The sequence below is a fragment of the Colletotrichum jinshuiense genome, chromosome 2 (genome assembly GCF_051148585.1).
Source record: "Colletotrichum jinshuiense chromosome 2, complete sequence".
Taxonomy (NCBI): domain Eukaryota; kingdom Fungi; phylum Ascomycota; class Sordariomycetes; order Glomerellales; family Glomerellaceae; genus Colletotrichum; species Colletotrichum jinshuiense.
In genome coordinates this window covers 3,201,070-3,330,803 of record NC_139309.1, presented here as the reverse complement: position 1 = coordinate 3,330,803, position 129,734 = coordinate 3,201,070, and the positions used below count along the sequence as shown (strand labels likewise).

General features: G+C 55.0%; 33 protein-coding genes across 33 annotated transcripts; 13 read left to right on the top strand and 20 right to left on the bottom strand.

Annotated features, from left to right (window-relative positions):
• Nucleotides 1-296: 296 nt before the first annotated feature.
• On the top strand, nucleotides 297-4,219 carry EsH8_II_000902 (uncharacterized protein; the record flags this gene model as incomplete). Its single annotated transcript, XM_083264200.1, has 4 exons — nucleotides 297-321; nucleotides 406-557; nucleotides 620-4,132; nucleotides 4,190-4,219. The coding sequence occupies 4 exons, from the start codon at nucleotides 297-299 to the stop codon at nucleotides 4,217-4,219; spliced, it is 3,720 nt and encodes a 1,239-aa protein (XP_083121522.1).
• Nucleotides 4,220-5,300: 1,081 nt separating this feature from the next.
• Nucleotides 5,301-7,556, bottom strand: EsH8_II_000901 (SNARE-binding exocyst subunit SEC6; the record flags this gene model as incomplete). The annotated part of the gene is made up of 1 exon (XM_083264199.1): nucleotides 5,301-7,556. One exon carries the CDS (start codon nucleotides 7,554-7,556, stop codon nucleotides 5,301-5,303), a length of 2,256 nt encoding a protein of 751 aa, XP_083121521.1.
• A 607-nt stretch (nucleotides 7,557-8,163) lies between these two features.
• EsH8_II_000900 (RmlC-like cupin domain-containing protein) lies at nucleotides 8,164-9,302 on the bottom strand (the record flags this gene model as incomplete). The annotated part of the gene is made up of 2 exons (XM_083264198.1): nucleotides 8,164-8,945; nucleotides 9,005-9,302. 2 exons carry the CDS (start codon nucleotides 9,300-9,302, stop codon nucleotides 8,164-8,166), a joined length of 1,080 nt encoding a protein of 359 aa, XP_083121520.1.
• Nucleotides 9,303-10,689: 1,387 nt separating this feature from the next.
• Nucleotides 10,690-11,302, bottom strand: EsH8_II_000899 (uncharacterized protein; the record flags this gene model as incomplete). The annotated part of the gene is made up of 2 exons (XM_083264197.1): nucleotides 10,690-11,181; nucleotides 11,243-11,302. The coding sequence occupies 2 exons, from the start codon at nucleotides 11,300-11,302 to the stop codon at nucleotides 10,690-10,692; spliced, it is 552 nt and encodes a 183-aa protein (XP_083121519.1).
• A 10,264-nt stretch (nucleotides 11,303-21,566) lies between these two features.
• Nucleotides 21,567-24,403, top strand: EsH8_II_000898 (AEX-3 domain-containing protein; the record flags this gene model as incomplete). The annotated part of the gene is made up of 3 exons (XM_083264196.1): nucleotides 21,567-21,956; nucleotides 22,019-23,275; nucleotides 23,333-24,403. The coding sequence occupies 3 exons, from the start codon at nucleotides 21,567-21,569 to the stop codon at nucleotides 24,401-24,403; spliced, it is 2,718 nt and encodes a 905-aa protein (XP_083121518.1).
• Nucleotides 24,404-25,716: 1,313 nt separating this feature from the next.
• Nucleotides 25,717-27,225, top strand: EsH8_II_000897 (zinc finger HIT domain-containing protein; the record flags this gene model as incomplete). The annotated part of the gene is made up of 1 exon (XM_083264195.1): nucleotides 25,717-27,225. The coding sequence occupies one exon, from the start codon at nucleotides 25,717-25,719 to the stop codon at nucleotides 27,223-27,225; it is 1,509 nt and encodes a 502-aa protein (XP_083121517.1).
• A 681-nt stretch (nucleotides 27,226-27,906) lies between these two features.
• On the bottom strand, nucleotides 27,907-29,021 carry EsH8_II_000896 (CFEM domain-containing protein; the record flags this gene model as incomplete). Its single annotated transcript, XM_083264194.1, has 4 exons — nucleotides 27,907-27,978; nucleotides 28,037-28,599; nucleotides 28,655-28,835; nucleotides 28,941-29,021. 4 exons carry the CDS (start codon nucleotides 29,019-29,021, stop codon nucleotides 27,907-27,909), a joined length of 897 nt encoding a protein of 298 aa, XP_083121516.1.
• Nucleotides 29,022-34,586: 5,565 nt separating this feature from the next.
• On the bottom strand, nucleotides 34,587-37,448 carry EsH8_II_000895 (ribonucleotide-diphosphate reductase subunit RNR1; the record flags this gene model as incomplete). Its single annotated transcript, XM_083264193.1, has 4 exons — nucleotides 34,587-34,630; nucleotides 34,684-37,159; nucleotides 37,218-37,375; nucleotides 37,430-37,448. 4 exons carry the CDS (start codon nucleotides 37,446-37,448, stop codon nucleotides 34,587-34,589), a joined length of 2,697 nt encoding a protein of 898 aa, XP_083121515.1.
• Nucleotides 37,449-38,391: 943 nt separating this feature from the next.
• EsH8_II_000894 (3'-5'-exodeoxyribonuclease) lies at nucleotides 38,392-39,660 on the top strand (the record flags this gene model as incomplete). Its single annotated transcript, XM_083264192.1, has 3 exons — nucleotides 38,392-38,445; nucleotides 38,509-38,686; nucleotides 38,741-39,660. The coding sequence occupies 3 exons, from the start codon at nucleotides 38,392-38,394 to the stop codon at nucleotides 39,658-39,660; spliced, it is 1,152 nt and encodes a 383-aa protein (XP_083121514.1).
• Nucleotides 39,661-39,783: 123 nt separating this feature from the next.
• Nucleotides 39,784-41,316, bottom strand: EsH8_II_000893 (centromere protein Chl4/mis15/CENP-N; the record flags this gene model as incomplete). Its single annotated transcript, XM_083264191.1, has 1 exon — nucleotides 39,784-41,316. One exon carries the CDS (start codon nucleotides 41,314-41,316, stop codon nucleotides 39,784-39,786), a length of 1,533 nt encoding a protein of 510 aa, XP_083121513.1.
• Nucleotides 41,317-43,728: 2,412 nt separating this feature from the next.
• EsH8_II_000892 (bZIP transcription factor) lies at nucleotides 43,729-45,377 on the top strand (the record flags this gene model as incomplete). The annotated part of the gene is made up of 2 exons (XM_083264190.1): nucleotides 43,729-44,029; nucleotides 44,824-45,377. 2 exons carry the CDS (start codon nucleotides 43,729-43,731, stop codon nucleotides 45,375-45,377), a joined length of 855 nt encoding a protein of 284 aa, XP_083121512.1.
• A 934-nt stretch (nucleotides 45,378-46,311) lies between these two features.
• Nucleotides 46,312-46,995, bottom strand: EsH8_II_000891 (uncharacterized protein; the record flags this gene model as incomplete). The annotated part of the gene is made up of 1 exon (XM_083264189.1): nucleotides 46,312-46,995. One exon carries the CDS (start codon nucleotides 46,993-46,995, stop codon nucleotides 46,312-46,314), a length of 684 nt encoding a protein of 227 aa, XP_083121511.1.
• Nucleotides 46,996-47,582: 587 nt separating this feature from the next.
• On the bottom strand, nucleotides 47,583-48,674 carry EsH8_II_000890 (uncharacterized protein; the record flags this gene model as incomplete). The annotated part of the gene is made up of 2 exons (XM_083264188.1): nucleotides 47,583-48,454; nucleotides 48,515-48,674. The coding sequence occupies 2 exons, from the start codon at nucleotides 48,672-48,674 to the stop codon at nucleotides 47,583-47,585; spliced, it is 1,032 nt and encodes a 343-aa protein (XP_083121510.1).
• A 2,212-nt stretch (nucleotides 48,675-50,886) lies between these two features.
• EsH8_II_000889 (pyridoxal phosphate-dependent transferase) lies at nucleotides 50,887-52,860 on the top strand (the record flags this gene model as incomplete). Its single annotated transcript, XM_083264187.1, has 7 exons — nucleotides 50,887-50,974; nucleotides 51,279-51,754; nucleotides 51,814-52,177; nucleotides 52,232-52,244; nucleotides 52,298-52,421; nucleotides 52,475-52,554; nucleotides 52,608-52,860. The coding sequence occupies 7 exons, from the start codon at nucleotides 50,887-50,889 to the stop codon at nucleotides 52,858-52,860; spliced, it is 1,398 nt and encodes a 465-aa protein (XP_083121509.1).
• A 1,116-nt stretch (nucleotides 52,861-53,976) lies between these two features.
• Nucleotides 53,977-57,255, bottom strand: EsH8_II_000888 (uncharacterized protein; the record flags this gene model as incomplete). Its single annotated transcript, XM_083264186.1, has 5 exons — nucleotides 53,977-54,443; nucleotides 54,512-54,743; nucleotides 54,822-55,916; nucleotides 55,979-56,416; nucleotides 56,560-57,255. 5 exons carry the CDS (start codon nucleotides 57,253-57,255, stop codon nucleotides 53,977-53,979), a joined length of 2,928 nt encoding a protein of 975 aa, XP_083121508.1.
• A 3,249-nt stretch (nucleotides 57,256-60,504) lies between these two features.
• Nucleotides 60,505-62,379, bottom strand: EsH8_II_000887 (uncharacterized protein; the record flags this gene model as incomplete). Its single annotated transcript, XM_083264185.1, has 4 exons — nucleotides 60,505-60,763; nucleotides 60,824-61,288; nucleotides 61,339-61,647; nucleotides 61,706-62,379. The coding sequence occupies 4 exons, from the start codon at nucleotides 62,377-62,379 to the stop codon at nucleotides 60,505-60,507; spliced, it is 1,707 nt and encodes a 568-aa protein (XP_083121507.1).
• A 1,050-nt stretch (nucleotides 62,380-63,429) lies between these two features.
• On the bottom strand, nucleotides 63,430-64,688 carry EsH8_II_000886 (fatty acid alpha-hydroxylase; the record flags this gene model as incomplete). The annotated part of the gene is made up of 2 exons (XM_083264184.1): nucleotides 63,430-63,820; nucleotides 63,877-64,688. 2 exons carry the CDS (start codon nucleotides 64,686-64,688, stop codon nucleotides 63,430-63,432), a joined length of 1,203 nt encoding a protein of 400 aa, XP_083121506.1.
• A 3,300-nt stretch (nucleotides 64,689-67,988) lies between these two features.
• EsH8_II_000885 (heterokaryon incompatibility Het-C) lies at nucleotides 67,989-70,508 on the top strand (the record flags this gene model as incomplete). Its single annotated transcript, XM_083264183.1, has 5 exons — nucleotides 67,989-68,105; nucleotides 68,175-68,202; nucleotides 68,266-68,426; nucleotides 68,488-69,734; nucleotides 69,788-70,508. The coding sequence occupies 5 exons, from the start codon at nucleotides 67,989-67,991 to the stop codon at nucleotides 70,506-70,508; spliced, it is 2,274 nt and encodes a 757-aa protein (XP_083121505.1).
• A 474-nt stretch (nucleotides 70,509-70,982) lies between these two features.
• EsH8_II_000884 (type 2C protein phosphatase PTC6) lies at nucleotides 70,983-72,602 on the bottom strand (the record flags this gene model as incomplete). The annotated part of the gene is made up of 1 exon (XM_083264182.1): nucleotides 70,983-72,602. One exon carries the CDS (start codon nucleotides 72,600-72,602, stop codon nucleotides 70,983-70,985), a length of 1,620 nt encoding a protein of 539 aa, XP_083121504.1.
• A 1,312-nt stretch (nucleotides 72,603-73,914) lies between these two features.
• EsH8_II_000883 (uncharacterized protein) lies at nucleotides 73,915-75,469 on the top strand (the record flags this gene model as incomplete). Its single annotated transcript, XM_083264181.1, has 2 exons — nucleotides 73,915-74,737; nucleotides 74,880-75,469. The coding sequence occupies 2 exons, from the start codon at nucleotides 73,915-73,917 to the stop codon at nucleotides 75,467-75,469; spliced, it is 1,413 nt and encodes a 470-aa protein (XP_083121503.1).
• Nucleotides 75,470-75,745: 276 nt separating this feature from the next.
• EsH8_II_000882 (iron permease FTR1/Fip1/EfeU) lies at nucleotides 75,746-77,010 on the bottom strand (the record flags this gene model as incomplete). The annotated part of the gene is made up of 4 exons (XM_083264180.1): nucleotides 75,746-76,057; nucleotides 76,111-76,309; nucleotides 76,361-76,803; nucleotides 76,855-77,010. The coding sequence occupies 4 exons, from the start codon at nucleotides 77,008-77,010 to the stop codon at nucleotides 75,746-75,748; spliced, it is 1,110 nt and encodes a 369-aa protein (XP_083121502.1).
• A 1,882-nt stretch (nucleotides 77,011-78,892) lies between these two features.
• EsH8_II_000881 (Cupredoxin) lies at nucleotides 78,893-81,064 on the top strand (the record flags this gene model as incomplete). The annotated part of the gene is made up of 5 exons (XM_083264179.1): nucleotides 78,893-79,249; nucleotides 79,309-79,803; nucleotides 79,875-80,451; nucleotides 80,527-80,752; nucleotides 80,839-81,064. 5 exons carry the CDS (start codon nucleotides 78,893-78,895, stop codon nucleotides 81,062-81,064), a joined length of 1,881 nt encoding a protein of 626 aa, XP_083121501.1.
• Nucleotides 81,065-81,774: 710 nt separating this feature from the next.
• On the bottom strand, nucleotides 81,775-82,847 carry EsH8_II_000880 (CDP-diacylglycerol--inositol 3-phosphatidyltransferase; the record flags this gene model as incomplete). Its single annotated transcript, XM_083264178.1, has 3 exons — nucleotides 81,775-82,167; nucleotides 82,226-82,602; nucleotides 82,664-82,847. 3 exons carry the CDS (start codon nucleotides 82,845-82,847, stop codon nucleotides 81,775-81,777), a joined length of 954 nt encoding a protein of 317 aa, XP_083121500.1.
• A 3,863-nt stretch (nucleotides 82,848-86,710) lies between these two features.
• On the top strand, nucleotides 86,711-87,823 carry EsH8_II_000879 (humps family-domain-containing protein; the record flags this gene model as incomplete). The annotated part of the gene is made up of 1 exon (XM_083264177.1): nucleotides 86,711-87,823. The coding sequence occupies one exon, from the start codon at nucleotides 86,711-86,713 to the stop codon at nucleotides 87,821-87,823; it is 1,113 nt and encodes a 370-aa protein (XP_083121499.1).
• Nucleotides 87,824-89,874: 2,051 nt separating this feature from the next.
• EsH8_II_000878 (Zn(II)2Cys6 transcription factor) lies at nucleotides 89,875-92,345 on the top strand (the record flags this gene model as incomplete). The annotated part of the gene is made up of 5 exons (XM_083264176.1): nucleotides 89,875-90,036; nucleotides 90,104-90,838; nucleotides 90,892-91,049; nucleotides 91,107-91,637; nucleotides 91,688-92,345. 5 exons carry the CDS (start codon nucleotides 89,875-89,877, stop codon nucleotides 92,343-92,345), a joined length of 2,244 nt encoding a protein of 747 aa, XP_083121498.1.
• A 2,016-nt stretch (nucleotides 92,346-94,361) lies between these two features.
• Nucleotides 94,362-96,657, top strand: EsH8_II_000877 (uncharacterized protein; the record flags this gene model as incomplete). The annotated part of the gene is made up of 6 exons (XM_083264175.1): nucleotides 94,362-94,634; nucleotides 95,019-95,186; nucleotides 95,255-95,302; nucleotides 95,369-95,654; nucleotides 95,769-96,490; nucleotides 96,550-96,657. The coding sequence occupies 6 exons, from the start codon at nucleotides 94,362-94,364 to the stop codon at nucleotides 96,655-96,657; spliced, it is 1,605 nt and encodes a 534-aa protein (XP_083121497.1).
• Nucleotides 96,658-97,301: 644 nt separating this feature from the next.
• Nucleotides 97,302-98,183, top strand: EsH8_II_000876 (RNA-binding signal recognition particle subunit SEC65; the record flags this gene model as incomplete). The annotated part of the gene is made up of 1 exon (XM_083264174.1): nucleotides 97,302-98,183. The coding sequence occupies one exon, from the start codon at nucleotides 97,302-97,304 to the stop codon at nucleotides 98,181-98,183; it is 882 nt and encodes a 293-aa protein (XP_083121496.1).
• A 390-nt stretch (nucleotides 98,184-98,573) lies between these two features.
• On the bottom strand, nucleotides 98,574-102,589 carry EsH8_II_000875 (dynein associated protein-domain-containing protein; the record flags this gene model as incomplete). Its single annotated transcript, XM_083264173.1, has 2 exons — nucleotides 98,574-102,134; nucleotides 102,197-102,589. The coding sequence occupies 2 exons, from the start codon at nucleotides 102,587-102,589 to the stop codon at nucleotides 98,574-98,576; spliced, it is 3,954 nt and encodes a 1,317-aa protein (XP_083121495.1).
• A 795-nt stretch (nucleotides 102,590-103,384) lies between these two features.
• EsH8_II_000874 (HMG-box domain-containing protein) lies at nucleotides 103,385-105,690 on the bottom strand (the record flags this gene model as incomplete). The annotated part of the gene is made up of 3 exons (XM_083264172.1): nucleotides 103,385-105,123; nucleotides 105,292-105,452; nucleotides 105,686-105,690. 3 exons carry the CDS (start codon nucleotides 105,688-105,690, stop codon nucleotides 103,385-103,387), a joined length of 1,905 nt encoding a protein of 634 aa, XP_083121494.1.
• A 2,167-nt stretch (nucleotides 105,691-107,857) lies between these two features.
• On the bottom strand, nucleotides 107,858-109,482 carry EsH8_II_000873 (RuvB family ATP-dependent DNA helicase pontin; the record flags this gene model as incomplete). The annotated part of the gene is made up of 4 exons (XM_083264171.1): nucleotides 107,858-107,990; nucleotides 108,116-108,447; nucleotides 108,509-109,276; nucleotides 109,339-109,482. The coding sequence occupies 4 exons, from the start codon at nucleotides 109,480-109,482 to the stop codon at nucleotides 107,858-107,860; spliced, it is 1,377 nt and encodes a 458-aa protein (XP_083121493.1).
• A 2,446-nt stretch (nucleotides 109,483-111,928) lies between these two features.
• EsH8_II_000872 (DMT family transporter) lies at nucleotides 111,929-113,365 on the bottom strand (the record flags this gene model as incomplete). Its single annotated transcript, XM_083264170.1, has 1 exon — nucleotides 111,929-113,365. The coding sequence occupies one exon, from the start codon at nucleotides 113,363-113,365 to the stop codon at nucleotides 111,929-111,931; it is 1,437 nt and encodes a 478-aa protein (XP_083121492.1).
• Nucleotides 113,366-114,887: 1,522 nt separating this feature from the next.
• Nucleotides 114,888-115,502, bottom strand: EsH8_II_000871 (transcription initiation factor TFIID subunit 13; the record flags this gene model as incomplete). Its single annotated transcript, XM_083264169.1, has 2 exons — nucleotides 114,888-115,357; nucleotides 115,442-115,502. 2 exons carry the CDS (start codon nucleotides 115,500-115,502, stop codon nucleotides 114,888-114,890), a joined length of 531 nt encoding a protein of 176 aa, XP_083121491.1.
• A 4,095-nt stretch (nucleotides 115,503-119,597) lies between these two features.
• EsH8_II_000870 (T-complex protein 11-domain-containing protein) lies at nucleotides 119,598-121,610 on the bottom strand (the record flags this gene model as incomplete). The annotated part of the gene is made up of 1 exon (XM_083264168.1): nucleotides 119,598-121,610. One exon carries the CDS (start codon nucleotides 121,608-121,610, stop codon nucleotides 119,598-119,600), a length of 2,013 nt encoding a protein of 670 aa, XP_083121490.1.
• Between the last annotated feature and the right edge of the window lie 8,124 nt (nucleotides 121,611-129,734).

Genomic DNA, 129,734 nt, shown 5'->3' with positions numbered 1-129,734 from the left:
CGTCTAAACACAAGTCACCTTCGTTACCTCTCTCTGGGATCACAGGGCCGGGCACAACATCTGTGCACAAGGTAAGTTTCCATCTGCGTTCTTTCTCACGACTTTGCTCGAACTGTCGCTGATACTAATCTGTCATTTCCCGGTCGCTAGGCTAGACGACTCACAGCCGATTACCCCCAGCCCCCCGGAGGCCGGATCGAAATCGACGACCGACCTTCCCTCCAACAACTCAACCCGAGACCAATCCAAGCTGCGCAACACAGTTTCTTTACTGCTCGGAGCTCTACGCCGCCATCATGTCTGCCGACGGCGTCGATGCGGGTGAGTTGATCATGCAGATTTGTCTACAGCACTTGCGCGCAGATGTACAAGAGCTGGTTTGCTGACGATAATTGTGTCTCACAGCTGCGCCGAACCTCAACCTAACCCCCGAAGAGAAACGTCTGTATGGCCAACTGTTTCGCCAAGCCGACTCCGACAGTGTAGGCGTTGTTACTGGCGAGACTGCTGTCAAGTTCTTTGACAAGACTCGCCTCGATTCAAGAGTACTGGGAGAGGTAAGGATGAATCGCGCCATCAACATAGAACGAGCGAAAGTAACTGATGCCGAAAACAACAGATATGGCAGATCGCAGATAAAGAGAACCGGGGCTTTTTGACTCCTGCGGGCTTCGGGCTTGTGTTGAGGCTCATCGGCCACGCGCAAGCTGGACGCGAGCCAACGACCGAGATAGCACTCCAACCAGGACCATTGCCGCGCTTCGATGGCATGCCTCCCCCCGCTGGTCTTGCATCCCCAACGCTTCCGCCCGCTGCCGCCCTTCAGGCTCAAGGCACCGGCGGAGGCCCCATCAGAATCCCTCCTCTTACACCCGAGAAGGTCAACCAATATTCTGGATTATTCGAGCGCCAGCCGCTCCAAGCTGGCAGCCTCCTGCCCGGTGACCAGGCCAAGTCCATTTTCGAGAAGTCAGGCCTGCCGACCGAAGTGCTGGGAAGAATCTGGCAATTGGCCGATACCGAGCAGCGTGGAGCTTTAGTATTGACCGAGTTCGTCATTGCCATGCATCTACTCACATCTATGAAGACGGGAGCCCTCAGGGGCCTGCCCAATATTCTTCCAGCGGCCCTGTACGAAGCTGCAACTCGGCGGGGGCCTGCTGCCCCGAGACAGTCACCAACCGGCACCGGCCCTATTTCTGCCATTCCAAGGCAACTCAGCGGCTCGGCTCAGTTTCGTGCAGGCAGTCCCCTCGGACGGCCACCCATCACGGCGCAGACAACTGGCAATCCTGCAAGTGACTGGCTCGTTACTCCCGCTGACAAGCAACGGTTCGATGTGCTTTACGACGATCTGGACAAGTCTCGTAAGGGATTCATAACCGGTGAAGAGGCTGTCCCCTTTCTTAGCCAGTCGAACCTCCCAGAGGACGCTTTGGCCCAAATCTGGGATCTTGCCGACATCAACTCCGAAGGGCGCCTCAACAAGGACACTTTTGCCGTTGCCATGTTCCTCATTCGACAGCAACGGAGCAGGCGAGACGGCTCCACTACCCTCCCGTCAACGCTCCCCCCCAACCTGATCCCGCCCAGCTTGCGCACCCAGGCGCGACCTCTGACCTCAGGCTCACCATTTGACGCACCTCCCCAACCCGAACCTCCTGCTCCAGTCCCCGCCCCCGCCCCCAAGTCGGCTCTTGATGACTTGTTTGGTCTTGACACACCACCTGCCCCTGCCCCTGCCCAAGTTGCTTTGTCTACTGGCGGTTCCAACGCAAACGACCCGTTCGGTTCGGGCTCGGCTGTCTTGGCGCCTTCTTCCCCTATCCGACCTTCGCATACTGGAAACCAGTTCAAGCCATTTGTGCCTTCCTCGACCTTTGGCCGTGGTCTTGCGGTCCATTCCACGGGAGACTCCAACTCTGGCAAGGCCCCCGCTACCGTAGCATCCGAAGACCTTCTCGGAGATGGTGATCCCGAGGTCAGCAAGAAGCTGACCAACGAGACTGCCGAGCTTGCAAACCTGTCTAACCAGGTTGGCTCCCTGTCCAAGCAAATGCAGGAGGTCCAAGGCCAGCGCACCACTACGCAGAACGAACTAAACCAAGCCAACTCACAGAAGAGGAACTTTGAGCAGCGCTTGGCACAACTCCGTACCATGTACGAGAAGGAGGCCAAAGACGTCGAGGCCTTGCAGGTACAGCTGAACACGTCGAGAAACGAAACAAAGAAACTCCAGGCCGAGTGCATGACGTTGGACGGAACTTACAGGGACCTTCAGACCCAGCACCAGCAAGTCTTCGCCGGACTGCAGGCCGACCAACAGGAGAACGCAAACCTGAAGGAGAAGATCCGTACCCTCAACGCCGAGATCGCCCAGCTCAAACCTCAGATCGAGAAGCTCAAGTCCGAGGCGCGGCAACACAAGGGACTTGTTGCCATCAACAAGAAGCAGCTGTCCACTAACGAGGGAGAGCGTGACAAGCTTCAGTCCGAAGTGACCGATCTCTCGCGGAGCAATGAAGAGCTATCCCGCCAGGCGAACGCCAGCTCTCCTGTCACGTCGTCGGCTCAAGTGGCAAGCCCTACGCCCTCGACGGCCAGTGGTAACAATCCTTTTTTCCGAAGAACCGGAAGCACTGACATCATGGGCACCTTCACATCGCCGCCTGCCAAACCATCCAGTGGCGACAAGTCCTTTGATGATGTCTTCGGCCCAGCATTCCCTCCCGTAGGGTCCACCAGCACTCCACCACCCGCTACATCATTCAAGCCGCAACACACAGGTGCGTCGACCGCCAGCTTGGGTTCGTTTTCGACCCCTCCGGTGTCCACGCCACCCAACGTCAGCCGTCAAGCTACCCTTACGGCCGAGCCTCCCGCCCTTCCAGAGTCGAGGCAGATCAGCTCAAGCTTCCTGCCGTTTGCCGACGCAAGTGAATCTCTTAGTTCTTCCAGAGCTGTCTCGCCACCTGCCTCTCGAGGTGAGGGCGGGGGTGACGCTTCCCAAGTGAGCTCGTTGCCTGGAGCTTTCCCCATTGAGCCTACTGCAACGGGCCAGAGCACCGCATCGGCCTCGACTGTGAGCAACCAAGAGCCCGCGATCCGAGGCGATGCAAACTTCTCTGGCAATGGGGCTGCGGTTTCACCAGACAATGGTACGGCGGGCCCAACTGATGCAGCGGCCTCTGATCCGTTTGCGGCAATGGATCAGAACAAGGCCAAGGCCGATTTTGATGATGCTTTTGCAAGCTTTACCAACTCGCACAAGACATCAGAAACCTCTGGTCCTGACACCAACAAATCTTTCTCTGCTTTCGATTCTGAATTCCCACCCATCTCCGAGCTTGACCGCGATGACGACGATGATGATGACTCGGACACGACGAGCGAGCGCGGCGGTTTCGACGATGACTTCGCCCCGGCGTCTCCGCAAGCAAAAAAGACCGAAGCGCCCAAGGAGGCTACTTCTCCTCCGCCTGCGGCTGCAGCAGTGGCGCCTGCCCCCGTCGCTGAAAACCAGCCCTCGTCTGCGCCTGCGCCTGAGCTCTCTGCCACCACGACTGCCGCCCATGAGCCATTGGAGGCCCCTGCTGCCCTGGCTACTTCGTCGGCACAGCCTGCGGCACCTAAGCCCCAATCCTCTTTCGAAGATCTTGAAGATGACTTCGAGGGCCTCGAAGATGCCAAGGAGGGCTCCGCCGACGACGACTTCCAAACGATCTCTCGGTCAGGGCTTGATGATTTCAACCCTGTCTTCGACAGCAGCCCGCCGCCGAGCCAGGCCAAGACCGAGTCCACGGCGTTCGGACAAGAGAGCAGCTACGACTTCGGAACGGTGTCACCAAATCCCCCCGCCGCCGGCGATACCGGCGCATCTGCGAAGGGCGCATCGGCGCCTGAGGCGCAGGACTGGGACGCCATCTTTGCCAGTCTCGACTCACCCAGCGATGCTAATGCAAACACGACCGCGGCTGCTCCCACCACCGAAGAGTCTCGACCTACACCTGGCAGAGCTCTCACTCAGGGCGGTGAGCACGATGATCCCATTCTAAAGAACCTCACGAGCATGGGTTACTCCAGAGAGGATTCCATCCTCGCCCTTGAGAAGTATGACTACAACTTGGAGAGGGTAAGTTGATACCGTCAGGGTCCGTCCACCATGGCCACAAAACTGACTGCTCATCAGGCCGCCAACTACCTTGCTAGCCAGTCGTAAGGTCGGTAGCAACTTGATGGAGAAGAGAACAGAAACGCAACTGGATTTCTTTGTGGGAGGCAGAGTGGCGTAAAGCCCATGATAGCAAGCGTCTTATTTTCCCGCTTGGCCTAGACGAGATACCTTGATGTTTGGAAGTTGTTCATGGCTTCCCTTACGCCAGGCCACTCGATTCTTGCTTGGACTACGGTGGACCTCGGTAATTAATGTGTATGTAGTAGGATGTACATGCTTGATTAAACGCTAGCATAGCAATGTCGCAAACCTTTCTTTGGCCCCTCGAAGAGAAAAGTCCCTCGATGAATACTTAAGAAGCCTCGGGTAGCACTGCCCTGTTCCCTTTTGCAACAATTTGTAAATCCCTTTGCACCTGCTTCGGCTTGGTGGATCGGGCCAAGGTTACCATACAGCGGAAAGACCAACGGCCAGTGACGGATGGTGGCAAGATGTAGATATTATTGTGGCTGTTGGTTGGAGGGCATCCTTTCACGGTCAGGCCAATGCCAATCAATGAATCGGCCAGGTTGTGGTTGGATATGGTCTTGATTTCCCATCTATCTGAACACCCCTTTGAGCACTGTACGCCGACGCGATCGATACCCAACGACCCAGCTCGAGCGCTGTCGAACAGCGGACTCCAGCCTTGATTGCGCCCACGCCCAAAACAAGGTTAAGCAAGGTCAGCGGGTCGAGCCTCAAAGGCCCCTTGCTGCTCCTGAGCCGTCTCTTTCTTTCTCCTATCTCTCTGCCCCCTTTCTCTCTCGCATGCGTCTGGAACAGTTCCCGGAAACGCTGACTATACACGGGTATCAGAATCGTCCATATGCGTCCCAATTCGTGACAAGGAATCGTACGGCGGGCACGGCTCTCCGGGGGGGGGGGGGGGATAAAAGCAAGGGCATTGTCATCTATCGCCAGGTCCCCTGTGAAGCTTCATCCCTTCCACCAATATCACCACCACCACCCCTTTTCCAGGGCGAGTGCGAATTCATCGTCATCTCATGCGGCAGCCCACCCATGCATGACGCAATGGAGGCGAGCGCCCCCCCGCCCCCCCTAAAAGCCTTTGGTGACCTCGTCATCACTTGACCTTGCCCATGATCGTCTCCGGACCCCTGACAATGTCCATCTGCGCCGCCCTCGCCTTGACGGCGTTGAGCATGCTCCGCTCAAAATCGTCGCGCGACCGCAGTACCGCCTCGACCCAGCTGATCTGCAGGTCCCAGTACGCGCTCTTGAAGCCCTCAAACGTGTCCGGGATGGCGTCCTTGTCGACGGTGATGAGCTGCAAGAAGTACTCGGTGACGCGCCACGTCTGCTTGACTGAGTTGCCGACGTCCTGGTTGGGCAGGGCGCTAAAGTACTCAAAGGCTGTGGCGATGTCGTTGAAGAGCTTGTCCTGGATGGGGTCGGTGCGACGGAACTTGGCGCCCTTGTTTCGCACCGACGACAGGTAGCGCACGAGCAGTTCGTCGGCAAAGATTTCAGTGAAGATGTCGACGAGAGAGTGGTGCAGCACCTGGCGGTAGTCGCCGACGTACTCCTCGAACGTCACCACCATCTGCTTCATCGCCGTGCTCGTGTACCATTTGGGAGTGAAAAAGTCGGGCATGACCATTTTGAAGTCGACCGAGAAGATGAGCTGCACGAACTTGGTGATGCACCACGTGCTGAAGTCCACGTAACCGTCCCGCAGCAGCTCGACCTCGCCCTCGGCCCGCTCCATGTATGCCGGCGACACGAGCGGCTCGAATTTTTGCTTGAAGTTGGAGAGGTACGCCAGCCTGTTCTCTTCTTCGCTGTCGTCGATGCACGCAATCTGGTCGTTTGCGGTGGCGACGAGCCAGTCCTGAAGCTGCTGGAATCCCTCGAGCTCTGGGATCTTTCCAGTCTCGAACCTGATCGCCTCTTCATCCAGCATCTTCTGCCACGATTGCTGCCTGCCGCGCAACCGCAAGAACATGGCGTCAATGACGCCCTCGATGACGTCGATGCGCTTCGAGTTGGCGGCCGCGTCAATCTGCTCACGCAGCATCCGCCACATGTCGACAAGATTCCTCGTCCTGAAGTAGCCGTACTCGTCCTGGTCCAGGTTGGAGCCTTCGACGTTGCGCTCGGCAAAGTCCTTTTGCTCCGCCTTGAAGATTCGCTCGATCCATTCGTCGAGGAACTTGATAATGAGCTGCCGAAAGTCGCGCACCAGCTCCGTTTCTCTTGAATCAATGACGTGGGGTGTGAGGTCCTCCTGTTTAAAGCCAAGCTTCTTCATCTTTTTGTGATACTTTTCGGGCCAGTTGATGATTTCCAACGTGTTGGCGGAACTAGATTCCGGGTCATCGATCATGCCGACGAGGAAGTCGTGCATCGTCTGGTGGTAAATGTCCCCGTACGTCTTTAGGACCCTCCACTTCTTGGGCATCAAGGACGTCATGCCCATCTTGACCGCGTTCAAGTCGTTGAAGTACCACTTCAGGATCTTGTCCAATGCCGAAGGGTCGTCGAGGAACTCACCCCTGGCTTCCGCAAACTGGCCTTCCACGCTGATCTTGATAGCCTGGGTGAACTTGTCCTTATAGCCTCGGACCTTCTTCGCGCCATCGGTGATGCTTTGGAACCTCGTCGCCATCTCCTTGTGGTCCTTCAGCGCCTCCTGCAGTGCGAGCACCCTTTGGTCGCTCTTCTCCTCGGCCTCGATGACAACGGCGAAGCGCACTACTAGACCGTTGTTGTCGTTGACTACCAGGCTGATGAGATTCAGCGCCAGGATGCCAATGTGTTCGTCGAACCAGTCAATCATGGTGTCCAGCCTTTGGAAATAGTCCTCCAGCGTCGACTCCAGGCTCGGGTCTTCCGCCCTCTGGATCTGCTCCATGGCATCGTCTCTAATGTTCCTCAGCTGCGTCAACTCGTAGTGTATCGGCAGCAGGTTGGGCATGTTCTCTTTATCCTCTTCGTCCTCGGCTAGCATCCGCTCAACAATGGCGAGCCGCTCGTTAAAGGTCTCAAGGTTCTTCCGCATAGCCTCGACGGCGCCGAAGTTGCGGTGCGCCTGGGAGACCAGGTTGATGCTGGCAAAGTCCTTGATCATGTTCTGCGACTCGGAGCACAGCCGGTCGATCTTGATCATCTCCTCCTTGATCAGCTGCACCGTCTTCTGGCCGTCCGTCAGGCCCGTCATGCCGGATTGGGTTGTCTCGAGCTGTTCGCGCAGGCCCCCGCGGAGCTGTGAGTCGACGACACCCTTCTTGCGGGAGAACTCTTGCTTCAGGCCTGGGATCTTGTCGAGGTCGTCGGGGTGGCGGAGGAGCTCCGCGAGCTTGGGTACGGGCGCATCCATGGCGGGCTAGCCAACTTTCGTCGGGCTACTTGGGGATCTCGTCAATCGGTCGGTCGGCGGTATCAATCGTGTGTGCGGTAGAGAGCGTGGTGTGGGCTCAGGGCGGTGTCATAATCATCTCGTAGGTGGACGTCGGGCCGGGATGTCATCGCATTGCGTGCCGCGACTTTTGGTTTCGTGTACCTTACATGGATACTGCCGCAATCAAGCTCGGAGCAATGAAAGGGAGGAGACACATTGGTGGGGGGGGGGGGGGGGGGGGGGGGGGGGGGGGGGGTGACCAGTGGCGGTGCACCAGTCGGCCAGTGCACTCGAGTTCTGTTGGTACGCTGCAGGCCCCAGGTTCTGTGGGCGGGGTCCCTGGGCAGTAGGACCACTGCGTTGGGTTGTGATCAAGGCCTTTGGCAAATTTACATAAGTGACAGATATAATTCTTCAAAAGTAAATAGCGTTCATGGTATCTCATCTATATAATGTATGCATCTCGTATGGAAAACCGATATTCCTCAAATAAAAATGTCCATCCGCTCCAATGCTAAATGGGTTATATGATATCTCTTTAAAACGAACGAAACACGCCAGGCAGAAATGCTTCCCGCCCAATCAATCATTCAATCATGGACTTTCCAATCTCGCTCTGCCATCCTTCTGCCCTCTCGAATCCGTTTGAGTGGGTTTGGTAGTCCATCAGGGCCTGGTACACCTCCGCCTTTGAGCTCAGGACGAACGGTCCGTACTGGACGACCTCCTGGTCGAGGGGGGTACCAGCGATGAGCACGAAGCGGGCATCCTTCTCCGCGCCGGCATCGACCTCGATGTTGATGATCTCGCCCTCGTCCTCAAACACAACGTTGTGGAATTGGTCCACGGTCCGCTGCTGAGAGCCCGTGCCAAATATGGCCTGTCCCTCAAGAGTGTAGGCAAAAGCGTTCCAACCCTTGGGCAACGGCTGCGCGACCTTTCCACCAGGCTTAATCTGGATGTCCAGAATCCACACAGGTGTGTACGCCAAGTCTCTCACCGAGTCCACACCGTGACTCTGGCCCGAAATGACCTTGATGTGAACCTTGCCTTCGTCGACGTCGACGGTAGGGATCTCCTTGGCCCGCAGGTCGCGGTACCGCGGCTCGCAGGCCTTGAGGTGTTTGGGTAGGTCAACCCAGAGCTGGAGTCCCACGTTGGCGCTGCCGTCAGGGTTCTGCTTGGGCATCTCGGCGTGCATGATGCCGCGGCCGGCAGTCATGAACTGCAGATCGCCTGCCTCAATGGTGCCCTTATTGCCGGCGAAGTCCTCGTGGTCGACACCACCGTGCAAGAGGTAGGTGATTGTCTCCTGGCCCCTGTGAGGATGGTCAGGGAAGCCTGAGCCCGGGGAGATGCGGAAGTGGTCTATCTGCGTTAGCATTCTTGACCCGGACAAGTCGTGGGGGTGGAGAGGAAGCACTCACCGAGCATCAAAAATGGCGAAAAGTTTTTGAGTTGAGGAGTTCCGATGGAGCGGCGGACGCGGGCACCGGCGCCCTCAGCCTGCTCGACGGCCAAAAAGACCTTGCGAATTGCACGGGGGACAGACATGTCGGTGGCGTAGAGATGATGGTTCACTTGCTGCTGTTGAAAAGACTTCGGTTCCGTTGTGTTGAAAAGGCTGTTCGTAGTTGTGAGTGCGATGTCGAGGATCTGTTCTCTAAAGAGGATAATGGATGCGATTCCCACAATGATGGATAGCAAAAGTGAGAGGGACTTCATTGAGTAGAGGCGACGACTGGGGTACTATTTGTACGAATCGTCAAACTAACAAAAGAGGTAAGAGGGTGGGAAAAGGGTTTGGTTTTGAGTCCCTGAGCTTTCTAGAATCCGAGAGCTCGAATTGACTAATGGTATAGAAATCAAGCATGTCTCTCTCTCCCTCTCCACTTGGTAGATACCTTGGTCCTGTAAGGCGACATTAACCAGCATCGTGAGGCTTTGTCTTATGCGCTTCTCTGGTAAGCGGCCCTGCATTAGTCACTTTTACATCAGCAGTCAAAGCAGCGGTGCGGTCTTTGCAGGCCGGTCCCATCCACCCCAATGCAGGCGAAAGCCGACCCCCCTTCTCACCGGGGCGCTGGGCCACACCTCCACATTGCCTTGCCTTGAGGATTCCCAAGTCCCTTCACATTGTTAGAGGTGCCTTACCTCAGCAAAGCGGGGTCCGTCCCGCCAATGACGCCGCAAACAGCTGCTATCCCGTCGCTGACACACCCAGTGGTAATGGGGCTGAATCAAATGGAAGGGAAGGGGTGGTGCGCCATAGCTTCCTATCAGTGGCCGGCAACCTTCCCCGGTCCCCCCTCTCCCTATTGATCTGATCTCGAGCCGGATTTAGTTGCTCCAAAGTTTCTCACAAAACGGGCATTACTACATGACACCGCGCGGGAGAGGACCCAGCTCCCCGATGACCTATTGCCCATCCTTTCTCTTTCCCTCTGCCTTACAACCTTTTCACTACACCCAAAAGCTAGGTGCGTCGGCCGAGCTCTTGTCTTTGCTTGGCTCGTGGCAGCTGCTGACGCAGGAGGCATCGTTTGACCTGTGCGGGCAAGTCGATTACTCGCAAGGAGCTTAATACGATGTTACGTTGCATGCAATACAAGCCTCGCAATGATAAAACAAATATCTATTAGATTTTGAAACCCTATCACCGTTCCCATACCAACTCCAGCACCTGCACAACTTCACCATCCGAGAAAGAACTGCGCCCGCCTCGTGGTTACGGTCGCATTGCCTTAGCAAGGCTGTTCGACATTCGGGAAGCATCAGCCGGCTTGGCACGTCTGATCCGGAGGAGAAATCCCAGCTCGATTGGCCCGAAATGGAGGGCCGGAGCGGCGCGCTAAATACCTCTCTCTCGTACATCACCTACTGAAATAGACATAGAAAATGAAAAAAATGGAAAAATGGAAAAACTACGAGCGGTACATAAAAGCCCTTTATCCGAGGTATAAGTTCCGTTCCTTGCTGTATGTCGTTGAAACGTCCGCCATCATGACTGCGACCCAAGAACCTAGGGGTAGTTCAAGAATACCACGATGGGGAGGGTATATGAAATGGAGGTGAGGAGACTAGCCGGCTGTAAAGTCAGAGCCGCGAGGTCTTAGTTGTTGACCTTCTCGTTGACGATCTCCTTCGTCTCCTCCTTCTTGTAGTGGATGACGTCACCGACCCAGATGATGAGTTCACTGCTGGTGATGAGGGCGGTGCTCACGATGGCCTTGCCGTAGGCGACCAAATTGTCAGCGCCAACCTTCTTCTTCTCCTGGGTGTAAGTCTTGAGGACATGGTCCTTGGCGTCAAGACCTGTGCGGATTGGGAGAGCAATGATACCCTTGGCACCGGCGTAGAGCTCGTCGGTGGGCTTCTTGACGATGGGGAAGCGCTCGTCGACCTTGCTCAAAGCCTGGTCACCGAGGTTGTCCGCCTTCTCAGCATACGGGCGCAGGTAGCCCCAGGGGCGGGAGAAGTAAGGGAGAAGGGGTTCGGCAAACGTCTTGTAGGCGGAATCGCTGAGAGCCAAGGACTTCTTGCCATACGGGTTGTTCCTGAAGGTGACGACGCCGTCGTGTACCACAGGATAGTCCAGCAGATGCTACGGTGACAGGTCAGTCATGGGCGGTAAGACAAGTCAAAACTCGGGAATGAGTCCCTACCTGAATGGCAGCCGAGTTCACGCTCGGGAGGTCGCCGTTGACTTGAGCCATTTTGGGCATTTAGTGAATAGGCGAAAGTTGGTGGCAGTTCGGTATTGCTGGTTCGTCGAAGGGAAGAGGCCCGGCAAGAGGTCGAAATTGTTGCGAGTAGGCAAGTCCGCTCGTGCGCAGTAGTAGAAGAGTATGGCTGCGAATGAGGCTCAGGAGCAAAATGCCGTGAGAGGTGCAGAGCAGTGCCAACAAACGTAGGACCGGGCCAAGTCAGGTCGGATCTAGACGGGTAGGAGAGGAAGTGGTGTTGTAAAAAGGAGGTTTGGCAGTTGTCTGAGGAAAGGTTGAAAAAAGGAAAGGACGGACAGAAGGTTTTGGTTGTTGGAGGGGGGGGGGGGGAGAGGGAAAAGGATCGGAGGGAGGTAAGGCAAAACTAAAAGGGAGGGAGCAGCTGGAACGGAGACAAGCTTGCATGCAATGGATGGTGACGAGGTTGACGCCACAGACGGGCATGGACAAATCTGAAAGTATTTATCTACCTCACCTTTTGCCCACTTTGCCCGGGCTGGCCCAAGTCGCCCGAACCCATTGGGATGCAAACTAGATTGATTTGCATGTGCTTCAGACATTCACAAGTCGAATTGCGAGGGAAGGGACGCGCAGGAATGCCGTGGTGGCGGGTCCGGCCCAAGTATCCCTACCAACGAGGTACATGCGCCACATGCCAATGGGAAGTTGTGATTTGCTGTGAACAGCTGCAGCTGCTCTGCCTTTTCTGCGAAGCAACTCTAGCCCACCATGCTTCTTTTCTTCTCTCTCTTCCCCTCGTCTTCACGATAGCCAGTGGTTCAAGCCACATGCGATGGTACCAGGTGCTGACGGCAGTTCCCCTCACAGGCGCCGTGCACGGGCAGCCGAAGGAGTGCAAGTGCATTGGTTTCCGCGCAGGTATTCGTGGACTGGACGGGCTTGGGAGCGGGCCGCCGACAGGAAAAACAGCAGGGCAAGGACAAGGAGTGACAGGTGAGTGAATGGCAAGGGAAAGATACCCCGACCGACTAGTAGCAGCAGTAGCAGCAGCAGGAGTAGGAGAAGCAACAGGAGCAGCAGCTTGCATCCCATCCCTATCGTACCCCTGGTTCTTGACATGTGAAAGTGGTCGTTCGCCCCACCACGCGCTCGACGTGGATGGAGAAGAAGAGAAAGGAAAAGAGGGTCTCGGGGACGACAACTGCTCCCGTCATTTTCTCTCGTGATAGTTAATTGAGCATTACCTGATATCACGATGCAGTTCCCCTCCTTGGTTTCCAGCCGCCCTTTCTGTGGATAAGGTAGGAAGGTAAATAGCCTGAGCAAGGCATGTGGTCAGCACGAGAAGGAGATGGGCAAACGAGAGGGGGGAGGGCATCCGACAAGCTCCTGCAATCACTGGGTCCCTCCGCAGTGCTTGCTGGGCGATGGTTGGATCAGCCCACTGCTGTCACCGGGACGGAAGGCACGCTCGAACGCATGCGCTTTCCTGCATCACAGCGGACCGTCATTATGTCATCATGAAATGGCGCAAGGACGCTCCGGAGTGAGGAGTAGCAACGCGGAGAGGAGATGTCAGGACGCCTCCTGTCTGGTCGAGTCGCTGCTCAACACGTATGCATGCCTTATCTGACAGTTTGCTGGGGCAGTCGCTGATCTGTGTCCCCGGGCACGAGAGTTGCGCAACTCCGGCCTGTGAATAACAGGACAGTAGGGTCCATAATCGAGCCATGGTAAACGGCAGTTTGGGGCCAGTTTCGTCACCAGAACACATCAAAGCAACCAACCTCGAACCAATTGGAGTTCCAAGGTAAGGCAAACACGGCATTGTCCGTCTCCTGTTGCCTCGTTTCCTGTCGTGACAAGCGGACGGGAAGGTGCGATGTGGACAGCAGCAGGACGGAAGAGCCTCGAGGATGGATAGGCACGAGGAAGAAGGAGGGGCAGCGCACCCCAAGTCCCGTCCACAGGGAGGTACCTTGCCGTAACGCAATTGGGCTTGCCCCAAGCTTATCGCTTCACGTCCCAAACCTTACCAGGGGGAGATCCCAAGCCAACGGCAGCGCTGACCCTACACTACATGCAATAGCGTGACACTGGAAGACGAGCTTTCTTGCCCAACACGACATAAAAACAGTACCAAGAAGACCGAGACACCTAACTTTGGTCACCTTGCCTGAGCTTTTGTGTGTTAGCGCTTTGATGTGCTGTTACATGATCTGGTCCTTTTAGCCCAGGATCCGCTTGGTGCTTCTGGGGTCGTCGGTGTGGTGTTGCTGATGAGGCTGCCCCTGGCGCTGTTTTCTCCTCGTTCAACCGTCAGCTGAACACGCCGTGTCTACTAGCCAGTGATCGGATATAATAGCAGGCCATGACGCGCCAGTTTCCATCAACGCCTCTTCTCACACAAATCTGCAATCCCCTGAGCTCCGGCCGACCCCTCAGAACTCGGCCTACGCTGCCGCGGCCCTCAATATCTTCGACTCTACACGTGTATGCTCGTATAATTTCGCCGGAGGTCAATCCATCACACCTCGGGAGCCAAGAAATCAGAACAGCAGAGCCCACCAGCCATCGCCACTTCCAGGCGCACCCGACCAGTCATCGACGCGGCGGCCTGCCCCATCTTCCCATTTTAATCATTGCTCGGCCGTTCTGTCCTGTCGGTCACGATAATCGTCGGACAATTTTGACGTGGTAGCGGCACTTTCTTTGCAATCCCTGTCCCCTGACTGCGTCCCTGGTTCCGCTGCACCAGCCACATATATCCACATTCACATGTCAGACAAAGTCTCGTCTACTTACGAGGACATCCTCAACGTTGAGCTTCTTGCACCCATCTCGCGTGCCATTGATCTCATCCATCCGTAGCCTGCAGACATGTTGCTCTTCGCCAGTTTGATGAATAGTTCTCATTGGAAGAGGTGAATGCAGAGCCTTGATGCTGTCGGGCTATTTTTCGGGCTCCATATTGGTGCGTCATTGCATGTCGTGTATGCAATCGAATCTCGCCCGTAGCCCTGCGACATCTCATCATCATCCTCGCAGGCGATGCTCACAGAAAAATATTGAGGAGCTAGTGGCCCAAGAGAGACACGCCGTAGTGGCGGGGTTACCTCCCGGCCGCCCCATCCCATCCCTTGGAAGCGAAGACACACAATTCCAGATCAACTGGAGGGGACGGGTGCGAATGCCCCTGCATCTTGCGTGGGATTTCAGCGGCATGAGGTGTGCCATCCATCTTCGCTCGTTGGAAGGAACTTTTTTCTTCTTGGCAAACCACGACATGCTCGTCACCACCTCGCCAGAAGCGCGGACTGTTGATGGAAGTGCGGCAAACTCCATGTCTTGGCCGTCTCGTCCAATTGATTAGTACATCCGAAAGTTCAAAAATGCATCCGCCGTGTCGGGTAATCGGGGGCGTGAAGCCCCGGCTGAGTAGCATCGCGGCTCCGGCCCTTGTTTGTATTGAGGCCCGGAATACAAGTGGGGCATACCCGAATATCCGTCCCGAAATCCCGACTTCCGGGTCCATTATTCCTCCGTGTCGAACCCGGATATCACCGGGTGCACCCCGATGATTGAAGTATGACTCCGGCGGGCGGGCTACGAATGCGCCAAGGGTGCGAAGTAAATAGTAACGCTTCTTGTGTAGTTACTGACCGAATTTGCCAGGTCGGTTTGGTGGCATGCTATCGCCCTCAAGGTTTTCCCGCGACAAGAAACGTGAGTGCTCCACGCCTCTCATCCGTCTTTGTGACATGACTTGATCGATCATCGAAGTCCTCCTTCCGAGCGCTTGTATCGGCTGCTAAAAAAATTACAAAAAAAGAGTAGAAAATGGAATAAACATCCCGGTGCGTGGTACTTGATCCTATGTCGGTATACGCTAATTGATCATGGACTTTTCTGAAGAGCCACCACCGCCAGTTATTTGACCATCGTTGACTCTATTTAGGCACCTTTTGTCAATGCTATTGTTGATTTGGACAATAGGACTGAACCTTGCTCAGACCTCTCAGGCAGATGTAGAGAAACCCATAGAGCAGCGACGGGCGGCAACTACCGGCTATGCTCGCCTCCAAGGTGGCATGGCAAGCGAGTCCGGCCAAAGGAAGGTATGGCGGGCATCAAGACCGACGTGCCCAGGAAGAAACACCCGCAATCCTCCCGGCATGCCGGTCTCGCCGGGCCGGATCACCCGAGCATTATGACGAGAAGCGAACGGTTGCCAAGCCTCGTGGGGCCCCTGACCGATCTCAGGGCGTTGAGTCGGTGTCGTGCAGTGGTGAAGCTGGCACTCATTTCGGATGGTCTGTCCTGATACGGATGTTCAGCATGTCTGCCGACGTCTGGGGTATAAGGTCAACCATCATCGTCGTTTTCGGCAACCGGACTTGCGGGGGCACTGGATCGCTTTATCCAACAATAACTGAATGACAACAGGGGATTCTGAAATGGCAAGACGAGATGATGTTGTTGAAGGCACTCACAGGTGACAGGTCACCCGATATGGAGAAGAACGGTGTCCACTCATCGTCAGCTGCGACTAAAAGGGCATTCGGCCGAGCATGATGGGCAGGGGTACTGCTCGAATAAGACAGTTGCCCCGTCTGAAGAAAGGGAGTTGTATTTCTCGTGTCACTGGCATCGGCTGGCATTAAATCTGCCTATTTCAGAATCAGATCGGGGCACGGCTATTCAGGAGACTCGCTCGTCTCTGACATTACCGCTTGGTGTTTTTGCGCAATACACAGCCCTTCGTCTACCGTGGTCCAGTATTGACGGCTCATCTGTTCGATAGGCTGTGCGCCGAGTCCAAATTCATCAGGAGCCACGATGGCCGATACCTAACGATTCAAGGCGTGGGCTAAAGGTCCATGTCCTTGGGGGACGAGCGACTGTCGAAGCAGGGCCTATTGTGATAACGTACTTACGGACACAGTTAGGGATATGAGACGGATGGGGACTGCGGTTCGTCTTCCTTGTAACCGGCGCCAAACACCTGCAGATATGGTCTTGATGTACAACGGGGCGCGAAACAGGTCGCCAATCCGAGAGCTCGGATGATATCGGGGAGTTGTATGGTGTAATCTCTGATTGACTGGTATTGTGAATGTAACACGGTGATTCTGCAGGTGATGAGAGCTGCATGCAGCGTTGCAGCGTTGTAGCGTAATGCAGCGCACCGCAACGTAGGTGCAGCAGCAACAGCAATAGCAACAGCAACAACGGTTTCCCGTTCCTCCGGCTTACAACATGACCACCTAACGGGTTCATTCCTCCCGCTCGAGCCATCTCTTCAAAGCAAGGAATGGCCGGCTCCCTCGGGTAGGTACGTACTGAGGGAGCTGGGTCAACAACAGCAAGAACAGTGCACCGGTGGATTCGGTGCTGGATGCAGGTGGGCGGGTGCCCCAGAACGGGGCTTAAACGGAAAACAAATCAACTTCAGATAAAGAGACGGGCAACGCCCGAGAGCCCGCTGCCGCCGTCGAATTTCAATGAACGGGGTCGCGTTATCTGGCCAACTGACAATCAGTGCGTGAGAGATAGACAGCGATCAGGGCTTCGGGGCTGGTGCTCAGATCACGACCAGGTCTAGGTTTGTTCCTTTGGGACGGGCAGGTGACAAGCGCAAATTGAATGGGCTCGGGACGGAGGGGCCAAGGGAAAACCCGAACAAAAGATTGGAGCCCCGAAAACTTCCCAGCCCGCGGACCACGATCCAATTGACGAAGCGCCAGTCCCAAAGGACAACAACTCCCCGCCCCGGCTCTCCAATGGCTCCGTTTCTCTGGTGCGGAAGGAAGGAAGGGGAGAAGAAAAAAACCCCCCTCCAGTCGGGAGTAGCGTGAAATTGGGCCTCAGCACCCCGGTTCGTGGAGGGGGGCAGCTTTCAGGTTACAGATCCACGGCTGGAGTGTTTTATGCGGACCATTAATACAGCAACGCAGTCTTATTACGGACCAGATATCCAAAGTTGCCTTGCGCTCCGGGTAGCTCAACCTAGAATCCCAGAGTGACGCGTCAAAGCTCAGGGACAGATGACGATGTCACTCATATTAATGTGTGCAAATAGGGCCGCGTTCGCTAAACATGACACTGAAGATCGAGGACAAGAAGGATGGGATAAGCTTGCGAGACGATGATGGATTTTCTTATTGGGTATCCACATTTACTTAGGGCGACTTTGAGAGGGATCAACGGTATGAGGGTGTGGACTCAATGTGCCTGGAATGGCTGGTACATAAGAGAGCTACCAAGCAGCAATTTGGCAATGTAAAGCAAACAAGCGCCAACAGGCACCATCCCCAGCTACCACATTGCTTGTCTGGCAGCCCTGCCTCGAGAGGATTCGATGGACGCGCCGGTCCCCAATACCTTATTTGAATAAAGTAAGGAGCAACCTCCCAGTTTTTCAAAAGTTGGAGAGCATACCCAGGTCTTGGGAGGCTTTTCGTTGGCGCGGTTGGCGCCTCGAAGACGTATTGGGTATCCATATGTCGGCGAGTACTATCAACATAATAGATTCGCCCCCACATAGCAGAAAGCCCGATATAGATCACCGTCCTATATGTACCGAATCAGCAACTGGATTCTTTCGTGGGGGCTTCGGCGTATTTCCTCCTCTTTTCGTGATCCATCCTCCGTGGTTGACTTCGCTCCGCAGTTCGCTTCACTCGATTTTTAGATCTTTTCCTCCATTGCAGAACCCGGGAACCCAGGAAGCCCCCCGGTAGTGTAGAACAAGGAGACGATGATGAATCGCGTCGCGGGACTGAGAGAAGGGCCTGCAAGCCAAGGGTTCCGCCCCGACCGGCCGCCCACTTCGGCCCCCAGCCTGGCCATCAGCCATGATTACTCGCACTATGTGTCTGCTAGGGGTCATGACTTGCTGACAGGCGTAGTGCATCTGCCAGATGCAAGTGCGTATTATGGGGGTTTGCACAGTAAGGTGGTAATCAATTGAGTATTATGAACCAGCATCCTCGCCTTATTACATACTCCATACACTAAGCTAGCCACCAAAGCCCACACTGATCTGACCCTCCCCAAACAGACAAGCCTCTGTTTGTGTGGGATGCGCTGCAGGTGCGGCGATCGGGGTTCGTTTGTTCGTTCGTTCGTTCGTCGTGGACGTGGATGCTCCCACCACCGCCGCCACCAGTGTCGGTATCCTGTCCCAGCCTCCAGGGACAAGGTGTGTAACAAAGGCATTCTGGGGCATCGGAGATGGGGCCTGAGCGCATCGGCAGATGGGCGTTTTTGTGTGTGAATTCAAGGTTGAATTCGTCATCCATCTGGAGGAGGGCTTTGGAAGGTTGCATTCTTGCGCGTATTTTGGACGATGGCTTGCTCTCATGCGCGCTTGGATGCTTTTTTTCTTGCCCGGTGATTTGCGAGTGCGTCCCGGAGCCTCCAGAGTACGACGTGGGAGCAAGTCATGATTCGTTCTGGTGGCACAGCATGAGACTAGGCTCCGGGCTTTCCCTCGTCTGCACAACAATGGCGGGCTGAATGTGACCTGTGCCTCCTGAGGGGGACAGATGGATGGTGATGTACCTGGCCTAGGCCGCCAGATCAACAGAGTGCTGCTCCGTCCAAACTTTCGAGGCGTTGCTGCTGCCACTCTCTACCGCCGATCTACTACGTAGTCCACCACATACGTCCCGTCATTCATGAGTCGATTGGGGGGGGGGGGGGGGGGGGGGGTGTTCAAAGACTGGGCGAGCCAGAGCACAGATGGAACGAGAGTGGATGGTCCTGAACATGAAGAGAACGGGCATGTTTCCCAAGGTTTTCGGTGGCAGCGGCGCACCGATACGGCCGTCTGTGTATTATGTCTTCGACCGGGGGGACAACCGCGGCCGAAAGCAGACAGCTGCCATCCTTTTGGGCCCAATATTCCAGGGAGTAATCGCAACGAAGAGGCGACGCAAATTCCAAACGAGACCGACAATTTCCCACGACAGCAACCAGTGTTGAGCGGCGTCGGCTACGATTGGCTGTATTCGGTCTAGACCCATTTGTCATTAGTGGAGTTCCAATCTTAAGGTAGCGACCGGGGATGGCGAAACTGTGTCGAGGGCTGTCTGGATCGACGGGGGGGCCTCTGGTTCTTGGGAAGGGGCTCCTGCGTCAGGGGGGGGGGGGAGAAGAAGGAAAAGAGGCACAAAGACGCTAGCTGCTCGAGCGCATGGCGCTAGCATTTCACAAGTTGACGCTAACACCTCACATTTTGCGGGCTTCCACGAGTCCTGTCGTCGCTACGTGCATACTATGGTGGTAGTGGTATTCGTGCTGCAAGCCGAGAGGCTGCGGCTGGCTTGCCCCGGAGAGAGAGGGGGGGAAGGGGGGGCAAAGACAACGGCAGAGAACAAAGACGCTACATCTCGACGATGAGTATCGCCGCACCGCTAATTAGCCCGTCGGTCGCTAGTTCGAGTGTCGTCGGGGTCGTCTGAGTCTTGACAGGATTGTACGGCACTGCAGCGGTTGGTACATCGTTACGGGGTCGCAGCGGCAGACTGCCATGACAAGGGACGTACGGAGTACATATGTACGTACGACGACCCTTTGGCTGCAAGGTGCCAACCGGTATCCGTCTCCGTAATCCGTACCTGAAAAGGGCCCGAGCGCCCCTTATGTTTATTGACTCCTGATTGCTGAAGTTCTGCCTTCTGCCACTTCCACCAACGGTTTCCATATAGCTTCTCCCACTTAGTTGGTGGTGCTGACGGGACTACCCACTATTTCCCCTTATTTTTTTCTTCTTCCTTTTCGCATCCTTTTTTCTTTTTTCTTCTTTTTCCCTTTCGTTTTCCTACCCTGTCTCGTCCCGTTGCCGTGTCCCGAACCACTTCCCGTTTTCTGCCTGATCCCAAGGACAAGTATTTGGTATGGAGAATATCTAGAGGAACCATGGAAACCTCCATGCACACACTTGTTTTTTGTTTCTCTTGCTAACGGGGCTGTTTCTCCCCTTCCTGCCGTGGAATTGCTATGTCTCATCCCAGGAAGAAAGAAAACGGTTATTTGGATGGTGTGCCTCGCTCAAATTGCCGAAGGCTACTAGGTAATCGCCTATAGCGCAAATCGAAGCCGCTGGGTACGTACCGAGTAGCGCTGTCTCTCCCCAAACACGAGGTGCGGTGCGGAAAAGTCTCAAGTCAAGACTCCCGCCCAGGTTACAATAGCAAGAGCAAAGAGTCAAGCCCCCTGAATGTCCCAGTTGCTAGTCCCCATGTCGTCAGCCATGAGAGCTACATGCTGCTATGTACACAATGGTGAGGTCCCATCTGGCGTGCGCACTTGGTGGTGGCCCATTCCCCCTCCGCAACGCTGAAAAGAACCCCCCTGCCCGCATGGTTCTCAGCCTGGTCCATTTGCATTTGTCCTGGACCTCCCCCGGTCAACTAGTGGCGCCGCAATGCTGTGCTGCACGCCCCTTGCACACCCGCCCATGCCCCATCCGTACCTGCGAACGGCTCCTCCTCCAACCGTCCCCTCTTGGTGCTCTCTCACTCGTCAAAGCCTGCAGTTGGCGGTGCCCCCTACGCACTGCGTGGGAACCGACTTGCCTTACTGCAGTAGGGTACCTGACTGCGCCGTACGTTGGCTCCAGACCTTAATTCCCCGTCCCCCGGTCCGGTGCACTGCATCTCTTCGCCTCTGCCTCTCTTCCAATGCTCCTGCTCCTGCAGCTTGCTCGTCCCTACACTTCCTCTTCTAGCTTCGCCTGTGGTGCTTGGTCCTCTTTCACTTCATCTTAGCTCGTCCGCCGGTGGCACACCCTCGGTTTCTCACCATCTGCCTCTGTTTCTCTCACACACCCTCCACGCTCCCCCCATCACCCTATCCCAACACCCCCCTTGCACATTCTCCTTTTACCTCATCCTCTTCTTGTCTCGTCTCCGATTTCTTCCCCTTCCTCCCTCCTTTCTTGTTTCTTCTCTCCCCCCACCTATCACCGACCAGTCGTCAGTCAAGCAACCAGTCTGTGCCTGAGCCTCACCTCTCGCTCGACCAGACCAGACAATCGTCGTTGCTCTGCCCGAGATCCTCTCGAATGGCGCCCCTTTGAGCAACTCCTCGACTTACTCTTCTGTGACGAGAGCTTGCTCTCCAGGTGGTTTACCTGCCGTCTCAATTCGCCGGGATCCTCCTTGGCCTTTTCCTTCGACACGCTGGTCAGCTCGTGTGTGGCCTGGAATCTGACCTCTCAGGTCGCCTTTCTCCCCCCGATCCAACTACACAGCTTCAACCGCATCTTTCCCAAAGACGATTCTTACCCGACGAAATGGCGCCTTCGCTGAACGCACACTCGTCCTTCACCCGGCCCCGGACTGGCGACCGCGATGGCCGGCCGACTACCCGTGATCAGGCCGACACCAACCTGATCATTCCAAGCCGTACTTCTTCCCTTCACTCACGCATCACCCAGCCGATCCCCTCAACTCTGAACGCCAAGCCCCAGCAACGGACGCCCAAGACCCTCACCCACGCCTACATGGTGTGCGGTGTTGGCAGAGAACCGTCGCAATGGGTCAAAGCTCCTGCGCCCGCACAGGGCAAGATTGGCCACATGAAGGGTGCCGTCGGGCAATTCTGGCTGCCCGAGATTCTTGGAAGCAGTCCGAGACTGGAGCAGGACAACGAGATCGCCAGATCGTTGCATGCTGCTATGCGGGTTAGTGGCCGGTTTACCATGCAATTTTGTTTGTAAAGTTTGGAGTGGCTTACAGATTACAGGCTTGCTTCCCCCACGATGTTGAGATCTGCACTGGCCGTAGCCAGCCTCACTGCGTCCACCACGCCTTTGTTCTTCAACAGGATTCCTCCCACACGTTGTACGGCATCTGTCTGCGTGTGTGGTCGCGAGCCGACGAGAAGAGGGCCGAGACAATCCGGGATTTGCGCAAGAGGACCGAGCCGGACTACTACGACAACCCCGACGAGACGTACTGGATTCCATACTGCTTGTCGTTCTTGTCTCGGTACCCCCTCTACAACCTCCTCGGCGACTACCTGCGTGGCATGTGGATTCACTGGAACAAGGCCACCAACCTGTTCCACGCTGAGGAAGTTTCCCGTATTCTCAGCTTCCCGGCCCCCAGACTCAACGACCTGGTTCGGATTGACATGAAGGACTACGCCCTCTGCTACCAGTTCCCCTCGTCGCCGACCGGCTTCCAGAACTTCGCCATGTGGCCCCTGTTTTGCTGCTTGTCCATCCCCAACATTGTCGGCGTCGTCGAGGCGGCCATCTCCCCAACTCGCCGAATCATCTTCGTCAGTCACTACCCCGCCATGCTTACCATGGCTGCCGAGACCGTCCGATACTGCGTCCGCGTTTACGAATGGAGTGGCCTCTATGTCCCCGTTGTACACGCCCGTCATGCAAAGGACCTGGTTCAGGAGCCTGGCCCTTACATTCTCGGAATCACTGCCGAGTGCCGCTCTCTCTTCACTGCCCCTACAGACGCCCTGGTTGTCGACCTCGATCGCAACTTTGTCCTCACTTCCAGCCCCCCGACCGCATTGAACCCCAGCCAGCGCAACAAGTTCGTGACTCGTCTTACTCAGTCTCTCAACGGCGATGTGACTCCTTCAGGTGTTCCCCCGCATCTCCGATCTGCCTACGGAGGCGGAAAGCTTGTGCCGGCTGGACAGATCATTGTGATGCGTGGTGAAGTCGAGTCTATCCAGGACCCCGAGTGGTGGAACCAAGATTCAGTCATGACTGTTATGGACCATGTCTGCGAGAAGATGGGCCGCAACACCGGCATCAAGGCTGTTTTTGGTGGCTCCGTCAAGAAGCCTTTGATGACCAAGGTCTCGATGAGACATCTCAACGAGATTGTTCGCGAGCGGAATCAGTACTCTCGCGATGCTCTTGAGGCTTGGCAAGATTTCATCAACCTCAAGGGCCGCATGGACACCGAGCTTAACAAGGTCACGAAGCGCAACAACTACCTCAATGAAGAGCTCGAGAGCTGGAAGCAACAGGTTTGTTTTATGATATTCGTCTCAAGCAACGTTATGAACGCTAACCACTTCAAATAGTTCCTCAAGTTCCAGGCATTCGCGGAGCAGCTCACCAAAGAGACTCAGGACCTCAAGTCCAAGATTGAGACCCACAAGAGAGAGAACAGGCGCCTCGCAAGTCTCATCGACCAACAGAAGGACGACAACTCGCGTCTGAATGTTCGCCTCGGCGCCACTGAGAAGCAGCGTGATGACGCCCTCGAGGCTCTGGTCCTCCAGCAGGAGATTGCCGAAGAACTTGAGCGTGAGCGTAAGCGCAACAAGAAGGAGCTTGCCGCACTCCAACACACCAACATGACTATTCTCAGACAGCGTGATGAGGCTCGCCGCGTGGTACTCCACCTGCGCAGCCTTATCGGCGGTCAGAGCCACCACATGGAGCACCTGGTTCAGTCCCTGACCAAGCCTGATGACTTGGAGCGTGAGATTGAGGAGGGCTTCGACCCCGAGACAGTTGAGGAGGGCCAAACGCCTAGGGAAGCAGATGCAAACCAGGCCCGCCTTCTTTCTGCCGCCGCCGAAGCGAACAAGAGACTCTCTACGTCGAGTTTCAAGGATGTGGCCGACCGCCACCTCAAGGACAAGACTGACGCTATTGCGCACATTATCAGGAACATTGCTGAGCAATGTCAGGCTGCCGTTGAGGGCCTGCAGCTGGCCCAGGATGCCGAGTTTGACGAGCGCGCTGCCAGACTCCGCGCCCAGCGCCGCCGCAGCAACCTCTCCGCCACCCACAGCGATGACGGACACGATACCCAGTCCAACGCGACGTCTGACATGGGTGACGATAGTCTCCTCCACCCCGTCTCCGGCCGGACATCTAGCATCCCCCCCACACCAGACCTGGTCCCCAATCGGAGTAGCACAGCTATGTCCTTCGCCTCTAGCGCGGCGACTCCCGAGCGGTCAAGTCAGCAGTACATGATCCATCAGGAGATCCCCACCAAGATCGCCGAAGACGATGAGGACTACGAGGAGAACCGTAGCGAGTCGGAGACCATGCCTCAGCAGACTGTTGGCAAGCACACCGACAGCCTCATGCACCGGCCATCGGGTGCCCGAATCAGCGCTCTGGGTGGCACCCGCTAAAGGATAACCAATCCTCGGCGGTCACATCATAATTGATTAAGAGTAGTAAGCGACCAGGGAGGACTTCTTCTTCTCTCCCTGGGTCGACGGGGAGGACGATTTACCGACAACTGTGCATACATCTTTTTGCCTTATACCTTTTTGCGACTGGCGGTCGTGGACAAAAATTCCGTCGTGTCCGGCGTTAGCTATTTGCCGTTTTCTATGTGGTTTTTTTTTCTGGAGACAATTGTTCGATTCATCTTTTTCTTCCTGGGTTTATCGTACAGGGCTTGTTGGAGGACGGGCTGTATGTTCTCACGATGTTATATCATTTGTAGGTTTATGAGGGTGGAAGCTTCTGCTTAGTTCAGTTCATGTCCCTCCTTGCCCAAAATCCGAATCCAACCAGAGTTTAAAGACACTGCAGTTCCAGTATGAATGCGAAGCCCCTACCTGATGAACGAAAACTGTTGTTGACAACACCAACTACATATGTCGGTGGGTAGTGTCTCGAAGAGTTTCAAACCGCCAGACATGTACTGTTCGACTACGTTGCGTGTCGTGTCACAGCAAGTCCCATTCATTGCGGAGTAGGTCAAACACCAAGAACGCAATAAAAAGGCAAAAGACATACAACACCAGGTATTCGCTGGTCGTCACCGACCCAACTACTAATCCGGCCCTCATTGGCTTATCTATGGGAGAGCGGACGGGATCCCGAGTTTTCCAATGGGTATGGTCGTATGTGTTGTGAAAAGACGGTTGAGATGAACAAATACTCTGAGTGGGTGGGAGCGCCTACGTCCCTATAAAAGCTCAAACATATTCTCTATTGCACAATTTCCATCTTGTAATGGGTGTCTATGTAAGTAAGACAGCAACTCATATGGATCTGATAAAATCAAATGACTCCCAGTTCTGTTTATCATTGTCTGGGCACATTCCGTCGAGATGGCCCTTTTAGATGCTCCCACGCTGCGCAATGGGGTCTGCCAGTTGGCCTGTGGACAGCAGACAGCTCCGACCGGAAAAGGGTTATCCCTATCAGCCGAGCGACAAGTTTGCAGGCAGGCATTGACTATCGATAACGATGCGATAACAGAAAAAGTTCCCCGGCGATCTGCAACCACTGGGTGTGTATCCGTCCGTACCTACATCGCATCTCCAAAGACGCACACGACGGTATTAGACAGCCCATTGAGCTCTGCAATTGTCTCGCACCACTACCTCCTCCCCCTTACCTTGCCGCACCTGCAAAAACACGTCGAAACCTATTGTAACCGAAACCTCCTCTCCTCCCCCGAGCGGACAATTCCCAAGCGAAAGCGGCCATGGCCGACCCCCTCCTCACCAGCCTCTGCGCAATCTGCCACATCGAGCCGCCCAGGTACAAGTGCCCGCGCTGCACGATACGCACCTGCTCCCTCTCCTGTACGAAGCGCCACAAGGCGTGGTCGTCATGCTCCGGCATCCGCGACGCGACGGCCTACGTCCCGCCGTCGAAGCTCAAGACCGCAGCCGGCGTCGACCACGACTTCAACTTCCTCTCGGGCATCGAGCGCGCGGTGCAGCGCTCCGAGAAGGAGATTGTCGAGGAGCGGCACCTGCTGAAACCCGAGGACCTGCGGCCGATTGAGGTCCGCAGCGTGCAGTGGAAGACGGGAAGGGATGGGAGGAAGAAGAGGGTTCTTGTCACGGAGGTGCTGAGGGGGGACAACCATGGCGGTGCTGGCGGATCGCGACAGGAGGCGCTGGCGTCGGTGCCTTTCAAGAAGAGGCTTGGCAAGTTTGGCATCTTGCTGAGACGTGCGCCTGTGGGCATGACGAGGCAGAGGGACAACGGCACGAACCTGAGCAAGGCCTCGGGCCGGATCAACTGGCAGGTCGAATGGCTGCTCCTCCCGTCCCACGAGGGCGGAGAGACAACATCGCAGGATGAGGGAGAAGCGGCCAAGACAGGGGCGAAGAGAATTCTGGCCAAGGCCCTCGACGATATGCCGCTCTACAAGGCTTTCGTCATGGGACAGAAGACGTTCCACGACGAGCTTGCCCGGAAGGACCACCAACGTCTGCACCAAGACGACGGCGACGATGAGCCACAAGACGGCAACAACAACATCAACAACAACAACAGCACCACTGGCGGCGGGCGCCTCAAGAAACGCCGCAAACACCCGCACAAGCCGGGCCAGTCCCTCGCCACGGCCCAGGACACGGAGACAGGCGCCTGGCACCCTGGCCGGTACTGCATGCAGAGCGCTGGGCCCCGCGGCACCTGGACGCCTCACACGGGCGTCCCGCCCTACACGGGCACGACGGAAGAAGAGGAGACGCAGAAGTCGCAGTACACCTTCTTCCTTGCGGGGACTACCTCGGCGGCAACGGCGGCGGCGGGCAAGACCGTCGTCCACGCCGTCGACGCGACGCTCCCCCTGGGCGAGGCACTTCGCGACATGACGGTCCTCGAGTTCCCAACCATCTACGTCGCCGAGACGGGCGCCCCCTTACCGGACTCTCTTCTCTCGGAATCAAAGCCGGTCCGTCTGACCCAGAAACGAAAACGCGAAAACATCCAGCTCTTCGGGAAGGGCGGCGGCAAGAAGCTCCGGCGGCATCTGGAAGAGGGCGAGCTGCCGAGCAACGGCGAGGAGAGCGACGATGCCGAAGGGGACGAGGGCAGGTTCGCTGCTGCCATTGACCAGATCATTGCCGAGGAGAGTCTGGGCGACGACGACGATGAGAGCACGACGAGTAGCTCCGGGTCAGACTCGGAGTCGGATGAGGGCGTTAGCGCCAGTCTCGCTGCCAAGTTGGCTCTCTTGAAGAAGCGGCAGACGTGAGAGGCGCGTTTTAGTCTTGTTACATCAGCAAGTGTAGGAATAATGATACCCTAAAGGCATTGCATTGCAGCAGCCTTCTTTCTGTACTCCTGAATTGGCATTTCTCTGTTTTGCTTAGTAGTTGATGCCTGCAATTGTGACAAAACCCTCCCCCCGCCCCCCAAGGAACCAGCATCGCCAGTCGTGACAGGCAAAGGCTTCATAATTAGGAAAGTTTGTTGAAATTACGGTGCTACTTTAGACAAGCACTGGACATTTCCCCAACCACCTTACACCCCTACCATTTTACGGTCCAATGCCTACGTTATACCTACGATGCGTACCAAAGACACGATGGATATCTGTCCGCTACGTCATTACGTCCCCTGTGAAAACCATTTGTATCGTGAATCCGTCGTTGATTGCCATCTGAAAACGACGACCAGAAAATAACTCATTGTGTGCCTGTTAGACCCCCCAGAAAACATTTCAATCCGTCCACGTTCCAACACCCGATCTTCCCAGTCCATTTCCCTAATATGTGTCCATCACGACGAGTATGTCATGTCGGTCCGAAACTGGTAGAAAGGCGAGGATTGATCCGGATGTCGAAACCAAGATTACGGGTACAGGCGGGTATTTGCGTCAACATTGCGCATCGAAAAGCAAGAAATTGGTTCAGAAGAACCCCGAGCGAAAGACTTAGAGGAGCATGGCAGCAAGGCCAGCGGCAGCCAAAAAGCCAGCAGCAGGAACGGCCGTCTGCTTGCAAGCCTGGACACAGAGACGTTAGAACCCAAAAACAGTGCGCATGGAATCATAAGCCACTTACAAGGCCGCTGGTGCTGGAGCTGGTTGCGGAACCAGTCTGAGTTCCCGAAGCGGAGGACGCCTCGCTTGCCTGGCTCGAGAGGGCGCTGGAGGCCGCGGAACCAGTCAGGGAAGAAAAGAGGGTGGTCGAGCCAATGGTCGAGGTGATGACGCTGCCGTCGCTCGTAATGGTGCTAACAATAGGCGCGGTGGTGACAGCAGTCTGGGGAGCAGAGGTGGCACCAGGGACGCCACCGATGCCGAAGAGGGTGGTCTCGCCAACGGAGGTGAAGGTAGAGCCGCCGCTGGTGATGATCGTGGTGAAGGTAGAGGTGGACACCGGGCTAGGGGTCGCAGACTCGCCGTCACCACCACCAGAGGCAGTGGGAACGATAGTGGTCAGTCCAACGAAGGTGGTGATCGTGCTTCCGCCAGAGACGATGGTAGAGAAGACCGACGAGACGATAGGCGAAGCCGTGACAGTCGCAGTTCCGGCGGGCTGGGTGACAGTCGCAGTTCCAGCTCCGGAGGGCTGCGTGGCGACGGTGGTGGCACCAGGGCTGGCCGTGACAGCGACTCCAGCCTCTGAAATGGTTGTTAGTGGAAGTGAAGCCAATACAGGAGGGCACTTGCGACTTACGGCGGCAGAGGTCAATGCCGAAGCTGACAGCCTGCTCGGCGTCAGCAGCATTGGTGCACGACTGGTAAGAACAGTCCCGGATGCCGTAGGAGAAGTTGGGGTTGCGGCAAAGACAGGCAGTGTCACCGCTGGTGCAGCCAAGGGCAGAAGCCAGGCCCTGCATGCTTTGAACGCAGTTATTCTGGAGAGGAGTTAGAATATCAGATGCTGGGGCGAGCGCATACCCAACAGATATGCCCGGTTTCAGACGCAAATAAGGAAGAGCAGGAAACTAAATGATACTTACAGCGCAGGTGGCAAGGCTTCCCTGAGCCACAGCGACAGAGGCCGAGAGAAGGCCGAGACCGAAGAACACAACAGACTTCATGGTGAATGATTGCCGATGTATGCGTTCTGTGAGGTGGTATGAGTGAGTGGTGCGTGACAACGTATGTCGACGATAAAGAAAAAACTGCCAGAGAGGAGTCAGCAAAGCTAAAAAGTCATGCGTAGCCAGGTGAAGATAGATATAAAAAGGACGGTCACAGATCTAGTGATGAAGGAGCAATATACCTGCGAGTAGAGAGAGTGTGTGGGGAGCTTGAGCGAGAACAAGAGCACAAAATTTGAAGATTTGAAGAACGAGAGTGATGAAGTTTGTAGTGGGAGAAGAAGAAAACTTTGTGGGTGGTGGGAGGGAAAAGGGAAAGGTATGGTGGGTGTGAAGTGGTGAAGGAAATGAGTGTTACGCGAATCTGGGAAGCTGCGACTGAAGGAAGGTGCGGTGCGACAAAGAAGGAAGGAACGAGACGGGCCCAAAATCGCACAAGAGCGCTTCAACAGGAGCCGGTTGCCGTGCTTTTGATCTTTTCTCTGCGCCCAAAAAATAACAGGGCGAGAAAAAAAAGGGGGGTTACAGGAAGGCAAGCCAGGTTGAAAGGGAAGATGGTGAAGACGAGTATGCAAAGGGAGCGCAACCGAGGAAGCAGCTTCTGAAGGACTTGCGGTATAGGGGTTGTATCGAGGCAATGTTGCTGACTTACAGTGGATATGGATGAATTGGGTTGTCTGGGGGTTGCTGAGACTGGCAAGATGCGTTCTCCGGTGGGATCTGGGAGAGAAAAGAGAAACGTGAGGGTGTTGAAGATGGGGAGGTGTGGCGGAAGTGGGTGTGTGAGGTGAAGTCTGGTGTCTCAGTTGATACGACTAGGCCGGTTATTGTCTAACGCGCCAAACAAGAATAACAAGATCACGTGGATATATCTTGAGTGAAGAGCAAAGGGAAGGATCAAGGAAGGGATGGAGGCGCCTGCCGATTATAAAGTCAATGGCGGAGGAAGGCGCAGAAGGCGGACAGCTGGACAGCTGCAAGAAGAGATGACCGTGTGTGAACCGGGAACCGGGAACCACGCCTCCCAACCTTGCTGCCCTGCTATCTCGCCCGACCCAGACTCTGCCTTATTCCTGGCCAGGTGTGGCTCTGCAGCAAGACACACCCTCCGTTGACGCACATGAGCTTGATACCTTTCTTCGTTTGAGGGAACCCGTCTGCGTGGCCTTCGACCTACCTATTTGCTTGACCCCACCTTGCCCGGCTTTGCCTCTCTGGCTTGTCCTGACGTTGACAATGCGCTAGCCAGCAAATGAGGAGCTATCCCGAAGCTAAAGTCGCCAGCCAGGGTAGGTGGGTATTTGGCATGGTATCCATCTACGTAGTAGTGCTGCAAGAAAACGGCGCCGGTTGACCCTCACAGCTCTCGGCCCCCATTCAAAGCTTGTTGCTTTAAGCTGGTAGCCCCAGTTGGGAACCCTGCCCAAAAACATCAGCCACAGACGGCTGGCTGTATCTTGACTGCAGTCCACTACCGAGACCCGAGAGTCATCGGCCCGGTGGCTGGCAGCTCAGCTTAGACCGACTGCGTTTGTTCCGTCACGAAAGCTGGAGCCACACCGAATATCAAGAGTCGGTAGGCTATGTCGACGGCGAAGCCAGCTCTTGTCAGATGCCGTGCGGCGGTATCTCGTGCCTTCTGATCTTGATAGGCAGTGGGACAGAGGGGCAGAGTGGGCTGGGATGGGGACATGTGACCTGCTTTCGGAGGCCGACGTTGGCTCCCATCAGGACGTGGTCAGATGCAAGTCGCTTCATTTTTCAACTGTCTAGAAGCTTAGAATGCCAACACCGACTTCCAACAGCAGGACTTGTTCCATGTGGTATTGGTGACCAACAATGAATTGGGAAATGCAGGTCTCGTTGACCGGCGAGAAGTGGCTGCGGTGAAGCCCTGTCTGAGCTCTGACGTACTTGGGCCTTGTCCCTCCCGCTGCAAAGCTGTCAAGCGAAGGGCTGGGGGACGTGCGTCCCCGCCCGTAGGCTAAGGCGGGCAAGGCAAGGCATGGCAAGGCGAGGAAACACCGTATGTGAAGTCCCCCGTCCGATTCTACTCGGCAACCATGTTGCCCAGCCCTTATCGCCAGGTCGGGGTCACACTGCAAGGGAAAGTGCCGTGTCCATACCCTGCTGCCAGCCCATGTCAAGCTGTCGTTGCGCCGCTAACAAGGCAACGTCTGCTTGTCGTTGCGACGCTCAAGCTACCAGGGGCAGAACAGGAATGAGAGCTAGAAAAGGCTAGGACCTAGACAGTGAATGTCGCGCAACAAATTTCCGGCTAGAGGACAGCGAATGGGAAGGAGGTGCTTTCGAAATGGCTGGCCAATCACCTCGCGACTGCGGCGCGGGGCTTGTTATTCTTTTTCTTTTTCCTCTACTTGGTCCAGACATGCTGACGCAGTAATCTGTGCATCATCGTGGCATTGATTTGGGGTGTAGCGAAAACCGATGTGGTCCTACGTCGGTGGTGGTCATGCATGGCTACACACGTAGCTCTGTGATCGCGGGGGCCTATCATCAGCTAAAGGAAGCCGCCGGAAGTCGGCAGCCGGCCCAGACGGTGACGAGCATCCACGACAGAAAAAAATCGTCGTGGGCATATGCCGCCTTACCTCGAAGGGGAGAGGTTGGGTTGGAATCAAGGAACAGAGTGTTCGCTGGCAAGGTCTGGAGACGAGGTTGCGTGGTTATCGCAGAACCAAGAAGGTGTGAGGTCAATCGAAGCGGTTCGTCGCTTCTGATTCGTCAATGACCCCGGGATCTGTCTGGTGTGGCGCCGTGCCTCCCCACCCCATGATTAACGGCATTTGATTGGACAACTTTGGTTGAAAAGGAAATGGCAGGGAGAACAACAGGGGGGGGGCAATGAGGCATCGCAAAGTCAATTCCCACATTCCATGCACTCCATCTACAACTCTTCTCTCATCTATCTCCGATATTGATACTATCAGAACACCCAATGGATTTGAGCATGTGCGAGTCGAAGCGTCATTGTCTCTCCGTCTCTCTGTCTCTTCTCCCAACCGGCCCTGACTTCTCTGGTTTCGGAGCGCATCATTTTCCAACCCCCCCTCTCTTTTTTTTTTTTTTTTTGGAGCTGGAGATGGAATACCAACCAGCTTTCATACTGTCTTTCAATAGAATACCGTCGTCGGCGTATGTGACTCTAAGAAACTGTGCCATCCTATCCTGTCTATGCAGTAGCTCCGGCCCCAGCTGAGTCGCTCGTTCAAATGTCGGCATATCCGCCAGGCCCCCGTCCCACCACACCGCACCGCACCACACCACATTTTGTTTCCCCAATGTTGCGCTCCCGCCCTGGCCACGCCAGGGGCAGGTGCATGCCAAGACCTCTGGTCGAATCTTGTTGGTACTGGACTGGGGCATCCTCAGCTTGCCAAGGGTCTGTCCCGCAACGAAGAGAAGCTGTGACCAAATGACCTTTTTTTTTTTTTCCAACACTGAAGCTAGGCCGATGCGGTTGACCTCCAAACGAAACAAGCAAATTTCTACCTCTACCCAACCATCGTTGCATACTGGCGTCAAAGGTCGGGATAAGGGTAGTAACTTCGGGCATGCGGCATATCTCTATGAGACATCAGACGTGAGCGTGCCAATATCACCTCCTTAACCGACTGCTGGATCAAGATGGAGAAATGACGCCGGTGTGTTCGCCTTGGACACGTTTTCATCGCGCTATTGCTTGTCCGCTTGGCCGCAATTCCGGGCCAGGCGAAGAAGGCTCCTGACGTATTGGCCCCTCCGTGGCTAGGTACACGGCGCAGCTTTGTCGGCGCGATGCACCTGACAACCTGGAAGACACCAGCCACCCGTTTCGCAGACTCGCGGCGATGCATCGCCGCCTTGTCCCGAGGGATTGACCGCCTCTGACTCTACCCCAATGTCTTTCTCGCCGGTCTTGCCTATGAACCGTTGCAATCGGTCCTCACCAACCCCCCTGTCTCACCGGGGGCTTTGCTTCGATGGAAGCGAATGTGCGACACGGACCGAAGTGAGCCTGTCATCCCTGTCAAATACTCGAACTCCTCATAATCCATGCGTTGATCGATACGTCCCCCCCCTCCTTCTCTAAACATCCGCTTCTCGTAACACATACTATCCGATTCCTTCCATCCATAGGCCTTCTTGAATGCTTCTTTCTATCATAACATACGTGAAGGCAGACATCCGCTCCTCCCTCTCGTGTCATCTAAAAAGGTGTGACCGCTGAGTTGTCCGGCGAGTTGCACAGCGCAAGCAACCGAGAGCAGTGTAAAACAAACAAAAATGGACAGGACTGCGACACGCCAAGAGAGCGATTAACTGCATGAGTAGCAGAGTTTTAATGAGACGATGATCGGTAGTAGTAGCCGGCTAATTACCATAGAGATAGATGGCAGGTTAACCCTGGTATCCGTGGGGATGTAGTTGCTTAGGACGGAGGGGGAACTACGAATACACGCGCACATCTGCCCTGGTCGTCGTGTACGTCCATCATCCCCGACAAATTACACCGGCGATCGGAATGAGACGATCTCACATCAGAGAAAAAGACAATGCTCCCCCCCCGTGGGCGGGTGGATGATTACCCCCGTCTGTCTCTGGCCCATTCCACCAGCCCGCAGTAGTGTGAATTAATCCAGCAGAACAAGCTCCCCTCCATTCCCCGTGAAATTCGACTGAAGCATTATTAAGATTGCACTGACTTGAAGAGCCTAAGTAAGTGGGTGGGCGACACTCGACACTCGACGGGCCTCCCGTCGGCCGGCATCTGTTTGCCACCAGCCTGGCCTAGACCCAGACCCAGACCTACGAGTATGTGGCCGCCCTGCGCAGCTGAGCTCTCCCCCAGCTGGCATTGCTTTGATCCGGCCCGGCATGTAGTCCACCCCCGGGGCGCATGCATTGTTTAAGTAGCGCAACGTGCAGGAAAAAGAGAGAGAGAGGGGGGGGGGGGGGGGCACAGGTTGGAACCCGAAGCCGAAGCTTTCCCAGTTCGACGATAATTTCTCAGTCTAGTTCCTCGTGTTACTTAAGGCGCACTGCAACGAGGAGGCCTCGTGGCCCTGAAAGGCCTCCGGCTAAGTCGAGGACTGCATGACAATGTCCGGTTCTAAATCGGCTTGGCGATTTACGAGGAAAGGAAAAGAAAAAAGAGGTGTATGTGACAAGCACGATACTTGATTGACAATTATACTACTTGCGAAAGGGCTTGCAATCAACCAGATTTTCATCCCAACGCCATAAACTAAGGTGTGTGTTGCCCGGATATCCCACAGACAATACAAGATGTACAGCCAGAATCTAGTCTGGAGACCAGTGAGTCTCCCCGATTTTAGGGGAGCTTCGAGAGACTTTTGTCTCAGGCGGCAGACCTGAGAGCATCCCAGTCCAGACCCGCTGTGCGTCAAACAAATACAGAGAGGTTGTGCATGACCAATGCCACCCCGTAAACCCAAAAACAATTACCGACGTAGTCCCATACCGAAATGCCTCGAACCCCTTTATATGCCATCAACGCGTGTCATCAGCCGTCAAATCCATCATATCTACTGCTTCTCTTTAACCGCTGCACATAACGCATGACTCGGGGTTCTCAATGCTGCCTTTTGGGATGTTAGTGCGGAATCATATAATGGAGAGGATAATGGCGACTTACAGGCAAGAACTGCCTCGGAGTAGATGTCCAACTCGCGCTCCTTGCTGTCTTCGGTCTTGTCCTCTGCATCAGGGGTCTTGCTTCCAGCGATGGGCAGCTCCTCAATCTTGAGCTTCTCGGAGGGCTCCGTGGGAAGAGCGCGCGGGCTGTCGCCCTCCGCCACGTCGGCCTTCATCGTGTCAGGCTTCTGAGCGGGAGCAGTCCGGTGGGGAGGCGGCGTGACGCTAGGGGTGGGAATGCCGTTGTCTTGGGCAGAGCCAGACGCGTCCTCCTTCTTTGCGTACATGGGCCTGGGAACGTTTATGGTGGGGGAAGCGACGTGACCCGGGGGTGGCGCGCGCTTCTTGAGAACCTTGCCAACGGCGCTATCGGTGATCTTGAGCGCCGCTTGGTCGACAGTGAACTGAATAGGGGCAGCAGCTGCCTGGGTACGCAGGTAGTACATGCCCGTCTTCAGACCAAGCTTCCAGCCAGCGAAGTGCATGCTGGTGATCTTGCCCATTGTAGGGTCCTTCATGTGGATGTTGAGGGACTGCGACTGATCGATAAAGGCACCACGGTCGGCCGCCATTTGCACAACAGTACGCTGAGAGATTTCCCAGACGGTCTTGTACAGAGCCTTGACCTCGGCGGGAATGTTGGGAATGTTTTGGATGGAGCCATTCTCGGCGATGATGCGGTTCTTCATGGCATCAGACCACAGGCCCATTTCGACAAGGTCCTTCAGGAGCCAAGGGTTAACGACCTGGAACTCGCCAGCAAGGACACGGCGCTGGTAGATGTTGGAAGTGTAGGGCTCGAAGCACTCGTTGTTGCCCAGGATCTGCGAGGTGCTGGCAGTAGGCATGGGTGCGACGAGCAAACTGTTCCGGACACCGTGCTGCTTGATCTGCTCCTTCAGCGAGTCCCAGTCCCACAGGTCAGAGGGCTTGACATCCCACATGTCGTATTGGAGAATGCCCTGGGAGACAGGGGAGCCCTCGTACGACTGGTAGGTGCCCTCCTCCTTTGCCAACTGCACAGACATGGTAAGGGCAGCGTGGTAGATGGTCTCGAAGATCTTCTTGTTGAGGTCGCGAGCCTCGGGAGACTCGAAGGGCATGCGCAGAGCCAGGAAGGCATCAGCAAGACCCTGAACACCGAGTCCGATGGGGCGGTGGCGCATGTTGCTGTTGCGAGCCTCTGGGACAGGGTAATGGTTGACGTCAATGATTTTGTTCAGGTTGCGGACGACGACTTGGGTGACCTCGTGGAGCTTCTGGAAGTCATAGACACCCTCGTTGTAGTCGACGAAGGTAGGCAAGGCGAGCGAAGCCAAGTTGCAGACAGCGACCTCGTCAGGAGCGCAGTACTCAATAATCTCAGTGCAGAGGTTGGAGCTGCGAATGGTACCCAGATTCTTCTGGTTGCTCTTGCGGTTGCAAGCGTCCTTGTAGAGCATGAAGGGGTTACCAGTCTCGGTCTGTGCCTCGAGGATGGCATACCAGAGCTTCTGGGCCTTGATGGTCTTGCGACCCTTTCCGGCGCGCTCGTAGCTCTCGTACAAAGCCTCGAACTCCTCGCCATAGCAGTCGGCAAGGCCGGGGCACTCATTGGGGCACATGAGAGTCCAGTCGGCGTTCTTCTCCACTCTCTTCATGAAGAGATCAGGGATCCAGAGGGCCAGGAACAGATCACGGGCGCGAACCTCCTCCTTGCCATGGTTCTTGCGCAGGTCCATGAATTCGAAGACATCCGCATGCCAAGGCTCCAGGTAGATAGCGAACGCACCGGGACGCTTGTTGCCACCCTGGTCTACGTAGCGGGCGGTGTTGTTGAAGACCCGAAGCATGGGTACGACACCGTTGGAGGTGCCGTTGGTGCCGGCGATGTAGGAGCCAGTGGCACGGATACGGTGGACGTTGAGACCGATACCTCCAGCCATCTTGGAGATCATAGCGCAAGTCTTGAGGGTGTCGTAGATACCCTCAATGGAGTCCTCCTTCATGTCCACGAGGAAGCAGGAAGACAGTTGCGCCTGGGGGGTACCGGCGTTGAAGAGTGTGGGAGAGGCATGGGTGAAGAACTTGCTCGACATCAGGTTGTAAGTCTCAATGACGCGCTCAACGTCATCACCCCAGATGCCGACGGCGACACGCATGATCATGTGCTGAGGTCTCTCGGCAATCTTGCCATCAATCTTAAGAAGGTATGATCTCTCCAAAGTCTTGAAGCCGAAGTATTGGTAGTTGAAGTCGCGGTCGTAGACAATGGCTGAGTCAAGCTCTTCCTTGTGCCTCATGACCGCGTCGTACGTATCCTTTGCAATCATGGGTGACAACTTGCCGTTCTTGGGGTTGACGTAGTGATAGAGGTCGCTGACGACCGAAGACCATTGCTTCTTGGTCTGCTTGTGGAGGTTGGAGACTGCGATACGAGCAGCAAGGATGGCGTAGTCGGGGTGAGTAACGGTCATGTAAGCGGCAGTCTCGGCGGCCTGTTCGCGAGTTTGTTAGCATTTGAATTGACAAGCCGCAATGCAGGGCAGTGCTTACCAAGTCATCGAGCTGCACAGTTGTGACACCGCCGTAGACACCAGAGATGACCTTCTGGGTGATGGCCACCGGGTCGACATGGTCCATATCGAGGCCATAGCATAGCCTCGACACTCTGGCAGTGATCTTGTCGAACTGAACGCGCTCCTGGCGCCCGTCTGTGTTCAATTAGCCATGTGAGCAACCACTTTACACGTTCGAGCCAGACATACCGCGCTTTCTCACAAACATGGTGCCTGGTTGCGGCTGTGAGATTTGGGAAAGGGTGAGGTTGATTCGAGTCGTAGAGGCGTGAACAACCCGACAGCAAGAGTATGGGAGTAATGTGAATAAAGGGGTATCAAGAGCACCAAGAATTAGAAGTGTATGGTGCACCAAGTATGCAGAACTGTTGTTGGTGTTGGATGTTGGAGGGGGAAGAAAGCAGAAAGTCCCAGGAGGTGCTGCAGATACTTATGGCCCGCGTTCGCGTGGAAACGCGTTCGACGCCAGAATTTAGCGCGACTGGACAGGGGGTTATGACAAGGCATCAATAACAGATTGGCTGGGGAAAACTGGCTTCAAACCTTAGCTTCCAGGCATCGCCGCCCGTGCCCCTCGGTTCACGTTCGCATCCCCGAGCCAACACTACGGAACACAATTGACGCTGCTTAACCGGCGGCTTGACTAATGCTACAACGGGCTTGGAAATCAACTCTGACAACTCCACTGTGGATGTTTCCCAGACACGGGTTGCCGTTTGCAACGGCAAATGACTTCAACTTTGTGAATTAAATGTTTTACATGGCTAGTGCCCAGATCTTGAAATCGAGTTTTGGCTATTGAGCACGCGTCACTCGAGCCACCCCCACCTTTTGCGTCGCGGTTGCAGTTTAATGGATTTTCTGTATGCACTTTACGCGACCGCCCCGCGGGGTGGTCGCTGTATCACGGTGTCACGTGAGGAGGCCAAAATCAATTAGATGGTCTCCGTTAAGGATGAGGCCAATTCACAACGACGACTTCGCGCCTATATATTAGTCCACATTTTTTGCCTTCTGTGCTTCAAAGATTGAGTACTTGCCATCATCCATCCATGAGGATTTATCCGTTCTTTCTTGCTAGAACGCGGCCGCAATCTTGGATTCAGTCTTTGCCCAGAAGGGTCTTCCTCCAGTCATCATCCATAGTCACAATGGCAGCTCCCACAGAGGTACCTAAGCCGGCCTACCAGCCTCGATACATTGATGTGTGTAGCTATCACCAAACTTGCCCTTTTATCTCCAGTATAGTAACCGCCATGATCAAGTAGATTGGCATCAACCTGGCCGATCCCATCTTCCGAGGTCTGCACCACGGCAAACAACGCCATCCCGATGATCTTGACGCTGTCATCCAGAGGGCAAAACAAGTTGGATGTTCCAAGCTTATTGTAACGGGCTCCGACTTCACTAGCTCCAGAGACGCCCTAGACATTGCGAAACAGTATCGTGAGTCACATTAGGACAGCAAGATCCCGGTTAGTGCTGATATTGTACCCGCAGCCGGCACTGTTTACACGACCATCGGCATTCACCCATGTAGCAGTGCAATCTTTAGCAGCTCTGACGAAGCTGCCGAGGGCGTGCACACTGACCCAGACCCTTCAAAGCCCATCCCGGAGCACCATGAGCCGGACTTCGCAAAGACGGAAGCCATCATAACAGAGCTCCGCGATCTCATCAAAGAGTCCGCCGCCTCTCAGTCCGGCCTTGTCGCCTTCGGCGAGTTTGGCCTCGACTATGACCGCTTGCACTACTGCTCCAAGACCATTCAGCTCCACTCCTTTGCGGCGCAGCTTGATCTCGTCCTCGAGACGAAGCCACAGTTGCCCTTGTTCTTGCACTCGAGAGCTGCCCACCCGGATTTCGTCCGGCTGCTCAAGGAGAAGTTTGGAGAGAAGCTCGAAAGGTTGGAGAAGGGCGGTGTAGTCCACAGCTTCACTGGTACCATGGAAGAAGCTAGAGAGCTGATGGACCTCGGCTTGTACATTGGCATCAACGGCTGCAGCTTCAAGACTGAAGAGAACTGCGACGTCGTCAAGCAGATAGATCTGGACAAAATGATGATCGAGACCGACGGCCCATGGTGCGAAATCCGGCCGAGCCATTTCGGCTACAAGTACCTCATTGAGAAGAAAGCTGAGGTCAACGGGGCTGTCAATGGAACCGCGCCGCCCGAGACTGCTCAAAAGCCTCAGGGCAAGTCGAAGAAGAACCAGAAGAAGGAGCCGGAGGTGCCAGAGCGCTTCAAGGTGGTCAAGAAGGAGAAGTGGGAGGAGGGTGCCATGATTAAGGGCCGGAATGAGCCCTGCATGATTGAACGTGTTGCTAAGGCCGTGGCTGGCATCAAGGGAGTAGAAGTCGAAGAGATCAGCGAGGCGGCTTGGAGAAATACTGTCAAGGTTTTCGGCGTAGACCATTAGACAAATAGATGACCGAAAACATTCATTCAGGGGTATCAAAGTTCAGAAAAGCCACATGCACCCATCATGATAGCTACCATTCGCGGAGGTTAGCCGCAGCAACCACCGATGTTTCCCACTCAGTTATAACCCAGACGCCTTATGCCCCCTGATCCTGCCATGCCGGACGGCCCCCACCGTAACAGCCTCTTCACCCGTCAACCATCCTGGCATCCGCTCTCCGTCTATGATGCCGGTTTTCACCAGTTGTCGTATACCAGCAAACACATGAGACCCGTGGAACGTAAGTTTCACCGATGGAACCCAGGTCGACGAGTTATCTTCATCCCGGTTGTCTGGCGCGTTTTCGGGGGCCGACTGAGTGTTGCTCCTTCGGCCACCCTGTGGCCCACTCCTTTCCTCATCTGATGAAATCTCACCATCTTGGGAGTCTTGTTCTTCTTCAGCAGGCTCGCCTCGAGACCTGCTAGGGAACGGATCTTCAATAACAATATCCACACGCTCAATTCCCAGGCCGTCGTCAATCTTGGCGGTGTCTCCGAATCTCGCCTGGGCACACAAACGGGCTCTCTTGTGAAACTCGGACATCCCACCGAGACTGCCAGCCTTCCGTTTGGACCCTGCTTGTGTCGCCAGCAATGAGGTGTCGTCAGACGATTCCTCAGACAGCGGCGGAGTAGGTAGAATACTATCGAGTGGTGACTCGATCTTCTTCTTGTCGGCGTAAATGTCCCATCCTCCACCAGCCGCGTTTGTTCGGCCGACTCCTCTAATATGTAGCAGGGCATCCAGGTTCTTGGTCGTAATATTTGTGGGTTTGAGGATGTACCTTTCCCGGGGCCGGGAAAGTGCCTTCGGTATGCCCTCGACAACCAGGTTGCGGAAGCTCTTGGACTCAGTTGCTCCCAAAGACCCCATAGTTTGAGATTTTGACAGATAGACGAATGGTGAAGCATCGGGGAAGGCGATGTAGAGCGTCCGTGAGCTTTCAAAGTCAGGTCCTGGCGGCATGAGGCTGTTGTCCAGTTGTGCCATGCTCGTGCTGTAAGGGGATTCGACAATGAAGATACGCAGGACGGATAGAGTAAGGCCCTGGGGTCGATGGAAGTGATAATGAGCTTTGACGTCGGGCAAAACATAGGATTGGAGGTTCTGGATGAAGGTAGATGGATGGAACCGAGGGAGAGTTAAGGACTCCTTGTCAACCTCGGGGATTTGCTCTTCATCGTCAACGTGTGACGCCTCTTTGAGAGGCATGATGCGGTAGGCAGTCCATTTCTGTGATGTTGGATGATCCTGAAGATACTGGGCGTCTGCCAAGGCCAGTTGGTACAAAGTCAGACCATGCTGCCAGTCGCTTTCTGTGACGCGATCAAGAACCTCTCTCTTGGACCCTTTTCTGTATTGCAGATCCGCATAGATGGCCCGCAGTTCCTCCAGCGACGAAGCCGGGGGGTAGAACCCATCGTCGTCGTCTTCCTCACCCAGAAGCGGTGCGCACAGCTGAAAGTTGTCGTCATTGAGCCACTCGAGCACCAGAGCCAACAAAGATGGGCGAGACAAACGGTTCAAGGCCTTGTGAACGGTTGGATTGGAGGGCGGAAGTCGCACATCTGACGACAATCGCCCTTTGGTCGGTATCGAGAATCGCGCCATGGTCGTCAAAACATTGCGACCTAGGCAAAATGTCGAGCCCGGAAGTGATGGGATGTGGTCCAATCAGAAAGCCACACCTGCAGCCTTTCGATCATCAGCAGTTGTTGCTGATGGTGGAGGTCGTTGTCAGTCACACTGGTGGTTGAGGCTGAAGTAAGCGGAGACGCGCTCTATCGTCGTTGTTGCGGAATGAAGACGCGTCGGGAATGCAGCGTTGGTGCAGGGGCTCTCACATGGGATGGAGTCGGAAACACTAGCCGACACGGGCCACAGCGGAGGGGCACGGAGCAGTTGCTCTGTGGGCGACGACGTTAAGGTTGGACAGGGGGGTGACAGGATCCAATGCATGCCCTGCTTAGGTAAGGTCCACTGCCTACACATGTAGTAGGGGCAAGCAAGGCATGGATGCCCGATGATCGATCCGACCAGGCGCACTGGCCAAGTGATGCTGGCAGCGAAGGCAACAGCAACAAGCTGCCAGTGGAGGAGGGCGCAGGGGACGGAGTCGAGGTTGGAACTTGCAGTAGTACGAATACATAGTAGACAGGGCCATGGGCTGGCTGCGAGGCACAGTCGGGCCTACTGCCGAACAAGGTCGGCGGTGTTCCGAGCGTCGGAGGCTGCTTAGAAATTCAGATTTCGGGGTCCTTTCACATTACGCAGGAGGACAACGCCGAGACACGCCAGGCAAACACACTGCAAGGTTGACGCCAGAAACCCGCGACCAAGCCCAAACAAGAGATTCCCGAGTCATGGGGGTTCCGGGATTTCATCGTCAACAACGACATCATGGTTGGCTGCGCTGACAGCCCTTAGCAGTAGCGCGGATATTGCATTTACCGTCCGGTGTTTGGTGCCCCTCGCTCGGATGAAGCCAACCAACCGGCCAGCCGCGACATTTATTGAGTGAACGCACAAAACCTAATGGTATTTTCACTAGGTGTACTCTGATCACGTCCATGATATCGCTCAAACTCGAGAGACAAGGGAGCAGGGGAGTAGTTAAACAACCCGATACCGACTTGCTCCAGCCCCTCAACTCGTATCAGAGTTTTCTTGCTCGAGGAGTTAGGGCAAAGGATGACGCTCTGGGCATGTCGATCAACCAAAGATGCGAATGAAAGACGTCAATTGCACGCTGCCCGGCATCAAGGGATGCCAGGCGCAGAGATGCGCAATTACCGCGGGGCACCAGCCCATTAGCGAAGCATCGATTCGCTGGCCGGCTTGGATGACGGATAGATGAAGAGAGGGGCTGAAATCCGAGCAACAAGGGCTAATGGTCCCTGGAGCACAAAGGCTAACAGGGGGCGAGTGGGTGTTGGGCGGAAGCAGCAGGTTACGAGGGTACTGTGGCTCGGAACGCCTTGTCACCAACACTTGGCCGCATCGCCATTGCCGGAACATGTAGAAGTTTAGCAAATGCTGAGAGTGGGATTCCCCCAAATGATTGGCCATGGAGCCTGATGGAGCACGACCCCATTCATCGGCAGGTGGGGGCTCATCTGGCCACTGTGGTACCGAGGACCTCGAGGGCAAGGCAAATACCCGCCGGGTCAGCGGTATTCTGCACACGGCAGGTTGGGAACCGCCTGGGACGTCCCATGTGTGTGCGTGCCACTGCCAATGTGTTCACAGCGGTGGGAGTGGGCGTGGGCGTCGTGTGTGGGTGGAGGTCCAGGCCTGGGGAGGCTAGCATGGCTAGACTTTTGCTGGACCAGCCTGCAGCGGCACGCAGATGCGTGGGGTGGCCACAGGGAAATGGACAGACTGTCAGCCAATAGTTGCAGCGAGCCAGCACCGCGGAGCTCATTCGGGGCCCCCTCTTGGGACACTGAAAGTCGCGCTGTCGGGTAAAGAACTTGACTAATACAATCCACTCGGCCTGTATCCGCTACCTGGGCCTCCGAACAAAGGCTTCATTCTCGCCCAATTTGACTCCTCTTCCCCCATCTCATCCACTTCACCCTGAACTACGCAGCATCCAGCCAACTCCTGAGACGACCCTCGCTCTCACGATCCAGCCAGTCGCCTTCTCCAACCTCCTGCCGACACGTTCGACAGCTTGCGACCACCACCAGTTGTCGTCTTACATCTTCACGACAAACGGGACATTGCCCCTCATCGTACTCAGTGCTGAAGGTTGGAATCGATCCCGGTCTTTGGAGCCACACGGCGCACTTTCTTGATTGTTTGGGGTTCCGACTTCCAACCGACAAAAACAGCCCACTGCCCCTCCAAACGCCATCGCTGCCGTCCTTGACCTCAGGGACCCAACTTTTCGCAACCACAAAACAACTCGACGTCCTCACTCAGGAGTCGACTTCAACGGAGCCTCCTCGTTCCTCCACCATCCCCGTCGTGACCGGAAGAACCGAACTCGCAACCAAGTGCCGTCGCCGGCCTCGCGATATGTCGCCTTACACCAGCACTGGCGGTGGGCGAGCGCCCAACGTGTCTCGCTACCTGCGAGACCTCAACACCGTCAAGGAGCCCGGCTCCGCCGCCGAGGAAAACTTCACTTTTGAGGACGACCTCGCCATGTTCACCAACACGCAGTTTTTCGACTTCGATTCTGGTCGTCACACCGATTTCCAGGCGCCTCCCTCGAAGCCCGAGGCCGTCGCCGAGTCCCAGGCGCCGTCCAGCGCCGTCACCGAAGAACTCACGTCTCCCATCGGCGACTTTGGCAACGTCGACTTTTCCATGTCAGGTAAGAAAACCTTGTGGTTGCGTCGGCTGGCTTGCTGCATCTTTTTACGTTCCGGATCGAGTTGCTGGATGTTTTTCTTTTGGCGGATTTTCCCGTTTGTGGACAGAGACTGTCTGTCTATTCAGATCACCCATTCATTTTCACACCTTCCCCCCCTTTCGACCGTTATCCCTCGCCGATCATGTTGCGTCGTACCGCATGTCAGTTGACTTCGGCCACATGTTTGCTATCGGGCGAATAGAAACCGGAGTGGTGATGCAAAATTCACACATGAGTCAAGTGGCTACTCCAAAACCTTAACCTCCAGTCCCCAGCATCTACTCTACTTTCCTTCAGGGTCGCAGCCAAGCATATGCGATTGCCTTATCACCAACCTTCGAATGTGTCGTTTCTACCCCACCCTGTTCATGCGCGGTCCATGTTTCGTTCGAACGTCTTGATTGGGAGCTTCAGCTGCTTTTATGCAGGTTGCCGGCCTGCGGTGGTGAGGGAGAGCGCGACCCCAGATTGGAGCTTACAAATTGCCGGGGAATGGTGCAATACCCCGTGACTTATCGTCATCGACCCTAGCAGGGGGGCATCGACCATCTGGGCAGCCGCCATCCGACCCCGATTGAGCAAGTGCTCAGGTCGATGGCCTTGTTATTCTATCATTTAGGCTCGCCGATGCGATTGTTTCTTTGACAAGCGCTATCCGGCCGTCTTCCCCCCTCATCCCGCTGTCTCGCCGACGCCACGATGCCAGGAACTGATAACCTGCCTTGAACCACCCATCTGACCATGAACAATGACAGGCGAATTCAACTTCCACGATTTTACCAACCCCTACCCTGCCTCGGGCGTCCCGCCCTTCGCCGAAGGCCTGGGTAACCTTCAACCTCTTCAGCCTAACCCGCAACCCACCTACGCGCCTCCCCCTGTTTCCCAGCAGCAGAACCACCACTATGGCGCCCCTGCGCCTAGGACCACTGAGAACAGCACTCCCGAGTCCATGAGCGGCATGAGCAGGCCCGGCCAGAACTTCGAGGAGCAGTCTCGTGTCGCTGCTGAGGAAGACAAGCGCAGAAGAAACACAGCCGCCAGTGCCAGGTTCCGCATCAAGAAGAAGCAGCGCGAGCAGGCACTGGAGAAGAGCGCCAAGGAGATGTCCGACAAGGTCTCACAGCTGGAGCAACGCATCAACCTGCTCGAAACCGAGAACCGCTGGCTCAAGAACCTCGTCATGGAGAAGAACGAGGGCAACGATGATATCGCTTCCATGCTCAAGGAGTTCCAGAACAAGCACCCCTCCAAGTCGTCAGCACAAGCCACGGCATCCTCGGATTCTGTCAAGGAGGAGACAAAGTAAAAAGGGGGCACTTGGTCAACACTCGGAGGCATTCCCCCGACTGACGCCTGTATGCGATGCGTTTCATGTTCAAGACAAATGGTTTTTTCTGGCACCAGATGGAGTTTGATACCGTGGAGGGACGAAGAGACTATTGTGGGACGGCGGTTACGGTGGAAGGTAGAGGGGTGAAGAACGGGCGGGTTTATTGAGCGTATTTTGATTGACCGGCAACATGTGATGAGATTTACACATATACCTGCACGAATTCATGATGGGTACGTGGCAGAGTATACTCCAGCAATGAATTATATGGGATGGGTTTACCCTACGTCCATTGACTATGAACTTTACAACTCTGTCCCTCTCTGTGTCTCTCCCCGTGCACAGTAACCTAGAGTCTCAACATCTCGTAACTCCAAGGCGTGCTACGTTATCCACAAAGGTAAGCTCGTAGACACCAACTCTACACAGGCATCCCCTAGCTTCTCAGCCCTTGGTCAGGTAGGCTTACATGGTTTCTCTTCGTCATTCTCAACCCCGCTCTACCGCGCTGTCATTCCGACCTATTTTGCGAGCGGGAGAAAGAGAAAAAGCCTCTAACAAGGAATAGCAATGAAAAATTAAACCCGCGGTACGGAGTACGTAGCGCCCAATTTTTACCCATGTACTCACCAACGCCGTACTCCATTAGGAAACCCGCTAATTATTACGACCTACTCTCTCTGGGAAGTGGTGGGCTGGGTAAGACTCAAAAGACGCCGTGGGATAGGACAATACGTGAACGGTATGACAACTCGAATGGAGACGCTTCATTTCTCGGTCCTGTAGCTACTCGGCCTTACCACCCTCGCTGCCATCTAGGCCCCTCCTCCTCGGCCCCGTCGAGCCCTGGCCATCGGTTTCGGGTACGCAGTGCAGGTAGCTGCTCGGCCTTTTCACCCTCGCTGGCTCTTTAGGCCCCTCCTGCTCGACCCGTCGAGCCCTGGCCGTCGGTCTCAGCCCCGTCCCTGAGCTTGGCAAGACGAATCTGATTCCTCCGTCCGAGGATCCTCAGCGTGTTCTGCCTCTCAATCTCGCTCATCTCGCCCCAGTTGCTGATCCGCGACATAGTGCCGTCCTGGTTGACTACCAGGGGCCCCAGGTGGTCGAGCTTGGTCGAGACGCTGCCTCCCCGGCTGCCGCCCATGTCAAGTGTGGTGATGGGCGCAGAGCCGTCGTTGCCTCCCGCGGAGTTGCCGCTGGCCTCGGGAAGCGGCGGCAGAGCTAAGGGGTGAGGCTGGCTAGAGTCGGAGGTGCTGCTGGTGTTGGCGGTGCCGTCCGCGGGGGCATTGGATGTCGCATTTTCAGGGGCCGGTGACGTGCTTTCCGTGGGGTGGTGCCCTCGGTGGCTACCCTCAGACTTTGGCTTTTCAGTCGCAGTCATCGCCACCGTCGCCGCGCCCGCCGCGCCGTTAGCTGCTGCTGAGCCCGCCGTCGTCGACTGGGATCCCGATGATGTGCTCATCCTCATGTTCGACCTCAATGTCGCGGTGGTGGCGTTGGCAGCGGTCAGGGCGGGTGAGGGACCGAATGATTGGCGGGCCAGGCTTCGTAGAGGCGCGTACAGGCGTGGGATGTGCCCGAACAGTGGTCTCATTTGAGTAATGTCTCGTGTTTTGGCGGGGGGTCTGGATTTTTTTTTCCCTTCTCATGTAGGTAATTGAGCCTTTGGGAACCGAATGTGGTTGGGGGTTTCAGTCGGTGAGTTGAGAGTTTATGGTGAAGGGTGCGCTTGAGGTGAGAGTGAGGTGGGTCCAGCCATCCCAAAAGCTGCCAAAAGCGACTTCTGGTAATTTCCAGACCCCCATGCGTTTTGTTTCTCTTTGTCTTGTTCAATTAATTCAACGGGCGTACTGACACTGGACTATAGTTTTGTCACATTTGCCCCCGCGCAATGATATTGTGAGCCGACTATTATGTTTCATCAGGAGAGAAATTCTTCTGGTTCTATTTTCCATGATACATACTGATGCGGAAGGTGCACCGAGTTGAGTGCACCTCCCACGATGGCGTGAGCAATGTCTTTTGTCCTACAGGCAATTCAGAAAAACCTCCCTCTAGGGTATCGAGTACTGCGGATGGCGCGAGCCATTAAACCGTTTCTATCCGTCCCAACCTAACGCCATCGATGCCCAAAATGATTAACAAAGGAGAAGAGAGAGAAAGATATGCAGCCAGCCATTCCTAGCGACGGCTCTCGCCACTGGTCCGGCGACGGTCGAGACGTCTGACCACCGCACCGAGGACGACCTTGAGGATGCTGTCCGCGGTGAGCGTGCCGCTGCTGCCGCGCTCCCAGGTGACAGTGTCGACCATGTCGCGAAGGTCACCCTCGACCCTCTGAACGAGGTCGTCGTCGAGCTCACGCAGCGCCTCGCGGGCACCAGGCTCGTTGCCGACCTGGAAGAACTGCACACCGACCTGGTGCATGGGAGCATCAAGCTTGTCGAGCTTCTTGGCTGCGGAGATGATGGTAGACTCGACGTCGTCGGAGGGGGCGCCGTCGGTGATGACGATAATGTTGATGGGCTTCACGCTCTCAATGTCGTTCTTCTTGCTCTCGAGCAGCTGAAGGTAAGGTCGAAGTATTCCATGGAGACGCTGACCGGTAGGCGTAGCGCCGCGGGGACGGACCGACGTGAAGATGCCCTCGACCGTGTCGGCGCGCCTGATGCCGTAGTAGCCACCGGCGGCCTTGCCCTCTCTGGCGTTGCCCGCGGCGGATGTCTTGTGGTTGAGGAAGTAAAGATCGATGCCGTCGGCATCGTGGGCGGTACAGATGGGGGTGATTGCGCGCAAGACACCCTGTACTTCGGGCCACGAGCGACCGGACATGGAACCCGAATCGTCGACAACGAAGATGGTGTCGAAGGAGGACAGGAAGGCGTAGGGGTCCTCGGGGGTCGAGACGCTCATACCGGACGCGGACATGATAGAGCCGTCATTGGACAGGGCTGGCGAAGGACTTCTAATCGAACCGCCATGGGTTCCCAAGAAGCTGGTACCCGACGGAGTTGCTGCGGATACCGAATAAGCAGGGGGAGATTGGTTGGGGGCTGGTTGATGGTCAGCGACTCTTGTCAAGGTCAGAGGATTCACGATGGTGCAAGACTCACTGTCGAATTGCGTGGCTGGAACGTCAGAGAACGGGTTGTTGCTCCTGGCCATGTCGGACTGGGTTGTATGTTTGGACTTCTGGGAAGTCCGGGACAGCTTGTCCTTGACGGAGCCGAAGAAGGACTTGCGCATCTCGTGCTGCTCAATGAAGTGGGGCATTGCGAAGAGACAGAGACTGAGGTTACAGTGAAGTCGAGTTGATATAAGAGGTAAAGTGGGAGGCAGGAGCTCTCGAAGCAAGTGCTCTGGTACTGTTCCTTCCTTGTGGAAGCTTTTTTTAGTACCTAGGATTAAGCAAACTTTGAATTATTATTCAGTCACTTGCGGATGATAACAAAGAAGTGTTTGAGGTTGCTCAATTGCGGTTTGTCTCTGGTGAAGTTGAGTCTTTGTGTTATGATGCACTATTCAACCCAGCATTCCCTGCATGGCCATGACCTTGGAAGACCTTCATCTTATAGAAATAGGTTCGCAGTATCCCAAGACATGCCATTCCGGCTTGTCTGCCTTGAACTTAAAGTCGATGTATATTTGCTTTGAACGTCCGGTCATTATAACGCTTGCAAATGAAGCCTCTCAGTGGCTGTGTTGGAGACCGGCTATGGCAGCCGTGGCGAGGCTTTTAATTGGCTGCTAGTGAATCATGATACCAAAAGCACACCTAGGCAGGCTGTGCAAGGCAGCCTCAGTCTGCCCTATACAAACTTTTGGTTCGCATGTGGTTCGCCTCCCGGCTCCTGTGCGCCTGAGTCCCTGAATGTCTCGCATCTGCCCTTGGCCGAATGATGATAGACTTTATCGACTTGCTTGTCCGAATACTTGGTACCGTTATTTCGCGGGGAAGATACTGCGGTACGTACCCGACCAGCGAAGTCGTAAGTCACGTGGTTAATGAGAATGTATGGATAAATAGTTGTCTGCTTTCGGCCGGCCAACATCGTCGGCCGTGTTCCGTTTCCAGGGGCCGTGAATCTACGGGGTCATATCTGACGCTAGAGTCTCGGCACCCGGGGGTTTCAACGAACTCTGCTTCGCCGTCGCCGTTTTCGTCCTCTTTCCAGGAAATGATACACAAAAGGTTCGAAACTGCCGTCGGCCAACAGTCGCCCTCCCTTGGTTACTGCCAAATTTAAGGCAAGAAGAGGCTGGCCAGCGACGACTCGCTACCTGTAAACAAAATACTTGGTTTCCGACCCTGGAAGTTGTCAATTTGTGTTGATCGGGTGCGCCGACCCACGACGAGAACTGAAGCCTGAAAGTCCCGGTAAAATGCCGTTGGCGGGCCCGCATTGACCGGACTAACCTCATAAGAATTACTGCGATTGGACCAGAAGTTCATCGACCCAGGTGCACTGCGCAACATCCACCGGGGTCTTCGAAGGCTTCTAATCGAGGGGATGTATCGCCCCGTATTGCTAAGGGCTGGTTTCCCCATGAGGTCGCACTCTGTCCAGGACGAGGGACGTCTACCTTCGCTGATTGGGCATGAATCGTAACTGGGGACGGGGCAGACCGTGATGCAGACGCAGAGATCCGCTTTGGAGCAGGATGCTGACTCTAGACACCGCTTTTTTTACGTACTATAGTGTTACTACACACACCGGAGCGTTGACGGAGGATAACGAGGGGCAGAGGAGGGGCAGCAATGGGAGGAGAGTCGCGTTGGCGTTGCGTTCCTTAAAATACGAAACAGCGACCGCCACGCCACTCTGCTCTGCTCTGCTCTGCGCTCAGCCTTCGTTCACCGAGTCTGCCTGTAGAAGATCGGCATCCGGACTCATTGGTCCTGAAGACGGCACAAGCGGCACGGGGCCAGCGAGGCTAGACCAAAAACACAGGCAGTGTTTGCTTCCATTTTGCTTCTGTGCCATGTTTTGACCCCTCGCCCTGCGAAACTCGGTGACCGTCTGCCCAACTCCGTCAAGTGACAGTCCCACGTTCATCTTCAGCAAAAAAGAGATCAGCCCTCAGCCTATCAGCGTCTCTATCACGCCCTACAAAGCCCACAACAGGAAGAGCCTGCATGAGAGCTGCATTCCTATTTTGCAGGGGGTCCCAAGCCAACGTCAGGGCCCAAGTGCCGGTGAAGAGAAGCCTTTCGTAGCTTCCCCGTATAAGACGCTTTGTGTGCCCTCGCTGATTCACCTCTTGCAGAGGTGAAGAGTCTTTTTCTTCCTTGGTTTGACATCAACTTCCCTCACCTTCACCTGTGCCCATCACTAGCCCGGCGAATCAACGGGGTAGCCCAATTTCCACCGATTCCGGAATTCTTTTCTCCTGCACCTGCAGTTCCCAAAAATAGCTGCTGCTCCTCACATCCCCGGCCTCTCTCGAGAAGAATCGCTTTGGGCGCCGAACAAACGACGACAAAATGTTCAGCAATCGCAAATTCTCCATCAACCGGCACACTGGTGTGCCTAAGCCGAGACGCTTCAGTGTCGGCGAGGGTCAAGGAAACGGTAAGAAATCCGATTCGCCTCTTTTCTTCCACACATTGCACCTTCACCACCCAGATCGCAATCCTTCAGCTCCAGCTGGGCGAACGAGCAGTGAGAAATCAGGGGAAAAGCTTGTCATCCAGCTGTGGTGTTGGTGCGGGGTAGGAACTGAACTGCTCCTCCCAGCTCCAACCCAGGCACAAGCGTCCCCAGCGAACTGCCCCTCGTTCCCCACACACCTCCAATTCGAGCTCAATGACATTCGTGGCTGCTCTCTGATCGGCGGCGATGGCTTCAACTACACCAAACTAACATTCTTTTTCAGAGGTCCAGTCCAAGACTCACAGACAGTTCCGCAATGCCCACGAGGGCCATCAGCCCCACGCCGGTCTCGACGCCAGCCGATCCTCCACCGGTGTTGTCTGGTGTACTGAGCGCGCCTCCGAGTACGGCTTCCTCGAGGACCCCGAGTCCTGGGCCAACTTGGGCCAGGGTGCCCCTGAAGTCGAAGATGACATCGCCGGCTGCTTCCCCCGTCCCACTTCGATCGATATCTCTATGGCCGGTCGCGAGTACGGTCCTACTGCGGGTATCAAGGAGCTTCGCGAGGCTGTTGCCAACCTCTACAACGTCATGCACCGTGAGGGCAAGGACAGCAAGTACACCTGGGAGAACGTTGCCATTGTTCCCGGTGGCCGTGCCGGTCTGATCCGTATCGCCGCCGTTCTTGGCAACTCTTACCTCTCCTTCTTCTTGCCCGACTACACTGCCTACAACGAGATGTTGTCGCTCTTCAAGAACGTGCGTATTTGCATGGTTGGAGTGTGGGAGGGAAACAATGCCTGACCTTGAATCTACAGTTCTCCGCCATCCCCGTCCCTCTGGCCGAGGAGGATGGTTATCATATCCACCCCGACCGCATCGCGGAGGAGATCTCCCGCGGTTCCTCCGTCATCCTGACCTCGAACCCGCGCAACCCTACCGGCCGCGTCGTCGCCAACCCTGAGCTGGCCGAGATCCAGGACATCTGCCGTGGCCGCGCCACCTTCATCAGCGACGAGTTCTACTCCGGCTACAACTACACGAGCAACTGCGACGGCAGCACCATCTCTGCGGCGGAGAACGTCGAGGATGTCGACGAGGACGACGTCCTCATTATTGATGGTTTGACCAAGCGCTTCAGATTGCCCGGATGGCGTATCGCGTGGATTCTCGGACCCAAGGGTATGTGATTGTTTTCCCGGCTGAGTGGGGAAATTCGCTAACTGTCGCGCGCAGAGTACATCAAGGCGTTAGTTGCATCTCGTCTTGTGTTTACCGATTAATGTGTTGACACAGCTTTAGCATTGGCTCCTGCGGTAGCTACCTCGACGGTGGCGCCAACCACCCCTTCCAGGAGGCGGCCATTCCCATGCTCGACCCCACTCTCGTCAAGGCAGAGATGGTCTTCCTTCAGAAGCACTTCCGCGTAAGTGAAGCGCTCCCAGGGCTAGGGTTGACGTGTACTTACGAGATAAACAGGACAAGCGTGACTACGTCGTTCGCAGACTGCGCGAGATGGGCTTCGTCATCAAATACGTGCCCGATTCCACTTTCTACCTGTGAGTCGCCATCTTTGAGCTGCATATGGACTCGGGACTAACAAGCTTTGCAGCTGGCTGAACCTCGAGGGTCTCCCCGGCCCGATTGCCGACGGTCTCAACTTCTTCCAGGCCTGCTTGGAGGAGAAGGTCATTGTCGTGCCCGGTATCTTCTTCGACCTGAACCCCTCGAGACGTCGTGATCTCTTCGACAGTCCCTGCCACCACTTCGTCCGCTTCTCGTACGGCCCCAAGATGGAGACCCTGAAGAACGGCTGCGACGGAATCGAGCGCGTCGTCAACAAGTTCAGGAAGGCGGCCGAGTAAATTGAATAAAGCGTTCTGGGTGGGGAAAAAAGGTTGGGCGGAGTTGGTAACAGGTGACTCACGATTCGTGGTAGGGGACGATCAATACCCTAGTTTTCATTGATGGCACGTACGTATACACAATAGACGGTAAGGATGATGCCGAACAGACGAACGCGCCGATAGGGCGCGTTCAATCAATCGATTGCCGTTAAACCCCATGACCGATGTCAGTCTCTTTGATGGTAAAGCCTCCGTGTCAGTGGCAGTTCGATCAGTTTTCCAGGACAACTATACTAGGCGTCCCTAGACATTCAACTAGCCATCGCCAAGTGAAGCATGGGGGTGAGGAGGCTCCATACGCCTAGATCTCACAATGCAGTGTACTGGATCCGTAGTTTCACCCTCTTTTTTCCCTTTTTTCTTTATACATTGCTTTTGTCAATTTTTAATGCTTTTCTATAGCCGGTTTCTTATTTTGATCCGGTCCCTTAACCGCCTCCCATGTCCTCGAAATGTCAAAGAATCGGTGACTTAGCCAGGAACGTTCCCCCTTCCAAAAAAAAAAAAAAAACCCTCAAAGACAACAAAAAGGAAAAAAAAAAGTACGAAATAAGAAAAAAAAAAGCCTCGGGGACAATTGGTACTATCCCTGGACCCCGAAAATTCGTATCCGCCCTCAACCTCCCTCGGTTGGTTCCCAAAAGATGGTGTACAGAGAGGAGGGAAGTGGAGGCCGTGTGTCCAAATACTCCAACATCAGAGAGGAAAACCTGAACTGTGGTTCCCAATGTCATTAAGGTCCCTTCCTAGGGTCTCTTGGACCGACTCCAACGTGCTTTGCCGGCGGGGGTGGCACTGCTTTCTGGGTATCGTTGAAAACCCCAGCCAGACGGTGGTATAGTTCTCATTTTCTGTACTTGACTGAGAGTCTTGTCGCGAAGGAGGGTGAAAAGCAAGAAAAATCCGAGAAGGCGTGAAAACGTAATCGTGAACTTCAATGTCGGTCTGGTTCTGTGGATCCATCCGCCTCCTTTTCTGGGGAAAAGAGGTGGGATCAACAGAGGCAGCCGAGAAAAGTAGTAAGGAATAAGCAAAGCAAAGAAGGGCCCGGGAAGAAGTTGACGCCCACCACCACTACTTCATGCAGAGCACGTGGGCACTGGTGATGGAGGCCACCGAGATGGAGGCGCCCGTGTCATTGCGAACCGTAATGACGGGGGTGACGACCAACTGCACGCGCCAGTGCTCGGCCTGGAGGACGCGCGGGCTGATGTTGGGCGCGATGCCGACCATGGTCTGCGTGCTGAAGCGGGCTCCGGCGTCGGGGAAGCGGAACTCGAAGGTACAGCGGGAGGTGAACATCTTCGCGGAAATAGACCAGGCCTTCTCGCACAGGACGCGGAGGGCATCGTCGGCAGCGTCGAGGTTGGGACCGCCAGCGGACTCGGGGAGAAGCAGGGGCGAAAGCATCTCGCGGAGCTCGGCCTGGAAATACTCGATGCGGTGGTTGCGGTAGGCGTCGTAGCGCTCGTGATTGACGCACGAGTTGACGATGGCGGCAACGCGGTCGATGCAGACCTGCAGGGCACCACCTTGACCGGCTGAATGACGAGTTAGACGGGTTAGCAATGACTGTCACAAAACAAGACAATTCTACAGAGAAACTTACTAGGGAGATTGTTCATCTCGTAGCGTATCTCACGCAACTGACGATCGGCGTCGACTGAGAAACCCTCCCAGGCCTCAAATGCAAAGATGCGGTTGACCAGCAAGTCGATAATGGCGCGCGAGATGAGGCAGGCGCGGTTCATAGAATCGCTCATATGCTGGCGGATGTAGGACCAGGCCTGCTGCTCGCTGAAAGGCTCGTAGAGCTTCGTCATGTAGCGGAAGATGGCGACCTCGGTGAAGCGCGACGTTATGCTGGTGTCAATTTCCGAGGCGAAGCGGAGCACCTAGCTCCGAGCGAGGCCCCAGACACCTTCAAAGGCACGAGCGTAGCGCTCATTGTCACCGCTGTCCTCCCCGTTGAATCCGCCACCTGAGGGGAAGGGGCTGGCTGTAGTCGGACTGGATCCATTGCCGCCCTGGCCGAAGGGACCAGGGGTGAAACCTCCCAGCTGGGAGAAGTTAGCCGTGTGGTAGCTGTGGCCGGAAGAATTAGGGACGTGACTACGCGGGTGGATAGGGTAGTCTGTGTTGATGTCAAAGTTGGGCTGGTTAGGACCGTAGTTGGGACCCTGAGGGATCAGAGGAGAAGGACGGTTGAAGCCAATACCAGCGCCCTCAAAGGTGCCGAAAGTGGCGCGACTGGCCGAGCGAGGCGTCGGACTGCTGAAAGGGGCGCCGCCTTCATTGATGTCGCGATGGAAGCCGGTAGTAGACCCAGGTCTACAGCTGAGGTTGTAAAGGCCATCAACGTTGCGAAAGCTGTTATCCATGCCACTGCTCATGCCTGGGTGGAACTCGGGGGCATTGGGACGGAACAAGGTGTTCTGGACAAAGCCACGATTGCCCATGGAAGTACCGGGGCGAGACGGCATGTCAAATCGACCGCCATGAGCGCCGGCTCCCTCAAAGCCGTTGGACTGCTTGTACTCACTGGCGAAGGGGTTGCGGGCGTCCCCGGATCGTGAATAGGGGCGGGGAGTAGGCATGTTGTGCTGGTTACGGACAACGCTGGGTGCGCGGGTCCAACCGGTAGAGGACATGGTGCGGCTGTCGGTCGGACGGCGGCTGTTGTTAAACATTCCCGGGTAGGAAGAGGCGGGTCCGTTATGAACAGGCGCGTAGGCCTGGGTAGATTGCTGAAACCGATCCGTGTTCTGCTGGTGGTTGAACGGCAGCAGGGCATTGTGCGCAGAGGGCATGATCTCACAGTCTTCAGCAATTTGAGAGCGGGCTTGCAACTCTTGTGAACGCTGTATCTGCTGGGATGGCTCCGGGTGGCTCTGCTGCTCCAGAGCTGCAACACTGGCAGTGCTGAGAGTGGTGGTGGCCTTGCTGAAGATGCCGTTTTCACTCTCACCATGCATCCAGCGAGAGCTGGGGCGATTCATAAACTCTCTGAGGATCTAAAATGCAATGGTTAGACCGCGCTTTTCTAGTCAATAGTTCATCGGCCATAGAAACATACTTGGAGTAAACCTGAAATAGTTTGGTTTTGAGTCTCTTCGTCATGGCTTTGCTGAGAATCGAGCTTGGCCAAATACTCTCGCACCAAGTTCTTGTGGTTCTCGGTCTCAACATGGTACCGAGCAAGGCGATCTTCCAACTCCTCGTGTTTGTGATGAACGTCAGCAACGTCACGCTTGAGCTGCTCGCGCTCCTCGAGGATAATACTGGCCTCCAACTTGATGGAGCAGAGGACTTTCTCGTTGTACTCGAGGTCGATCCTGATATCTGCAACCTCATTGATGGCTTGGCGAAGCATATTGTTGACCTCCTGCGCATACTTCTGAAGGCCGTCGCAAAGGTCATTGGCGATCTTGCTGGGAATTCCGGGAGTACGCCGAATCGCCTGCTGAGTGGTCATGATGCTAGCTTGAACCGAGCGGGCAGGGATCCATGCAGGCTTTTATATTGAAGTTAGTAATACCTTTGTGGCAGAATAACGACGACAGAGAATACGTAGGCAGATAAGATATGAGAGAAACCCAAAATATCAACAGCGATGGAAAAGGGGATGAAACACAAGGTGAAGTGAGAATGACTTACGTGGTTTCGTGCAAGCTCGGAGCGGCGAGTGTCCCGAAGAGGGCCGGCCAACGGGCCGTCGATCTGGCAGTGAGCAGCCATATCTGCAATGATTTGCTTCGTCTTGGTGCGCTCAGTGGTCAGAGCAGTCTTGTCTTTCTCCTCTGAGATGGTGGCAAGACCTGATTTTATACGTCTAGCTTCGCTGTTCAGAGGGACCGGGGTATTGCGGACCGGGGTCTTAACGTTGACAGGAACGGGTTTGAAGTCTCTCTGCGGAGTAGAAGAAGAAGGAACTGAACCAGGTCGACGTTCCGAAGTGGTGGGGTCAATGGTAGAACGACTAGTGGGCGTCGTGAACACACGTCCCTCAGAGCGGACGGAGACTCTACCCGCCGAGAAGTTGGAGAGATTCTGAGTGTCAGATGGGCCTGCGTTCTGATTACCCTGATTACTGCCGAACTTGAAGTCTGCCTGGAGCTTAGGGGGGTGAGGAAGCTGGTAATCTCCGAGGTAGAGCTGGGAGGTCTGATTGGACAGATCAGACACGAAGACGTCAGAAGGTGACTTGGAATCGCGAATGGTACTGTCAGACGAGGTGGGAGTCGTCTGGTGCTGCTGGTACTCAGAGGAGAGCTGAGGGGAGTGGTCAGAAAGACGGACGCCTCCGCGAGTATCCTCTCCTGAGCTGGTGCTCTCGCTGTTCGAGTTAGCCATCGTAACCTCCAGAATCCGGTATAGATAAGGGAGCTTGATGAGTGTAGAGAGTGTTGAGTAAGAGTAGAGGTATTCTCAATGACAATAGAGACGACCAAGTAAAAGAAGCGCGATCGAGGGAGAGAGGGGAGTTGTTTGAGTGTGAAGAGGCTTTGGCGATGGTTGGAGTGGGAAGAAAGTGGAAGGGGTGAAAGGACTGGTTTTTTTTTTGAAAAGGCAAGTTGCTGTCTGCGCAGAAGGTAGGAGCGAAAGGCGCTAACCCATTCAGGGGATGCATTCAGATAATTTCTGAGGATGAATACACACATTGAATAGGAGAGTGAGCATGTTGTAAGCCCACCAAGGTGAGTCAAGGTGAGGCTAAGTGAGGGTTCACAGACAATGCCTCACACCACCCACTATCCTCCCACCCCCTTGTCCATCCCTGGCTGATGAAAAACAATCATCATCGAAAAGAATTGGGGGGGAAACAATGAGGCCTTGGTCATTGACTGATCACGGGGCACTTGCCACGGTATAGGAACCAATAGAAAGAAGAATGATAGACATCTGCGTTGCTGAAGTTTCCCCTTGCAATAAGTTGTCCATGGTATCGAGGCCAGAAGAGAGAAAATGAAAGCAAGAGTACGACGTCGAAAATGAGGAATGCTTGGTACATACCGAGCACAACTTGCTGGCCGCTTAGGGGTCTAGAGCAGTACCAGACCAGGTCTCTGCTTTTCCTCGAGGCAGGCAATCTCAACGTACGAAATAATGACCCGCAAGATGTGATGAAGCGAGTATGAGATCAGTTGAACCAAAGGCGTTTTGGTTGCCTATCATTCTTATCAGCTGAGGTCCCGGTCAGAGTCCAAGTTTTGGGGTGACTTGCCCGGCGAAAGTTTTGACTGGGAACAAGAAGTAAGCCAAGCCTGGTTCAATGTGCCAGGATGCCCAAATGACGCTTCGGAGATCCAAGAGCAAACAGCTCTCTAGCAAAAGCACAAAAATTCGACGTGGGTTCTTTTCGCGTATTGCCAGGGAGCCCACGAAGCTATACTTGACCTAGTTCGGAGCGAGGACTTAAGCCAGCGGCCACTTCCGGAGCTGGCGGAGAGGATGAGTATGAAAATGGTATCCCGTATTTTGATGTTGGTGGTCTAGCACTATCTCTTGATGAGAGGCGCAAAGGGTTTGGTTCGAGAAAAGAGGTTGGAGCAAGGTCTGAGAAGCTGGGAGTTGGAGAGCACTTTGAGGGATCAGGGTCCAAGAAGCATACTGTAGGCCCGAAGGAGCTTCAGTAGGTTGTATGCAAGACGAAGAAGAGGAGGAGAAGGAGTAGAAGAGTATGATGCGAGATCTCAAGGAGAGAAGGCATGAGCTAAGGTAGGTGGAAGAGAAAGTAGGCAAAGAAGAAATTGTGAGGTGGGAGAAGAAGGAGAAGACTTTTTCCTGTTTCAAAAAGGCGAGAGCCGTGGGGACAAGAGACTCACCTGCTCGAGAGAAGTCTAATGACCCAAAGGGGCGAGAAGGGCATGGACGGTCCTCGCCCTAACAGTATCAACGCGGGTCTCGATGATGCCGTGGTGCGGGTCAGGCTTGTTTCACGGATCACAACAGAAGGCTTATTGTCGACTTGATTCCGTGCCCAGGGAACACAACCAGAGCCTACGGACGAGACTTGCAGTGTCGAAGGTAAGGCTGATAATCAAGAATTCATAATGATGACAAGGAGAAAATCAACAAAACGGTTTAAGCTATGAAACTGCCGAGCTTGATACATGTTCTTACAATGAAAGAACCCTATAGAGAATGGATATGTGATCTTGTGGTAGAACTCGCCAGAATTATAGTCGATCAGTAATAACGAGAGGAGTCTTGGCTAGCTGCCAGGGCTGAGTGGTAATGCTAGCCTTTGACGGAATATTGTATGCGTTCAGGGCGAGAAGGCAGACTAAATTAACGAGGTGTGGAAGAAAACTAGTTCTAAGGAGATTGACCTATGCTGACGAGGTGTACGAGTGATCCGCAGTGAATCAAGAGAGCCTGCTGGGAGGCGGACAAGACAGCTCGATGGTCATTGTATGAGCTCGATCTGGTTCAAAGAATAGGGGCAGTGGATGATACTTGCTCAAGAACTTTCTCATAATTGTTGGTGGCGAACGTCTAATGGATGTTGTGCACAGAGGTTAGGAATACGGTCATTGACATGGTGTATACATACATGACACCATGCCTGGTCGAAATGCCAAAGACATATTAGTCTTGTTCAATGTGCAGAGATGTCTTTGACTGTGCACAGGCGGGGAAAGTGACATGGGCAAAGAGGATACGGGTCTCCTGTATGCCCGACACGTTCTTCAGGCAAGGACCAATCGTGTGTATCTTGTCTAAAACCATGAACCAGGAGATTGGGACGGGATGGCACAAAAGCTTTAAGTCTTGTTCTTGTATGTACAAAGAACTCAGCCATATCCACAGGCGATGATAATTACGATGACGAATGCAAGCGGTGACTGCACATGAATACTGAAGCCAGAGCAGTCGAGAGTAAATCAATTCTCTCAACACAAGAAGCTCGGAACAACCCACCAGAATAATGACCATAGCAGTAGAAGCGTGCAGATGCCCGAGGTAAGAAAAATGGCCCCATGCATCCAGACAGTATAGCCCCTATAGATTGGTATCAGGATGCGCCCAGCAGGCAAATTGCAAGGTCATGTTGAGTGAGTGGGAGGCGAGAAGATGTGAGGCAAGCCGGCATACAAGCTAGCTCATCAGACACCAAACAAGACAAATGTGCTAAGAACATCTTTTAGTACCTAATAAGGCTTCGTAGACTACAGTTTCCTTGTTCCTTACCCAGACGCCGTGTTGGCAACCTGTTATTCGCTCCGCATGTAATGGAGGACGTAGAAGGAAACAACCTAAGGTACAAATATCAGCCAGAAATGGTTGGCGTTCGAATGTGCAATCAAAGTGTTTTCTGCAGAGAATCAGTGCGGCGTTGATCTGCTCTCCAATGGTGATTGAGTAGACCTTTGTTCTCTCCGACGTGACAGAGACTTGGTCAGACATAACTGACGGCCAGAGGGGGGCCAAATCTGGGGACGCAAGTCTTCAACTCGTAACTTCCGCCTGGATGAGGCAAACGGGGGGCCGACAGCATCGGCTTGCTACTCACGTAAGCTGGGGCTAGGCAGAAAAGGTTGTATGGATACTTACTATGGGGAATCCTAGACGATGATTTGCGAGGCCATGAATTAGCTTTCAGATCGCTCGTGTGCGAGAGAACAAACTGCTGTAGACGGCATCTACAACAGGTGACGCGTCGATCATCCTGCCTCCGAAATAGCGACCGTTGAGGCCTCTGATGGCATTTTCGCCACCCTGGACCTTGTCGAACTTCAAATAGATGTCGCCTTTGGAGTTTGGGTCGACGGAGATGTGGACAACGCGACCGTATTTAGTTTCTGCTTCCTGTCGAACATCATCCTCCAATTCCTTGACCCAGTCATCGCCCTCTTCCCTAAGACAACGTTAGCACTGGACGTATATATATAATGCGCAGAAACAGGGTTCAACTTACTCTTCAGGGTCGAACATGTTATGCAGAACAACGCATCGGCTGGCCATGTTGACATTAACCGGTAAAGGCTTGGTCTCGGTCTTGGGCTTCAGCACCTGTCGCTCATCTACTCCGTTGGAAGCATCATCAGTCCTGGCAAGTTTTCTCATCAGGGCATCACGGCTGTAGTTGTTAAAGTTGACTCCAGCGACATCGGTGTCATCAAGGGCACTAGCGCCGCCGGACTTCTCGCTGTCCCTTCCACCCGCACGGTCGAAAGCCGATGTCTGGGGGCCGCGGCCGCCCGCGCCAGAGAATGCAGAGCCTTGATACTGTGGGTTTTGACCAGGAAATCTCTGCAATATGTTGGCAGTGCTCTCAGGGGTGAACTTATCGTTTCCGAGGCCAACGCGAATCGGGCGACCAGCAAGATCGAACCCGTTCATCTTTTCGAGGGCCTCTCTGGCTTGGCTGGCTTCGCGGTACCTAGGAGTCGGTCAGCAAAGCTCTCACTGGCACTGGTGCGGGCGTCTTACTGTACGAAACCATAGCCTCGACTACGTCCATTGTCATCCTTCTGGAGCTGGACGAATTCAAGTTCGCCGAAAGGTTCAAAAACGGCCTGTAAGTCCTGCTCGGTAACGTTGAAGTGAATGTTGCCGACATAGAGCCGGTGGAAAGGAATCGAGTTCGGGTGAGCACTAGTGGTTTCGGTGGTGCGAACCTGTCGGTTCTTCTCGGCCTCTGTGAGCTGAACAATGATAGGGATACCTAACAGCTTCTGACCGGTAAGTTGAAGAGCTTGAGTGACAGATTCCTCGTTCTTGAATTCAACGTAACCAACTCTAGAACGATGTTAGCACTTTTTGCATACCGACACCGGCCTGCGCGGTTGTTACTTACCCTTTCGATCTTTGGCTGATGCGGTCCTTGACAATCTGGGCCTCGTTGACTGGGCCGACCTTTTCGAAAAACGCCTTCAGGTCGCGGGTACGAAGACGGGCGGCGAGCTGCTGGACAAAGACAGTGCGGCGATCCCGTTCATCTTCAGTAAGTTGTGGTGTTGCCTCACGCTTGGAAGTTTCTTGACGATCGTCATCCCTCGCCCGGCGATGGTCCCCAGAATAGCGATCGGAGCGATCACGGCGTTCGCGATAGTCACGGTCATCGCGCGATGACCGGTAAGAGCGGTGGGGCGAGCGGGAGCGGGAGCGTGTTCGCCCGCCTCTGTAGAAATCGCCATCTCCTCTGTGACGACGTGAGTGACGGCGGTCATCATCGCGGCTTCTGCTTCTCCGCCTACTCTTGTGGCTGCCAGCGTCGCTGCGAGGGGTGGATGTCTTGAGGTCGTCTGGCGTTCCGCGCCGACTTCGTGTAGAACTTGGGTCGCGGCGCTCGCGGTCTCGACGTCGACGTTCGTAGTCCCGATCACGGCTTCCATCGCGGCCACGATCGCGCTCTTTGCGCTCGGGGCGGTCGCCATTGGGACGGTCGTCGACGTCGTGCGTCTTGGGTTTGGTCTCGGATGAGCTTTTTGCGGTGGCGTCGAGTAACGCCTCTACGTCCAGGCCCGACATCTTGCACTTTGTGTCAATTTTTACGGGATAGAAATGCAGTGATTAGTCTTTGTGCGATCGTGCTGGCTCGCCGCTCTCTACTTGGAAGCAAATTTTGTCGCGACGTGGGTAGAGGGAGAGAGAAGTGCGTAGGGGCCGTGGGATGGAGAGGCTGGCGCGGTCTCAGGAATGACCAATGCAGCAGACCGACGGGAAATCTTGGGTCGGGCTTCCAAACAGTGAATTGGTTTAGGGACAGCCCAAGCGCTGGGGACCCATGTCAGCCGAGCTGGCAGCGACCACGGAAAGAACGTGCCTTACCTAAGGCAGAATGGGACTGGCCCAGTCCGGTAAGTTCCAGGCAAGCCACCGTTGCACAACCTGCATTACGATTTCCTGTGTCAGAAAGAACGCAATGATTACTATTACATTATGTATCCGTATCCGTACGCTTCAGACATAAAAGAAGAAGAAGAAAACATGTGATCCAGATATAATTGCCATACTGCGTAACAAAGATGCGGTTGCAACATTGTGAGTTGCCAAACTGACTTCCAACTGAAGGCCCGACCAGACCATCGCCCCCTATGACTGCCCGTGAACAGAGCTGCTGCAACGGTTCGCCGTGAGATGCGACCATGGCGTCGGTAAAGTTACTCCATTTGACCCTAGATCAAACTATGATCTTCCTCGTGTACATCAAAACCCGTCATCTGCAACGAAAATGGACGGAGAAAGGTGAACGTGCTGTCTAATCAAGGCATAATAATCTCGGGTTGTGGTATCATTTAAAATACTCTGTACTAAAACAGCCAGTCATGAGAACATGACGGCTCTTCCCAGCTGCAGCATAGCTAGCCGGGGCGCTGTATTACGCAAGGCTCACCGCGAGCCATTTCCCAAGAACGCCCGTGAAACGACCCCATTACAGCGTAAAAGTAGCCCTAGAAGCGTATATACATGGGGGGCACGTGACGGTGAAGAATGAGCAAAACAATGCTCCATCAGGCATTAAGAAACGGCCCCCAAAGTCGTTACCATGACAAGGTGTATGTTGCGTGTGTTTAAAAATTAGTTGGACTTGACGATGGGAGGAAGTTCCGTGCCAAAGACGCTGTCCCAGAACCGGCTGGTGACGCCGAAGCCAAGCTCGTAGTCAAGGAAGTGATGCTGAAGGTGGTACTTCTTCAGCTCCTTGTACCAGAGAGGCAGATTCTGGTGGTGAAGGAAGTAGTGTGTCAGGTCGTAGCAGATGTAGCCGAAGATGCCTCCGCAGTAGACGGCCGTAGCGGCGTGCCAGCTGTACGAGAAGACCCAGTGCGCCAGCTTGTAGAAAGGCGTTGCGAGCACGACGAATAGCGTCGGAGGCATGACTAGGCGGTACTTGTCCATGGGGAGGTAATGGTGGATGCCGTGGAGGAGGAAGTGCAACGTAATGCCAACTCGGTTGTCAGGAAGCCATCTAAATCACGACGTCAGCCTCGTTGGCCCTTCACATCAAATCGCAGGACAACTTACTGATCAAGGTGGAACAGGAAACGGTGCAGAATGTACTCGATCAGACTCCAGAGCACAAACCCAAAGCCCCAGTACAAAACTTCTTCCGTAGTGCTGTCCATGCCGTCCCTGGCCAGGTAGGTGCCATATGCCACCGGAGGAAGCCACACAAGTGGGACAACCCACCAGGGCGTCTTGGACAGAGGCTCCAAAAAGTTGCCGAACAGAGGTGCCGATTCGCCACCCTTGTAGTGTCGAGGCCGGTGCACTTGGTCAAGATAGAACTCTTTGGTGAAGCCACCGAACCAGATCTGAGGAAACAACGGGCGGCTCAAGTCGAGGAACTTGTGCTTCCTGTAGTCGTTGTTGTAATCGGTTTCTTTGCTCAAGTCCTCCTCGCTGGCCATACCGGTCCGGGGATGGACCCAACGCTCGCCATCCCAAAGTTCGCCGTGCTCGTTCACTTTCGGTCCCTCCTCTTCAGACTTGGCTGTGCCGTTGCCGTTGGCGTGCCCATTCGCGTCGCCATTCGATGTGCCGTTCGCCTTGGGAGCTGACCCGTTGACAGACTTTTGGGAGATGACAAAACCGACCAGAGAGTCGTCGAGAACTTCGTAAGCCGCCTCGGAGTGGGGATGGGAGGTCGGATCGCGCAGGATAGCCTCGACATCCTTACCGGCGTAGTCGAAGACGAGGTCGGCGCCACCGGGGTGATCTTGGGCAAAGTCGGTCACATCGTAGACCTTAGTGCCGATGGTGACATAACAAGATTTCTTGGAGTTATGAACCTCGACCTCGGCGCGAGTGAAGGTAGGGAGAGTGCGCGATGGCATGTTTGCTGGAGGATTGGCTGCAGCAACAGTGACAGGGAGGCTGTACTGGGAACAAATCGATCGGAATGTTTGACTGCGAAAGTCGCTGTGAATGTATGGCGGCCGAGTCCAAAGTGGACAAGAAAGGAGGTGGGCGGCAAACAAAGAGAGTGGACAGGTAGAGTCGCAGCAGGAGTCGCAATCGCAGGACCCTAGTAAAAGAGAAGGAGAAAGGCGTGCGAGGGAGAAGCGGCGCAGAGGAGGAGTTATTAAGGTGAGATGGATAAAGGCGAGCGAGCGATCTAATGCGGGAAAAAGGAGCCAGAAGCCGGGAGGGCCGGGGGAAGACAATAGAGGCCGGGCGAGGCGACTGAGGCTCGGTGGAACTAGGTGGTGAGAGAGACGGAGACGGGCCAGGAATTAATTTAGGGGGTGTTTGATTTGGGGGTCGGGAAGCAGAAGCTCTCTACGCGATTGCAATCTCTCTAGGACAAAAAATTGCAGCGTAGTGGCGTTACTTTGGCACTGAACGGGACCCTGCGGAAGCTTGGACAGCCGATTTGTGGTTCCACCAGTAGACCACTTTCGCTCTTTTCCCCCCCAGGGTTTACACTGTGTCGCCTTTGATTGCAAACACCGAGATTGCAATTACGGCCAGCCTCAGCTCAGCAACAGTCGAACTCGTCCAGAACGGGCAATGAGTGACAGATGGGTGTGTGTGTAGGTGTGGAAACTCCCTGTGCCAGACTTGGGACTGGGACGGCCTGGGACGGAACAAGGAGGGACGGGGGGACCTGAGGGATGGACGGTGTGAGTGGGTGGCCGGAAATCATGGAAGGCAAGGCGAATGCATGTCAAATGGGAATGCGCATCTGCAAAAGTAGGTAGATAGTGTGAACAGCCAGGCACGGCGCCACAGCCTACAGGGCATGACAGAGCCAAACGACCATGGGCATTGGCAGGTTCGCCGAACCAGCCAGAGTGCCAAAAAAAAGTTGCATGGCAGCCTTTGAGACGGGAGATGGCGACTGCTACATGGACACCCACGCCGTGGAATTAGTCCGCAACAATCACCGAGCCAAGCACCCCAGGAAGGCAAGCAATCCAAACAATGCAGTCGGCAGTCGGCCCAGCTGGATCGTCCCGGATGCCGGGTCTGTGCAGACAGAGGGCTCCTCCGCCTTGCTACCTATTCGGTCGTCGCTTTTCTACCACGTTGATGGATATCAGGGAGCATTCGCATGGGATGGATCATGTGCCGTAGATAAGCTGGGGGAAGGGGGGGCTGCACCATGTCTGTGTTGCTCTCGACGGAGTGTTGGATCAAAGCCGACTTGGCGGAGGCGGAAACGAGGGGCAGTCTTAGAACACTCTACCTTAGGTAAAAACGGTAAATCTGCAGTCTTAGCACCTCCCCTCCAGCATTGGGGCCGTGACACCCAAGATCAAGATCGCAGCGAGTGGCGCCCGTTGGCGGCAGCGGCGGTCTGTGACAGTGAGCATTGTTGGGGTTGAGTCCGAGGTTGATTTAGTGGACTCTGAGTTTCCAGTGTCATTGAAGCGCACACACACATGGACAAGTCTATTACACGTGCAAAGTGCTTCGATGCGACACCACCTGGAGAGCCAGGGAAAAGGCGGAAACCGTGGCTTTGCATCCGGCAGTGGCTGGTGAGCCACGCGCTAGACTCGTCCACTTTTGCTGAGGCGTACTGTGTACATAGAATTGCCTTCTTTGTTTGCTTAGTCAGATTGTTCAACGCGGTTTTCCTGGACTGATACGGATATTTCGCTGCAAGTTCAAGGCTGCTGCCACTCAGTCCATCACAGTGTCAATCTTCGCAGTGGAGTATACATGTCCACCTTACAGTGAAATGATGCCAACGGTGAAAACAACAATCACAATAACAAGGAGAACAGTTTGAGGACGGCAAATATTAAAGTAAGAACTTATAATTACAACGATAATAAATGGACAAGCAGCAAAACACAGCAGCTAGATCAACCTTACCATAATACAGTATAAACATGCGTGATCATCTCGTCGGGCTAGCAATTGTCCTGGGAACAAGCCTGATGTGTGTCAGGGACTTTGACGCGTCGCTCGGGCCAATGGCGGGGCTCCCTGTCTTTGGTCTGCCCTACAGCCCGGACCCCACCCCGTCGCGCGTAATGGGAAAAGTCCGGGCGCTTTCGGATGGAGGGGCAAGGGGCGCCTTGGGGGGGCAAGTCGCGGGAGACATGTTGGGCTCAGCGCACAGAGGGGCGGGGCGGGAGCCAGGTGCCAATTAAGGTATTCCAAAGCTCCTGTGCATCTGATAGTCGTCCACAGAAGCAAATCACTACCTGCCTGTGCGTTGGTAGTTGGGTCCATGGACAGCCGGACACCAATCGCGTTCTGCTCTGCCTGATCCTGCTTTAAAAGTAATGTAAAGTAAGATAAGCGCGGATGATGGAGGGGACAGTTAATGCTGTGCCCCGTCGAGCCCAGCGTGATCTTACCGGGCAGACTCCGGCAATGGGATGAATGGTCTGCCCTGTCCCGGTAGATCCAGCAAGACGAAAATGCGGCGACAAAACATAGTACGCGCTGCGCAGCCGCAGTGAAAGCCTGCAGACCATACATGTGACGCAAGCCAATGGGGGAAGTGTATTGCTCGCAGCCAAGCCCAGCTCTCAATTTTTTTTTTCTCCCACTGAACCGTTCCCCGTCATCTAGGGCATAGGAACCAGAGGTGTCGTCAGCAGCGATCCTAACATGTGGCGGGGCAGTCAATTAGTACCTCGTGCTAGCTTCGCTGCCCCGCATCCGCCTTGGGCGTTATCTAAGACTACCCTCCTTGGGCCCCAAGTTCCAAACCCAAGCTTTCAAAGTCTTTGTGCGGCACGACTTTGCCGTTGATGCACTACGTAAGACGAGGTACGCCCAGGCAAGAATGTACTATTAATTGGTTCGTGGGTTCGACCAAGCTACACAGCTCTCCCGCTCCAGCTTTGACTCCTGCTTCGCTCCAGTCGTCTTCGGCACTAGTTACCTGATTTGCCCTACCTGATCATACCTTTACAATAGGCACCTCCTCACCTGCCTGCTTTAAGCTTACCTCGTCTTGCCGAACTGGAACCTTCCTCGCCCATCTCACCTTACCTCACCTTGCCTCATCTCTACGCTTCAAGGCTGATTCTTGACCTCTTGGACCCCAAGACTTTGCGCGACCCCGCCGCCGCGTTCCCAAACATCCGGCGCAAGTCTGCGACTGAACCTCACGCCCAATTCTTTTCCGGTTCCTGAACGGCTTTCCGAGCCTCCCGCGACCCTGAACCATGGCGTCATCCGGTCTCGGGAGAGGTTCCCTTCTCCTCGCCCTTTGCCTACTTTTGGTGCTTTTGCCAGGTCGCGCCGCAGCCTTTGGTGCTGGAAACATCCCCTCCATTGCTCAGGTAATTTGACAAGTTGGAATACTGTTCGATGTGGCGTCCTTTTGCATACTGACGCATTGCCATTGCCAGGTCGAGGGCCACAATTGGCGCCATGGAGGTGCGCAACCCGCTGTTATTCTGCTTACGTTCAACGCTGGCTGACTGACATATCTGCGCACAGATATTGAGGATATGCTCAAGACCATCGCCTTCTTGCATGGCAAGAAATGGACTTCCATGTTGGTGTCTCGGGTCTACTTTGGCAACTGGCTTCGCGACTACTCTCAGGCTGTCGATGTCGGCAGTCTGAAGGGGGTGAACGCTCCCACCATCAGAATTCTGGTACGTCCCTGTCGCACAGTATGAGTCGATACGCCCCTCCCATTCTAACTTTTCTCGGCAGGTTTGGGTACTTTCCTTCATGGCCTTTGGCTATGCAACGGAGGAATTTGAGGTCACCGAGGAGCGCCTGGGCGTGTATCGTCCTGAAGAGCACATCGACAACCCTCTGGGCTACGCCGATGGCATGGATGCGCGCAAATTCGATCCCCGTCTCCGAGGTCCCGTCGACCCCGTCGAAACCCAGATCGACCCCCGTACTGGTATGAAGAATTATATTGCCAACGAATCGGGCGGTTGGGCGACCAGCGCGGGCTACTTGCGCTTCAGCTTCGCTCGTAGCATTCACTTCGGCCGGGTTTACACGAGCGGTTCGCGTGGTTCAGGGAAGGAGACTGATCTTTGCGAGGCGCTGCGTTGCCTCGGACAAGCACTCCACTGCATGGAGGACTTCAGCGCGCACAGCAACTACTGTGAGCTTGCGCTCCGGGAACTAGGACACCACCAAGTGTACCCTCACTGCGGATCTGATACTGAGATCAACCTCAATGGCCGCCGGGTCTTCCCTCTTGTCACCGGAACTTTCGGTGCTGTGGATTTCCTGCACTCGGTTCTCGGCGAGGCCACGGATCACTTCACCCAGTCCGAGGTTGATGAAATGAACGTTGCTCTCAAGAACGCCGAGGGCATGTCCGCAAACATCACCGGCGGTTCTGGAAGCCGTGGGTTCCTGGGCATCTCGTCCAGTCCGAGCGACTTCATCTCTCTTGTCGGTCAGCTCCCAGGCATCGGTGGTGATTTGGCCGGCCAGGCCCGTGATTTGCAGGCCAGGTCCTCTGCGCAGGAGCAGGCAAACGCACGCTCTGGTGGTGACCTCAGCCGTGGTGACCTCAGCCGCGACAGCGCGAATCAAGTACCCGGCATGAGCACAAACTTTGATCCTGTCGAAACCGCGCGGAAGATATACCCGATCCTCCAATTCCGAGACAAGATTGTCAAGTCCATCAGCAATATTATCTCCAAGATCCCTGGCTTGGAAAAGCTCTTGGATCACATTAGCGAGACGTTGACTGCATTCATTTTGGGGCTGTTGGCGCCGTTCGTCAGGCCCATCATTACCCAAGTCTCCAAGGTACTGAAGGATGGCTCTTCAACCGTCATCAGCGCCAGTTCCAACTCGCAGTTGGAGCCTTGGAAGAATCCTAGCTGCTCTGATCCTACTCATTCAATGCTCTCAAAGGATCACTTCACCAACATCCTCAACTCGTGCGCAGGCAGAGTTGCCGCAACGATCCTGCAATATGTCGTCCCGTACGTAGACAAACTGTGAACAAGCCACTCGAAACTCGACTAACAGATTACAGGCGCATTCTTTACGCTTGGGAGAATCCCGGTGTGCCCGTCGACGAGGTTGTCAACGACGTCCTCCGGGCCTTCCACCACCCGGCAGCCCGAGATGAAAGAGTCCAAATCCAGAGAGACATGTTCGACACTGTTCGGAAGTGGGTGAACGAAAGCTCCCACAAGCACGAGTTGTCTCACCTTCTCTCGTCCGAGTCAGTGAAGGCTGGCAAGAACCATATCCTTACCGGCGGCGATGGCACCAAGAGTGTCGGTGGAGGTGGCCACTCGCACTCCCACGGAGCCTGGGATAGCTTCGGCGAGCTGGGACACGGCAAGGTGCAGGGTTCTCTTTGGAACCAGATCCGGACGCGTGATCTCAGTTCCATGGAAGGTGATGATAGAAAGCCTCTGTCCAGTTCTCCACTCCCCCCGGCGCACCCGGACTACGGCTACCAACAGGGCCAGGAAGGAAGCGGCCAGGGATACTCAGGCGGCTCCCAGTCCCAAGGCCATGCCTCTGGCTACTACAGCCAGCCTGAACCGCAGGGCTACGGCCACCAGCCGCCTCCCCCGCCCCCTGGCCAGTGGGGTCCTCCGCAACCCCCGCAAGGGTACGGCGGCCCTGGGTATGGTGGACCGCCGCAACACCAATACCCTCCTTACCACCAACAACCGCCCCCTCCTCACCATCAGCAAGGTCCCGGAGGTTGGGGCCAGTACCCAGGCCAGCACCGTTACTAGAGGGATATTCGCCAGTTACGAAAAGGAACAAGGGTGTCATCATTTGACAATTGGGTTGCGGGTTGCGGATTGGAGTCCTTGGGAATGTGGTCTTTGATGGATAGGATTTGGAAGGCGGATGAGGGGTTAGTGCAATCCTTTGGCCTGGAGTGAGACTAGAATAATTCCCCCGGGTCTGTGCAAAGAAGCACAGTAAGTATGAAACTGCATGATTATACTTGATTTATTGGATACCTCTTGTGACGCGTGTGTTTTTTATATATAAAAGCTGTTAATTCTGAAAGACGACATCATCCCGCGAGGCTTGTATACACCGACCATTTCCCCTCTCCCAAATCCCTAACTCCCGAAGAGATGACAGTAGTGATGGCAATGCCCGGGTCTGCAGTGTAATTGTTTCCATCTGCATCCAAAGAGTTCCCGAGACCATCGCGTATACAAGAGTTATACCATAAAAAGTTGCTGCAGCCTTAGTTACTGCTTGCCTCGTCGGGGGTCCAACGCCTCCGCCCTTCTCTTGTCGCGAATCTCCTTGGTCCCAAGACTCCCTACGCCGCCCTCTGATCTGCGTTCCCAGCCGCCAAGTCTGACGACAAGGCAGGTAGCATTATCTCCGTCGTGCGAGACCTCAGTCGCGTAGTTGACAACATCTTTGGCACCCTGCTCGGGCGTCCTGGCCTCCTTGATCACGTCGACTATCTCTTGGTCACTGAGCGTGCCCGAGATTCCGTCGCTCATGAGGACTAGGAACGAGTACTGCGCAGGGCCGATCTCTACACGTGTGATCTCCGGTTCGGCCGATACGCCAATGCGCTTGCTTCGCATGTCTCCAAAGGAACGGCTGTTGGCCAGACCCGCGATGCGGTCCTCGCCGAAGCTGTCTGCCGAGACCATGGAGCCGGCCGGCGCATAACGACGAAGGCGACGGCCTTCGGTGGGCGTAGTGGGGTGGTGGTCTGATGTCAAGGGCTGCGCAAGACCAGTGGTTGTCTGGCAGAGGAGTATCCGCGTATCGCCCACATGGGCGACGACCAAGGTTGACTGGGCATTGGGATGCCAGAAAGGGGCCGGAGTGGGCGTCGAGATGAGAGCCACCGATGCCGTCGATCCGCCTTTGAAGCGTGATAGGCCCCCTATACCGTGGCCTGAGGGCGGTTTGTGTGGTACCCCAAGGATTTCGTCATTGTTGACGGGGCAATCACTTGCATGCGGATCATCAGGGTCGGGTTTGCGGGCTTGGGCAGAGACGAAGTCCAAGTCTGCTCTGAGGAATGCGTACATCAGAACCGACTCCACTGTGACTGGGGGCCCGTTGTCGCTGCTCTCTTTCTTATCTTCCGAGAGTTTGAAGTACTCAGGATTGAACCGCCGAAAGTAACCCCCGACCGTCTGCCGATACTCTTCCACCAAGTCTTGTTCCAGCCTGGTAGCTTTCGGGATGTTGTCCACTTTGGCTGAGACTGGCTCCACCCCTTTCAGAGGCTCCATTCTCTCGGGGTTTCTCAATACGCCATGCTCGTCTTGCTCGGGAACTCGTATCTCATCCTTGACGTCCTCTTCCGTTTTCATGAATAGTTCCTCAGATCTTTCAGTGTCATCGTCCTTGCGGCCTGTCTCTCGTCGCTGGCTTCTCCCCAGACTACTTTGCAACCCAAAATCCGCAGAGGCCTGCTCGATATAGCCGTGCAGTTCGTCCCGCAAGAATTCAGCACACTGGGATCCGCCATGGCCATCAAATATGCCAAAGTAAAACACCTGAGGGTCCCCAAATGCGCTATCGGCCGAAGTAGCCTCATTCGGCTTTTGAATGGGGTTTCTCTGAAGACTAATAGGGGCCCGTTTGGCAAATGCTGGTACGCTGATTGTGCCAGCCTGGCTCGTATCCTCGTTGTAGGGGCGTTGACCCCTTGATGAGGCAACACCGAAGTGATGCTTAGCCCTCTGGAGCGGAATCCGGACGACAGTAAGGTCTCGGCTAGGCATGTTCAGAGCCGCCGCTGCTGGGGAGGATCCTGGCTTCTGGATATGAGGAGTGGAGGCATCGCGGGGTAGCTTGTGCCCAGGCCCCGATGATGTCCGTGAATCAGGGTGCATGGAGGATGATGGAAGATGGGTGACAAAGTAGTTGTGGAACAATCGCCGGTTTCCCATGCTGGGTGCCTCGTCGCTTTCGAATATACATTGTGGCCGGGTCTCAGGTAGTATACAGGGCCGGGTCATAACCCGTCGGAAGTCGGACTTTTGAGAGGTGTTGCTTCGTCGCGACACTGGTCTCGGAACCGTGGAGGAGGCAGGCTGATCGTTAGGTTCTTCGGTACTAGCGGTCAAGAACGAGTGAATTGTCCGAACGGCTGGCGTTGGAAAGGCTCGGATGGCTCCATGGTGTTGCGCTATTTGTCGCGTTGCGTGGCAGCGAACGAGAGCTGGCATTGTTTTAAGGAGGGCGAGGTTCGGGCAGAGATGTCGGGAGCGTCACTGGCACTGCAGCAGCTCAGATAGGACGACCTTCCTGCTTGCAGGAGCCATGGGCTTCAGTTCGTCAAGCAAGGGCGGTGCTTTGAGGGACTGTAGGTGGGATCTCGGCGCGGCTTCGGTCGATGATACAAAGGAGGGGGGAGCTGTCAGGTGTTCCGTCGGCGACGTCGAGGCATTGGCCTGAAGCTGTTGTAATGCTGCAATGCAATGGCCCGGAGAAAGACGTGCCAAGGGCAAGGTGGCTGGATGGATCGCAAGGCGCTTGATAATAGTTGTATGTTTGCTTCTGGTCAATGGTTTGGTTTAGACACGGTGGAATTGTAGGATTGAATTCGGCCAAGGCACACGGTTGGCCTCGGTTGGATCATGGATGGACCCAGCGACGTAATGAGATCGGCCTGGGAAGGAAAGACGGAGGAGGGACAGGCACTGGCCGTCGAGGTTTCTTTTCCATGCCCTGCCAGCTGCCCGCTTCAAGGTACACCCGTAGGGGGGAATCACCACCTTAGCTGCATCCAGTTCCACAGGTCACCCTGGGATCTCGGGTTCAGGTAAAACTATGTACATTGTACTCCGTGTAAGTGACTTGGCGGATCACCGTGCAGCTGCCATCTGGTCCAACATCTGTCTTATCTAATCAGGACAGAATCAGGACAGTGATGTTCCCAGAAAATGCACACCGTAGACCCACCGTGGTGGAAGCGGGCATCGGCACTAGTTCCAGTACGACTTTAGAGAGGCGAACGACATGAACAGGCAACTGTCTATTACAACTCATCACTTACACCGGTAACAATCATTCTGCTCGAACATCTTTCCGATACTGTTTTATGCCTTTTAGCCGTATAATGGCTAGTTGTATCCTTACACTACATGTTATTCCTTAAGTTGCAGCAGAGATACACACCTATCCCTGCTGCGTTGTCTTACGATGGAAGACTCGGCACCGGTGCAGGATGACACATCGGATCCGTCCCCGGGTGGTACTCCCCCCGTTGTGCTCATATCTGACGATGGAGACATTGTACTAGACGTTACATTCGAGACGTCCAGGGAGACCATCGCCGCTGCTCGGAAAACCTGGCAGGCTGCCAGCAAGAAAATCGGCGCCCCACGCGTTCCTCAGCCGAACCTGAGCCCGAGCATCAGAGTCGCCTACCGCGTCGAGCTTGCCGTCTTGAAGAAGCACTCACGGTACTTTGAAAACCTCCTCGGCAATAAACAGTTTTCTGAGGCAAGCAAAGTCGAAGAGGCACTGGCTTGTCTGACCGCTGAGAAGCTCAAACTGGCCGAAGTAGATGCCAGGGACCTGCCCTGGATAAGCATTGTCGATGATGATGAAGCTACTCGCTCCGTCGGCCGGGAAAAGGTCTTTGAGGACTTGATGAGAATCATGCATGGGAAGCAGATACACTCTACGGCTATCAATATGCTCCATGTGACTACTCTTGCCATTTTGGCGGATCGGTTTGACTGTCGATCAGTGGTCTCAAGATATCTTAGTATCGAGCTGAAGTTCAAATGGCCTCTTACGAGTGCCAAACCAGTGCGATTAGACACTCGGAAGAGAAGCCTTGATGTCGAGAACCTGCTCAGGCAGAAGATCCTTGTTGCCTGGCTGTTGGAGCAGCCGCCTAGGCTCCACAGCAATACTCGAGAGCTCATTCTCCGTGGCTCGGTTCGTTGGAGTGCTTTGTCTGTAGACGAGTTTTGGCGGACTGAACTGTGGTGGAATCTGCCGGATGGCTTGGAGGGTGAGTACTTGTCTCCTCGTACGTGTTCTAGGCGGGAGACCCAAAGGGTGATGGAGACAACTACAGATAATCAGACAACGAGGACGGCATGGGATTAAGCTAGGCCCTTGTCATATGGTAACGACATGCTAACCTCAGTTAGGAGAATTGCAATTCCGGCGGGAGTGTGTTCTAAACACTATTGCATCGGTCCAGCGTCATTTTCTTGCCCTTTACTCGTCCCGCGAGAGGCAATGTAAACTTGGCTACGATTCGAGTTCTGCTTGTGACTCTTTCCAACTAGGTCAAATGCTCAAGTTCTTCACGAGCAAAGAGTTGATGGGCGTTGTCGACTTCGGACCCAGCTCACTAGACAACATTCCAGACTCTTCAGTAATCGACATTGATGAAATACTAGGGACCCTAAAGCAGGTGCCAAGCTACCAGATTGACAAGTATCACACTAATTGCGGCATTCGAACACGTCTCGACCCAATCATTGAGTACATTAGGTCGACACTGTCGTCAACGGTGCTTTCGATATCGCAAACCGAATGGAAAAGCAATCGAGTGTCGGTCACTTGGATTCCTGCTGACGAGACTTCAAACGTGGGCAGAGAGGAGAGGAAATTTGAATTCACTCGAAGCCTCGCCAGCGACCAGCGGCTTCGATACGAGGGCAACATGTACGCTGACAAAATGGCTCGCAAGCTATTTACCGCCGACAAGTGGGATTGGACACCAGAATATTGATAGAAGGGACATTCACGACAAGATTTTAGACCACATTCTCGTTCGGAAATTGCATCCTAGATTGTAGTATTCATATCATCGAGCCAGGGCGGCTGCTCCGCTCGCTGTAATACAATAAGTTGCAGCTCAGGCACTCAAAATCCTGACCGTCTGGCGAGGTTCAACAAGCCAAAGAGAATCCTAGGTTCAACGTACAATGGTGCCGGTGCAACGCGTGTGCCAACGAAACACACAGGCAATGACGGAACCCCACACGAGCGAGCGCCAACAAGAGGATCACGACGAAGCCGTGACGGTCTTCGTGGTGGCTACGTCCGTGTTCTTTTCCAGGGTCCTAGCCTCAGACTGTTCCTCGCTCCCGCCGCGGTCATCAGAAACGCGGTCATTACCCTCGTGAGATGGCTTCGGATTCATCAGTGGCCAGTGTCCTCGCATCTCGCGGAATCTCATGATGAAGAACCCGGCCATCACAAAGATCCAATAGAGGTTGTAGGCAAGCACAGAGCCGTATGTCGCAGAATTCGTCCACCCGAAGATGGCATTGAATATTCCCCAACCGCCACCGCCGTTCAGATCCGGACTGCAACACTTCAGAGGACTCAGTATGATAGTACGATGGACACGTTGACAAGGGTACTCACGTTGACATGCCAAACGCTTTTATCAATGTCATAAGAGCCCGGGCCATTCCCAAGTTCTGCAGCGTCACCGCCGACAACCTTGTTCCACTCTTGTTGCTCAAAATCCCACACTGCTCTGGAGAAGAGGCCAGCAGCGACGAGGTATAAAAGACAGGTAGAGATGACAAGGAAGACTTGCAGCTTGGCCGTGGATCCGCCCCTTGAAACCGTCAACTTGACACCCCGAGATTACTAGAGGCAAGACACTTACTTGTACAACATGTAACCGACCAAGGCGCCGACGATCAGGCCGACGACGACAGGAAGCGGCACAGCAGTTGCTGGCGCAGAGAAAGAAACCCCAGCAACGAATACAATAGCCTCGATGCCTTCCCGTAGAACGGTGATGAAGGGAAGGGCAAACATGGCATACTTCTCAGCGAAGTGCTTGAACCATCCTCGGCCAGCGCCGGACTTGATGGGGGTTTCCATGGCTTTCGCCAGCTTAATTCGCCATTTCTCTTGCATCTTACCGATTCGAAGCAAGGCAGCCCCCATTATCGTGATAATGATGGCAGCGAAGAGAGAAAAGGCACCCTCGTAATACAACTCATGGGTCTCCCAACTGTTGCGGCCGAGCTTGTAGAAGACGCCGATGAGGGCGCCTGCAGCAATGAGACATATCAAGAAGCCGATGCCTGTACCGAGCCAGACCTGTGGCCAGAGTATCAGCAGCCATACGAGTAGGAAAGTAGGAATCGTTACCTGTCTGCGCAAAGATTTGTACACGGCCAAGTCTCGGTTGGGTCCATCAAGCGTTTGCTTCAGGAAAGCAAGCAAAACCGACACAATGATTACGGTTTCCAGGGACTCACGGAAAACGACCAGAAACACGGGTACGGAGAAGACGTCGACAGCCATCTTTGCGTATTCGAGGAGGGCAAGTAAGTGGAAAGTAAATGTATCACAAGCCCGAGCTGCAGAAAAGAGAAAGACGGAGGTGATGGACTTTGTCTGGGACACTCGGCAAAGGAAACAGAGACCAGTCCGATCTGATAAGGCAAATCAGTACACACCCGGATCAAGTGAGCAAGGGTATTGGCTTGGTACGACGGAGATGGAAGACCGGTGGCGAGACACTAGTGACCCGGAACGAATAAGAGAGTCCAAACACATCGCGATAATCAGCGGGCCGTTTCTCATGACAAGGTTTTTCGGTTAATTTAGCATAGTCAGTTCCTGTTGGTCGCATCGGGTTGGACTCTGGAACTGCTGCATCCCTAGGCCAGCTCGGCTTGCTTAGCGCAGATTTGGGTCTCCAGCAGACAAGGATATGTGAGGCACTTGTGCGTTCGCGATGTGGCACAACCTTGGGAATTTTCGGACGCAGAAGATTGATAAACGAGGCACATGCATGGTTTGGCAAAGGGGGGGCGTCCGTGGTGCTGACAGACAACATGGGACGACACAGCTGCCCTTGCGTCTCCTTTCCAGGGGCATGACAAACAACGGCGAGAACCTGCCACCGAAACATTTGAGTGCTTGATGGAGGCCGAAGACCGGCAAAGAGAAACATGCGGGGGGTACTTGACTGTGTATTATGCAGGGCTGCGAATTGGTGGTGTTGCTTGGCTGGATGTGGCAAGCTAGTAAAAGGGCATTGGTGAATTCCAGCTCCATGGACGGGCTAGACTTTCCTTTCATCGTAGCCACCCACCCACCCACCATCGAACCACTCATCAGCTCACTAGCTCAATACTCATGGTAACACCACTAGCCTGCTTCGACGATGGCGGAGTTCTTTTGATATCATTGCGATCGCCGCCGATCTCCTTGCTGGTTTGAGGGATTTGGAAACAGCCATTGACTCGTCACTTGTCTTACTTGCCACATTGGTATATTCGAGCTACTACAGCCCTGGTACACCTGGAAGAAGCTTCGACTGAGCATCTCCAGCTTGATACACGACACAAGCCCAGTTAGAGTTGCCATGCAGTTCGTATCGAGTCTTCCCACGACAGCTTGCTGAGCGTGTGTATCTGGCGCAACAAGCGGCCAATGCTCGCTGCCACGGAACCGACGGGATGGAACGAAGTCGAATCAATACCCCTCTCACAAACCCAGTCGGCAGGCTACTTGCCCACATTGGGACCCTTGGAGGACGCCGAGCTGCCTTAGCGCGGAGAGACAAGCTTTTTCTCGGCTGTAGGGGACCCCGGTTAGCTGATCTCCAGCGCGGAACCACCCCACCCCTCCTGCAATACACCGTGATGAGGACATGCCGAGATACCGGTGGCCAATGAGCCTTGCTCTCACCTGTGATGGCACGTCTTTTGCTGGCCTCGTTGTCGGCCCAGCTACGCTGCCGGACAACGCCGAGAAAGGCGCCCATACGCCCGCCCTGCCAAAGTGGCTTGTACTAGTGTGAGGGGGCGGTAATTTCGATGTGAGTTTTGGGTTACACTAAATCGTCACGTTGCCTTCTGCTCTGGCTCAGGAGCTGTTGGAATGGCTGGTGTTTGGGCCAAGGAAGATCAGATTGATAAGATGTTTTTGGGGCGACGCCGGAAATGTCCCTTCGGCGAACATGGTCCCCGCCCGCCAGAAGTTGCCGTTTGGTCAAGGCCCCTCGAGCTAGGAGAAGTTCACCTGCCCCCATAGTTAAACATGGGGAGGGTTTTTTCCCCCTTCGTTTCTTTCTCTTTCTGTCTTGGGCAGGATAAGTGACAGGACACACAAGAAGCCATCGTAACACGCGCCCCGTTTACCTGGTCTCATTCTTGGCCGTCATCTTGCGCCCAACATGGAGAGAACGACCATGGCAAGCAAAGCAAAACTACTAGCCCTCATCTCTGCCCTCGCGCAGAGTGCCTGCGCTGCCACGGTCTCTTATGAATTCAATGTCGGATGGGTGACGGCAAATCCAGATGGCGCCTTCAACCGCCCAACAATCGGAATCAATGGACAATGGCCGATCCCACAAATCGATGCCAACGTCGGGGACAATGTCCTCATCAACGTCCACAATCAGCTGGGAAACCAGTCGACGTCCCTTCACTTTCACGGCCTCTACATGAACGGTACGACTCACATGGACGGGCCGGCGCAAGTCAGCCAATGCGCCATCCCACCAGGGGCATCGTTTACTTATAACTTCACCGTGAGCTGTCTCTCTTCCGGAGCAGTCTGTGCAACTTGATGGTCTAACGAGACGTATAGATTAACCAGCCGGGCACGTATTGGTATCATTCCCATACACAAAGCCAGTATCCTGACGGGTTGAGGGGCCCTCTCGTGATCCACGACCCAGACTCGCCATTCAAGAACCAGTACGATGACGAAATAGTCGTAACACTGTCCGACTGGTACCATGACCAAATGGCCGACCTCATCCCCGCGTTCATGAGCAAGGGCAATCCGACCGGCGCCGAGCCCGTACCGCAGGCCGCTCTCATGAACGACACGCAGAATCTCACGGTGTCTGTCCAGCCTGGCAAGACGTATCTCTTCCGCATGGTTAACATGGCCGCCTTTGCGGGCCAGTACGTGTGGATTGAGGGCCACAACATCTCCATCATCGAGGTTGACGGCATATACACGGAGCCGGCAGAGGCGAGCATGATCTACATCTCCGCGGCCCAACGCTACAGCTTCCTCGTCAAGACTAGGAACGACACTTCATCCAACTTTGCCATCGTCGGCAGCATGGACACCGTAATCCATCCCTTCCTCCTTTATGCGAACCCCCCCTCCCCACCACTCGTCATTTGACTAACCAGGAGTAGTCCCTCTTCGACACGCTCCCACAAGACCTCAACTACAACGTCACAGGCTGGCTGGTATACAATGAATCCTCACCCCGCGACCCTGCAGCACTAGTAGACGAATTTGCTCCCTTCGACGATATTACCCTCGTTCCCTATGACAAGCAGCCCATTCTCCCCTCCCCCTCCAAAACTGTCGAGTTGGACGTGATCATGGACAACCTCCGAGACGGCGCAAACTATGCCTTCTTCAACAACATCACCTACAAGCCCCCCAAGGTGCCCACTCTTTACACCGTCCTATCCGCCGGCGACGCCGCTACCGACCCCAGGGTGTATGGCACGTACACCCACAGCTTCGTCCTCGAGCGCGACGAGGTCGTCCAGATCGTCGTCAACAACCTCGACCCGGGCCGTCACCCGTTCCACTTACACGGCCACGACTTCCAGGCCCTGCACCGCGCGCCCGAGGACGGCGGAACGTTTGCCGACTCCGGCGTCACCGAGGCGGATTTCCCTCAGGTGCCGATGCGGCGCGACACGCTCGTTGTCTGGCCCAACGGCAACATTGTTCTGCGCTTCAGGGCGAACAACCCGGGTAGGCCAACCACTCTACACCCCCCTAAAGTTGCCCCGTGCTCCATCATCGTTCTAACACAGTGCCCCCGTCTAGGCGTCTGGCTCTTCCATTGCCACATCGAATGGCATGTGACCTCGGGCCTGATCGCAACATTCGTCGAGGCGCCCCAGGACCTCCAGAAGACCCTGTCAATCCCCAAGAACCACATGGACGTTTGCGCCGCGGCCAATGTCCCAACTGCCGGCAACGCCGCGGCCAACACCAAGAACTTCCTAGACCTGAGCGGGGAGAACACTCCGCCGGGAACCCTTCCAGACGGGTACGTTTGCCATCCCCGCCACCCTCCTCCCCTCACCTCGGATGGACCACCCCTTCTTGCAGTATGTGCTTACCATGCGAAACCAGGTTTACCGCACGAGGCATCGTCGCGCTTGTCTTCAGCTGTGTTACAGGCATACTCGGCGTGCTTGTAGTGGGGTGGTACGGCTTGGCCAAAACGGAGGACGGTCCCTCCGAGCCTGGATTCGCGGCTCCGGCGGCGGGGCGTGCCGGTGACGACCACCAGCCCAAGGAGCCGATCGTAGCCGGAGCCGTGTCCGGGTCCGGCGGCTCCGGTGTTAGCGGTGCCTGACGGCCACTGAAGAACGGAGCATGCGACGGATATTTGAAAGCGTAAATGTGTTGTACCAAAATTGCCCTTAGGGACTATATAGCTTCAAATGTTCATATCCCCCTATCCCTTCCCTAACCTCACATGACATGCTGAATGCCTGCCCGTGGGCAAAGCACTAGGGCTGCGATCTCACATATCCAGTCAACTTCATAGGAACTCGGGACATGGTCACGTCCCTGGGACCCCGCCCGGCGGCAGATCGTATAATAAATGGGAAAATTCGATTAGTCTAAGATGAGGGAAAATTCAACAGACAAGTAGACTCCAGACTCCAGACTTTGACACTTGGTCGATTGTTTCTTTGCCCCTTTGGCTGGGCTCGGCGTTTCCTAGCCGGCAATGTGCATCCGCACTTGGTGTCATCAAATCCCGCGCACGATGAGCCCCTGCTCCCTGCAGCCTCCCGTTATTTCGCATCTACATCGATATGGATGCAAGAGACCCGTAGATTTGCTTGTTGCTCAACTGGCACCTTGCGACTAATCGGCGTGGTAACCTTTTCATCTCTCACTGAGCCAACCACCTGACATGGTCGTTGGACCAGTCAAAGCCCAGAACTGCTGCGCCGCATAGAAGATGCGACCCCGCTGGGTGGTGATTGTGGGCGGTGAGCTCCCTTTGCTGCGTTCGAAGGCGTGAACGCATTCGGCGACGCACACCCTGCTTGCTCAGGTGCTCTTGGTCTTCTTTCTGGGCAAGCCCTTCTCCCGCCTCATGGCGAGATCGCCCTCAGCTAGCCACTTGCTCGCCTTGACGATTTGCACGACATTAATAGCCTGCTTCATAGCCATGATAGGAAAGCTGGCGGCAGTCAAGACCCACGGCCAGAACGAATCCATCTTGTTCGCGCGGGCAAGCTCGAGAGCCGCGGCACTGTAGGGGTTCGGGAAGATGTGGCTAAGCAGAGATGTGTTGACCTGCGCGCCGGCTTGAATCTGGGCCGCTTCCATGTTGGAGACGGAGCTGAGCAGTGACGGCGAAAGGAGAGGCGACGAGAACGATAGCAAGTAGAGGGCGATGAAGAAGAGCTCGTTAGCGGCGCAGAAGATGAAGAGAACGGTCTGCAGAGTTGACGGTTAGTCAAAAGGTTAGGGCGCTAGGTTGTTAGGCATAGCTGACCTTGTTGGTGTAGTACAAGTGCAGGATCCAGCTGCGGCTCTCGTCGACGTTCTTGTGGCTACTGTCGGAGCCGGCCATTGTGAGCGTGGTGTACATGTGGATGTAGTGGCTAGAGAAGTCGAGCGAAAGCAGCATCTGGAAAACGATAGTCCAGCGGGGGAATGCGCAAGACAGGAAGACCAGCAGGCACGATGTCGTGCATCTATCCGTCACCATATCAAGAACAGCACCAAAGCGCGTCGATTGCTCAAAAGCGCGCGCAGCGTATCCATCAAGAGCATCTAGAAGGCAAGATACGCTGTATAGCAGAGAGCAGGTTCGCGGATGGAGTGGCATGTAGTAGAGGGAGGCAATGGCGAGGACGATTCGGGAGTAACCTTTGACGAAACACGGGTCAGCGATGTGCCAGTCACCTCCTAGCTTGCCAAATAAACATACCGATGAGGTTGGGCCAGAACAAGAAGATGTTCTCAGTGGGACCTTCTTCCGGGTCTTCCGCCAGCGCAGGACCGTTGCTGTCGCCATTCATCGTAACCTGCTTGGTCGATTCGTCGCTCGCGACTTTGGGTGATTCCGCAGCAGCGGCCTGGGCGGCCTGGCGCCTTGTTTGTCGTACCGACATGTTGATGTTGTTGAAGTCAAAGAAAGAAGCTCGGCGGGTGGAAGACGTCTATCTGTCGAAGAATGGATGGACGTGAAGAGCTTTTAATAGCGTAGACGAGGCGACCGAGGAAGCCGGTGTTGCAGTGGAGGTTGCACGGATGATCGATAAGTGGCCCCCAGTGACAGGATCCGTCTCTTAAGTAAGGGATGCAGATGGAGTCGAGACTGCCAACTTCTCTCGAATAGTTGTCGAGGCGGGACTCGGTTCGCGTAAAGGAGGGATGGTCAAGCTGAGAGAGGGGTGACACGCGTTGGATGGTCAGGCTGAGGGAGGCGTGCAGCGTGTTGGATGGGTTGGCAGAGGGGAGAGAAAGGAGTTGTGAGCACGGAAAGAAGATGCAGTGCTGATGTGGGATGGGACGGAACGGAATGGTCGGTAGGTCGAAAATGTCAAAGGGCCTGCCCAGTATTACCACGTAGGTTGCCTGCCTGATAAATTACGGCACGCTATCGTGCTTGGCTTTTGCTCCTCCAGTGCCCACGGCCTACGTAAGGTATTTTCGTTCTCCTTGGTTCTGCAGCCTGGTACGACGGGTACAAGCCGACTGCGATGGGTACATGCCCTGCCGTGCCGTGCCCTTCCTTGCCAGACCTTACGTAGCACCCGCAGCAGCGGATTAGCTGTTCGGCCAGTCTTTCGTATCTTACAGGTATTCCGGATCTGCAGTGGGCACACTCTCTCGCCCTTTTAGTGGGCTACGACAGGGATTTCGAGCCGCCAGAGCCCTGCTGGCAGGTGCGACCTGCCGTAGGCGGCCCGGTCTAGCGGGCTTTGGGATAAGCACCGATAAGTGATGATGGATAAGGCACCTCGGAGAATGGAGCAGGACCCAACCACCACATCTGTATACTACACTACGTCTGACTTACATCAGCATCCAATGCACGAATGGGGAAGAGCAGACCTGTGCCATCCCAAGAAGTCTTATCGGAAATGAATGCAGGCAAAGAGAAGGCTGCCGCATCTCCAGCGACATGTCTGAGTCAGACAGCATCTTTGAGCATGTCTGATCATCGTCGCTGAAGATAGGGCATACAACGAACGATGTTTTGATGCAGAGTGGATGCAATCCAGATGCTCAAGCCTAAATACTGTCCTCCTTCTCTATTTGATGGCATGACGACCCGACAATAAATATGACCTCGAGTTCGGCGCATACACACAGTACCCTACCAGCGTATGCTATGCCCCACGGCAACACCCACATGTGCCGGCATTTCCTACAACTTCTTATCTCAACTACACGTTGCGTGCCAGAGGAAGAGCTAGACACTCGTGACCCCTCAACCTCGCTCGTCGCACCTTGTTCCCTACCAACTCAACTCGGTAACTGCCACTTATCTTGGAGACTGTTCTCTATCTCTCTGCGATAAGCACTTTGCATTGCTGCGCACTCGAATTGCCCGGCGCGACGCCCGGCAAACATCCAAGCACAGTCGCTAGCCACGGACACAGACAGTCATGCGGGCTCTGTTCGGCCTCTCACGTTTTACGGTCCATGCCTGCCCGAGAAAACTACAACAGCCAGGCACATGTTTTAAGGCTGGGTTTCCAGTCTTGTCTTCCTCGCAATTTCGAGACCTTGGTTTGACATCGATTTCGAGAATGTGTCCGTCATCAACCATACCTCCGCCTTGCTGCCTTGCTATCGGCATAAGCCGTTAAGCCTGGCTACGGAAGGGAAATGGACCACAGCCCCCCCCCTTCCTCCCAAAGTAAGAGGAAGCATGGCTGCGGGGAAAGAGCACACACTGTTCTTTGGCTCATCGGACTTCCCGTCTATTCCTCGAAATATGGCATGAGAGGACCTTAGCTGGCCGATAAGATCCGGGGGCGGGTACGACATTTCATAACCGCCCGCCTCAACTCGACCGGGTTATGAAGCCATGTTGCCCTGGTATGCGACGGCCACAGCTCCCGGGCCCAGCCTTCACCGTTTTGTGGTTCAAAAGGCGGGTAGCCACACTCCACAAGGCACTTGTTGCTGCATCCGGCGTCGAGTTTTGACGGCTGCGGTCAAACACGTGCTCAGTCACCCAGCCACTGGATCACCAATCTAGCTCGGCTGACCTTCTATCTGCCTTCGACCCTCGATTCTCTCTCACACCTAGCAGTGTAGATGGTCTACCTTCCAGGCCTGGCATGCTTTCGCCCTCACCCCGTCAATTCTCCATTCTTTGGCAACCGACCAACCGGACGATTCGGATTGGAGCGAATCGCAGCGCAGCTCACTGTAACGCCGGCACAACCGCAGACATAGGATTGGTGCAGTCGGTCGGTGGATGGCCTCCGGTCTACAACTTCAGTTGCGGGCTGTGTTATAATGCACACTGAGGGTTGCTAACTCGCCGTCGCCGGTCAATGTTCCAACGGCATCGGACCCCTTGCCGCCAGGGTTACACGTCACACTTGCAGGGTCCGGACGAGGAAAGAAAAAAATACTTTTTGCCAGACCTTTGGCCTGTTTCCAGAAACGTGCAGCAGGGTGGGTAGGTTCGAGCCCATCTCATCTGGTTGCCCATGCCATTTTTGCCTTTGGAGATCGACTCAGGTATTCTGCCTTTAAGGGATGCTACAGCTCGATCTCGCTCCGTGTGGGCTCTTATGGAGCGCGCCGGTGCAATTATTTTCGCTCGTCCCTCAACTTTCTGCGCCACAACGGTGAGGTGGTGTGATGTGAATTGTAGTCGGTCCTGGATTGATTCATTTCGCTTCACTAACCGTCGGCAAAGAAGCACACCTGTCTGCTTGGCAGAAGCCTCTTGGATTGGAGGGCAACAAGGACTGGTCCGCTTGCCGGGATGCCACATGGAAGGTCGGCATGCCTCCTGTTTTAATTAGCCCGCACCAACACGCCTTACCTTAGTCCATTCAGGGTACCGAAGGAAAGGCGTCGGGATCGTCCAGCCCGGCCAAGAACGGCGGTGTCCCTGGCCACTCCGAATCCGATCCCAAAACGTACCAACCAGAGAGCAGAATGAAATGGCAGACGGACTGCGAAAGTGAACAAGAGTGCGAGCAAAACAGAGGGACAAGGGGCGGAGGCCCCGGCTTTGCCCAAATTACTGGCGGAGGTGCCCTTGATGTATTTCATCAATGCCGTGCCATATCCAAGGGCCTCTGATCCCGCTTCCCCTATTGTTCCTGTCGGCCACTCCTCCTTTAATTGACTGGAGGATTTGATCTATGCGCTTCTGTTGGCTCCTGTTCCCTCGCCCCAAAGCCCCCCCTTCCCGTCCAATCTCCTCCTGGGTAGGACATGCAGAACCCCTCCATGCCCCCCTCGTCAATTTTTTAGCCCGCCGCACTCAGTGTGTCTATCTAATCTTAAGCGCACCCCCACAGTCACATTGCACACATCGACCTCACTAACTTATTATCTGTTTTAGTCTTCACTAAAAAAGTCCAGCCCACCTAGCCTTCCCCCTCTCTTCCTTTCCCTTTCTGCCTCATCCACCGACCGGGTCTTGTCTGTCTCTCCCTCACGTCGCGTTCTCATCGAACAAGTCAAGACCAAGTCAAGATCAAGCTCACACGGCACTCAACGGCCAGAGCTGAACGATTGCGCCGCCCGCTGGTGTTCTCTTACAAAAAAACAACCCCCTGTCTCGTCATCTCGTTACTTCAATTCCACCCCCGTCCTGTTGGCCCCCCTCCATCCGCCTCACCACGACCAAAGAGGCCTTCCCTTGTATCTTATCCTCGCAGTCAAAAGGCCTACTTCTAGGGCTAGTTGGTGTACTCGTTCAATTCCTGCACAAGCTTAACGTCCTCCGCGCACACTAGGCTGTTGTGTTGAAAGAACAGAGATATCTGCCAAGATGGCCTCTCACGGTACATTGAAGGCGACTTTCGCCAGTCGAGCCGAATCGGCGTCGCACCCACTCACGGCTTACCTTCTTCGATTGATGGACTTGAAAGCGTCCAACCTTTGCCTCAGCGCCGACGTCCCAACCGCCCGAGAACTCCTCTACCTGGCCGACAAGGTCGGCCCGTCGATTGTTGTCCTGAAGACGCACCACGACATTGTCTCCGGCTGGGACTACAACCCCCAGACAGGCACCGGTGCAAAGCTTTCAGCGTTAGCTCGCAAACACGGCTTTCTCATTTTTGAAGATCGCAAGTTTGGTGACATTGGCAACACGGTTCAGATGCAGTACGTCGCCGGCTCGGCGCGGATAATCGAATGGGCTCACATTACCAATGTCAACATGGTACCGGGCAAGGCCGCTGTCACAGCTCTCGCCGAGGCTGCGGCGCGGTGGCGGGAACGGTACCCTTATGAGGTGAAGACGTCAGTCACGGTCGGAACGCCGAGGTCAGAGAGCTTCGATGAGTACGAGGAGGACGCCAGCAACGGAGATGGCCAACACCATGCAATGGGCGCAGGACGACCAGCCGACATCAATGGACGCAAGGGTAGCATCGTCTCCATCACAACCTTGACCCAGCATTTCGAGCCGGCCCCTTCTCCACGGTTCCCGAGAAATGAATCCCACAGCTCCGACGAAGTATTGTACGCCGGTATCGAAGAGGCCCCCATGGACCGTGGCCTTCTCATCTTGGCGCAGATGTCGAGTGCTGGCAACTTTATGAACAAGGAGTACACCCAGGCCTGCGTCGAAGCCGCCAGGGAGAACAAAGGCTTTGTCATGGGCTTTGTGTCCCAGGAGAGCCTCAACACCGAATCGGACGACTCCTTTATCCACATGACTCCTGGTTGCCAGCTGCCTCCGGAAGGTGACGAGGAAAATGGCGGGGTTGCGGGAGACGGCAAGGGACAGCAGTACAACACGCCCCAAAAGCTAGTCGAGCTCTGTGGTACTGACATAGTCATCGTTGGACGCGGTATTCTGAAGGCGGGCGATCCCCAATCGGAGGCTGAGAGATACCGCAGGAAGGCCTGGAAGGCGTATCTCTCGCGAGTAGCGTAGGCGACTCTTCAATCACACCAAATCAATACCCGGGCGTGTTTTTCCGTGTTGTTTTCTGGTCGTATCGACGCCAGGGGCTTTGGGTCTTGCTTGCAAGCATACTGCCGCTGGTTTACGCATATCGGTTTGTCATGATGTTCATGTCGTAAAGAAATGGGGGCAGGACTCGGCACTTGGGCGGATTCTTAGACGGGGCTCGGTGATCCGGGGCGGGCTCGGTACAAAAAAGAGGGCCGGCGTTGACGATGAACTGGGTTTTACAGATATAGGGCACGCGAGTGGATATTCGCCAGTTGATATATCACCGAATTAACCGTCTCTGCAACATCTACTATCTTCGCTCGATCTCCAGTTCTTCTGCAGACGCTCTGGATCGCGGGCGGCCGACCGTCCATCAAGGGCCGCGATTCACTGAGGCTCGTCCTTTCCTCGGACAAGGATGGCGTCAGTGATCGGCAATTCAAACCATGTGCCTGGGTCGCCGTTGATCGCAATCTGGACCCGACCCGGACAAGCTGAAGGCGGGTAGGTTCACAACATAGCGTACGGTATGCGTCATCCTAGCATGGTTCGACGAAGCATGGCACAGACAGGTTAAACCAGGGAAGAGGAGAGACAAATATTTGGCAGAAACCATGGGGTACGGGGTAATGGGCAACGGTAACACGGCCGAAGGATATAACAAGCTCCAACTCTGATCGGAGGCGAAGGTCTGGTGGGCGAGGTTCCCCGGAATGCAGCATGTTCTCGAGAAGCCACGAGATTCAAGAAGGCTATCCCCTCCCCCAAGACGCAGAACTTTAAAGTCTAGCACAGCAACGTTGCCGCAAGCGCACAACAGGGACAGCCAGGCGTGCGCAGTCGTCCTGACTTCCAGACGACTCCGAAGGCATTGGTGCGACGAGTCCACGAGGCATGGCCGTGGGTAGGTAACATGGCATTTTCGGCGTGCGTGCGTGCGGGCCCTGTCGGCGCCCTGCCGGCCCTACCCTTTCTCGTGCGTATCCTCCTCCACCTCGGGACTCTCGTAGGCGAACGCGAACGTTGCGGAAGCCTAGCCGCCTTGACCTGCAATGTCTGTGTGGCAATGCTCAATCAGAAAAAAGGCGGCCGGTTCTAAGTTTGCTAGGAGGCTGAGAGGGGAATCGATGTCGGCGAAGCTGCTGAACGGCAAAGCTACGGCTAGCACAGCTGCATGTATGCCAGGAATAAAATAAAGGAAACCCAATAAATAAATAAATAAAAATAAAAATAAAAAGGGCCAATCGAAAATAGCAACTAGCTCTTTTCGGAGCATTGATGCGTGATTTTGGTCGGGCCGTTGTTCGTCGGTGTCGTCAGCATCTGAATGCTGCCGTGTCTGTCAAATGTGCCGGGACTGCCTTGCGGGGTTTAAGGATCGTCTTTGACGAGTTTTTGCCCCGAGCTCTTGGGATACCCTTCCTGCAAAGGGTAAGAGGTAGACCAGCTCCCGGCCCCACCGTCGACCGACCACATGCCTTGCCGTAGCGTAGCGCAACGCAGTGAGAGCGCCTGCCACTTTGGGCCCTGGTGTATGTATGGATACGCATGCCTTCCTCTTCCCAGCTCTTGCTATTATTGTTCCCTGCTACCTGTTACTGCTTGTTGCTGCTTCTGCGCCCTGCAGTACGAGCTAGCCCTGCTCCAGTCCAGTGTCACTGAGATTTGTTCGCGGCGGGTCCTGCTACTTGATTTTCCCACCTTTGCTTCCGTAATCATCCACCTCAACGACCACCACCCCAACGAACATCGATCGAAACTGAGGGTGCCGTCTTTTTTTCCCCTTCCCTGGCGTTGCGCCTGCCTGCGCGCACTTGCCTAGACACTTTCGACTGGATCAACCAAACCCCGAGCCTGCGAGACCTCGACCGTCACCGTTTGCGAATCGAACATCTGACGGTCCATACCGACAGGCCCGAGGCGACGAAGCTGACCACTCGAGGAAGTCGTACCGCCCTTCCCGCAGACACAACGACACTGTCTTCACCACGCACACCCAAAGAGGATCCCGCCAACGAACACGGCCGACCATGGCCGACGATCGCCGTGACAGCTCCGAAAAACTGCCGCCGGCGCAGGATGGACAGAACCAGAGCCCGACCCAGACCCAGACAGAAGACGCTCGGCCGCCCCCCAAGAAGCGCAGGCGAGTCGTAATATCTTGCACTGAATGCCATCGACGGAAACAGAAGGTTGGCGCCCCCATTCAACACCGCTTCATGTCCAGGTCGCCAAGGGTAACTGACTTGCCTCGCGCAGTGCGATCGAGACCTTCCATGCGCCAACTGCAAGTCACGCAACAAACAGGACGCTTGCAAGTACGAAACGGGCGCGCCCACAGCTAAGGAACATCGCAAGGCCGAGTCCGAGGAGGGAACCTCGACGCAGATCCAGAGCCTTTCCAATGCGGCCGCGAATTGGGGCTACTCCCATGCCGGGGCGTCTACACTCGGTCTGATGAGGAAGATTGAAAGCGCAAACGGCGACGGGTCACTGTCGCACCTAAGTGGCGCAGCCCATATCGAGGACCAATTCGCAACGAAGGAACGGTACAAGTCTTTGATCAGACAACTACCGGCGAAGGGTTACATCGAAAAGCTCATCGAAGTCTACTTCCGCGAGTTCAACCACCAATACTATGCCCTCGAGGAGGACCTCTTCATGCAACAATTTGCAGAATGGAACAACATTCCTTTCAATGTGCTCTCCAACTCGGGACCACAAGGCCTCTCGCCCGATCTGAGGGTCTTTCCCGCCCTGCTTTTCCAGGTCTTGGCGACGGCCTTGTTGATTTTGCCTGAAGGGTCGCATGAGTTTTACGAGCACCTAAAGTACGCCGGGAACATGACCTTCGAGGACCTTGCCGCAGACTACAGCGAATCTGGTGTGGGCATACTGTCGTTATTAGGCAAACGACAGATAACACTCACGACGGTTCAAGCTGATTTTCTTCGAGCCGCGTTTCTCAAGTACATGGCCAAGGTCACTGAATCGGTAGGTCGCTCATGTGCGCAACGACAGGTTGTAGAAACTAACTAAGGTCGCAGTGGCACGCCATTGGCAGCGCTATTCGAGATGCCCAAGAGATTGGCATGCATCGCGATAGCCTGGATCCGCAGCCTACCAGTGATACAACCGAAGATGTGCTGGAGAACATGTGGCTGATTCAGAGGAGACGAAAGTTATACATGGTTCTGATGACATGGTAGGCAGTTACCCAGATTCAAGGAGAGCAGGACATGACTCAACTGATACCGGACAGGGACATACACTGTGCGCTTGTGCTGGGACGCCCTGGCAGCATAGACTGGCGTATACTTCCACCAAGTTTACCGATCGATGCGCCTCCACCAAAAGATCGTCGCAAGACGCCCGTTGCGCCAAGGGACGATGAAAAGGACCCCCCAACGCCGTTGACCAGGGGCATATGGGCATTCAAGCTCGTGGGCCCGATGCGTGAGATTCTTGAGTTGGAACAAGACGGGCCGTGCCCGAAAGACTATTCCAAGGTTGAACGGGTACACCAAATGTGCCTGGAACTGGACGAAATAACGCCTGCCTATTTCCGTCTGGAGAATCCAGATAGAAGGTGGGACGATGATCCGTCTTGCTACTGGCTTCAGTCTGTACGCTTCTATCTGCCGCAGATGAGTCTGTTCAACCTGATGGCGCTACACAGACCGTACATCTTCAACAGACAAAAAAGCCGGACAGAAGCACTCAAGGCGAGTATCGAGATGCTACACCGTCAGATGCTCACATTTCAAGGCCTCGACGCTGGCTCGTGGCGGAAGTAAGTCTCATAGCCGAAGGATTCGGCATGAAGCTAACAACCATGGCTAGTTTCTCGCTGTTCTTCGGTAGCTTCGATGCTGTGGTGCTCATGGCATCGATATACATCTTGTTTCCCAAGGAGAACTTGGAGATGGCCGGCAGCGCCATGCAGCACTTCCACTGGACAACGGAGAGGTTCGAGGCAATGCAAGAGAGGAATCCTCTGGCGAAGGCGGCGAAAGGTGTCCTGCAGGCGATTTTTGCTAAGTTTAAGAAAGCGGTAGGAAACCCGGCGCCACCACCGAGCCTGTCGAGCCTGGCATCTCAGACACCGGCATCGACAACAGAGAGCAGCAGCAGTCTCTCCGGCCGCGGGTCAGTATCGACGGCGACAGCGGCGACGGCGGATACCCCGGCGAGTAAGAGCAGCACAGTGGCGACCCCGACATCACTGCCAACAGCACCGGATTCATCGTCGTACCCTCTACCATCATCACACTCGGAATGGACCATACCGAACAGCTGGGACTTCACATCGATTGCGCCGCTATTCCCAATGGGAGACCTCATATACCACGATCTGAACGGAATACCAGAAGACGGGTCTTTACCGGTATGGGGAGCGGCGACCCCGCCTCCGCCAGCAGCAGGAACGACGTTTGAAGGAGATTTTGGGAATGACAGCGTGTGGAACTTGCTAAACCAGTACGACCCGACATCCGTTTGAACCCCCCCCATATGGAAGACTGAGGAAAGATGTTTGAACCGGACAGAAACAAGAGACAAATAGGAATATTTGATTCGGCCTCGCTCGTCTAGCTTGGGGAAACCCCTGGAAGAGTGAAGAAGAGCTCGACCGACCCGACAGCAAACGGCAAGTTGTTCTACTTGCAGTTGCAGACAAGGGGAGACTGCACAAGCAAAGGGTTCGCTTTGTGGCGGCGGCTGAGCACATGCCTTTGTAGTGTTGCCATTGGCTGCATTTATTGGTGGGTTGAATTGGAGTGCGTTCTCACAGGTGATTTACCGCTGGAGGGCCTCCCCCTGTCGCGATGGAGGCCAGTCAGAGGCAGACGGGGGATCTCCAACATGTGGGGCAGGCGACATGGGTTTAGCGCCAGCGGAGATGGAGGAAGCATCTCAAATGCCATCCAGGACAATTCAGTCAGCACATAACTACGACTACTGTAGCTACGTGTAAGGTACGGAGAGGATAGGTTTACATACTGGGAACGTAAATTTGAAGAAGAAAAAACTTGCTTTTACAACCAAATATACCCATGAGCTAGCTTCCTGTTATTCAACTTGAAGTTGCGTGAATTCATAGTTTAATTTTAAGAACAAGTAATCCGGAACACCGTAAATGAGCGGGTGCCTTAGCCAAAAGGTACCGGCGACGAAGTCAATGTCGTATCTATGCAACTGAGACGAAGGTGGGCAAAATTTTTGTCAGTTTTGATAATTTTTTTTTCCGGGGTATAAACCAAGCACGGAACCAAAAAAAAATCAATTTACGCCAGCCAACGCGTCGTGGCGTGCCAAACATCTCATCGGGCACTTGCTTTTTCCTTTATTCTTTCCGCTCTTCTTTTTTTTTCCGTGTCAATTTTTTCTGCTCCCCCGAAGCTCTGGTTCATCAAGTTTACCCACGTCACTGTTTTCCGGCCCGGGACCCAGCAGACAAGACCTGGACAAGAGACAGGATCCTGCTTCACCGCTCCTGTTGGACATAATCGGGAAACAGAAAACGGGCACCATTAAACCAACCCCCGTTTGCTGTTGGACCGCAGATCCGTGGCTACTCTTCCTATATAAATCCGCAGACGTCTGGAAAGTCGAGAAGCCAACCAACGGATCATCATCGAAGCTGCCCTTTTAATCTCCCGGGCATCCACCGTTCGTTGACTTCCACCTTCGTCCCAGCTTCAGACATACATCATCCCATCCCGTCATAAACACGTCCCCCCTCCCCCCAAATCTCTTGTCGCTTTGCTTGGCCTGGCGTCGTTTTGCTGGGTTTTGCATTGCATCCATCCATCCATCCATTCATACACCACACCTTGCCCTTACCTTGCCTTACCCTGCCTTACCTTGCCTTACCTTGCCTTACCTTACCTTAGCTCCAGGTACCTTACCTTACCTTGCCTGACCGACCATCTTGACGTCTTCCCAACCGCAAGCCTACCTTCCCAGCTTTTTTACCTTATCCATCGCCGATCGACAGGTGTGCTGGTCAGGTGTCATCCTATCATTGCTGCACCTCTCCGTCTCTCTCGTCAATTATTACATTAGCTCGCTGCACGACTTTTTCCCACTGCAGCTGGCACAAAGCCTTGGTGTAAGGGTCAGCCACAAACTTTTCCTATTGCGCCTGCCCACCTGCCCAATCCACCTGCCTTTTGCACAAGCCTGAGCAATACATTTCACAACCACCACAACCTTTCACATAGGCAAGGCGCACTTTGCAGCGACAATATCAACAGCAGGCACAATCTGCCTAGGCGGCTGGACACACACACACACACACACACACACTACACAACTCACGAAGCACGAGCACAGAGAAACAGGCACTGTGCCTTTGTCTTCTCGCCTGCACCTTGGCGCCAATAGAAGCTGCAGTCAGTCTTCAGTCGACTTCTTGCATCTCAATTTGACGCACTAGGAGCATATTCGCCTCGATTATTATTATTTTCCGCTATTCCTTTATCGCGCGGCAGCTGTCCGGCCCAGCCAGCCCAAGATGCCTACCACCATCCACACGACAACAACCAGGGCCACCTCTGCCAACAACACAAACTCGACCCCTGTTCTTCCTCCGTACCTACGTACGAGCAGCCAGTCCCCGTTGAACTCCTTCCCTTTCTCTCCCAGTGTCGCCTTCCCCTCTGCGATCGGTTCTGGGACACCGAAGGAAAGAGCAGCTAAAATGGCCTTGAACACTGAGATTATGGAATTTGTCGGACGATATCAGACGTTACAAGGTTATCAGAGTGCCAGCGACCAGCTGATTAAGGTGGGTTCGCTTTCCGCTTTTTCCCTTTTTTTTTGGTCCCCCTTTCCCATTGCCATTAAGCTTCAGGCCCTTCCTGTTGTCTGCGTCTGCAGAGAGACCAAAGCTCCGTTTTCCCCAGCGTACCACGACAAAGCCCCCCTTCCCCCAGTTCCAGGCCCACCACAGCTGTCACGACTGGTGCGTCGCGGTGCTGCTGGTGATGATGCTACGGCACTGTGGCCGTTTGTCCATTCCCGCTTCATTGCGTCCGTCCCATTCCCATATGCATTAAACACAATGAACCGTTATTTCCTGCCAAACCCAATATACCCCTCTAAACAAGGTTAAGAGCCCTGCGGGGGATTTCACATCAAACTAACCTTATCTGTTTTCGCATTGCTGCAGGACCTTTTGATATATTGCAAAGAGCTGCAAAGCCAATATGGCGATGAAAACCAGATCCTGAAGCAGGAGCTGCGCAACACAAAGCTCGACCTCGAGCATGCCACGGCTTCCAGAAGAGAGATGCAGCAGGTGCTGCAGGAGCTTGATTATGATAATAACTACATCAAGGTAGAACGCGGCACCGCCTGCTGCGAAGCAGCTTGTCCTTTTGCATTCGGAGTGGCTGAACCTCGCAGAACCGCAATCCTTACGTCTTGATTTTGATTGATGGCGATGGCCTCATTGTACGCTCCCCTCCTACTCCTCGTTAAGTCTTTCGCGGAATGCTGACTCGAGCCCGGCCTTACTAGTTTCAAGAAAATTTTATTAGACAGGGCATCGAGGGCGGCAAACAAGCTGCCTACGCCCTACGATCCGCCGTCGCCGAATATGTGGGCAGCCAGTCGGGTGAGGTTGAGATTGTCGCCAAAGTGTGCGTCAACCTGTCGGGTCTCGGACGCGCCATGCGCAGAGATGGTTGCTTGGATAGCGAGGTCGACCTCAAGGAATTTTCATTAGGTTTCACCCAGGCCAAGGCTTCGTTTGATTTCATCGACGTTGGTCACGGTAAGGAGCGTGCCGATTCAAAAATCAAAGGTAAGCTGCCATGCAATCAGGCTGGCGCCCGCTCCCTCCTGCTGGTCACACGGCCAACAGAGCAGCCGGCTTTCGACGCCATTTTGATGGATAGCTGACTTGACCGTGCTCTAGAGGCTACCCGTTGGCATTTGCGAAATTATAATTGCAGACAGATTTTGCTTGGCATCTCTCACGATGCGGGTTATGCTCCGTTTCTTGACGAAATCCTCCAAGATACGGACACGCGTGCGAGAATTAGCATTATAGAGGGTGTCGCGACAGCCAGAGAGCTCAAAAACACCAACGTCCACATCCTCGACCCTCTGCCCGGCCTCTTCCGAAATCAGAAGCTTGTTGACCGAAATGGTGATCGAGGTGCTGAGGCGGCGTATGTCAAGTCGCCAGCAACGACGGCTTCGTCGCCTCCGTTGGCCGTATCCTCACCGGCTTCGTCTTCGGCGCCGACGTCTTCGTGGGCCGGTGTTACCGCCAAAGTCACGCCCCCGCCGGTAATCACCACCCCTCTAGCCAACAAAAACATCAACCTTCCAGTTCGCCAGGCCACTCAGACAAAGCCCCAAGCTCCTGCATGGAGCCCTGGGCCGCGCGGGCTTGATCCTCCCATTCCCATTAACCAAACCGCTCTGGATAACATTAAGAAACGGACGGGAAGAGACAAATTATGCAATAACCACTACCTCCGCGGACCCTGTGCAAAGGGGGACGAATGCTGCTTTGAACACAAGTATAAGCCCAACACGGAGGAGATCAGCGCCATAGCTCATTTGACTCGTCTCAACCCCTGTACCAGTGGTCAGGAGTGTGATGTGGAAAACTGCATCTATGGACATCACGTAAGTTGCTGGGCCGTCCATTGTTGTGAGAGCTCGTTGCTGACTGGCCGCCCACGCAGTGTCCCAGTGTGACTGGTAACATCTGCACGCATCCGTATTGCAAGTTTAAAGTTTCGGACCATCCACCTGGCACGAAGTTCAAGAATGCAAAGATAAACGAGAATTAGAGAAATCATTGAGACTGTTGGGAAACAAGCAGTTCGGAACACGGGACAGTAAAATGATGCTTGTCCGTTCACGCATGGCACAACGTGGGGAGGAAGTTGAGGGTTGCTTTTAAAGAGACAATGTGTATACCTGGACTGCTTACAGCCAGTCATAGAAGTGTAGCATGTGGGACAATCTCTACTGAGGCTACTTGCTTACTTTTCTAATGCTTGTCTGATGCATTTCGTACGACATGAGAACCGTCCCATCTTTCAACGCATACGCTCCCGGGTGTGACGTCTGTCGAGCTTCCCGCCTTTAGCTGCCCTGCGAACCCTGTCTGGCCGGTGGACCCCCGCTGCCGCGCCACTCGGCACCCCCACCACGAACCTTCGTTTCCCAACCCCACACATCTCTGCCAAAATCCCAGAGGAGACTAGTAGAGCCTCCTCTCAATCGACAACTGTATCCTCACCTCACGTTGCCCGCCCAAACCTCCCCACGCCCCAACTGTCAGGTTCGCCGCAAACGACGACGACAACGACGACAACGACGAACGACGACGATTCCCACGACACCTCGACTCTCTCTCTCTCTCTCTCTCCCACCCCAATTGGAACTGTACACACCAGGTCAAACGCCCAGACCGCAGAAACCGGACGCAATGTCGCACCCACGCATAGAAGAAGTCGAGGACAGCGACCTCGAGGCCTCGGACCCCTCCGAGGGCGACATTGACGACTTCGCCGACAACGACATCATGCGCCGCGTGGAGCCCCGGCCCAACGCGGCGGCGGCGGCGGCGGCGCGAGCCTCACAGATCAACCCGGCCAACATCCCCTCGACAGCGGCGCCGCGCCCCGGCGCCAGCGGCTCCGAGTTCCAGACCACGAACGACCCCAAGCAGTACGCCGACTTCCAGTGCCTGTACCCCGTCTACTTCGACGCCCGCCGCACCCGCGCCGAGGGCCGCCGCGTGCCCAAGTCCCTGGCGGTGCAGAACCCCATCGCGCGGGAGATCGTCAACGCCTGCGCCGGCCTGCGCCTGCCCACGCTCTTCGAGCCGGCAAAGTTCCACCCCAAGGACTGGGCCAACCCGGGCCGCGTCAAGATCCGGCTGCGGTTCGGCGGCGAGGCCGACCAGGGCCGCGACGGCGGCAAGGCCTCGCCGAACCAGCGGCCCCACGGCATGCCCGAGATCAAGAACAAGCACCACCTGTACGTGCTCGTCGCGCGGCACCTGCAGCAGAACCCGACGACGGAGGACAGCGCCGCGCTCAAGGCGCGCGTGCAGGGCGCCCCGGCGGCCGACCCCAGCAAGCCCTGGCCGAGGCCCGCCGTGCCGCGCGGCTGGAAGATGGGCGAGCTGCTGCCGTACATCAGCCCCGCCATGACCGGCGGCGGCGTGAGCGAGAACCTCTTCAAGGACATGATGAAGGAGATGCAGGGCGGCGGCGACCCCATGGCGGCGTTGATGGGGCAGCAGGCCGGCGGGGCGGCCGAGGAGAAGGCCGGAAAGAAGAAGAAGGGCAAGGGCAAGGCCTGATTTTGGTGAGGAGGATTGGGGAATGATGACGGAAAGCGTCGCTGTCACTTGATCAGTGGCTAGGGACGAAAGGAGGGGGGGGAGGGGGGAAAGGGGTTGTGGTTTTGTGAAATTATCCCGACTCCCGTGCGTGTGGGCAAAGGGGAAGGAAGAACCTTGTCTCGTTGCTAGATGCATGCTGCTATTGGCAAAAACAAAATCACGGTGTTTCTGGACGAAATCATGAAGATGTCACGGACGAGGCACAAAAAAAAAAAACCGGGACCGTACAAACATGACCCGAGGAGGAAGACGAAGAAAAAGAAATTAGATGCTGCACATGAAGGCTGGAGGAGGGGGTATCTAGCAGCCACTAGTCCTACTACCACAGAGCATCGTTTTGCATGGTAATCATACAGCCGCCAGGCGGCCCTGCATTCCCTCCCACTCGCGCGATCCCACAATCTGCACATCCCGCCCGCCGCCAGGCACCATCTTGCCATCCTCGTCCGGAAGACGAATCTGCAACCGGGCCGCCACCTTCTTCATCGTCTGCCTCTTATCCGCCGCGGCGTCCTTGCGTCCCAGGACCACCTCTGACTTCTTGAGCACCGAGTCCCGCCAGCTCTTCCACGCCGCGAGATCCTCCCTCTGCTTCGCCGCGTGATACTGCGGCGTGCTGCGCGCCGGCTTCCATGCGAGCTTGTCCTCGGGCAGGGCCGCGAGGTCGTACACCTTCGCCGACGTCGTGAACTTGACCAGCTCGCTAAGTACGTCCTTGCCCTCCGCCACGACGAGCGCGCGACGCTGCTCCACGACGGACGGAGGCTTCGTCAGCGGCTCCGCCAGCCAGTCGTAGTTGTGCTGTTCCGTCGTCCTTGCGCGTCTGTTGTCCTCGCGGAGGTACCGCACGGCAGCCTGCAGACTCGCGATGTCGCTCTTGAGGGCATCCATCTCGCGTGCTGTGGCCACTGCCCGTTCCTGGCCGGCCTTGGCACCCGCTGCACCAGCACCGTCGGCAAAAGCCTTGCTATCGCCTGCAATCTTCTTCCACTTGTCACGGTCCGTCTCCAAGGTCTTGAGCTCACGGTCCTGCTTGTCGATATCCTCCATCAGGCTAGCAGCCTTTTGCTTGGCCGCCTCGATTTGTGCCTCGAGATCCTCGATGCGGGAGGCCTTGGCGTTGGCGTCCTTCATCCTCGATTCGAGGGTCTCGATCTTGAGGTTGGCCGTGCTAAGGTTCTCGTCACGCTGCGCAATCGCCCTGCGGGCCTCGTTGTGCTCCTCCTTGAGGCGGCGCAGGTCCTCCTCCGCGTCGACCGGGATCGTCTTGATCGCCTTGAGTTCCTGGGAGCGAAGCTTCCAGGGGGCGGGGCTGACCTCAAACTCCTGCGTCTGCGACAGGTCCGAGCTGAGCGCAGCCAAGTCCGAGATCTGGCTGGTAAGGGTACGAAGTCTTGACAAGTATGTGGAGAACAGGTCAGACTCGCTCGACATGGTGACCTTGGTAGTAGCCTTCGAGATTGTGTCTTGAATCTCGCGGTACGAGTAGGATTCGGCGCGGCCCTCCTCGTGCAGGAGGGTGTGCAAGTCCAAACCAATCTCGCGGGCCAAGGCAGTAAGCTGGCGGGTGGCATCCAGGCATTGCTCGAAGGACTCCTTGGTCTCCTGCGGGAGCGCCAGCGACCTGGACTTGAGATCCTGAAGGGCCCGGACAGCCTTACCAGCAATGACCTTGGCGCTACGGGTCTGGCTGACAACGAACTCCGACTTCTTGCTAAAGTGCTGCGCCATCTCGTCGTCATCGGATTCGGCGGGCACAACTCCCTGGACCATGCCCCTCATCGCGACAAACGTGGCAGCAGCAGATTCCAGATGGCTCTGCATGACAACAGTCTGCATGTACGTGTCCTCGGCGAAGTCGGGCAGGTCATTCGTAAGGTGGACCTCGGCGAGGTGGGACATGAGCGCGATCGTGCGCTGAAGTTCGTCCGCACACTTCTGTTCCTTGAGATCATCTCGTCGCAGGCCATCAATCCATCCATTCAATGCCCGCTCCACAGGTTCCAGCTCGAAAAGAGCATTCTGGAATCGCTGGAACTGCTCAATCGAGCAGTGGCTGATGGCACTGGTGAAGCGCTCGCACATGGAAGCGACCCACGTAAGCTTATCAATAGCATCGCAGGCGGCAAAGATGTCGTCCTCGTGGCCCGGGTGAGGTTGGCCGTTGACGCGCTCCTTGATGAATGATTGCAACAGCTCTGCCTTGAAGGCCAGTCTCCTGAATCTCAGCAGAGCGAGCACTGAGTCTTGGTCCTCCTTGTAAGTGTCGGGGAGGAACATCTTGACGATCTCTAAGTGCTGCTCAGCTTCTTGGGCCTCCAGGCGTCGCAGTTCAAGGTCGATGGTCTTAACCTGGGCCTTGGAGGCGGAGATCTGGAGCTTCATGTTCAAGTCCATCATGGCGCGGGACTTGCTGTTGAGCTGCTCGGACTCCGTCTCGGTGACGGCATGCGATGCACGCATGTCCTCGAGATCGCTCTGCAGGCTGGTCACCAAGCCCCTGAATCGGGACAAGGTGTACTCCATGTCTTCCAACGCCTCCTCTTGCTCGCCTGCTCGCCGGGCCTGCTCTGCAATCACGCTGTCTCTGAAGTCAAGCTCCTCCTGCATTTCCTTTTCGTTCTGGACGTGGTTGATTTCCAGCTCGTCGTTGATCTCCTTCAGGTTCTCGAGGTCTTCAATGACGGCCTTGAGCTCTTCAATCTGCTCAGACATGCTCATGTTGCGCTCGGTGAGGTCCTCGATCATATCCTCGGCACCTAGAGCGTTGTCCAGCTGCTGTCGGAGGTCCTCGACGGCTGCCTCGGACTGGGCCAGCTTGTCCTTTGCCGCGTCAAACTGCTCCTTGACCACACCAAATTCATGCAGGTCATCCTCCAGAGTCTTGATCTGGTCCTTGAGCTCCTCCTCTTGTTGCTGCGTCAGGTCCCGCAATCGCAGCAGGGCCTCGCGCAGCCGCTCGTTGGTCCTCTCCATTTGCAGCCATCCAGTGCTGGCCCGTTCATCCGCCGTCATGCCCTGGCCGAACTCTGCGTTCTCCTCGCGAAGAATCTCGACCTCGAGCTCAAGCTCTTCTGATTTTTGCTTCAGGGCCTCGAGTTCGACCTTGAGCACCTCCGCCGTCTCTTCGGCCATCTCCCGGTCCAATGTCGCCAGCTCCAGGGCCGTCTCGTGCTCCATTTGCATGGACTCGATCGATTCAAACCTCTCCTCCGCTTCCTTCAGCTGCTTACGCAGCTCATTATTCTCACTCTGCTGCGGCTGGTACTTGGCCTGCAGCTTTTGTATAATGGACTCAAATCTATCCCGTTCGCCTTGGACCTGGTCCAGTTGCTTCAGCTTTTCTCTATCTTCCAATCTCTTTCTCTCGAGCACCTTGAGCTTGGCCTTGAGGTCTTCGATTTCCCTATTAGCAGCCGCGGCATTTGATGCAGAACGGGCGGTCGTTGCGGTTGCTGGTTTCGTGGCACTCGTGGGCGTAGTTGCCGCCGACGAGCCCGAGGTAAGCTTTTCTAGGGCCTTTGTCCTTGCCCTCACGGGACTAATCTCTCCGTCCTTGGAGGGCGAGATAGTACCTCCATCATCCCCGCTGTCCGCGACGTTCTTCGCAGCTCCCAAGTCTGCCGAGGGTCTTCTCACGGAACCGGGCGTTCGCCCAGATATGGAAAGCCGCCCGCTCGTTGGCCTCGCACTTGTCGGCCTTGTCGGGGCTGAAGACGCAGCGGGCTGCCGCGTCACTCTGGATGCAGGCATTGGCGGAGGCCCCATGGATGTGCGGGCAGCTGCCACACCCGGTCTTGGCTTCGTCCCGACAGCGGATGTGCGTGTATTTGAGGGTGTTGTAGTTCGTGTTGGCGCGCCGCTCGATGTGGCCGAACCAAGCTGTTTTGTGGGTGATTTGGTCGGAGACTGCGCACGAGGTTACTCCTTGCTGTCCCATGCCCTCCACAGATAGACATCGCCAGACTTACCCTCAGTATGCTCGAAGGTCGAGACCCCTTAGGTCCCGGACTTGGACTCGGAGCATTGAGACTCATCCTCTTCGTCAAAGACGTATCGCTGGCAGCTCTCCCGGAGCCCGGGTTGAAGCTGCTCGGCCGGCTAGGCTTGCGAGCTGGCTTCGCCGCCGCCGTGGGCGCCTGGGCGAGGATGACCAAAGTCGTCGGACGCACAAACATGCCGTGACCCATGGCACAGTCAAAGTACCTCTCGCCCTGAACGCTGCCATCGTTCTTGCCGCCGTCATCCTCGAGCTCGATGCCCACCCAGTCGCCGCCGGCAAAGTGCGTGGTGCCGACGTAGCGCACGATGCCGGTCCGATTATCTGACAGACGCACCGTCTGCCCAACTGCTAGGTCCGACATTGTTTCGCAACTTTCTTCACTGGGAGATAACCATGTTCGTTGTTGCGGTCGGTGGGCGTGGGCGTTGGCCAATTGGTGAGGCCCGGTCGTGATGGTGAGTGATGCGTAGTCGGTATGATGCGTCGTGTTTAGACGTCACTTAGGGGTTGCTTGATGCGCGTCTGCCCGGATAAACGCGCTGAGGTCTGGAGCTTGCAGCGGTTGCTGTACCTGGAACTAGGACGGCAGGGGGTTTAGTCTGGGGTGATGTCAGTCAAAGCCCGTGCCTGATTGGCCTATCTCTATATTGCATTCCAGGGCCCATAGTGATAGGGAGGGAGGGGAGACCTTCGCAGATGGCATAAGTCTGCACAAATGCATATCAAGCTTGGGACTAATACAAACAATGCAACCAACAACGACACAAACCCAGCACAAAGCAGACGACTTCCAAGGACCCAACAGAGACATTGTCTCGTTGCCCCAACTCAACGCACATTGCAAACCTTTCGTTGCGCATTTGGACCAGAAGCCCAATCCGAGCCGCGGCCTTGCATGTCAAACCGACACTCGGCCAACAAGATGGAGACTGTTCACTCATCACTGTTTGACCTCGTACGGCATGCCGACGAGGGCGCAAACGCTAACAAGTCAGAGTCAACTCAACTCAAATATGCTCATGGTTTTCCTATTTACGCCTACGCTATGTCAGGAAAAAGCAAGAGGCTGTTTCAATCCACAACCTGCAGATCTGGCCAAAGCCTACATGCATCCCGCCCGAGAAATCACAGTATTAAGTCTACTTCCGTAGCCACATCAACCTCGTCCGAAACCCTCCTGGTAACTGCATCCTCGAATCCATTCCACCACCTCAAACGAGATTCGCCGTTCGGTCTTTTCGTCCAGCGATTTGTTTTGCGCAATTCTGACTAGCATCACACCGGGGCCTCTGAACTCTACAGCGCCTCCCCGGGTGACCTCGTCCTCTGCCACGGCTTTGACGTAGATGACGAGATCCGGCCCAATGATTCCCCTCCACAGAGTCGACATCCATTGCCAGTGATCGACAGGGGCGTATGAATCGGAGATGGGTATCATGCAAGCATACTTGTCTGAGATGGTCAAACTGAACCCCGCAGGAAGCAAAGCAATGGGCGTCTTCATGGTGTTGGACGCCGACATCGAGTTGTGTCTTGATCCAACAGCCTCCCCGTCCGATGATCGTCTCACAAGTGGAGGTCCATCCGGTCCGAACCCCGGCCTGGTGGATATGTGCTTGACAATCTGCCTCGACTTTTCGTGCCACTTCATCATGGTCTGCATGTAATTGGAGAACAGCTCCGAAGCCTGTAGGCTTGGTTGTGACTGGCTGCTCTTCCTGCTACTGCCGACAGACGCGGTATCATTCATCTTTGCGTCTTCTTCCCCTGACAGGACTGGCAGTGTTGCGCTCGGTTCCTCGCTCCAGGTCTCCAGGTGGATCTCGCTCAAGCTGAGCAGAGATCGGTGTATGGCTGTTCCAACCTGCTCCAACTGCCTAGGGTCGGCCCCCTCTACGGCAATGACTGCTCCACGAGTTTCAATATCCGGGCTGGTTGGCCCTGGCGGAGCCAATGTCGGACTGATCTTTTGCAACACTTTTAGCTTACTCAAGAAGGGTATCGTCATGACCATCGCTTCGAGACTTTGGGCATAGCTATCTCGCGGGTTCATGATCCCCAGGCCAGTAGCCGGATGGGCACTGGGACGGTCGTTCGCTTCGCCTTCTCTGTTGAGCGGGGGGGATGTCTGAGTCTGCAACGGCGGCAAGCGAAGACTCTCGTCAAAAGCTGAACCGCGGCCACCTGCGTATGGATGGTGCGGTCGTGGAGGGGGCGCCATGTTACCGTGCCCAGTCCTTGCAAGTGCCGATGGACCGGGCAACGGTCCGTACCCCGCGACTGGCGGCGTCGGCGGCATGGTTAGGGACGATCTGGGTTGCCTAGAAAGGGGGTGCCCTGTGTATGGCCCTGGTGATGGAACTGCCTGGTAATGGCCCACTGCGTTGAACCGGCGCCGTTTAAGTTCAGGAGACGGCGACATGGACTCGTATTCTTCTTCCACGTCTCGCAGATTGCCGGATTGGTAGGGGTACGGTTGCTTCCCGCCGGGCAAAGCATGTCGAAGGTCGTCGCCATCGCCGCCTCGCAGATCTCTCTGGTGGTGGAGAGGCATACTTGATTTTGCCGCGGTTGGTGTTCCGAATGGTGTTGACGGTGTTCTTGGCGTTGCGATGAACCTGCCTCCGCACTTGGAACACCGCCCTGAATCACCTCCAGAAGATGAGCCCGGCCGGCTCCCTGGTCTGCCACCTCGCCGAGGCTGGTACCGGTAGTCCGGGTATTGTCGTTGGTGTCGGATCTTCTCTTCTTCTGCGAGTTTCTTCCAACTCTCCTTCACGTCCTCGGCTTGTACTCTCCACTGCTCTCCTATGATCTTGGATATCTCTGGGTTGGAAAGACCTGGGTGGTGAGCAATTACCTGGGCCTGGTGGTGCTGTCTGTATAGAATGAAGGCTATCAAAGAACATGAATGTCAGTCAACGCGTGCTACACAGGTGTATGGCCGCCTGTTTGAATCATCCAACAAAGAGCAACGTGCCGAGCTGACCATCTCAGACTATGTCTGCGACGAAGATCGTCGACACATCCTGACGAGGAGAGAGCAAAGGACGTGAGACTCACCGTTGCGAGGCCTTGGGACCTTGAGGGCGGGCGTGCAGAGACATATGTAGTCCTTGCCGCCATCGCCATCCATTGGGCCGGTTTCCAAGCCAAAGTCCCTCCCTCTGGAGCTATTCGCTTCGTCAATGTCGATAGAAGCAGCGCGCTTCCTGCTCGCATGACTGCCAGCAGAGCCTACGGAATCTGGCCCTCCGTCTGTTTCATGGCTTGCTCTTCGTTCCATGGCCGAATGGGCAGAGTTGCCCCCAGACGAAGAGGTTGACCGCCGTGGCCGAGGAGTTGAAAGCACATCTGCCATTTTGTTGGTAGTAAGGGTGAAAGAGGGTGCAAACGGGTGTGGTGGAAACGGTGACAGGTGGGTGCGGCGGTCGAGCTATGCGACGTTTGGACTTACACCATGCTTCTAGGGGGGCGTTTGAAGCGTAATAGAAGGGGGGCGTGTGTGTTGTATACGGTGAGAGACACGACGGGATGCTAGGGTTGGGGTTGGGAGTGTCGGCAGAATGACGGGTTGTAGACTTGGAGGACCAGCAAGGAGAGTGACGATATGGGAGATGCGGGAGAGACAGGTGAAGAGGTATATTGGGGAGACTTGGGCGAGAAGAGATGGCCCAGATCACCTCTTTTCGTGGGTCGATTGTTGGTTTCGACCTTTTACCCTCTCCTTTGTGGTATCGAGATGGCGTCTACCCATTCAGCAGAAGCCGAGCAGACAATGACCATTCAACTTTATGATCTTATGTTCAAAGGTAGAAGTTGACATTATGGAAGGGCAAAATACATTAGGGTGACAGGGTGATTTGACGATGTTGCGGCGGTGGTGACGAACAACAAGTAGTCGACGGCGAGGAGCAGGAAAGAGGAGGCCAGGGGAGCAAAGGGAGAGACGGGAGGACGAATAGAACGAAACGGAACAGAGGTGAAAATGGAACCGAATGAGAGAGGAAAGTGATGGCTTTCGGGGAAATGTGTCTCGGGAATGTACCGACACCCAAAGCTGTTGCAGATGAGCAAAATGCTCCTTTGTGACGAAGCGTTTGCCCTGTGGCCGGGGTCCCTCTTCTCAGTCTCTCTCCAGGATGTCCGTTCGCATATAGAGAGAAAGCAGATGGGTAAACGTCGTTTTTTTTCCCACACCTCAGGGCCTTGGGAAACAAGAGTGACAGGTTCCGGGTTCAAGTCCGAAGTTGGAGAAAGAAGAAGGCGGAGAAGAAGGCGGCGGCGGTGACAGCGATTAGCGAGGACGAAAGACAGATAATGAGCTCAAGGCAGAACGACACATCCGGCCACGGCTTTGAAGAATAACACACACCCTTCCCCTCAAGTCCCCTTGAGCATAGGAGGAGATTACTCTGGTTGAAATGGTCGAGGGAGGTGTTGTGCTCGAAGTGGTATCCCCCATGTTATTTTAGGCATCTCATTCTTTCATGTCATCGGCAGCTCAGTCGAGCCTGGGCCCTCCCACATGCTACTTCTCTGTCACTACTGCAACAGCGGTGCATCTGCCTTCTCCTCCCCCCTTCCCTGCCTCGACCAACCTCTCTTCAAAGGAAGGCGGAGGTCGACTGCAGACCTATGCCCTGTGGGACTCAAAAACAATGACCTTTGGGGATGTGGCCAGGACCAAATGGGGAACAGTGCCAGGGAAATAAAGAACGGGCTAAGGGAATGAATGCGAAAAAGAAGAGCGCTGTCCTCCCCCGCTGGAACGCTCAATCATAAGCTACCCCGGTAGGAACAAAGACAATGTGAGAACCCTTCCCCTCCCACCCTCTCACACCCCGGCCGAAATCAGGCTAGGTTGTTTGGATACCTCCCACGTGATGAAAGAAGGGAAGGGGACCTGAGTCCTAGAGTTCTTGGGGAAAATTCCTCTAATTCATTCTTCTACTTATTGTACACTAGAAATTTAAAATTTGATCGGCATGGACACAATGCGTTTTGGCGTTGGTGTTGTCTCTGATGATGAGCATGCAAAGCATGGATGGATGGGGGTGGGGACTGGGGTTCAGTACGGCAACGAAAAGACGCGGTGAAGGGATATTTGCTTTGGTTAGGGTAGAAGAGGCTTTGGCATTGGCGGCGCGTGGATGTCTCTCGTTGGTTTTTGTTTTTCTGGTACGCGGCCTGCAAATGTCTTATAGCTTCGGGATGGGCGGCTCTATTTTTTTCCTCATCAGGCAGCTCGAGCTTTTTGTTTTGCAAACAGCCTGCTCTCTTCTTCAGTCCTCAGAACACCCAGCTAAGCCGAGGGGGGGGGGCAAAAGACGAGAAAAGAAACCATTGACATATCACAGCTCCAATGCCGTATGTCGTCTAACCACACTCGTTTGCCCCTCTTGCAGACCACCATCCATTGAGTTCCACTGATCAGAACCAGACAAGCGACTGACCCCCTCTTCAAGTAGAGAATATTATCGCGAAAAAAACTCCGTGGATTACCTGCCTGGTCTTGATAATTGTGACAAGTTCTTTTACAACGCCGCCATCCTTCGTTCGAGAAAGTAGACGGGGAAGTCGTGACATAATCTCGCTTTTCATCCAACCATGATCTCTTGCGCGCCTCTCACGAGAGGTATCCTCGTCCGCTTTCGCCGCTCATGAGGCTGGCGCTACGCCGCGAGTCCAGGAAGAGGTCCTCGCACTCGGCCACGTCCTGGACGTCGATTTGGCTGCGGCCGTTTGCCTTGGAAAGAATGCTTTCATTGGGGTTAGCCCACATGTCTCACACTAGCCGGTCGATCCACGATCCACGACAGAGAGGGGGGAACCGCATGAGGAGCAAGGGGCAGCGGTGGGAAAATAAAGTCAGGGAATCACTCACCTGGCAGGTGTCAACAGTTGCATACAGTACCGCAAGCTGATGCGGACGCCATGTTCTGCAATCTTGTCCAGAGCAGCATCGGTGATAGGCACACCCTCGGTCGTAGCCCTGATTCGAACAATTCGCTTGATCTCATCGGACTCGTACGGCGTGGTTGGAATGATGAGCAGGCGGGCCAAAAAGTCCGTCGGAATGCCGTGCGCCGCGACAATGTCGTCCGTGCCGCGAATCGTGGCCATTCCTCTGTTTGATGCCAGCACGACAATCGGCGAGATGGCCGATTCCAGTGCTCGGTTCAGGTACGTGAAACACTCGATATCAAGCATGTGTGCCTGTTTGTTGAAGATTAATCCACCGGTCTCAACCCGCGTCAGACAGATAGGGGTTACTTACCTCGTCGATGAAGAGCACACCAGGCACGAGCTCCGCGACGCCCTGGTCAATGTACTTGCTCACCACCTTGTTGATCTCTCCGCGCAGCTTATCCGTGATCTCGGTCATCTTGGGCTTCATCAGCTGGCCCATCATGCTCATGATGTCCTGGCCACCCTGAGGCCTGGCGTTGGCAACATCGAGGTCGTGCAGGGTAACATCCTGCACAATCTCCTTCTTCTTGTGCACCTCGCCCTTCGGAATGGGAACGTACTCCTCGGCCTCGAGATCGAACTCGGTCGCGTAGGCATCTGATCTTCCCACACGCTTGCAGGCGCCCGTGTTCGCCTCGATGTAGATGACGTCTCCAACCGACACTCTCTCCTTCTGGATAGCCTCGTATATGCTGGGGTCTAACCGGAGCTTCTTCTGTCCCTTTGCGCTCTTCAGACCGATCAGGAGTGTGCTAATGGTCTTGCCGTATCCGCCCAGGGGGTTCTCGGCCTCTTCGGGTGTGAGCTCCGTAACCTCGCCCTCGTACACCTCCTTCGTTTCCCGGACCTTGAGGCCGATCGCGCGGCGGAAGTTCTCCATCAACATCTCGGTCTTCTTCACTTCTGTCGAGTAGATTTCGCTGCCGACAATCGGGCAGAATGGGATCTTGGTTCCGAGCTCTTGGCTGATGGCGAGGGCGAGGGCCGTCTTTCCTGTGCCAGGGCCTCCTGCCAGCAAAACTCCACGGCCGGCCATCTTGTGCGCTCGAATAAGATCAACTACAATACCGGCGGCCTGGGTATCGCGAAAGGTCAGTCAGCTATTTGCGGGTCGGAACTATCAGATGCCCAACGAACCTCTCGCGCCGTAGTCTGGCCCACAAATCCAGCGGCCTGCTTCTCTGCTGTTCCATCTTGCTTCAGTCCCAGGCCCTTGATGTGGGTGTGGGCAGCCGTGCGGTTCTCGCGACTGTTTCCCTTGACCTCGCTGATTTGGACCATGTTCGCGGAGGGGGCGTCGGTTGCCGGAGGTCAATCTTAGCGTATCAAAGTTTAAGGGCTGCAGACAAGGTGGTCGGAATGTCGGCGATTTCGTTGTTGTCGCAATTATGTCGCTGGCGTCGGAAGGGTGGTTGGTGTTAGACAGGTTTGGTTGAAGCTCCAAAAGATTTTGGGGCGACGCGCCTCACTCTATCCCTGCAAAACTTCCAGGCACACAGTGCAGGCGCCGGCATGCACATTGGGAATCCGGGCGCCCCACACGTGACCCGGCGATGACTTCCGGTTGCACCTCATCTACGAACATGCGAGCATGGGTTCTTCTCAAATCTCACAGCAACTCATAAGACCACGGTTCCAAATCTGAGCTGCATCAACGAGAATTACCTGAAATTTGCATCAAATGCTCATTCAGAAACGAATTGCCGGCACGCTCGCCCTTGTCAGCCACATAATAGACATTGAACTGAAGTAGCCTCACCAGGACTGAGCTTACGGAACGAAGCGATGTCGTCTCATTTCGCATAACCTATTTCTCGGTTTTCTGGGTCCCAATGTTCTTCGAATATTCTGGTGAACCTTGCGATTTATTGTTACACAACATGTCTTCCTCAAGGAATGAGGTGTGATCGGACCATTATGGGCCGCCGAACCATCAAATGCTGGCCAGCTTGACTCAGAAGTTAATTTCATCACGACTCTCTTCCCGCGGTCGGGAATGCTCAGACTTTTGTCTTGTCGCGATCTCTTTCAGCAGTGCAACCGCCAAACAGCGCTGCGTCCCGGAAACATGGAGTTCTGAGAATCACCCCTTGGATGCACACCCCATCCCGTGCTGCTTGGGAGCACGTTTTTGTCCCCTCGCGAGCCATCACCTAATGAAACGTTTGATGACGTCAATGAGTATACACATATAAACAATGTGACGAGCTTCAGTCTGGTGATTGGGATTTGGGACGGTCCACCAAGCATGAGCCCCTAGCAATGCTCGTGTAGGCTTCCCAAGAAAATATGAAGTGTTTGTTCCCCCAAATGTCACAAATTATCGTCAACTATGATATTGCGATATAACCCGAGATGGAGGGCTGGGGCAACATAAGGTGCTCAACAGGGCTTTAGGGACAACCACGCTGCATACTTAGCCCTCGCTGAGAGAGCCCGTGACAGCATCAGACTTGATACTTGTAAAGCCATCCCCAAATCTAACTCGCCTTACAACCTCAATGAAATGTCTCATCTTGGAGAACAGAAAAAGGCAGGCTTGGAGAAGCGAGCTGCCCCGGAAATTGCGTAAAGTCGCCATTATCCCATCCCTCGAACTTTGCCACATTCAGGCATACAAGTCACCGCCTAGACCATTTTCATGCCGTAAGTTACTCTCCGAGGCAGTTTGGTGGCTCGACCTCGATTGACTAAGAGAATACCATGATCAAATATAAGCTTGGAATGCTGCTCCTTAAGCTTCTTCGTGATATCTGAGATCTTGTCCTCCCTACCCTCCCAGAGAGCGAACGCGAGATAGAGCAGGCAGCCTCCGGATCAGGGCGATTTTCTCTCCTGATCGTCCTCTTCCCGTTTACTGCACTTCGTGTCACACTCGATAAGATGTAGTATGTGGGAATGTGAAATATACAGTCCTGGATGAGAGGCCATCTCTGTACTACAAAGGCTACACTCGGTCTTTCGGCAGATGTATCAGATTCCAACGGGCCTTGTGTGGGTCAATTGTAGAAGCTCTTTCCAAAGACAAGAAGAGCTCGCCCGACTTCTGTCACTTTGGCGTTGGTAGGATGGTCTTGGAAATTATGGGGATTCTCACCGCAATTTCCCTAGAGTCCTTGGGTCAGTCAAACGGTTTCCCTGTCATACCTTGGGGGCCAAGACTCAAGGGTTGGATAACGGCAAGGCCCATCCATCGCCTGACTGCGAATGAAACGTCGAAACGAATAACGCCTGTACCATCACCAGACCCAAGAGCCCGCCAAGGAGCCTGTCAAGTCTGCAGTCCACAAATGGTGAAGTAACTGAGCTGCCACATTATTGCTAATGTCTGAGACATTGTAATATGAGAGACTTGAACGGCCCTCGATGCTGCAGGCATGTCTTTGTGGCCATGGCCTCAAGCTCCTTCCAGACTGTGCTTTGGGCAATATTGACGCCAATGAAGGTCGAGTATCCATGTCATTTCGACAGCAAGGAAGCAGCAGCCATCGTCGCACAGGATGATGGACTCGAGGCATGCCCAACGAACTCGCATTAATTCGAAGGTCTACTCCTTCATCGTTAACCCGGTACAGATACAAGGTGCCAGGGATGATTCCAATCCCCAGGCGTCTATCATGTCTTCGCAGAGATGAACCTGCCTAGATCTAATGCCCATATACCCATTTCCTAGCCCAGTGTGCTCCTGAACCCTGCCCCATGTATCATAAAACCCATCATGCAACCATCACCGAACCCTCTGAAGTTCGAAGTCACCATCCCTACCGCCGTCTATGTCCGCCAACATAGGTACGGCCTCGGTATCTCTTACATTCGCAACCTCCACGTCCGCCATGGCCTCCCGCTTCGGCGCCGGCGTCCTCTTCGTCAACACAACCCACAACGCGCTCCCAATAATGAGCCCGCACCCCGCCAGACTCATCCACCCCATGACGTTCCCAAAGATGAACCGGTCGAACCCGGCCGCGAAGAGCATGTGCGTGTACACCATGGCGTTCGCCCTGTTTGACCGGTCCGTACCTAGCCCCGCCGTCAGGAGGAACTGCATGATGAATCCAAACATCCCCAGCAACACGAGAAAAAGCCACTGCCTGCCCGTCTGCGGCAGCGCGAACCGGAGGGCGGGCTGTCCGATCTCGAGTATTGGTGCGGCGGTGAGCACGAGGGTGCAGACGATGGTGCACCATGTTGCGAAGTAGTTGACGGAAATCAGCGGGTGTGCGCGCTTGCCGATCCATCGTATCGTCGTGAAAGCCCCCGCAGCACCGAACACCCCCAGTATCGCCACGCCGATGGCTGTTAGGCGCTCCGCCGTGGTAGTCTGGTGATTTAAACCCGGCAAAGTCGAGGACATGGTGCCGTTAGTCGGGGTCCGGTGCTCCGGGGCAGTGGCGGCGGCGGTGGACGCCGAGCCGCCGGCGAAAAGCGAGGTCGGGTGGGCGATAAGGACGACGCCGAAGAAGGCGATCACGGTGCCTATCTGCTCGGGCCGTGTGAAGGGTTCGCGGAGGGCGAGGTAGCAAACGTAGCCGGCGACACTGGGGGCTAAGAAAGTGATGACCGTCGCCTCGGCGAGGGGAAGATACATCATGGAATACCACATGCCAAAGATGCCGAAGAACCCGGTTACTCCTCTGGCAACGAGAAGCCATCTGATCTCCCTCTTCCCGAGGGGGAAGTCGGGTGTCTTCATGGAGTACATGTAGATGCAGCAGCAGACCATGGTGACGCTTTGCCGGGCGAACAGCACCTGAAGCGGATGCATTCCCTCCCCCTCCAGCTCGAGAAGTCGAGCCGTCAAGTTCATGAGGGCACCGAACAACTGTGACAAGGCAACCAAGACGACGCCTTTGTTGGTCTGCCAGAAACGTGCCAGCTTCCCCTTCTGCTGCAGTGGTTGTACCGTCGCTGATGGGTAATCGGACCCTGGTAACGGCGAAGCCCTCCCATTCTGGAACGGGCTATTAGAGAATCTTCGGAACGAGTCCGGATCTGGTAGGGCTGAGAGGCCTTTCCCGTGGTCGTGTGACCAGGACATCTTGCTGTCTACCGATAGCCTGTGGTAGCCTTCATCCGTGTCTTCTGTGGTATTTTCGAACCTCGATTTCGCCCCAGAATTCTGAGGGGCGGAGAGGTTTTCATTGTTCTGCTTCGGTTCGGGCATGACGGCTACGTGAGGTCATGTCCATATGGCTCCAGGGCCAAGAGTACGGTGTAAGCAGTCCCAAAGTGGCGCGGAAGACCGGGGATATCGACAAGCTAGGCAGCACGGGTACTCGTCCACAGCCGTCAGACCAAGACAAGTTCTTCACTTAAAAAGAAGGTAACAGAGATTTCCCGCCACGGTACGATGCGGGGTGTAGTGAAAAAAAGGTGCAAAGACGGTATTCAACCCCATCGTTCATCGGAAGTGGGGAGGCTGGAGTAATGTACCAGTATGGAGGGGCGTGTCAGTCAGTCATTCAGTCTGGGCTGTTCCTCACAAGAGCGGAAGAGCGGAGGAGGGTCGATGGGCAAATGTGTTGGTTGATTGCGTGCGGCGGCGAGCCACTTGCTAATCCACCACCCAAAGACCCTTGTTCTCTGCTGTGCTTGGTGTGTGGGAAGCGTGGGATGGCAATCCATTGTTAGCGAATGCAGCGATGCGGATTTGCTGGAGGAGGAAAAAGAGCTGCAGGTGGAGTGGATATCGAGTATCGGATGGTCATCAGCCAACCCAGTCGGGAAACGCCTAGAAGCGACAGGGTCATTGAAGAGCGCGGATGGGTGAACCAACCACCACTAGTCCGCCAACCGCTGGCAAGGGCGTGCTTTGTTTCGCTGAGGCGTCGCCGAGACGAGAGGCCAGAAACGGTGTGACGCAAAGATCCTGTACGACCGCCCATAGTCCACCCCCGATATCGCAACCCAACCAGTTTCCCGAGAGGGAAGGCCTGGGGTCCTGCCTGGTGGGAAAGGGACGGGGTATGGGATGCCGGGGGCAGCCCACTTTCTCGGGGGTTCCACTCGCACCCAAACCCGACAGCGGCAGCTCCGGTGCCGATTCGGAGAGTTGGGGCGGACTCGGATAAAACCCCGTGTTTGCTATCTGTTGTTTGAAGTACAAACAGCGTAATGACTGTTGGCCTGCAAGCGGCCGAAGCTTGTTGTCTGTCGTACTGACACCTTGATAACATCTCTACTGGATAGGCAACAATGACTGGCATACAGAATACTCGGCATACATTCGGGACGTAAGTTGCCGTCCCTGGCCGGAAGCGGAGACTGCATGTCATCCCATCTTCCCGAGAAATAGGCTCAATGACTGAGCATGTTTCGTCAAGCTCATAATCTTGATATGTCTGGTCCATGAACTCAACGTTCGTGAAAATACATGGGTGTGCGGGCTCGCCTCCGCCAGACCTCGGTCAGTCTCCGAGGCTCTGTTGCCATTCCACCTAATGAGTGGACGAGTAATGTCGCAAGAGACGCAGCACCCTTCCTTTAGAGCTTTTGGAGATTACTGATTATGCCGTGCTTTTCGTGATCGATTTCCTTTCTCACCATCGCAGCCTGTCCTTAATGGTGCTCTCTAAGCCAAATGCCCCAGACGGGTCTGGTTCATCCAAAAGCAAAAACAAAACGCCAATCGCTATGCATCGTCCCAAGTCGTGTTTGTCGCGTCTTACATCCTGGAGGTCTCCGACTCACTTGCCTTCCCCATCAAGCCTGACCCTCTTCGCCGGTCGTCCCGCAACCTCGCTCTCAGCATCGGCATCATCGTCCGCCTCGCCGAGCTCTTCCTCTTGTCTCGCCGCAGCATCCGCCGCACTAGACGCCTCTCCTTGCCCGTTGGGCACCTTGTCCTTTTTGTGCTCCTGGTCCGCCGCGTCCTTCATGAGGACCGCCTCGTCGTCCTTGGTGAAGATCTTCTTGGCCGACTCGATCTCGCCCTTCTTCTCAAAGACCTCCTGGACCTTACCGAGAAAAGCGTCGTTCTTGCGGAACGCGAACTCAAAGTCCTCGTATTTGACCTTTTGGCGCCCCGCGTAGTTCGCAGCGCGCGTCGCCTCGAAGGCCATGCCCTGGATGAATTCGGTCACGATTTCGTCGAGCACGCGGATCGTCTCTGGAAGCGGGTTGCGCACGTCGCCGTGGGCGTAGAGGAGCTGTGCCACTGTGGAATAATGTTTTGTTAGCCCAAGAGGGGGGTCCTTCCTTTTCTCTCTCTCTGAAAATGATGGGGATAGAAGAAGCGTACGCTCGTTGTGGCTGAAGTTCATCTTGCCAACATTTTTGGCGGCGCGGGCGCGAGGCTCCATGACGGGCAGATTTGCGCGGTGCGTATATTATGGTTGCAAGTTGGTTAGATGTCTTTATATGAAAGTAGTGTCGTTCTTATTTCCTTGTCGCGATAGGAGAAGAAATAATGTCGCTAAAGGCACTCGTATTAATTGCCAGGCAAGGTCGAGCTTGGATCGTGGAGAGTAGGTTGAAGCAGGCAGTAGGTCACAGTAGAAGATCACTTGAAGCTCGCGAGTTGGAGAACTCATAGTGACAGAGTCCGTAACGCACAGGGCAGGTGTCTTATCTTATCGCTTTACTTCCGCCTCAGGTTGCAGGCCTTGGGTTCCGCAATGTGCTCATTGTGGGGGTGGCACCCTCTGGTGAAAACGTGGCTGATGGGAAGCTCAAGCTCGGGTCACATGTGGCTCGCCAGTTCTCCGGGCCACCTTGTCCACTGAGGGGAGGCTAAAGACACCGAACCCCTGGGCCACTGTATCGCGACCTCCAAGCTAGCTTGTCCATTTACACACAAGGTCCACGTCCAAGTCGCCAGTTCCCCGTGTAGAGGGATACCAGTCGCAAATATGGTATGCTGAACCTCACGGCTATCGTACCACAAACAAGCCATGCTAATACAACCCATAGACAGCTCTCTTCAACTTCCAGTCGCTCCTCCTCGTCATCCTCCTCCTCGTCTGCACATGCGCATACCTCCACCAACTCCTACCAGCCATCATGGACCGGAACAAGGACGGGTGAATACTACCATGGCGCCATCCATCTGTCTGGGGATACCAAACCGCTAACTATGCGACAGCTTCATGGGAATATTCTGGAAATTCGCTAGGATAGGCGAGCGGTTAAGTCCATACATCAGTCTGTGTTGCGTCGTCATGGCGGCAAGTCCTCCCTCCCTCCTGTCGCCGCGATGGCGTCACTAACCGAAGCTACCAGGTCTCCATGCTCATCAACTAAGTTGGTTACCTGTATAATCGCGCGCGACTCCCTCTTCAGGGGCGAAACGAACTTGTTCTATGGTTTGGAGTTGGTCAGGGAAATGAATATGGCTTTGTTAGATAGGAGAAGCCCAGGGCGCAACGAAGAAAAAATACGGCCGGGCCTATGTTGCCCGTATTACGAACAAAGGAGCGAAATGGAGCGCTCTGCCCGACATGGGCAGCCTTGAAAATAATCCAAGAGTTTTACGACATCGTTACAGTGTGCACCTACATAGTTCTGTCACATTCTCGTGCCGTCTGGTGCTTGGCAGAGCGTAGGCTTTCCTGATTCATGTGAATGAAGCCCGCATGCCGGTCGACTTAGGCAGAGAGGTCTGAGGTTTGGTATCTCGATCTAGAGCTGAGCGCACGCTCTTATGTTTGCGCTCTATAAGCCCGGACTGTCTTGTACTTGCAGTTACGTATCGCTGGTCAATACCTCCCAGGACCAAGTAACACAGATCCCCATAGCGTCAGCGTAGTCTTGTCATTTGAAGCTACGAGTGCCTACCAAAGTAGTCCTGGTGCGCCGCAACCGTGGCCAAGTTCAGTGCAGATGCCGGGGATGGACGCCGTTCTCCTCAGGCTCCTATTGCCACTATTCGACCCGTTTAGTCCTTCGGTTTTGTTTCGTGGGGATAAAAAGAAGAAGGAAGCGCAGTATCTCGTCAGTTGCCTCCAACCTTCTCACTGGCTCAGCTGAGTTGGTAATCTGGTTTGGCTCGCACATTGGTACGGAGGAGCAGTTGACTGAATGAATTGCCACCACGGTTGTCAAGGAAATTCAAGAAAGTCGCCGTACCATGCTGTTTGAATCAAAGTGCCTCACTTTGCCCTCATATTTGGCCAGTATGGTATACTATTACAGAATGGCATGACATTCTGCCTTGTTTCCTATCGTACGCCTGATATCGTGGATGACCCGGGTCGCCTCAACCTAGTCCTCCAGGTCAGAAATGAACTGATAACAACATCCCGGACTTGATGGAACCGTCGGCTATTTCTCTCCTTATACGCGGTCAGAATCATCAATCCAACTATCCTTGGTTCACTTACAGCGCTAGCAAGAGAACCATTGACTGCAAATAACTAGATATGGTCTTGAACCTCTCTAAATGTGATCGAAACATGGGCGGTACTGACCTAACCAAACTATCTCACCGTTTGTACCAATATACAGCCGAAAGAATTTGGGGAGTAAAACAATCAGGAAAACTATCACGTTCTTTCTCTCTCTTTCTCTTCGTTCGCATATATGTTTCCTCTTCCTCTTTTTCCACGCCCCATCGTCGTCGTTGAGTTGTTCGACCTGAACACCACCCCGACGAATATTCCGCCGGGCGATTGAAAAAAACAGAAAACACAACCTCAGCATAGAGCCCACCTAGTTTTTCTGTCTCCCCATGGTCGCGGGAAGTGCCCCGATAGGACGCCGCTCGGGGTGGTCCAAATAGTGGCAGTTGACTGGGCAGGGTTAAGAGGTTATTACGACCATGCTCTACCGTTCACCGCCATGGGTCTCCCCTCGATACCCGCCCCCCCCCCCGGCGCGGGTCTCTAGTATTCTGCTACTAATGCCCCTCGGGCTACGTTGATATGGCCGTGCTGTGAGGTCTTCCCTTGCGGTCTATCAGAGCACATGCCTGGAGCGCCGGTATCTATGTGCACAAGCTCTGGTCTGGGCAAAGAGCGACACACAAGGAGCGGCTTCGCATGCACGTAAGAGTAAATGACAACAGCTACCAAAAGGACAACTCAATCTAAATGTATGGGGTTACGGGGGAGGAGAGAGAGAGAGAGAGAAACGAGAGGCAAGTGTCACTGGCAGGGGTCTACTCGTGGCAGCAAAATCCGCGACTGCGTCGGATATACTCCAGGCCCAGTCTCGTATAGAGATATATATTTTAACGCAGCGGCGGCGACGACGACGACGAAAGAAGCGCTATGCGCAAGTCGTAGAATGTCACTACGCTGGTCTCATTGCTTGTGTCACGAAACGACGACGGGGCACAAGGAGCCGTATCCGGAGGAAAAGAAAAAATGGAAAGAAAAGGAAAAAAAGAAGGGAAAAAAGGGTCTCCAACCCCCCTTTTCGCCTTTCTGGACTCACTCAATGTGGTCTGTCTTAGTAACTTCTCATGCTTGGCGAGAATGAGAAGGCGTCGCCGGGCTGAGACGACGCTCTATTACGACAACGCCGACATAAACGCAGGGAGAAAACAGTCCTCCCGATCATGTGTCCCATTGCAAAGTCAGCTTCACGTCGGATCGTTGACATCACTCCCCACGAAGCGGAAAGCTCGTTCCAAAAAGGGCAACAATAACCACGTCGGGTTCCGGGGAGATGGGAGACACCACGGTAACATGGTTAGAATGTTTTTCTTTCTCGCACCCATATCAGAGATACGAGCAGATCGTCATTGGAACGCAATATATGTAAGCTGTCCCCCGCCCCAGACACCGTCGTATCCTGCACGAGGAGCAATGCGGCTGTCTTATCTCGAAACTCGCCAATTGGTGGTCAACGGCATCGGGTGTCATTGTGGCTGCTTTACGCCGTTCCGTCACTTGTGCGACACCGACACACAACGCTCGGTCAACGCCAAGTAACACTCGGATGTTGAGAAGTACAAAGCCACAAACACGATTGCAAGTCTGATTGTCTCACACTTTGATAGTTCAATCAATAACGACGAGCACATTGGCGCCTCCTGGGCACAGTCATCTTGCCCTGGCGCCTCACAGTAGTCAAATGCAGGGTGAATGAGCATAATGAATGGCAAATGGAACTCTTGTTCTCTATCTCGGCAATGCAAAAGTGCGCCATGTATCTGGATGTACCACCTCCCCATGCAACGCCTACCCAACTAGTCAACGCGGCAGAAAAGCGCGAGCTTTGATGATTGATCCCCCAAACACCGTCTAAGGTTCCGTGACCACCGTAACCAAAAATTGTCTTGCGATAAAAAAAAAGCCGAGAAATGCAAGATTAAAATACTGTAAAAAAAGGGGTATTGTTGTTCGGCCAGACATAATAGAGAAGCCCCGTTGCTTGGGCGTGTCGGTTTGATGGGTTTGATACCAGCAACTCCGCCATTAGAAATCGGTGTCTTGAAAATAGTGTTGAGCGCCTTAAAATTGATTGATCTCCATCGGGTCATCGGCCTGTTCATCTTCGGTGTACGCGAGGCCAACAAAGACTCTCCAGTGGAGGATGCCGAGGTGTGCCAAGCGGGTCGCCATGTCTTCGATGCCACCGTCCTCACGAACCTCGCGAGTGGTATCCGACGAAGAGCTCTCGCGGTCTGGGCTGCCACTCCACGAGCGCCCTGAGCCATGGCTGCGGCCACCAGTAGCCACTGAGAAGAGACCAACTCCAGTCAGACCACGGAATTCCCGAACCCGCTTTTGCAGCTCCACGAGGAGTTTGTGGTGAAAGTGCTGCTCAACCTCCTGGAACAGAGGGCTGTTCATGTCGCAAACATGCGAAGCGAGCTTGGACTCGAACACTGGTAGCATATCTGCAGGGGCATTGGTGAAGCGGAAGATTTGGAGAGCCAACGAAGGTGCGATAGATTCCCAACGGGACTCGTGTCTTCGTGGCGGCGGCGAAGTGTGAAGAAGCGCAACGAGGGAGTTGTAGAGATCCCTGGCCTTGGTCAAGGCTTCCGTGGGATCGGATGTCGGTTGAGATGGCAGGATGAGAGACGACCGCGGGGAAGAAGCAGCGGAATCGCCGGAGCTAAAAGCCAAACTCGAAGGGCGAGAGGGCGGTGTGTTGAAGTTGAAATCGGGAGTCATCGAAAGAGGACGGCTGCTGGATTCATCGTCGAATCGCGAAAAAGAGCTGGCGAAGAGAGGAGCGTTGAATCGGCCCACTCGCTCGAGATCGTCGTACATGCGCATGCACACTTCCAAGTTGATGGCGTCCAACATGTCGGCTCGGAGCTTGATGAACCGCTCCTCGTCGAAGATGAATGTGTTTGGCAGAGACTTTTCCGAGACGGAGGGCAGTATTAACCTTGAAATGGCCTCGAAAAACACCGACATCTCACCAAAGGAGTGAGCCGCGATCGGCGAGACAGATGCGGCGTATCTCTGTTCGGCATCCCTGTACCAGACGTTCGCTTGAGTCACGTCCAGCTTGTTGCCCTGAATCTTCTTCTCGAAGAACTTTCGCTCGAATGGAATGGTTCCCTCGATGAGAATCGGGCGGAGACAGCGAATCTGGTGGTTTGCAACGTCGAGCTTCATGGCCTCCAGGACACTGAGCAAGCTTTTCATGCCCTTGACCAGCTCGTCGACATTGTTTGTTCTGTTGCCGTTGCTCAACTGGTTGTACATCTGGTCAACCCACTCATCACGCATCGGGGCGCAATGCGATTTGAGAACACGAGACAACCACATGGCAAGCTTTTCCAAGTCCGCGATGCCCCTGTAGAACTGCTGCATCAGCAAGTCGACGTTGAGTCCCTCATCCAAGTAGACTCTGTCCCTTTGCGGCACCAAAGTTTGAATGATTTCCTTGACAGCCCTGAGGAGAGAGGGCAGGCACCAATCACTATCCGGGCCATGTGTGGCAAAGAACACCTCTGGCTCTCCCACAAATTGGACCAGCTGCTCCTGCAGAGTGGTCCAGAAGAGATCCGCCTTATGCTGCTTCCGCTTGCCTTTATCGCCATCGAGATTGGGGCGGAAATGCAATTCGGGATCAAAGTTGATGTCGTGGCGCAACTTCGGGTTGTGCATGATCTTGCTCACATCTAGCTCGCTCAGAGTAACTTTTGTTACTGGTGGCTCGACGGGGCGAGAGATCCGGGGGGCGGGTGCCTTGACCTCGGGCACGTTTCCGAAGTAGCTGTCGGAGGGCGCACTCGGTGTTGAAACAGTCGAACTGTTGGACGATGCCCTGGCCATCAGGGGTGCTGTCGGGGGTGTTGATGTGTTGGAAGGGGGGTTGAAGCCTCTCGGGGAGTCTTGTGATGATTGTTGGAACTGAGTCTTGGCCTCTTCTTGTTGCGTCGGCTTGCCAGTCTGGGGCTCGGTTTCCTGGATGGGCTCGTTCTCGGCGCTGGCTCGAGTCGACGTCGACAGATGACGACGGTTGCTTTCTATGCCGCCTCCGGCACCCTGTTCGCCTGCCATTTTGATCAAGTTCGAATTACTTTTGAAGTAGTGGTTCTTTTTTTTTTTTTTTTTAAGTGTGCTCGATTGCCTCGAATCGGAGTTCCGCAGTCGTTTTCCGAAATGTCCTCGTTAGAAACCAGCAACGATTATGTTACACACTCAAGATGGGCGCTGAGACAAGGTGCAAGCCCTGAACGATGGAGGAGGGAAAGGTGAAAAGGGATCAGGTGTGGCTAGTGTTCACCAAGAGAGCAAGTTAGCAAGAGTATATCTAGTCGGCGGCCGGCAAACAAGGATCGATCGCTTTGTAAGACGAGGGGGAGGTCTCGTGAGCGACACACGGGCAAATGCAGGCGTTGGTTCCCGAAGCTCTGTGAATTGAACATGGAGGGAGAACTGCGGGTGTGCGGCCGTGTGGGCGGGTAATCCAAGTAGGCTTATGGCAACTTACAGAAAAGGGTTGCGGGCGTAGTGCGGAAAGCACCAACTATTGGAGAATCGAGGGCAAGCGTCTTCGTCCCGAGGATGTTTGCCGAAGTTAGAGACGCAGGAAGGAGCGGCTGGACCACAGAGTCCGGTATGAGAGCGTGCTTGCTGCAGAGGCACGGCCGAGAAGCAAACAAACGACCAAGTCACCGAAGAGTTTCGTTGGCTGGGTAGGCAGGTAACGATGAGCCCCGAGGATGCGGTTGGGTGTGGCACAAGAGAGTATTGTGTGGTGAGGTGAGGTAGAGCGTCGTTGGTCGGGAGTGTTCGTGACAAGTGGAAAGGGTGAAAGTCTATTGGAGGGCGAGCGAGGAGGATGTTGTTGTTAAGGGGAGAGCGAGAGATGGCTCGTGGGGGTATCCAGAGATAATGAGGGACTGGAGACTGGGAGAAAGAGTGCAAGAAGCAAGCCAGAGATGTCCGTCTGTTAATTACAAAATTGGGAAAGAAATTGCAAACGGAGAAGGAAGGAAGGAGAGGAAAGGATGGTACGTCAAGTAGGGGACGGGAGATGCAGAGAGAAATACGGTCGGTAAGTACGGTCAGGTCAGGCCCCAGCCCAGGTCAGGTCAGGTCAGTGCAGCATGCAGCCGGGGAAGGGATGGAAAAAAAAAAGGAGAGAGCCCAGGAGCACTGGAGCATGTTAAAGCCAAACAATAATATTAACATGTAAGGTATGGAGGGTAAGGTACAGAGGGTACGTATACTCAGTAACAGTGTGGGAAAGAGGCATGTACGTACATGCATGTGTGAGGTAGCGTCCAGAAGGCAAGGTCACTAGTTGTCGGTAGATGGGTGGAGAGGTACATGGACTTTGCCCATCAACCTGACCCTACATTACTCTACTGCATAGTAGCGTACAGAGGGTGTTGACACTAAAGTAAGTGAGTGGCCAGAGGCAAAGGGCCTTTGATGTGAAGTGAGGTACGTACTCAGCCTACCCGGTCCAGCCAGGAACTAGGAGCCAAAGCACCAAGGGAATATGCGCTTGGATGGGTTGGGTGAAATTGCTGGCAATGCACCCTCTTCAATGCAGAGAGTGCCAGAGTGGGCACCGTCCCTCACCCACACTACACACTCGGAGCTTCATATTTTAGCGCAGCACCCTCCCCCCCTTTGCAGTGTGGCCTGGCACACTGAGAGTTGGTGGTCAGGTCTTGGAGGAACGGTGATGGTGGTGGTGTTGCTGGTAGTGATGGTGTCTAGCGGTTGAGGTGGAGGGGGAAAGGGGGGAGGAAGTACCCCTTTCGTATCCAGCTGTAGGGTCCGATGCGCAAAAGGGACCCTCCCAGTACATGTCGAGCATCCCATACATCCCATACATCCCATACATGCCATGCACTCCCTCACCTCTTCCCTCACATCACATCTCGACTCGGCATCCCTTCAGTTCCCGTCCATGGATATGGCACTTTCCCCTTCTCTGTCAGGTACGGCACGCCTCGTCGACGCCTCAAGCCGCAAGCCCCATCACTATCCCTCCATGTCCGTCCCCGACTACATAGTATGCGTTCTAGGCGGTTTTAGCGCGTCGTCGTGGGGAGGTCCCTTTGTGAATGGCGTCCCTCATTGCCATGGCAAGCCACGGCCACCGCCATTGCCTACACCACCCACCGCCCATCACCCGACCGCCGGCATTACCTTACGCAGCAACGGCAGTAGCGGTGCTGAGTGGCCGCAGATTGTGCAGCGTGCAGCGTGCAGCACAATGCAGCGAACGCCCTCGACGACTCAAGCCAGCAATGGCCGCCCCTCGGGGCCTCCCCGAGTAAGAAACGACATATGCAAGCCGCATATTTGCCATGCCACGCCACATAGAGGCCCGCCCCATGTATGATGTATTAAGCCCTCCGGCCGATACACGTTTGTCACCCTAGCCGAGTGGCACTGGGGCCGGCATCGACACGAGATTCAGGCCACCATGGAGAAGCATCTCGCCATCAGCGACGAGAGCACCGGGTTAAGTGCGGCAATAGAAGCGGCGGCGGCACCGGACCTTGCCATTTGCCATTTGCAATTTGCCATTCGCATGCATCTCCGACCCGTCTGCTGCGACTTGGGCGGCCACCCGCACACACTGACCGACGGCCGCTAAAGGGAGATGATTATCCATGCTGCCATGCCACGCTCATCGCACGCTGGGGCGATTGGCACCCAGGCCATCCTTGCGGCGGGCCGGGGGGGTGGGCGAACAACTCGTTTGGTACCTGGGTCTCTTGGTCCTCTCGGGCATGTCCCTGCTAGATGGAGACTCAAAAGAACCACGACCCGACCCATGCGCCTGTCGGTGATCTCGAAGAAGGGAACGCAAAAATGGATCCCTCATGGAACACGCCGCCCAGCCTCCCTTCTTTGCCGAGTTCTCATGGTTCTTGATTTCCCTGGGGCAGCTTAATAAAAGGGGAAGAAGGGGTGTGGCGTTGGACGGGCCTGGCCGATCTGGCGTCGTTGGAGCGACCAACATGTCCCAAACACCAGCCTCTTGTCGACAGAATACGCTTACTTTTGGGTATCCATAACTTGAAGGCAGGCAAAGGACAGATATGCGTAGGTGATTGATTAGCTGTAGGCGAGTTGAAAGAATATTGTCACGGCTTCTACGGGCGCTCCGCCTTCGGTGGGCAATGGAGGGGGCACCGCATCACCCACGAAGCCGCCTCGGGCTAGACTTTGACTAAAGGTATCCGTCCGTCCAGTGAGACGAATATGGGCGTGTGCGGCACAAAGGCTGTCAAAAGCAACGGACTGAGGGTCAACCACCTTCATATCATCAGCCAGCAACAACTCGCACTGATTCCGGTAGCTGCAGCGTGGGTGAGCAGGCTCAAACTGCAGCAACAAGCGAAACACAGCACTTACACACACGAGGACAAGGTCATGCCGGTGCTTCGTGTGCCTCATTGTGATGATGGTGGTTCCTTGCCTCAAGGTCGGTCGATGGCAGGTCAAGGCACCCCCACTTGTGCGTCCGTCCACTCGTGAGCTTTGCCGAGTCTGTCTGGACGGATGGACGGATGAACATCGTGGGTATGCATATTTACGTCAAGATGGACGCAGAGGACAAGATAAGTAGAACGACCCATTCCCCTAAAAATCATCAATCCGCTCGAGGAAAAATAAATAAAAAAGTGTCCGAGCGATAGTCATGTCTCTCTTGTCGATACGGGTGAGGGATCAAGACTCCAGATGGAAGAAAAAAACAACCAAAAAAACAAAGGGGAGCAGATGACGAGTGGTGCGCCAGGCGTGGGGTCGTGCTCCAACAAGGGACATAAAAAAGTATCGGAGGAATAGGCGGGAAAGAAAAATATTCGAGAAAAATAACAGCCATACCAGGATGCAAAAGGCAAAGAGGAGCGGCAAGGGCCAGCTGAGACAACCCAGCAATCCACGCCGTCGGTACGGGGAGAAGGTACCGCGTGCTGCGTGCCTGGCAATTGGAGAGGGAGTTCCCTTACAGGGGTTTGACGGCGTCACCCAGCTGGGGGAGGGGGCAACTCTGAGGGCAGGCGGCAGGGGGGATCCCTTGCAAGTCCCAGGTCCCAGGAGGCTTGGATTGGGGCCCTCGTACCTGGGAAAGCCTCCAACAGCACCTTTCCAGGTTATTACTGGGTTCCCTTTTTTCCCTTCCTTTCGCTACGCGCACCTGACACCCTGCCTGAATCTCCCAGGTGGATTCAAGGTGAGGAAAAAGGGAAGGCAAGGTGAGCACTGCGGCCTCAGCGAAGTTGTGCAGATGTACACTTGCTGAAGAAGACACGGCGCCTCACTCTGAACGGCACACCAACACTGCAGCAAGACAATCAATCTCTCACCTAGGCTGCGCCTCTACTCCCCATGCCGTCACCAGCGTAGTGCAATATCGAATGCGCATCAGAGTTTTACACCATCTTGCCTCTTATCGCCATCACCGAAGGCAAAACAAGCCGCCACCTTCAGATTAGAAGTGCGTAATACCTGCAGAGTACCCAACCACAGTACTCTGTAGTGTGCAACGTGATGTGGCCATCTGCAGGCCCAACCGAGGTGTTGCATCGCGCCGCTGGAACCTTGGAGTCGCTATTTTGGAAAATTGGGTCGAGAATTATTCAGGGAGACAGAAACCCTCTGGAAGAAACAAATCAATGCCTCCCATGCCTCCCTCTCCAAGGGTCATGGCCGGGCAAAATGAGCGTCGGTGGGGGGAAGGAGGGGCCATGTTTTGGGGGACACTGACAGGACAGGACAGGCTTCTTTCATTCACAGAGAGAGAGAGAGAGTCGTGGCCATGTCAAGACAGTCGCGACTCACAACCGTCATCTCAGTCATCTCAGTCATCCAGTCTGGACTCGGTCCGGCCACTCATTCCTCTTCCCTCTTCCTTGCGTCGCATCTGCGTCAAGCGGGCAACTGGGAGCGGCCGAGGCACCTTACCCCAAGCGTACCTCGCTACGGGCTCTGCGGCCGGCCTCCTTATGTCTCTGATCTTCGGAGCCGGAGCATGATCAGGGCGTCGCAGCAACGAGGACAAGTCTCCCCCGCCATCGCTGGAGAGCACCGTCAAGACGATACCCACCTGGCCTGGCTCGGGCTCCTCTTACACTACCTCACTCTGAGGCAGGCCCCGACCGAGTACCTTTATTACGAAGCAAGCCAGGCCGGGCATTTGAGTGGCTGGGCCGGCTGAGGACGGATACGGAATGCGCTCCGTCTGCTCCTCCCCGTCCCTTCACAAAGCCTCACGGCCAAGAGAACGAACCATGCTGTGGTTCACCCCCACTTCCTTCCATTTCGCTTTCCCCCTTCATGACGACGCTACCTATCTTGGGTAGGCTGCTGACTACTAGGCACTAGGGCAGGATGCTGGACCCCTCAAGTGGGACCTCCCCCTGACTCCCGAAGCAAGAGAGAGAAACCATCGACCGTGAGCCACGAGGCAAGAGGCAACCGAGAGGCCGTTTCCCCTTCCCGCTGGCATTACCTTAAGATTGGATCCATCTAGTTGCGATCCACGATCCACCGTCCCTCGCCCCTCGTCCACTCCAGATGCGACCAACCACCAGCAAAGCGTCCAGCTGATCACTCCTCGCAATCAGTCCATCTCCTTGCCTCGGACCTCTCGCCCTTCTCTTCCTGCATACGAAGCGAGACGAGGCGTCGTATGAAATGAAGCACATCACCCATCATTTAACCATGCCTTCCACCCCCATGCTGCCGATGGATGCAAGATCCAAATTGGGCGTGACACCCGTCGGCTCCATCAGATTGATGCCATGAGAAGACGACCAACAACCGCAGGATGCAGAGCAAGAACGATGGGACAGCGTCCATCCCTCGCTCATTCGCAGATACCCACCCGTCATCGCTCTCTTCCCACGATGTCGAGATGAAAATACGACCCGCCCCCCTTTCCTCATCGGAAACGCCCAGCAAAGTTGGATATTACCCAGCCACCGAGCCGTTGGCGTTGGATCTGTATCAAGACGAGGTGTGGCTGTTAATTAACCCGTTCTTGGGTGCAAGCGGCCGAGATATCGGAGCTATTGGGGGAACTTGGCCGACGGCGAGGCGACGCCTCGCTGACCGCTGTCGTCTGGTGCTGCTTAGGCTTGGACCCACGGTGCCCGGGAATATGTATGACCGTCTCTTTCATCCCCGGCGTGCCCGCTGCTTGCACCAAACGCCAGCGGCGCACGGCAGTTGCCAAGTGTCTCGAGACGCCGGCGGCTGCCCACTACTGAGTCCTACACGCTTCATGTCGGCGACGGCCTGCCCCATGCATGAGTAATGGCGCGCACCTGCCCCTTGTTCTGCATCCTGCTCTCCGACCCCAACCTGGCTTTGGCTTCTCGGTATATGCGACATGCCTTCCGGGGGACAAGATGAACGGTTGCCAGCGAAGAACAGGCGCCATACTGACAATGACGACGGACGACCATCGCAAGAACCGGAGCTCACGTGCATGTAAATGCTTAGGTGGATGGGGCGTCGGTGAGCTGAGATCGTGTCATCATCTCCCCAAACGCCCACCACTTAGTGTTCGGAATCAGCCTGCATCCAAAATTGCCTCTGGCTGACTCTTGCCTGAGCCACCGTCCGCCCATCCTACAGGTACGAGTCAATTCCTTCCTGACGTTAGCACTCGATAATCTTTCACGAATTATGGTCGTGTGCGTGTGGACTACGCGTCATCCCAGGCGACTCGGCCATGGCGAACCCTCCATCCCTTCTGCTTCGCCATGCCATGTGGTTGATGGAGCCCACCAAGGTTCCGCAGACCGGGAATCGTAGTAGCCTACGGGCGAGGATCATCCTCGCACGACTCTTGCTGAGAATGAGGCTGCACAACTCACGCCACCAAACCATGCCCGCCCTCCAGTTTCAACTGTCCGTTACTGCATACACTAGTATTGGCATGCCCACCATTGGCCATCGGTATCCCTTCCTCTCTGGTCGTCTAACAACCGCGATGGGAACACCAGTACACCGCAGCCGCAGCATGCCCGCCGAGCATACTCCGGGAGCGTCGGCATTTCGCATTGGCCCTGTGCCATCGGCGTCGGACTTGCAATCAAAATATAATCTCTCTCCGGCTGCGAAATCGCACTTAACACACCGTCTATTGCGATGCTGCCCTCTTCGCCTGACGTTCGTTTACTGCTTCACCGAGATTGGATCCCTCTCTTGGGTTTCAAGCGCTGTCCGCTCACGCCAACCCGGTTCAAGGCCCGAGAGAGATATTGAGTAGGATGCTTGCCAGATTGCACCGTCCCAACTCCTCAACTACGACACCAGTGTAATTTGATTGAAATGTTCACCGGGCCTTTCTGGAAACATGCACCCAAGGATCTTGGCAAGGACGAGAGAGCAGCTCAAGTCGCCGCTTCCTTGCGTTACATTACGCCGTGGGCACAATTTTTTCGAAGTGGCTCGTTTCGGCTCGTCTTCCGTAGTACGAAGGGCCTAGCGGTTTGCAACACCTCCTGCAAGCCAGCTGCGAATCTGTTGTGCGTCTTGTGCGACAGCCATGCCACCAGCATTTCGCCCGACGTCTTGTGCTTCAGGTATTTCCACACTAAGCTTTCAGACAATTTCGTCGCGTGCCACCGCTTTATCGACGCCTTGGTGACAATATAAAGGTATGGAGCGAGCCCATGACTCGGTCCGCCCCCGGAGCACACGACATGCCCCGACCACTGTGCTTTTTATTGCCTTGCAGGCATTTGGCCCGGCGCTTCAGACGATTGGCAAGACAATTTGCCTCCCGCGTCCACCACGCCGTACTATGTACTATCACGAAGGGCGTGACTGTGCAGCGGCGACATCACCACCATGTTGCAACCCGCCAGCGACTGTAGTCTGCTGCATTGCGACGAGTCTTTTAATGGCCCTTCGCGTTGTGTTTGCTTGCAACGCAGCAGCACAAACCAACTAGAGTCAGTCCTGCCCGCTTGCTTGGCTCCTGGTTCCGACCCCGGCACTTTATGGAATTGGGAGTCGACGGTGAGGCTTGCAATGCAACAAAGCTGTGGCAAACACTGATTGACGACAACTCACCTGGGCCGGACCGCCCAATACCAGTAGATTGATCGCCCTCGATCTGTCGTTGGACCACGTTCCGGATTCGTGCGCGCCCAGAAGATACGCTGCGTCGGCAACCCAAGCTGTTTGAGCACT